At 40.0% G+C, this 144,179-nt stretch overlaps 2 protein-coding genes across 8 annotated transcripts; one reads left to right on the forward strand and one right to left on the reverse strand.

The window, feature by feature from the left end:
• Window positions 1-37,640: 37,640 nt before the first annotated feature.
• CEP44 (centrosomal protein 44) lies at window positions 37,641-80,135 on the reverse strand. Of its 6 annotated transcripts, XM_067551713.1 has the most exons (12): window positions 78,212-78,276; window positions 77,295-77,348; window positions 70,480-70,627; window positions 58,060-58,210; window positions 53,987-54,133; window positions 52,650-52,757; window positions 47,670-47,804; window positions 46,777-46,986; window positions 41,223-41,298; window positions 39,023-39,150; window positions 38,715-38,821; window positions 37,641-37,838 (listed from the first exon to the last, which is right to left on the reverse strand). In XM_067551713.1, the coding sequence occupies exons 3-12, from the start codon at window positions 70,566-70,568 to the stop codon at window positions 37,790-37,792; spliced, it is 1,200 nt and encodes a 399-aa protein (XP_067407814.1). In that variant the 5' UTR covers window positions 70,569-70,627; window positions 77,295-77,348; window positions 78,212-78,276; the 3' UTR covers window positions 37,641-37,789. The 6 variants fall into 6 exon arrangements, with proteins under 6 accessions (XP_067407814.1, XP_067407819.1, XP_067407816.1 ...); XM_067551718.1 differs by lacking the exons at window positions 77,295-77,348; window positions 78,212-78,276 and adding an exon at window positions 80,004-80,135 and having other exon boundaries at window positions 38,715-38,752; window positions 58,060-58,207; XM_067551715.1 differs by lacking the exons at window positions 77,295-77,348; window positions 78,212-78,276 and adding an exon at window positions 80,004-80,135 and having other exon boundaries at window positions 58,060-58,207.
• Window positions 80,136-80,319: 184 nt separating this feature from the next.
• FBXO8 (F-box protein 8) lies at window positions 80,320-113,843 on the forward strand. 2 transcript variants are annotated; one of them, XM_067551719.1, is made up of 7 exons: window positions 80,320-80,499; window positions 85,255-85,292; window positions 91,194-91,530; window positions 96,894-97,020; window positions 107,228-107,346; window positions 108,506-108,702; window positions 112,791-113,843. In XM_067551719.1, exons 3-7 carry the CDS (start codon window positions 91,202-91,204, stop codon window positions 112,976-112,978), a joined length of 960 nt encoding a protein of 319 aa, XP_067407820.1. In that variant the 5' UTR covers window positions 80,320-80,499; window positions 85,255-85,292; window positions 91,194-91,201; the 3' UTR covers window positions 112,979-113,843. The 2 variants fall into 2 exon arrangements, with proteins under 2 accessions (XP_067407820.1, XP_067407821.1); XM_067551720.1 differs by lacking the exon at window positions 85,255-85,292.
• The last annotated feature ends 30,336 nt before the right edge of the window (window positions 113,844-144,179 follow it).

The following is a 144,179-nucleotide window of genomic DNA, read 5'->3' on the forward strand; positions in this document are numbered from 1 at the left end:
TTGAAAATTCTAAGTTTTCACAACAATGTAGGCAGCTGTTAACTGTGCTGACCAAACTCAGGAGAGTCAAGGCTTCAATTATTGTTATAGCCTCCGTCTCAGTCTAAAACAAGAAAAACTTGGGTTCTAATCATGCTAGGCTTGGTGGAAACCTGTCCTATCAAACTGAAAATCTCTTATTATCAGCACATAGAGAAACCGGTATCTGTCCAATTTGGGATTTCTTTCTATTAGCACAGAAACTAAGATGTTTTGTGTCCCCAAAGAGGGGACACCACCTAGTTCCTCAGGAGTCTAACCAGCAGAGCATGCCAATTAGAGTGGAAAAGATTTGCAGTCTAATGCGAGAAAGCTAAAATAGACAATTTTACTTGTTCCCCACTACTTTTTCTATCAGACAGTGGACTTCATTGTGTGTGATGCATCTCCTATAAGAGTACATTTGCCTGATATTTCAGTATCTCAAGAATAAATTCTCTGTGCAACACTGTATTGCACCTGGACCATTCCTTGCTTTTTCATGTTTGGGGGTTGTTGGTTTGTTTTTTCTAAAATTTCTTTTGCTTTAAATTTTTTATTGTAAGTTTGTCTCATTTCTCTTCCTCTTCCACATTCTCTCCTCCTCTCTCTCACTTTCTGTCCTCCTTTCTCTCTGTGCATACTGGGCCTTCAGCTTTCTCTCTAGGCCTGGAGGAGCACAAAGGGGGAGGAGAAGGAGCAACCCGCAGAAGACCAGAAGAACCTCCATGCAGTACAGAAATTGGGTGTTATCCCTTGTCCAGAGGAGCATGGTGCATTCTGGGGGATATGCTGCACTGGTTGCAAATCCCTGAAGTAAGAACAGATTATGTATTTCAGAATTTGGCCCCTTAACTTTTGCATATCTTGATTTCTTTAGCTCTGGAATCATAAGAATACATTGGCAGATTTTTGATAAATATTTACAAAATGAGAACATATAACTTACCCCTACAGTTTCCCCTTAAACCTCAGGCCTCATGTGTTCAGACAGTCTTTAAAAAAAAAATAAAATGTTAGGCCTTTAAACCATTTTAAACAAAAAAGGAAATAAAATAAACTAAAGATTTTAAACTCCATTAGCCATGGAGGTTGACCCTACAACTCCTACTTTAAAGTCTCATGATATTGGTGAGTTTCTTAAAGTCCCAACTCCTGGAGTCATGTTATGTAAAGGCACATCTACACTGCACATTCTTTCGGCAATATGTACAGTACATACATTACACGTCCCCCTAGCACACATATAAATAGTAGATGGTGAGCCATTGCTTAGGTGAGTAAAGACATGGCTGTAGCCTGTGGGTATGTACCCTGCATGGCTCTCTACACACCCAAGTAGTTCCTCCTCCCATCTAAACTGCTACCTTTAGTAGTGTGGAGTGTCTCATTGCCTCCCGGTCTGCCTCTTTCCCTGCCATGGGGAAAGATTCCAACAGCAGGTCAAGGCGCTATAGCAGGGGGGAGGCAGTGAGGAAAGGCTCCAGCAGCTCCCTACTGTCTCCCCCCGCCAAAGCCTTTCACTGACACATGTAGCTACACAGTGCGGCACAGATGCAGACGGGCTTTTCACTGTGGCATTTAGCTGTGCATCCCCTTCTTTTGTTGATCTTACACTTCTGGCCAGCTCTTGCTGTGGATTCAACTACCAGCCCAACTGTCAAGGCAAGAGCTAGTACTCAAGCAATAGGTTGCATGAGGGAATAGAAATGAATTAACCTTCAACAGAAGGGTTAAATATTTATACAAGTTATATGTAATTCTTCATAGTCACTGCAACAAATCTTCAATTGGTGTTATAGTTTGGGAGTTGTACGGCTATGAAAAAAGGTGATTTAGAATGGAAAACACACACTTGTCTGGATTGTGACCAAATGAAATATTTCAACAGTTTTTGAATCTATGCCCTGAAAAAAAAAAATCCACAGATTTTTTTAAACATATCAGCACCTGAAATATCACACCTTATGAAAAATATAAAAAAGTTTTCCAGTGACAAAATAAATCTTAAACTAGTACTAATTCTTTAAGCTGGAAACAAAGTTGATGTTGTGCTGGCTGTAGAAGACAAGTTATTCTTAGCACAGTCAAACCAGACTTGAATCGGAGAGAGGAATGTATAAATTAATCATGGGGATTTTCAGGCATAGGAAAAAAAACACAGCCTAGTTAGAGACAGACTTGCCCTCAATCTTTGTCTGTTCCCGCAATAAGAACTTCAAGGAGGGAAATATTTCTAGGGTTTGTGCCATAAAATGGCTGGGGAAGTGAGCAGGAACAAACTTTTTGTAAAAATTTTCTCAGCATGGAACAATGGCCATAACATTTGTCACTTTTCATTTAATTTTGCAGCTTTTTTCTGGTCATTTTGCATAAAAAGTTATTTTTCCCCCCAAGCAAGTAAAACCTGGCTTTCACTGAAAGTATGGCTAGAACTTGTGAAAGTGGATTTTTGTCACTCTTTTCTGAAAATAATAGAATTGATCACTTTATATGCAAACATTTCAAACAGCTGTAGAAATACTAGAAAAACTTATTACTTTCAAGTTACTGTATATATTTTAAACAAACAATTTTTGTTCTTTTTTTATATATAGAAAATTGTTTGGATAGAAAAGATTCTTCCAAAGCACATTTATTTCTCACTCAGGAAGTGAATCATCTTTCTTAGCCAGAATATCTAAATATGTTAGCGGACACCTCTAAATGGTTGCCGTTTTGATTAAATCTTCAGTGTCCTGCTGCTTAGGAAGAACAGCATTATATTCTTAACAGATGTACTGCTGGAATGATTTTGTACTCTTTTTTTGAGAAATGACAGTATGATTTATGACCCTAACACAAGTGTAACTATACTAGATGGAATGCTGTCAGTAGTGAATGACAATTGTGACTGATTGGAATTTGCTGGGAAAAAAAACCCAAAAACCACAAATTGGTATCATTATAATGTCGAAAAGCTCCAATATACTTGACTGAGGTCAATTTGCCATGTTTTTCATACACAGTGGCCATCTTCAATCTAGTCAAACTAATGGAATCCCGTTATGGTTTGTTGGGTCTTTAAACTTTGAGACATTCTTTGAAATGCTCATGTTTTGAAATGCTTTTCAACACAGCTAAGGTCCAAGTCTGCAAAGGCTTAAGCACATGCATAACTTTATGGAGAAATCCCAATGACTATGACTACTCGAGTAGAGTTACACACATGCTTAAGTTGCTGCAGAACCAAGGGCTAAATTTGCAACATGTTGGCTTGACTCTACTTCTGTTGCAGTCAATGGCAAATCTCCTATTAAACTCTAATGTGAACAGGATGAGGCTCCTAACAATGGACTTTTGTCCACTCACAATTAAGTATATATTTTGAAAGGATTTAGAATGTAAAGTCCGTACATTATTTCAGTGTTAAGACAAAATAAAGTATCTTAATTAAATTAATGTAAAGTATCAAAAAATGCCTTTACATTTCCAATTTTTTTTAAACAAAAACACTCCTATTTTCTTCTCCTCTTTTTTATATTTTGACATAATATTAAGCTTTTTTGAAGTTTTAGTCAGCAATGCATTAACTGTTACACTAACAAGTGTTAATGTAGTTCCTGCCTTTTCTCTAAAGAGCTATAAAACCACAGTACTTTCAGGATTTAAGCATGGATATAAATCTTGGATCCAGGTGTTTCTAAATCACTTTCCATAATCTGAAATTATTCTAATCTTGCCCAACTATGGCTAAATTTCTTGAGTGTAGTACATGTTTGTATTAAGTTACTCATTCTTAAGATAGTTTATGTAAAATAAAACAAAACTCACTGACATATTTACTTTTGGGAAAGCATATCAAATGAACCTTAAAATCAGATTTCAAAGTCCAGCTGTGAAAAGGTATGCGAGAGTGATAAATGAGAGCTGAACACCATCCAGATCACAAACCGAGCTGGATGAAATACAGTAGGTGAGTCAAAATTCCGCTTAATTTAGAATCTGCGATTAGTCTTCCAATGTATGTCAATATTGAGGCTGTGGTTCGTTATATAACAAAAATTACATACCTTTTAGCAAAGGCAAGCCACCTTTAGTATAACTAACAAACAGTGAAGCTTTCAAGCACTGCTCCTGAAAGCAGAGTAGAAAACTTGTAAGCTGCCAAACCCAACACAAATTCCCTCAAACCTATGCCCACTAATCATGTTTCCATTTTCAATTATGTCCAAGCCTGCCTCCCTTGGATTAGAAATCTCTCTCTCATTAGCTTGACTGATTGCTTCAATTAGCAAATGAGTTAATCACTAGCCCCACATTCTAGGCATCACTCGCACAAAGGTAAGAGGTTCAATGACATGCTTTGGGTCCATCTAATTAGGAAGAAAAATTAATATTAATGGCCTAGAAACACACTGCTGAACCAAACTGTATGTGCTTGACTGAATAATCCCCATATACTGTCTGTCTAGCACAAGTCTTTCAGTGATTACAGTTTTGTTTACTTTGTATATTTACCCCAGAACAATAAATTATTATAATTAAGAGAGCTTTCTATTGGGAATGCTGGGAACATAAAATGTGTAGCTGACAAAATATTCACAGTGGATTAAGAAGTTGTAAAATTAATAACTCTACAATTAACTACTTTACTTATGGATATTTTCTGGGAATTGTGGTGTACGTGTGATACTTAAAAAAATAGTTGAATTTCGATGGTAAAATACTATGTTGCCCCACATTGAGTTGTCAGAACTCTGAAACTAAGGAACAATTTAGACCAGATTCTTTCTTGTTAAATTGTCAAAATATCTGATTCATATTTTGTTTGGTTTGTGTTATTTCCATTTGCTCATCTCCTTTTGATTCCAGCCTATACCTCTTACCATCATATTGCACGCTCTGTGTTGAAATTCATCTAACAACAGATTTTCTAACTGCATTCTCATTTTTTGGGTTTTTTTTTTTTTTTGTTAGTTTAGGTTGTCTAGGTCTTACACTGACTGGATTACTACATAGATAAGCCCAGCTATGTTATATATATAATTTACTAAACAATGTTTTTTTCAATTCTGTGAAAAGTACTTAGACATGTTTGGGGGCCTGTTGTAAATCTGGCACTGTCATCCATCTGATTCAGTTCTAGTCAAGCAGAATAACAATGCTAACCACATATGTGAGTGATAATAATGACTTTCCCATCTGTCGTAAATATACTGTAAAGTTTATTCACTGAGGAGATAAGAAAGAACACTGCTAAACATGGAGACAGTACAGGCTTGACTCATACTGTGCATCAGCAATTTGACTGGTTGCTGACTGCTTTTTTGTGATGAGAAAATGGGGGAATCCAAAAATGAATAGGGAGGGAAGCTTATGAAAAACAAAACAGATGTTTTTCTAGTTTTAAAAAAATTTCTTAAAGTCAATTTTGAACATTAGAACTGATGCCAAACATTTTATTTGAATTGATCATAGATAATTATTGATCTAGATCAAAAACTATCAATAATTAACCTCATATCTCTGAGTGTTAAATATAGATTTATCACAATATATATTTTACACACACACACACACACACACACACACACACACACCCCTCTCCTGAGTAGATACTGGAAACATTCCACTTTCCACTCACCCTTCCACCAAAAAAAAAAAAGCTGTGATAGCTGTTATCAAAAGTCATTCCATTGTTGTCATCTCAAACCACCGCTAATGTGTTTGGGTTTTTTTTTTTTTTTTTTTTTTTTGGGGGGGGGAGCTAATTTTTACTGCATTTTAATCAATAGAATTTCATACTGTTAATGTAGATTATCAGCAAAGATAGAATTGTACCACCTACACATGTTGTCATTCAAAAATACAAGATTTGCTAGACACTTTATAGGAACCAATTATTTCCTATATGGAGTGTAAGAAAAATCTGTGGTATCTGTTGCTGCATGGTAAAAATTTGCAAATGCTTACATTTTTAATAGCAATGACTAAATCTAGGAGAGGGTCATAACCACTTAACTAAAATGAAGGGTTATGACAGTGAAGTGTTTCTGCTATTTTTTATGTATATATTTGACTGAAGAATGTTGCAAGATATGCTAGATAGCTAATATTTTTCTTTTTTTAAAATGACAACTGTCAAACACACAGGAAAATAGTTACAATTATTGCAAATAACAGGGTTACTTACCAGTAACTGTTGTTCTTCGAGATGTGTTGCTCATATCCATTCCAATTAGGTGTGTGCGCGCCCCGTGCACAGATTCCCGGAACCTTTTTCCTTAGCACACCCGCAGGGCCGGGTACGGCGCCCCCTGGAGTGCCGCGCTCATGTCGCGGTATATAGGGCACCGCCGGCCCCGCGGGTCCCCAGTCCCTTCTTTCTGCCAACTCCGACAGTGGGGACGGGGGGTGGGTTTGGAATGGATATGAGCAACACATCTCGAAGAACAACAGTTACTGGTAAGTAACCCTGTTTTCTCTCTTCGAGTGATTGCTCATATGCATTCCAATTAGGTGACTAATTTAGCAATACTGTAGGCGGCGGGTAGGAGTCACTGGCGAGCAGCTCTATTCAGCACAGCCCTGCCCACTGCTGCATCATCCCTCGCCTGTTCGACAATGGCATAATGTGTCGTAAAGGTATGTACCGACGACCAGGTCGCCGCTCTGCATATATCTTGCAGAGGTACACTCTCTAGAAAGGCCGCGGAGGATGCTTGAGCTCTGGTCGAATGTGCCATCACCGGGCCGGGGAGGGGCATCCCTGCCCTGTCGTAGCAAGTCTTAATACAGGCTACAATCCATGAAGAAATTCTTTGGGTGGATACGGGAGAGCCTTTCATACGGTCTGCTACCGCTACAAATAGTTGTGTAGATTTTCGGAAGGGCCTGGTTCTCTCTAAGTAGTGTGCTAGGGCCCGTCTGACATCTAGGGAATGCCACCTGCGCTCATTAGCCGACCCATGGGGCTTCGGGAAGAACACAGGGAGGAAGATTTCCTGATTACAATGGAATTGTGATACCACCTTGGGCAGGAAAGCTGGGTGAGGTCGTAATCTGACCTTGTCTTTAAAGAAGACCGTGTAAGGGGGCTCCGATGTCAATGCCCTCAATTCAGAAAACCTCCTGGCTGAAGTAATGGCCACCAGGAAGGATACCTTCCAGGAAAGGACCAATAGAGAGCATGTAGCCATAGGCTCAAAGGGGGGACCTGTTAGCATGGAGAGTACTAGGTTTAAATCCCAAGGAGGAGTAGGATCTCTCACTTGTGGGAATACTCTTTCGATACCCTTAAGGAATCTGACTGACATGGGGTGGGAAAAAAGAGAGCGCCCCTCCCATGGCTGATGGAAAGCCGAGATGGCTGCCAGATGTACCTTGAGGGAGGCCAGGGCTAGGCCCTGGGTTTTAAGGTGTAAAAGGTACTCTAAGATCATCTGTATGGGCGAACTACCTGGGAAGAATCCTTTGTCTCTCGCCCAACCAGTAAATCGCCTCCACTTAGCCTTGTATGTAATTTGCGTGGAGGGTTTTCTACTACCTAGTAAAATGTGCTGAACCTGTAGGGAGCATGCTCTCTCTCCCTCTGTCAGCCAGAGAGCCTCCAGGCTGTCAGGTGGAGGGGGTCCAGGTCCGGGTGCTACAAGCGCCCTTGGTCCTGGGAGAGCAGGTCGCACCTCTTGGGAAGTGGGATCGGAGGAGCAATAGAGAGGTCGATCAGAGTACTGTACCAGTACTGCCTTGGCCACGCTGGGGCAATGAGAATGACGTTCGCTTTGTCCCTCTTGATTTTGAGCAGGACTTGAGGGAGAAGCGGAATGGGGGGAAATGCATACATCAGACCCCCTACCCATTGAATCAGAAAGGCGTCTGATAAGGAACCCTGCTCTCGCCCCCGGAGAGAGCAGAACCTCGGGCATTTCCTGTTCGCGGATGAAGCGAACAGGTCCAGTTGGGGAGTACCCCACTGCTGGAAGATTGAAGTCACTACGTCTTGATGCAGTGACCATTCGTGTCGGGGTAAGAACGATCTGCTGAGGCGATCCGCCTCGTCGTTCCTGCTCCCCGGGAGGTGAGAGGCGACTAGATGAAAGTCGTGCCTCACTGCAAAGTCCCATAGGCGTACAGCCTCTTGGCATAAGGTCAAGGAACGTGCCCCTCCCTGCCTGTTCATGTAGAACATGGCTGTGGTGTTGTCTGTGAGGACTTGCACTACTTTGCCCTTGAGGAACTGGAGGAAGGTCCTGCAAGCCAGCCGGACCGCTCTTAGCTCTCGGACATTGATATGTAGAGCTCTCTCCGCTGGAGACCACAATCCCTGGGTACCTAGGTCTTTGCTGATGTGGGCTCCCCATCCCAAATCCGAAGCGTCCATGATAAGGACCACTGACGGGGTCAGGTCTGTGAACGGGACTCCCTTGAGCACCTCCCTCGGAGACCTCCACCACTCCAGGGAGGACAGCACCTGTGGGGGAACCGTGACCACCTTGGTCAGTACATGCCTGGAAGGAGTATAGACTGAAGCCAGCCAAGCTTGCATGGGTCTTAGTTTAAGACGAGCTAGCTTAACCACATAAGTGGAAGCTGCCATATGGCCCAACAGCTGGAGGCAATGTCTGGCCGTTGTCGTGGGAGACCTATAGAGGTCTGCAATGATGGAACCCATAGCTTGGAAACGGGGCTGTGGGAGGAAGGCTCTTGCACATCGAGCGTCTAAGGTGGCTCCAATAAATTCTATGCGCTGCACCGGGGTGAGAGTGGACTTCTGCTCATTAATGAGCAATCCAAGTCTGGTGCACGTGGCGCAAGTTAGTTCAAGGCTGTTCTGGACGTGTGTCCTGGACCTGCCCTTGATGAGCCAGTCGTCCAGGTAGGGAAAAATTTGTACCCCTTTACGACGGAGGTGTGCAGCCACCGCCGCCATGCATTTGGTAAAGACCCTGGGAGCCGAGGATAGGCCGAATGGGAGAGCCGTAAATTGATAATGATCTCCCTTAATACAAAACCTTAGGAATTTCCTATGACCTGAGAAGATAGATATATGAAAGTATGCATCCTTTAGATCTAGGGCTGCATACCAGTCCCCGGGATCTAAGGCGGGAATTATGGACGCCAGTGAGAGCGTACGGAATTTAATTAGCCTTATAAACTTATTCAGGCGACGGAGGTCCAGTATAGGTCTCAGCCCACCCTTGGCCTTTGGAATTAAGAAATATCTGGAGTAAAAACCTTTTCCTTTTTCACCCGGGGGCACAACCTCTACCGCGCCTAAGCGCAATAGGGAGTGAGCCTCCTGCACTAGCCGCTCCTCATGACCCGGAACCCCTATGGGGGACAGGGCCGGAGGAGTGTTAGGGGGAAAGGCCGTGAGCTGGAGAGCATAGCCATTAAGAATCACTCCTAGGACCCATCGGTCAGTCGTGATTGCTTCCCAGGCCGGATAATATGGTCGAAGCCGATTGTCAAAGGGCCGGTCCCCCTCCCCGATAGAAGGAAGAGTGCCAGCCTCAAAATCGCTGTCAAAAGCGTTTATTACCGTTTCCAGATCCGGTTTTTCCACCCTGCTGCGCCCGCACCGAAGAGCCCCGCCGGTCCCGGCGATTGGGGCCTCTGAAACGCTCCCGGCCCCTCCTTGGCTGGGAAGGCCTGGGCGGTGGTCTGGGTGGGGGGTGGGCAACGTTGCGGTTGGCCCCGAAACTGCCTGCCCGTTGACTGGGGGGTATAAAGCCCCAGCAATCTAAGGGTTGCCCTGGAATCCTTTAGGGCATGTAATTTATCGTCAGTCCTCTCCGAAAAGAGGCCTGATCCTTCAAAAGGCAGGTCCTGTATAGTTTGCTGGACCTCATTAGAGAGACCCGAAGCCTGCAACCAGGAGCAGCGGCGCATAACTACTGCCGAAGCCATAGCTCTGCCCGCAGTGTCTGCGGCATCACTGGCCGACTGTAAGGCCGCTCTGGCCACAACCTCTCCCTCCTGAGCCACCGTGGCAAGGTCTGTAGCCTGGTCTGGGGGAAGCGCCGCTACTAAGCGGTGCAGGGAGGCCCACAAATTCTGGTTATACTTTCCCAGAAGCGCCTGGTGGTTAGCCACCCTTAGCTGTAAAGCAGCGGTGGAGTAAACCCTACGTCCAAAGAGGTCTAATTTCTTCCCTTCTTTGTCCTTGGGAGTACTTCCCTGCCCCCCTGCCGGTCCCTTTGGTTGGCCGCATCGACCACAAGAGTACCTGGAGCAGGGTGGGTATAAAGGAACTCAAAATGTTTCTTGGGGACGTAATATTTTCTCTCCGTACCCTTGGATGTAGGGGGAGCGGAGGAAGGCATCTGCCAGACAGATCTCACTATTTTCATGAGACTCTCATGAATTGGCAGTGCCATTCTAGAAGGACCCGATGACCCTGAAGGCCCAAAGAGGGGGTCATCCTCCTCTGACATCTCCTTAAGGGCTAGGCCTAGATTATTGGCCACTCTCTTAAGGAGGTCTTGATGCGCCCTAAAATCAAAAAGGGGTGCTTTGTGATCCCTTGAGGTCCCTTCATCTGGGGACGAAGAAGAGGACAAGGGGGTAGGCCCTGTAGATGGGCCCTCCTCGGGGTCAGACTCCGCTTCTGAAGGGACATGCGGAGCTGGTTGAGACGGAGGTGGCTGAACCGCCCCAGAGTGTAGCGATTCTCCCCCGTGAACAGGGCGGGGGCCCCATGGACCCCAATATGGCCCTTGCCAAGGTCCTTGGGCCCAGCCTGGCATGGGATACTGCAGGGCCTCCCCTTGCATGTCCCTGTGGCCTGAGCCCGCTGAATGCCTCTTACGGGCCTTAGGCGGGGAACGGCTTTGAGAGGAAGACGAGGTGGAAATATGTCTACGCCTATGACGGCGTCTAGAGGAGGACCAGCTAGAAGAGCTGGATCTCCTACGTCTATGAGATGACCTCTTGTAGTGCCGCTTGCCACCTCTGGAGCGGGAGCGACGATGCCTGCGGCCAGACACCCGGGAAGGTGATCGGGAGCGCGGCTTTCCCGTCAACGCTGCACCGGCAGGTACCGTGCCCGGAGCTAACGTGTGGAAGGCGGGAATCATCGGCGCCGAGGGACACGATGTCGGTATCAGCGGTGCCGAGGGTAGCGGTGCCGGTATCTGCAGTACCGAAGGAAGCGGTGCCGGCATCGGCGGTGCCGCAGGGAGCGGTGCCTGCATCAGTGGCGCCGAAGGAAGCGGTGCCGGTATCGGCGGTGCCGAGGGGAGCGGTGCCGGTATCGGCGGTGCCGAGGGAAGCGGTGCCGGTATCGGCGGTGCCGAGGGGAGCGGTGCCGGAATGGTCTGCGCTGCGGAAAGCGGTGCCGGCATCATCTGCTCTGCTAGGGTCGGTGCCGGTGCCATCAGCGGCACCGCTGCCTCAGGTGCCGCTGCCCCCGATGTCGGCATGGCCTTCGGTGCCTGACGAGCGGCGTTACCCGCCTGAGAGTCAGCACGGTGCCGGGGTACCTCCCGCACCAGGGTGCCCGAGCCCGAGCTGTGGTCGGTGCCGGAACCGGCGCTAGAGCTGCTGCGTCGGTTCTTGGGGCCTCTTGACCGCCCACGGTGCCGCGGTGCCGAGGCGCTCGACGACCGAGAGTCGGAGCTCGGAGGGGGAGCGACTCTCCACCCTCTTTGACCGTCTGGGTGAGGATCGGGAGCGGTGTTTCCTCCACCCACCGGGGCCACCCAGCGCGGGTTTGCCCCGAGACGCAAGTCCCTGGTCCCTCGGCCGAGGGGGGGACGGAGGCGTAGGCAAGGCCATGAGGGCCCTTGCCGCATCAAACGCCTCCGGCGTCGACGGCCCTTGTAGGGGCGCACCCCCACTCATCCGAGTCGGGGGAGGCTCCCTACGAGGAGACACCGGTGCCGGAGGAGCCTCCACGGCACGTGGCTGGGGTGTCTCCTTAGGAGGAGGCAGGGAGGAGTCCGTCAACGGGATCTCTGGCCGCTTTGACTTCTTTTTAGCCGGCACCGAGATCTTCAGCGGTGCCGGTGGTGCGCTCTGCACCGAAGAGACGCTCGGTGCGGGGGACCGCGATGGCTCGGAGGCCGGGCGCAGAGCGGACTCCATCAGTAGAGCCTTCAGCCTCGCGTCCCGTTCTTTCTGGGTGTGAGGTTTGAACGATTTACAGATTCTGCACTTATCTTTCCGGTGCTGCTCCCCGAGGCAACGGAGGCAGCGGTCGTGAGGGTCGCTCACGGGAAACTGCTTAGAGCACAGAGTGCAGCTTTTGAAACCTGTGGAGCCAGGCATGACCCCACAGGGGCCCTGAAAGGGCAGATGACTACTATAGATGTTTCTTTTTGAATAACAAAAAGTACTAATTCGACTAGATTGGTAGGTAAGCTAAGGACTGCGACTTGCACTAGCAAGGGGCAGAAGTTCCAGCAACCGTCAGAGGCGGAAAGAAGGAACTGGGGACCCGTGGGGCCGGCGGTGCCCTATATACCGCGACATGAGCGCGGCACTCCAGGGGGCGCCTTACCCGGCCCTGCGGGTGTGCTAAGGAAAAAGGTTCCGGGAATCTGTGCACGGGGCGCGCACACACCTAATTGGAATGCATATGAGCAATCACTCGAAGAGAGAATCCAAGGTTTGGATGACAGCCACACAAGTTTTGCATTCATAGATATTGAAATCTCAAATGTGCTGCGTACTGTAATTCATGGGTGTTGACTAAGGTTACATTCATACACACAAAGAAAGGGGGCAGGTGAACAGAAGGGTAACTGTGAACATAAGGCTATATCATACCTAATATGCTGGCTAAAGAGACAGAAGGCTGAGGGTTGGATGGGAGCCCTTAAAATCAGCTGCTTCCCTGAGGCCATTTCTCCATCCTGGCTCCAGCATCTAGAACAGGGATGTCAAACATATACAGCCCACAGGGTTAATTTTTGTGGCCAGTGCACTCTAAGTGCCCCCCGCCCCTGGAGCGCGCTGGCCTGCCCCACCCCTGGAGCGCACCAGCCCAAGCGCTCCCAGCCCCCGGAATGCTGCCAGCCCACGCAGCACCCTAGCACTGAGCGCCTATCCGCCCCTCCCAGGCTGGCCGGTCTGCCCCAGCTCCCAGAGCGCCACCAGCCTGAGCACTTCCAGCCCCTGGAGCGCTGCCAGCCTGCGTGGTGTCCCAGCACTGATCTGCCCCAGGCTAGCCAGTCCGCCCCAGTTCCCAGAATGATGCTGGCCAGAGCACTCCATTTCCAGCCCCCGGAGCGCTGCCGGCCCACCCCAGCACCAGAGAAGAAGTGTTAGGTTTCCGGGCAGAAGTCATAAAAGGTCAATTTAATTTGCATTTTCACCCAGTATAACTTAATTTTGGTTGAAATGTGGTAATGCATTATGTACTCTGCAATCTTTTTATAGTAGATATTCCAATTGAAAGTAAAATACTTAATTTTTTTCATTTTATTATCAATAATAAAATACAGTATTAAGCGGGTATGGAAAGTGAGTAAGTGAAAGCTGCGCCATTGCGCTGCCCCTTTAATATTATATTAAATTAATATTATATATTGTGGTCAAATAACTTGTGGTCAGATAACTTTGACCTAGAGTCTCTGGCTCTGCTTTAGCACTCACAATACTGAGTGCAGGAGCACCGAGAGGGCTTATGCTAAAATCTCTCTCCAGCAGGAGCGAGACATGCTGGACTGGATTTAGGAGCTATGTATAAGATGAAACCCTGGGCATGGACAGGATTTAGTAAGCATTATAAAAGGAGTTCCAGAAATTGTTTTTCATCTACCAATGACCTTTTATTTTCTTGGGCATAGTAGGAGCTTTGTATAGAGATCCTGGTTTTGATTAGGATTTGTAGTTATACTAAGGAGCAATTCAGGAGTCTGATTATGGTTACTCAATGTGCTGGAGAGAGCTTTATTTTACTGGGAAAGAGCCATTGCAGATGGTTAATATGCTCTGCCCTTGATGTTCCTTACTTGGACATTTACTGTGCTTTGCCAGTTGCAGCATTTCAACAGCCACTAGAAAGTGGATGAGAGAATAGAGCTATGCAGACATATAGATATCCCAGGTATGTTCTTAGGTATCATCTGTTGTGATGGATATTTGGGATTTTAAAGAAAGGCCAGGTGAGGCCTCTGTTACCAGTCTCACTAGTCTTGTTTCAGGCCTCATCTAAAAAAGCATTAGATGACAGGAACCCTACAGAAAGGTCTGAGGCCTTGTGTGACCCATCCGTGCCTAGAGTAGCCACCTGAAAATGCCAAGGTCAGGGCAGGCTGTAAAAGGAGACCAGATTCTCCCAGCGCTGGTGGGTGACACTAAAGTCAGACTTCCCAACCAGCCACAAACAGTGCTTCTGATTCCTCACATTGGTCATCAAGAAGCCAAAATAAAAATATACACAGCCCCCTTTACTGCATTTCAATCTCCGGCTCCCAATCAGCCACTAGGTCCAGTAAAGAGACCACTAATTTAAAACTCTATGCTCTTTACCAAAAAGGTTTCTCCTGACCCCAAAGGGTCAGCCACAGTACCAGATCAATAGAAGTTTAGATCTTACCCAAAATACCACACTGCCAGCCAATCCTTTAGTAAATAAAACTAAAGGTTTATAAGAGAAATGTTAAAGGATTAAAGCAATCAGATACATACAAATAATTTAAAAGCTCATAGATATATCAGGTTTCTAGTAGAGTTATGGAGTTTTCAGGCTTGCATAATCCCTCTGGTGTACATCCAGTACCTGGATGGGTCTCAGTCCTTTGTCTCACAGTTTCAGTTCAGTTGTAGATGAGTTGATCCAGAGGTAGGGAAGACTGAAGACAAAGACAGACTAAAGATAAAATGGATCTCGGGCAGCTGCCTTTTATGTCCTTTGGTCTTTGCCATGCTGCTTGCGGAATTTTACAGGAACAAGATGGAGTCCAGAGTTACATGAGGAAGTCCTGGTGACTCATTAGGTATATCCCTGACTTCTCCCCCTGAGCCCATTGTACCTGTGAATTTCCTTAATGGGCCATTAAGCAGGCTAGTGCTGCAGCCATCCTGTCTGGAGTGTCGCCCAGACACAGCACAATTTGAAATACAGATATATCAACCATACCCATATCTTCTACACACACAACACATGAACATTAACATTATTATCTTACTTAGTATATTATAGCCTTTCTAACAGTATCTGACACGGCATATCTCATATAAATTATTATGATTTTGACATACTGATGTTAAATAATATAATAAATCCACCCCCTCACACACACACACAATCTAGCCAACGTGACACCTCTAACACGAGATTGGTGTAGAAGGGAGTAATCAGAGCTCCTGAATACACCTCTAGGGCCCCCACTAATCCAGCCAGGATGACACCTTGTTCTTTGGCTAAGCAGCAGCAGCCATATTGGGAGAGCCAACAGCCATAAGCTAAGAAGCAGGTGGTCACATCTTCACATCCCCATCTAAATTACATCAATGTAACATTGGGCTGTTAAGAAGTCGCTACTGTCCTAATAGTACATACCACCATCAGGTAAAGAAACAGATTTCAAGATATTTAAAGAAATCTTTGTTTGATAGCATTCTGTCTGGCAAGGAATCACTTAACAGTTGTGGTTGTAAAATCAACTCTTCTGTATTGTTTGTCTTATGGTACCCACTTCTCTATTGTTTATCTGAATGATTTCTGTCTGGTTCTTTGATTGTTTCTGTCTGTTGCATAATTAATTGCACAATATTTAAATTAATTAAGGTGGTGGGGTATGATTGGTTAAAGAACTGTTTTGTAATGGGCTAGGATTGGTGTTTTGTAGCACTTGAGTTTAAAATAATTAGTTAAGATATAGATAAGCAGGACCCAAGTTTTAACTATATAAACTGAAGTCCAAAAGGAAGTTTTTTGGAATCTAACTCCAGGACACAGCCCAAGATCAGAAGTGCCAGACATCAACACCCTGCCAACCATATGTGTAGAAGCTGGAGTCCCCAGATGATCTAATCCTGATTGGCCACCAGGGAGAAGTTTGTTTGCCTTATTGGGAGTGGTGAGCATTGTATTTTCTTTTGGTAATTGTTAATAAATAGAGAAGAAGGATATTACTGTGGAAGGCTCCTTCACTGGTAAAAGTCCCCACAAGCCTGCAGATGATTATGCCCGGAGCCCTATGAATTGGAAAAGGGTAGGGATGCCTTAACTGGGTTATGCCTTGAGATATATGGATTGAGGTAAAGGCGAGGTACCCTAGTGTGTGTGGGTAACAGATTGGTGGAGAATGTAGGCAACCTAAAGTCATTTGGACTGAACAGATGGAGTCTAAAAGTAAATAATAGCAAAATACCTGTGCCTTCTGTCAGAAAGGATTGCTACCTATCTAGCAGAAATACCACCATGGGATAACAAGAGAGAAAGGGAACAAAGAAAAGGGACCAGGCGAGGTGGGGACTAGTTGAGGAGCCCACCCTCCTTGCCAAATGGGTAGTGGAACAAGGCCTGTGTCCATGGGAACAAACATTTCTGCAAGGAAAGTAGTAGGATCAGGCCCAGACAAGCAGTAAGAATGTAATAAATAGATTGAGAAAACATGCTGGGCACCCAAAGGGGCATTGTGGCAGGCGTAAGGGTAAACAAAGGCATGGGGAATGGCATGGAATGGTGAAATCTGGGCTGATGCAGGTGATGTTTGGGGAGATAAGCAAGTGATTTAAAGAAAGAGTGAGAAGTTAACACTACAGAGGTTGGAAGGAATTAAACAGTTGAAAGTTATGTAGAGTGTTATAGGAAGAGAATTCTTGGTTTCTTTGCAGCCATTCTGAAGGAAAAATGGGCCCTTTTCCCAAAGGAATGGTCTGTAAATAATCAATTTAAATAACTGCTGCAGGCAAAGAAACAATCTGATTTAAATCATTCAAATATGGACAATTTAGTCAAACTCACTAAAAAACATAAGCCGTTTCCATTGGAACTTAACTGCCTCCAAATGTATAAAAAGAAATGTAATTTGTGTACAGCTGTGTAAAAATAATTAAAGCAGGGTGAGGTATGTTAAAGAGAATTTGTGTATGTGTGTGTGAATATATTGTATAAATATGTAAGGTTTTAAGCACTTAAACCATCACTTCTGGTTTGTAAAATGCTGTTTTGTAGGTTTAAGATAAATTGGATTTTTTTTTGTTTTGTTTTTTTAAAATAATGCCACTAAAAATCCATTTGAATCTTTCATTCAGAGTTGCAAAAGTGACAAACACTTTTTGCCAGACAGAGGTAAATGAGTCTTGTTTGGCTTTGTTATTGAACATTTAACGCTTGAGGTAATTTGATGCTTTATACGTTTAATGTCTTTTTAAACAAGGACCAGAGGATGTGACCCTCGCAGTGGAAGGGGCAGACAGAACAAGAAGATGAAAAAAGATTCTGGATCCTTTTTTTTTTTTTTTTTGGGGGGGGGGGGGCCGGCAAGGGTAAAAAAATAGTAGATCAGAGTTGTAGTAAAAGAATAAGAAATTAAAAATTAAAAAGATCCTCCCTTGTCCCCTTGGAGCAACAGCAGGGCAAGGTGCACAGAAAAGCAATGTTAAAAACACTGAGCCTTAAAGTGGCTTTGAGTAATCAGACTGTCACTTTGATAAAGGCGCATGAAAACTCTAAGCACAAAATAAATAGTTACACCTTAGTTAAAATTGATATGATTAATATATTATAAAAGTTAAACTATAAAATAAATGTGCATTTTCCCATGACATATGCAGTGTATATTATAGAAGGGGTAAAAGAAATGTAAACCAAACTTTCTACTTAATTAAAATCCTGCAAGAGCTCCAAAAAGAAGCCAGGATAAGTTTTCTTTTTTCAGATCACTGTATGCTTTAACAAAAAAACAAAACAGACAAAGAGAAAACAAGGTAAAAACTGTACATTAATTTTTTTAATGAGCCCAATGAATATTGTGGGAAAAGGTCAGTCCAACAGCACACCAGATAACAATTTTGTCAAAGAAACAAAACAAGCTATGGATAATATGGCTCCATTCCTCACGATTGAAAGCATGGAAGGGGGCTAGAAATTTGTTTATTTTTCAAAAATCTCAAAGGAAAAACTAACAACCAGTGGTATCTGTTGTTGTAAATTACATAGCTGACAGGGAAAGAAGAGAATGGCCCACAGATGGTAACACAAAGGGGCTGCAGTTAATGGACACAAAAGGGAAATGTAAAACAAGTCAGTCCTGATACTTAGGGACAGGTTAACCCTTAGAAGGCAAGAGTCCCTTACAAACTTAGTCCCTTTCATTAGAACCCCAAGAATGTAATTAAATTAAAGCCTATGCAAAGATTTCAAAAGGATATTGAACACTCTGACCATAAGACAAATTGTCTAAATAAAAGGCATGGTATAACAAAATACTTATAAATGTCCACCTGTAATAGATTTGATGCTAATGTTATTGTTAATATTAAACCTTGAAATAAATCTAATGTTAATGAGTAACCCTGTAAAAATGTGTAATGTGTATAATTTTGGGGGAAAAACCTGTAAAAGCATGCTAAAAATGGTAATTGGAAACATGCCTCATGTTAAAAAGCCTTATGGTAATGATGCTTCTCAGCTATAACCTGTGAGTAAACTTAAAACTTGGCACAGCAGAGAAAACATTACAGACCTGGTCTGCTGTATAAAAAGGGAAACTGAGGTATATCACCTCATGAATTTCATGAATGAACAGTGGGATAATTCACCCTAAACCCTCAAAAGGTAGAACATGGCCTGCCTATAGAACAAAAACCCAGGAAAGTATGGGGGTAATTCCTCTGTTTTGCCTGTAATCAACAAGATTTATAAAAGGAAAGGGTATTTTAAGCAATAACCTGCCACCCCCAAAAGGGATAGAATAATGTTCTTTTTATCTTTCAGAACTTTAGGAAAAGCTGGTACCAGCTGATGAGCAAGCCCAAATACCATGGATCTACTATCGCGACAAAGATTGTGTTTTGTGTTGTGTGTCTTGCTGCTAGCATTGTTGTGTATTGTATTAAAAAAGGGAATACTGCATTAGGCAGAAATGAATTAATGAGCATTTTAACTATATTTACAGAAATAAATGTTGCAGAAGGCCAGAGATCAAGAAACACCAGTTGTTAACAGAAAAACATCTAGAGGTGGTAAAGGCACGTTTAAAGGAAAAATATGCATGGGAAACAAGGTTTATCTGTTGTTGGAAATGAAAAAATAAACAACCACCTCTAGCATGTAAGCCCAGCTGAATACACCTGGGTGTTGCATAAAACTGAATGTAAGAAAAGGAAGGTCATTACAATACCTTCCCTAATTACTATAAAAGGTAGTTCAGTAAAGGTCCAGTGAAGGTATAACCCTAACACTATCTCAGTGTAAAATACTGAAGATTATTGGATTTGCTTGACAGCCAGGACAGATGGATAGCCTAAAGAAAAAGGCTCCCAAGGAGTGTACCCAAAAACTGCTTTGGGTGGAACTAAATTAAAAGTTGGAATACTGGATACTACTAACATAGAGTATTGGTAAACAAACTAAGTAATGCTACAGATGACCTACAAAAATTGGGAAAGCCCATCTGTGCATCCTTGTCAAAATTAGGAATGGGGCAACAATTATTTTCTAAAATATTGACACTATGGCAACAGCAAGGGGAAAAGGATGTTTCTTTTAGCAGGGACCATGGATATAAAACAAAACAAAAACATATCCTTAGTATTAGCCTGTATATAGGCCCAGGAAATAAGTCAGCAATTGGTCATTCAAATCATCTGGGAAGACATGCAAGGACATTTGCCTTTGGAAATAAAAAGTTATTGTGGGAAAATGGGGAAAAACAATTAATGGTATGGTGGAAATTGGTAAACTTTACACTGAATAAAGACCAAATGGTTCTACGAGCATATGTAGTAACTGTACACACCAGTCTTATATTTGATATAGATCTGGTGGTATCTGTGCAAAATCAACCTAACAAAAATGTGATTATGTGTGTAAAAATTAAAATTTAAAAATAAAAGATAAATGTTTTTATGTTAAAATCAAAGGGACCCAAAGATGTATGTTTAATTATATGCAGGAAGGGAATATGTTTGTGTTAGGAGTTATCATCTATGGTAGCAGTAGACAATAATAAATTGTATTTTGTGACTTATTTAGTTAATAGAGGATTTTGCAATATTAAAAGGATTAAGAATTGTGATTTTGAAGACTATTTACTTGAACTGTAAACAACTTGAAGTTTAAACCACAGTTGTATCACCAGTGTAATGCCTGTAACCTTAGGCATGAATATGAGCATGATAAGAAAGTTGTTGGTCCATCCCATGTTACAATATATTGCACTGACAGGAGAACAAATACCTATTGAAGTACAACATAACACAGAAATCACTCAAGTTCTGAAAACTATTGCAGGTGCAGAACAGTTTTGGTGGAAAACACTATTAGGTTGGTCACCTTCTGCAACTAGTACGCTAAACGTAATGGTTCACTCCATTGTGGTGATCACTGGAATCCAATTGGCTTTATTAGAAAGCATAATAGCATTGGCTTGCTAGATTAAAACAAAAACAAAAACAAAATTGTTCAGAGAATACAAGAAGCTGAACATACAAAATCAAATAAGGCCCTTGTTAATTATACCTGGGAGGCAAGTCTAAGCTCAGCAGGTCTGAGTATTGGACTCCAATAATAGTAATGACAGCTTTGGTAAACGCCTCATTAAGGAGACTGAAAGGTCTGAGGCCTTGTTCTTTGGCTAAGCGGCCATATTCGGAGAGCCAGTAGCCATAAGCTAAGAAGCAGGTGGTCACATCTTCACATCCCTATCTAAATTACATCAATGTAATTACAATGTAATCAGGCTATTAAGTAGTTGCTACTGTCCTAATAGTACATACCACCACCAGATAAAGAAACAGATCTCAAGATGTATAAAGAAAACTTTGTTTGATAGCATTTTGTCTGGCAAGGAATCACTTATCAACAGTTGTGGTTCTAAAATCTACTCTCCTGTATTGTTTCGTCTTATGGTACTGTGACCCATCCCATGCCTAGGGTAGCCACCTGCAAATACCAAGGTCAGGGCAGGCTGTAAAAGGAGACCAGATTCTCCCAGCACTGGTGGGTGACACTAAAGTCAGACTTCCCAACTAGCCAAAAACAGTGCTTCTGGTTCCCCACACTGGTTATCAAGAAGCCAGAATAAAAATATACACAGCCCCCTTTCCTGCATTTCAGTCTCTGGCTCCCAATCAGCCACTAGGTCCAGTAAAGAGACTAGTTATTTAAAACTCTCTGCTCTTTACCAAAAAGGTTTCTCCTGACCCCAAAGGGTCAGTCACGGTACCAGATCAATATAAGTTTGGATCTTACCCAAAATACCATGCTGCTAGCCAATCCTTTAGTAAATAAAACTAAAGGTTTCTTATAAAAAGAAAGAAACAAACTATAAGAGAAGTGTTAAAGGATTAAAGCAATCAGACACATACAATTGATTTGAAAGTCCATATATATATCAGGTTTCTAATAGAATTGTGGAGTTTGCAGGCTTGTATAGTCCCTCTGGTATACATCCAGTACCTGGATGGGTCTCAGTCCTTTGTCTCACAGTTTCAGTTCAGTTGTAGATGAGTTGATCCAGAGGTAAGCTGAAGACTGAAGACAAAATGGATGTCGTGCAGCTGCCTTTTATGTCCTTTGGCCTTTGCCATGCTGCTTGTGGAAATTTACAGGAACAAGATGGAGTCCAGGGTCACATGACTAAGTCCTGGTGACTCATCAGGTATATCCCTGGCTTCTCCCCTTGGGCCCATTGTACCTGTGAATTTCCTTAATGGGCCATTAAGCAGGCTAGTGCTGCAGCCATCCTGTCTGGGGTGTCGACCAAAAACACAATATGAAATACAGATAAAAACATATCCATAACTTCCATTACACACAACACATGAATATAAACATTATCATCTTACTTAGCACATTATAGCCTTTTTAACAGTATCTGACATGGCATATCTCATATGAATTACTATGATTCTGATGTATTGATGTTAAAAAATATAATAAATGCCCCACCCCCAATCCAGCCAGTGTCACGGGTATCCACGTCTGTATTGTTTATCTGAATGATTTCTGTCTGGTTCTTTGATTGTTTCTCTCTTTTGCATAATTAATTGTGCAATATTTAAATTAATTAAAGTGGTGGGGTACAATTGGTTAAAGAACTGTTTCATAATGGGCTAGGATCGGTGTTTTATAGTACTTTAGTTTAAAATAATTGGTGAAGTTATAGATAAGCAGGACCCAAGTTTTAACTTGAGGTCCAAAAGGAAGTTCTTTGGTACCCAATGTCCCCAGATGATCTAATCCTGATTGGCCATCAGGAGATGTTTGTTTGCCTTATTGGGAGTGGTGAGTTGAATGCTTAGCATATGTATTCTGCTTTGGTAATTATTAATAAGGATATTACTGTGTAAGGCTCCTTCACTGGTAAATGAAGCCCTACCCGCAGGCCCATAGAAGATTATACCCAGAGCCCTAGGAATTGGGAAAGGGTGGGGTTCCTTAACCGAGTTATGCCTTGAGCCCTTCAGATTGGGGTATAGGCAGGGTGCCCTAGTGTGTGTGGGTAACACTACTTTTGGCTGTTCTCTGGTTGAAACTCAGTCAGTTTTGTTCAGTGTCATGTTAGATGTTCTAAAAAACTTTAAGCTGACATCTGCAAGTTAAATCCCAACCCCTCATTGTTAGTCAGAGCAAGCAAGCAAGGCAGTAATGGGTTCATGTTGATGAAATTCTTTGTGCTTTCCTAAAGGATCAAAGGGTCACATCTTCATTCAAACAATAGTAGTTAAACCCTTGCTGAAGAAATATCATCATTATATTGATGACCTTACTACCTACCATCCTGTCAGTAACACACTTTTGAGGCGTGGGGGTTGGGGGGGAGGGGTGTACAAGACAACTGAAATTGTGACGCAAAGACAGCACTAGCATCCTCTGAAATCCTTGGATTTCCTTGATCCTCAACATTTAGATTGCCATAGTTTGGAAAAGCTGCCGGGAGCAATTCAAAGGCTGAAAAGAAGGAAGACATACAGGAAATAGTCCAGCACTTTGGTGAAGAGGTTGGAACAGCACCCTACAAAATATAAACTTTATTTAAAGTAAAGCAGAGGAAGCACACATAGGAAGTTTGCTGGGTGAAAAGAGCAAGACTTTCTATTCAAAACAGAGAATTTTATATTGACCAGTTGAAGGAGACAAATCTAAAGAAGGTCTGAATCCTCCAGATTACTTTGAAAGTTAGAAAATAAATACTTGGAGTAATTGCTTTAGAAAAGTGACTGGAAGCAAGGAATGGGATGTGAGCAACACACATTTTTTATCTGTTTGTAAGTAAGCTGCTTTCTTCTCAGAATTTGAGGTAAGACTACATTATTATGTAAGGAAAAGACATCAAATGAATTCTGTGGAATACACTGAGCTAACTATTTCCATAGAGATTTTTTTGTCATTGATGTAACCAGCCTATGCATTGAGGAAGTGCTGAAGCCTAGTGCAAATGAAGCTTGAAGCAGCTGCCTTTCATTATGGGTTCCTGGTTAAGTTGAGGATTAGGCACTCTGGTATCTGCTGACAATGTTTGAATAATATTTTATTTGGTTAGTTCTATAAGAAAGGGCTCAAATAATTGCCTCTGCTGACTGAATCTTTAATAACTCAGATTTGCAATGGTACCTTTTCTCCTAGACCTCCTGAGGCAAAGTTAACTACAGAAGTTGGTGGAATCCTTAATGATCTCATCAAAGGGATTGCTGAACAGAAACTTGCCTCACTTAGAACACTGAGGCTGAGATGTCATCCACTGTCATAAACTGAGCCGGATGCTCAATCTAACTATTGTGGAACAAATCACCGAATAAGAAATATGTAGCAGCTTATGCAACATCAAAAGTAAGAGAATTGGAGCTTTTTGATTTGTGTGTGTTTTTGTTTCAACATGTTTGATTTCAGATTAAGATGTGTGTAAGCAAGAAAGGTGCTTAACACAAGTTAAAGATACTTTAAAGTAGCAATACATTATCCAAGTCTGTAAGGCTATCACAGAGACTAAAGGAGTTACTATTTTCCTAAGAAACTGGAGTAATCATTTGAGAGAATGCAAAAAAAATGAATACTATCTGTGTCCTTCAGTACTGTTTGTGATACCATGGCTGATTGAGAAGAAAAAACACTCAGTCCATCACATCCTCAAGTGACTCAGGAAAGGAAAAATAAAAGTTCTCATTTTAAGGGGATCTTTAGGTGATCTAAGCAATTTCTATTTAATCTCCATATTCTTAATTATATTTGCCATTAACTGATGAAGTTTGTCTAGAACTAACATGCCAAAAATCCAACTCTGACCCAGGAAAGGAAAAGGAAAATTGGGAAGTGATGTCAAGACAATTAATTTACATGGAGAAGGCTCTGCTTTTCATCATAGCCTTCTTAGAAAAATTCCTGGGAATTTTTGTTTTACCCTACTACTTAGAATTTTTAGGAAGTGACATAAGCACCTAAGAGTGCTCATAGTCTTAGTTTCTCTTATGTTTTAATTAGGAAAAGAATCCAGCTAGCCCATGTAACATAGATTCTTCCATCATTAGGAATCGTGGTATTCAAGACAGATAGGACATGGCCCAATAAGAGTAGGGAAAACATCAGGCCAATGATGAAAAAAATGAGTTTCTTGGGAAATGGAAGTCTGGAGAGCCCTGCATCTATTTCCTGAATGTTACCAGTACAAGGAGACACCTCTTGAGAGGAAATAGTATAATCCATGAAGGAAAGAGATCAGCCTGCCATATGTGAAGCAAGCGCTTTGAGGATGGATGGACCAAAGGTGGGTGGTCTCTGAATAAAGCATAATGGAAAACAATGAGTAAGGAGCACATTCTTCTCAAAAGAGGCAGTTTCTTAAATGTGATGAAATTGTGACATTTTCTACCTTTAGGGTTTTCTTCTTCTGCCACAGTACCAGAAACAGATGGAAGCCCCTTTAGTCACAACAAAACAAAATGACAGAATGTCCATCACTTTCCAACAATTTGGGTTCTAGCAAGCATAGATAGAAAAGTTAGTAGGAAGAAATAAAAAGTGTTCCAGATGTAACAAGATAGATTGAAATAAGGTTAGAGACAAAAAGGTGCGGTCAACTTTGTCGTATAGCAGCAGTTGACATGACCCCTGTGCTGTGCTACCTTTCTTATTACGATGTTCTGGCACCAAACTTGACCAAGCAGCCTTCATGGTGCTGAGAGGGCAGATCAAGGCTGATCTCACCTGCAGACTTGTAGATACAGTGCAAAGGAGAATTTCACTTTTCCAAATAGAGGAGCATCAACAGCAGCAACAGTCAATGACAAAAAAAAAAAAATCTAATTAAAAGATTTCCTGTACTTATAATATACAGTTAATATAAGTAAGCATATCAACTAATATAAATAAGCATATCAACTGTTGACATATCAACCTCCTTTAGGATGGGATTTTCAAAAGCATTCAGCACTGACCTAAACTCTGCTCCCATTGATTTCAATGGGAGCAAAGTTAGGGCAATGAGGGAGAAGTGCTTCTGTAAACCCCACTCTTAGGCTTCAACTGCTGCTAGGTAGAATTGTGACACTTAATGAAACTAAGAGGTTACACTAGCATACTTGTACAAGGACACCACTTAAACAAATCTGGTATTTTTGTTGAATGTGATCATGATCTCATTAACCCCAAGAGCGCTGGCAAGGACACCGTTTTTCCCCTTCTGCCCTGCAACATCTCATAGACCAAAAAGAGCTGTGGGGACAATACCCATCAGCAGGAGTAGCTATGGCAGTAAAAGAAACAATACCAGTGACAGTTGAAACTCCTAATCCCCAAATATATATTCCAGACACAGAATCCAAAGGAGTAGATTTTGGAAAAGAAATACACAGCTGCCATTGTTAAAAGGAGGGAAATATTAGGAAGAAAAGATGTATACTGTATGGGTGGTCTCTGACATCCTGTGGTAAAAACTCGAAGCTATTTGGCACAGAAATAGTCTTCAATGTATTAGCTACTTTGAGGTTCCTGCTAAATAAGAGCAGTGGAAGGCCTACGAAAAATGATGACCCATCCAGTGCATCAAATGCAATAATGTTCAGTGTCACCAAGATCCCTTTACTAATGTGGGGACAAGAAGTTTTAGACAAGAAATTACAACAGGTATTAATTTGGCATTGGGTGTTGTAAAGAAATGTGTAAAGACAGGTGTGCTAATACTCTATGGTGGTTGTCCCACTGAGAGGATATAGGCCTTATTATCACTGACAACTAAGTATTAAAATTAAAGGTCATAGCTCTATCCACACTGACAATCATGACTATTGAATACATGTGGAGGAATACTATGTGTGGCACCTAATGCCAGCTTAACAAACATCTGACATGATCTATATGGTCCATTAGTGACACTGGGTCAAAATAAATGAAAAGGAGTTGTAACTGGCTAAAGCACCCTGGCTAATGTTGAAGAGATGGCTAAGTAGATATTTAACACACACACTTTCCATGCTAAAAAATAAGATAATCATTCAGGAAGCCTTGCTATCCTGGTATATAACATAACATGTTGATATGTAAGGTATTAGTGTTTGTGCAACTGCTTATCTTATCAGCATACATACAGAACTAATACAGACCAGAACCTGTGATAACAGTATACTGTAAATACACCACCACCAAAAAAATAAAACTTAAAAAAAAAAAAAAAAAATCAGGTCTTTCTTAGCTCTTTTTCCTCCTAAGCGATTCCTGGTAATGTAACCAAAATAAAATCCATCTTATTATACACAGACCACTAATAATTTTTGTTAATCAAAAAGACTGCTTGCTCCCTCCACTAACCAAAGACTAATTTGTCAGGCCTAAAGTTATATTTAACCTAATCTCACCTGAAACACTTATAATGCTATTTAATTTTTCTGGAGTTCTCAAACAATTCTGCTATCTATCATAAATCATTTGTGGAATAATTTCAATTGAATCATTTCAGTTGAAAACTTAATTTTTCCCAATCACAGCAGCTTGATTAGGACATCTATATCTATATCTCACAAGAATGAATAACTTTGCTGAAACTCAATGCCAAAAATGTTCAAAAAACTGATTACAAATATGGAATATTCCATGGGTTAAAAAGAGTTTTGTTTAATTTGCACTTCATTTTAAGTGTTTATCAGCAGTTTTCTTTTCTAAAGGCTATACTGTGATTTTCCTGGACACAAGAACTAGTTTGGTCAGACTGCTGAGAAGGTCTGTGTTTAGAAAAAGATTAAAAACTAAAATGACTGATAGAACTGCAGCCAATCTTCTCCCTGATAAGAATGTTCTCTGGAAAAAGCAGCAAACGTCAATCTTGTATGAAAAAAATTTAACTTACAGACTAAACTATTTACATTAGGGTAGACACTTCTCAGGTAGCCAATAAACTATACTAAAATAGGAAACTTGAATCATAATTTATATGCTTCATTTGATGAACGACCTACACTTCCAGAGCTTTACTTGTGGTAAGAGTCAACCTTATTTATTTTGTATAATGACTTTATTACTGGGGCAATAACTATTAGTATATAGAATATAGATATTCAGGCCTGCCTGTAAAGGCCCATATTTTGTAAGTATATCCTTATCATTTAGCTGGTTATAGGGGGTATAAAACAAAGAATCAAAACCACAGGCCTTCTCTCACTGTGACATTCTGAGGCCTTGTGCTTTGGCTCAGATGCAGGAGTGGCAGCCATAAGCTCGGAAGCGTGTAATCACATACGCACATTCCAACATAACATCTAATACCAGGCTGTTAAGATGTGATCCAGTCCAACACCTCCAGATAAAGAAAAGATCCTAGAATGTTTAAAGGAAACTTGGTTTGATAGCATTCTGTCTGGAAAAAGAATTACTTATCAATAGCTGTGGTTGTAAAATCTACACTCCTTATTGTTTTGTCTTTATGGTACCCAATTCTCTGTTATCTATCTGAATGATTTCTGTCTGGTTCTTTGATTGTTTCTCTCTGTTGCATAACTAAATGTGATCAGTTAATGTGGTGGGATACGATTGGTTAACGAATTATGTTACAATATGTTAGGATTAGTTAAAGAATCATCTTGTAATATTATTAAAGAAATGATTGGTTAAGATACATTATAAAAAATGAGGTAAACAGGAAGTAGGGGGAAGATTTATTAGTGTAAAGGACTGTGGGGTCCTAATGGATGCTTGCTTGAAAAGATCCCAATAAACCTGTAGTATTGCCTGCTGCTGGACTCTAGACTTCTGCTTCTGTCAGCGAACTAAGAACTGAAAGGATTGGGGGGGGTCCTAACAATAACAAAGAATGATCTTTGTAAATTCTGTGACTTGAAAAGTTCAGGTTCAAACATTATTTCTGAACAAGTAACAGGTTTAGTTTACATGGTACAGGATGTTATTTTTAATTCATTCCAAGCACAACTTCAGAATTTTCACAGGGCAGATCTGTATCTATTTTTAATGAGAGTCTCTTGAGTGAGGAAGATGATGACCTGAAGGTTAACATAAATTCATTAGGTTTGTTGTTTTTTAAATTTTTACACACACACACACACACACACACACACACACACACACACACACACACACACACACACACACACACACACACACACACACACACACACACACACACACACACACACACAGAGAGAGAGAGAGAGAGAGAAGGAATTTCCCCAACTTAATCTTATCTGTTCAGCTAAACTCCAACACTGAACTAAATTACCTTTTGATAGTTTCTTTCTTTCGTTTCCTAAAGGGGGTGTAGAGGGGAAGATACACAAATACATATTGTCAAGAACCAAAAAGGAATAAAATCTCTCGTTTCTGAGGTAAAACTACTATATTGTTGGAATACATAAATCCTCTCAGTAAAGATTTCATTTAGATGTTCCTAAACAAACCAACCAACCTTACTCTTTCACTATGCTAAATCCCTAGTATTGAACGCTTATTTGTGAGGAGAGTTTGCTCTCCAGGTGCCTGGTGTGGGGCTTCATTAGCCAGGGGAGCAAGGTGGTCTGGTACCAAGAATACATAAATCAAAAGGGAAACTTCTCAACGGTGCTGCAGGCCCTTGTGGCTCAGAGAGGACGCTTCACCAACATCAATGTGGGGTGGTCTGGAAAGGTGCATGACGTGTGCATCTTTAGGAACTCAGGTCTGTTAAAAAAGATGCAGGCAGGAACTTTCTTTCTTGACCAAAAAATAAATATTAGTGATGTTGAAATGCCAATAGTGATCCTGGGGGATCCTGCCTATCCTTTGCTCCTCCGGCTAATAAAGCCATACACCGGGCACCTAGAGAGCAAAGAGGAGTGTTTCAATAATGGGCTCAGCAAGTGCAGAATGGTGGTGGAATGTGCATTTGGACATTTAAAGGCACACTGGTGCAGTTTGCTCACTAAGTTAGACCTCAGTGAAAGAAACATCACAATAGTTATCTCTGCCTGCTGTGTGCTCCATAATGTATGTGAGACAAAGTGGGAAAAGTTTCCATCGGGTTGGGCTGTGGAGGCAGATAGGCTGGCTGCGAATTTTGAGCAGCCAGATGCCACTGCAATGCTGAAAGCCAATCACGGAACACTGTGCCTCAGGGAAGCATTGAAAAACCGCTTTTGCAACGAGACATAACAGTAATGTGCATTGTTTACCTGTGCTATGCTTTCACTTCGCATCCCTTACCCATCCTCCACTGATAGTTTCCCCTCCGCCCCCTCCCTTTATTCCCTTCTTACCAATAAACAAACAGTAATGAATCGTAAAGCAGTACTATTTTATTGGTGATCCTTCAGAGGGGGGAAAAAGGCAGATAATGTAACCTACTACATGCATTGTCTGGGTGCTGAGAGGGGATACAGAGCCCAGTTTGGCTGTGCACACAGGAAAGAATCACATATTCCCACTCTTCAAGGGGCCGTCGTCTCTTTCTGCTCCCCTCAACCGGCGACAAGTGGAGCATGTACTGCACCCTGCTCAGCCTCTTCCTAAACCGCTTGAGGGTGGGGGCTAGGAAAGAGTGCGTTAGCTCAGAGTTTTGCAGTGGCTGCAGAGGGAGTCCCTCCTGCCACTGAGCTTCCTGAAACTCAACCAGATGCCTCAAAATGTCTGACTGATCACACATTATACGCAGCATCGTATCTTGTGTTGAACGCTCATACTCCTGTGCTGCCTTCCTGTTGTCCATATCCAAGTTCAGTTTGTCTGATAATGAAATCCTTCATGCTCTTAGCTCTGTGTCAGCATTATCTCACTGAACATGTCATCCAGAGTTGTTTTTTTCCACCTTATCTGCGACAGGTGCTCTGCAGGAGTATGAGACGGTGTGTTGAAGGCCACATTGTCCACTATCAGAGAAGCAAAGCATAAGGTACCTGTTAGCTTGTCCCATGATCGAAAAGCAATACTACAATGTACAAATAACAACCCTGAACATTCCCAAGGGAAGGCTAGAACTGCATACCAATCTCTAACTATTGCAAGGGTTGGAGTGCCGGTCCAGCCACAGTAAGTAAGGGGCTAGTGAATCTATTTTAGGGAAATCCCCGGTGCCCATGATGCACAAATCCATGCTTCCCAGAGCTGCATGGATTTTGGGCTCCCATTGTCCTCGATAAATGAGACTTTTAAGAGGTGGAAAGAGTGTGGAGTGGGTAGGAGTTAACCGTCTCTGGAGAAAAAAAATTGGCACCTGTTTGTGGATTCCTAAGGCCCATAGCAACAACGTCCTGCTTAGTGATTTGTGGCGTGCTGAACCAAGAAACCATCCCCAGCATAATACACAGTAAAAAAACAAACACAAAAACCTGTCTTGGATGTGTAAAATAAACGTGCATCATCTTCCCTAGGTAACCATGAGTGATATCAGTCTGCTGAGGGTCACAGGCAGAAAGGGAGGATTTGCTGTAAGCATCTGGCTACAGGCCTGGCCCTTATGCTGCTATGCTGTGTTCCGTGATGATGCCTGCATAATTAACAACAGAATAATGGGGGAAAGTGTCCTATCGCGGTGGAAGAAATAAGGCTGCCCTCCCAAGAAACCTTATGCAAAGGATTGCAGAGTACCTACATGAAAGCTTCCTGGAGATATCCATGGAGGATTCTCGGAGCATCCCTGTGCACATAAATAATCTTTTCCGGGGTGAAACTAATGCTTATGCACACCAACTACAAAGGAAGCACAGCCCCACCACCACATACACCACTTTTTTCTGCTGGTATAAGATTCTGGACTGGGGATGTAACCAAAGAAATGCAATTTGCAGTGCATACTCACCATATGTGCCTTCCCTGGCATCCTGGTTAGTCACCATTTCCTGCGTCCGGCTGGGCTGCTCCTGGGTAGCGAACAGCTCCTGGCTTTCAGGGAGAAAGGATACCACACTCTCCTGCACCTTGTTCTCCTCCTCATCGTCCACAGACTCATCCTGGCCTTGGATTCCCCCGAGGTATCTACGCTACGTGGTGGCATAGTGGTTGGGTCTCTGCCAAGAATCGCATGCAGCTCCTCGTAAGAGCAGCACATTTCAGGTGACAAACCAGAATGACAGTTAGCTTCCCTAGTTTTCTGATACACCTGCCTCAGCTCTTTAATCTTAATGTGGCACTGCTGAGAGTCCCTGTTGTGCCCTTCTCCAACATGCCACGAGACATCTTCTTGTAGATACTCAATTTTCTTTTGCGACCATTCGCCCCACAGACCGATGAGATCCAAGACCTTAGGTCGGCTCCAGGCTGCAGCACATTTGGGGCATGCAGTCACCTTGATCAGTTGTGCTGGCAAGCTCTTTCCACACTGACCTAATAGGAAATGGGAGTTCAAAATTTCCCAGGACTTGAGGGGAGCTGTTTCCTGTTTAAATGAACACAGTGCAGCAGCGTGCAAATGTCCAGAGTGGTCAAAACAGAGCATTATGGGATACCTCCCAGAGGCCAATGACATCTATTTATGTTGCACTCTGGCTACACTGATGCTCATTCAACCCATACAACTCAACTTCAGTGCTACGCCACTTGCGAAGGCGGTTTTATTAAGTCAAATTTTACCACGGTTTAGGTCAGCAGAACTGACGTGCCAGTTGAGATGCATAGTTTATGCGGTCGATGGAAGACACATTCCGTCGACCTACATTGTCAGTGTAGACCAGGCCCCAGAGAAGTCCTGTGGCTACTTTAAGGTATTGCAGCAGACCAGCAGCACACTGAGGATTGATCTGTTGGTTTCTGAGAACCATTTTCAAATGGTTGACATCAGCCAAGCTGGCACTTCAAGCACTTTCAAAACCTGATTTAAGGAGAGCAATGTTTGTACTGTGCTGTGAAATGGTATTTGAACACAAATGCTCTCTTCTATTGTAGACTGTGCCTTAGAGGAGTTGTTGAAATTTCTTAAAAGAAGTTATTCTCCATCTCTTGAGTTCCACTCATCTACTAGGGAAATTTTTTTTAAATGGATGCAGGGGTGGGGTGGGGGGGTGTTTGTCAGATTCTGTGGCCTCTTCCACACAGGCATTAGAAAAGGAACAGAAACTAGTCACAGCTCGGCACCACAAAGCTAGCATAGCTAGTTCCTAACACACCACAACCATGAAGCCTCAAAGAAAGGGATAGCATGGTGTGGTGGAAGGTTGTAGCTGCAGTATGCCGCACAATCGTTATCTCCAGTTGGCAGACTGCCTGCCACTCTGCCATAGACTGGATAACGTTGGGCAAGTCACACTTTCTCACTTCACCCTCTATAAAATGGGGATAATTCTCTCTCTAATCCTTTGCCTTGTTTATTTAGAGTGTAAGCTCTTTTGTGCAATCTTACTACAGGTATATACCATGCCTAGCACACTGGGGACTCCAGGCATGACTAAACCAAAAACCAAATAGCAATATTTACTTCTACTGTACTAATTTACTAAGTGCAATCAGTATTCTTGGCCTAATACAGTCCTGCCTTAAACAGCTTACATCTTAAATGAGACTGACAATATAGTAGACACATACTAATTGGCTGAATGAAGACCCAAATAACGTGGATTGTGTGTGTAGTTGGTTTGTTTAAGATTAAGTGGGACTTATTGTTGAGGATTTGTTTCTATGGTGGATCATCACTGAAAGGCCACTTTTCAAGGTTCTGAGAACCACAATCCCATAGACATTTATCAAGAGCTGCAATGCTAAGTGCATTGGAAAAGCAAGTCATATCTATTAGATTTCAACTACTTCATGTCTTGAGGAAGGTTATTATTGTCACATTAGGAAACATCCACTACAAGTCTATTGGTTCTCATTAGCTGGGGCAACCAGAAAAATATGAGAGTTGCTGTCCTACTGCCAATTGAATCTGTTTCACATTTGAACAAGGTACTTTGCACAGTGGTATTACCTTGGACTTCCATTAAAGGGTTCATAAAGTACAACAAGCCTTCAAAGGATTTAGAGTTTAAGCAACAGGGGCAAGAAACCTGTAAGAGCCTTCAAGACTTGCATCAATGACAACCTCAATTATGTTGCAATAAGACTAAGGCAAAATGCAACTACAGTGAAAGAAAAGTGTGCATGTGCTGGAAATTGACAAGGGACAGTTTTCCAGTAAAACTAATGGGGGAACCTAGAGAGAACCTTGTAATGGTTACAGTGCAATAAAAGTGTTAGAATAATTCATTCAGTGCGCTATTCATTATTTCAGTTGATAGCTTTTACTAAACAAAGATGTTTGGATTTGCTTGATGACTGTATTTACTGTCATAATTTCCTACTATGGAACTGTGGTTCTGTAAATTTTGATAGGGCTGAATTTTGGGAATTTATGAAAATGGTTGGTGTTAAAGAAGAGATTTTGTTTTAAAAAAACCAAACACTTAGGTCTATCTATACTAAGGGAGCAAAAGTCAGACTGGACGTGAACATGCCATCCTTGTTGGCCAGTTATATATGAAGAACATTGCTTTACTAGAGAATAATGCATGTGTGGATATTTAATAGTGGAGACAATTACTGATCAGTGGATCAAAGCAGTATTATAACAGTAATATTAAAAGTTGAAATCACTTTAAGAAAACATTTGATGTTTAACCACAAAAGGTATTTGAGCAATAATAAACTGACTGCTAGAACATCTTCATGAAAAAAGCAACACAAAAATTAGCTAGGACAGATCAGAAAAAGTATGAACTGGCTGTTACTTATGACCAATAAATAATATACAAACATTGTACATTTTAACATTTTTTTTAAAAGTATCTTCTGATTTGTATACATTTGTAAAATTCTGTACTGGGGGTAAAAGCCGCTCTTGTTTGAAGATTTTCTACCTTGTTAGAAAAGAAAAACCTGTTCAAGACATCTTGGCATTGAGATACACAGTCCACTTAGCATAATTCTGGCTGCTGAGCATGATTTTTTCCAGGAACTTTGCCAGATGGAGCTATGGAATAGTAAAGAAGAATATATTGCTAGAAATAGGATGCATGGCAGAAAATCACAATTCTTGACATCAACAGGCTAGTCACTTTGAACTATATGGCATAAAGTGGACACAGAAATGCAGGATTTAACAGTAGCATATGAGACAAAAAGAGGCAACAAAACTTAAGTCAGAAGGTCTCGGTGTCACTATAACACTGGATGAATATTAGTTTGATGAAGAAGTTCAAGACAAGAGGCCCATCCAGCATCAGCTTCCATATTTTGTTATAGTACTGACACCACTTAGAAGTGCTTTGCCTGATGTTATCAAGTCTGTACTCAAGAGAGAAAGATTCCAAAAGGTTAAACATTTAAGACTAGAATAAGCTGGAGCCTAAATAAGTAAACAAGGAAAGGAACTGACAGGCTTCAACTAAAGAATTCTGAAAATTAGACCTACAATGTTAGAGAAATTATTAGTCCTCAACATTTTCAAAGACCAAGGTAAACAATTGATCAGAGCTCACAATGCTCCTATGAGGCAAACAGGCAGGCATCATTCTCTTCATTTTACACAGTGAAAACTGAGGTACAGACGTTACTGTAGATTAATTGTCCTTGGTCATATAGCTGAAAACTGTCATTCTGGAATACATTGGAATACATCTGTTAAGAATATACTTTCAGAGACTTATTGCAAGTCAAGGACTAAACACAATGTTAAGACTTATATAAATCATTACAAAAACAATACAGCCAGAGTTGTCTCTCTAATGGCCCAAGGGTATGTCACCAAAAGACATTCTTTCACTGCATTTGAGACTGCCCAATTACCATCAATTTTTGGTCCTAATTTCAAGTATTCCCTCAAGATCACAGGCAAAAACAGATGCATTGCACCAGGATTTTTAGCTTTGTTAGTGATATCACTTTAGTTATGGGAAAAACTCTAGTAGTTTCAAAAGTGCCTTTTTTCTCAGACTGAAAATGATAAATTAAAAAGTGCAATTCCAATGTATCAAATACACATTGCCAGGGACACAAACTTAAGATGTGCTTAAGAGGCAGAGAACATTTGTATATTAGAGTGTTTTCTGAAAGCTGCTCCAAAAAATACCTCATGTTAATAAGTTAAAAGAGCAGCATACTAGTACCCATTTCTTAGAACTTACAGGATGAACTCTACACATCATCTATGGAGTAGTACAGAAACAAACATTCCCAAATATTACACCATGGGGAAATCAAACACGAGCAGATAAAGCACATAAAAAGGCTCTCAACTCTCCACACTGCCCCTCTTAGGTCGGTGGAAGTACTCCTGGTGAGGACACGCACCACCAACCCAAGGAGGGTAGCGTGGACATCAGCCACCGCAGTAATTAATGCGGTGTCTGTAAGTCCACCTAAAATAGGTCGACTTATCTTTGTAGTGTAGTCAGACACAAAAAGTTCCTTTTTATACTAATATTAAGCTGCAGCAAGTGTGCAATGTATTCAGTGATAGGCCAATGTAACAACTGTTTGTTTGAGGGGGTTTTGTTTGTTGTTTTTTGCATCAACTTCCTAGTTTTTCATCCAGAACACAAATGTCATTTCACTCATCTTTAACATTGTTCTACCTCTTTTTCCAGACTACAGCACAAAACATTAGGGGCTTTTTTTGTACTGAACTATGAAAACCACACACAAGACACCTTGTTTGCAGTAATTTCCACCCTAAATTACCAACTAGAAACCTGTTTCAATAAAATATAGTAAACAATGAGAAGTCAATACTCAAAACTTTGTCATTACTGTTTTAAAGCAACAGTGATTTTGTGTACTCTATCAAAACAATTTTATTCTAAATTGCAAAAATATTTCATATAAATATGCACCACAAGGTGGTGCTATAATTCCGATTTAATGTACACAATACACACCATCTCAGATTAGTAGGAAATTTTTCTTTTCCCTAGAAGAAACACTTTAAACAATTATTCTTTAGGATAGCAGAGGAGTGAGTTTTGAACAAGGGGTATTTTCAAGTTAATTGTAAAGTAAGTTGCCATCACCAGTGTAAACCTTGTTTTCTAGGGAATCTGAAACTTAAGTATATTGTAAAAAAATTGGAGTTTATTACAAGTATGTTTATGTCCCTAAACTTTTCGCTGAGTTTATGTAGCAATAACAGATCGTTGTGTGTTACTCAGTTCGGATATGTGAAATGAAGCCAATCACATATTTATGGAGGAACAAATTCATAATTATTATTAAATCAAATAGATCACTTTTACAAAGGGCAAACAGCTGCTCCATCTAAAAATTATATCATTAAAATCCTTTGACATCTTCTGCTGTTGCAATGTCATTTTTGTATCTTTTTATGTTAATCAAAGGAATGTGGATAGCTACAGGATGGTGTAAAAAGGTTCCTCACATAACACTTAAATACCTAGCAATTTACAAAAGGAAAAAATCTCATCTCACTACCCTGCCCACACTCACATCTTTGATTTGATTATATCATGTTTATGGAAGTCTTACATCTACTTATGTCTCAAAAGAGAAATTTTATATAGTTTCAAATCATAAAAATGTTGTGTGTCTTTGTACACTGGATGGTCTCCATCTGTGCTGCTGGTCTTAAAATGTGTTGGGTAATAGAGCACTAAAACACTCAACACATCTTTCATAGTTAAAGTCTGTGGACTTACTTACACATTTTAGTGTTTAGGATCCAAATGACCTTCACTTTGTCAGTGTTAATGGAAGCCATAATGTGTTGGGGTGCTTTCCAACTAAGCATGAAAATTTATAATTAAAAAAACAAAACAAACAAGGTGCACATTTACAATATGTGCATTTAAGTTTTCATTAAGTCTTATTCAAAAGTACAGATGGCAAGATGGTATGTATGAAAGTCTCTTGGGTGCAATATGCAAGTCCCTGCTGCAGTGTTTCCAACAGGATGTAAAGCATGGTCCTCAAACCTGCACTTTAAAAAAACACATTACTTAGCACACTGCCAACAAACGTCAACACAAAAATACACTGCTATAATGACTTCAACTCCACAAAAAATGCAATTTGAAGACAATTTTCTATAGCAAGAGGTTAAATCAATGTAAACATGACACAAAGGTATTAGAAAACATTTATTCTTCAAGTAAAAATGAAAACAATTTTAAAACAATTATAATCCTTAAAAGTGATAATCTATTCAAAATAACTTGAAAATTGTACAAATTTACATAATATTTTTGAGATCCCGAAGTCTAGACAGAAAATTGTCTAAGATGTGTTACTTGAATTTTTCAATAATTCTGAAGTTTCTTCAATCCTAAAAATATTTTAAAAATTGGTTAAAACAGACTAAAACAGACATTTATTATTCATTAATGAAGCTAAAGTAACAAAGCAGCATTTCTCACTTTTTTGGTTTGTTTTTAAAATTGGTCAGTACAGTCTATTGGATTCACTGTTATTGAGAGACATTTAAAAAATACACAAAGAAGGAACAAAACTCACAAAAATAAAGTTAATGGAGAAGATAATTGACACTTTGTATATCACAAATTAGCCTTAAAAAGGCTGTCACCATCAGAGAGCTTAGATTTTTGCAAAGTGGCAGACAAGATGAATGACTTCAGCTTCCTGAAGTTACTCATTTGTATGATACAGAAATCTTGTTCAATAAAAATTACTGTGCATTTTATTTTACTTCAGCAAGTGTGATGAAAGTTATTTCTAACTGTAAATTTTCATTACAAATCTCAGGACCAGCAGTAGATACCGCTTATTATTCTGGGGTAACTTTATGTGATGCCTGTCCTGAAATTGGTTTAGCTCTTTTCATTCAATATTTCACCTAAAAGTTCAGAAGAAATTTGATCACAAGTTTTATGTAGTTCCAATAAACTCTTATCAGAAGACAGATAATACTCCTATTAGATGTCAACCAAATTCTAAACACTCTAATACCTAGTTAATACCATTAATAATGCATTACATTGCTTGTTACAAATCTAAACAGTGATTCATCCCACAAACACAGAACTGTAAGTGGATTTATTATCCAGTGGAGACATAAGGAAATGCCACACCTGATGTAGAGACCTTTGAGGTTTGGAACACATATGCACATTCTATATATGCATTAGTCCAGTATAATTCCCTCCTGGGAAATGAATTCCTGCTGCCCTTTTCTATTACTTACATTTTACTTATCCTTTCCATTCTTTGTCTTGTTGTCTCCTGCAATTTAAAAGCAACATATTTAGGCAATTCTTCAAAGCCAACATTCTTCAGAGATGGACTTTTAACCTGGAGAATTCATGGCAAAAAAAAAAAAAAAATACTTTAAGCACTGTTTACATATCAAAAGGATTTTTATGAGACAGACCTAGATGAAGTTTTGCATAGTTTTGCTGTTTTTTCCAGTAGTATATACAACTAAAACTAATGCTTACTTGTTCTCTTGACCTTAGAAAGGAAATCAACTAAGGATTTGCCAGTTTTACTTACCTTTGAAATCTCTGTCAAACCATGATAATTAATGATTGCGGCTTTGGGAGATGGGTCTGTGGATAATAGTGAACTGTATCCAGACGACTGATGAAGACACTCTGGCATCTCCTCTTTCCTCTCAATATCTATGGAGAAATATTCATTTTAGGTCACCTTTGCCTTTTTGCTCTCTTGCAGCAGGGTCAGCTATCAAACAGTTTGATTTACAGTATGTAATAACAGAAGAGAATGCATTGTTTAGAAAGAAAAAGGCAACTGGTAAAGGTCCAAGATGGGTTTCTCATATTCTTTTAAAACAACATGAACAGATTATGCTCAGTATGATGCAGACAAAAAAAGAAATTCCAACAAAGATTATCCAGGAATGTTGCATATGTCATGATTACAGTCAATTCAAACACTCAGGCAAGTACAATTACTTGGCAAAACATTTAATAATAATTTCAGACAGCTCATATTTGTTTTCTTACTATAAACCACGTGTCTCATAAGCTGTAGGATCTTTTAAACGTAAAAAAAGTTTAAGCAATACAGTAATTATTGTCGTAAACATATTTCAATATAATATGAAAAGCTTTTCCAAACATGATTTTCATTCTTCTGTTCAGTAAGTGATTTACCATATAAACAGCTAAAATACAAACAAAAATGTAGTCCATTTCCAATAACCTAGTGCTACCATTCATTCAGCAGAACCAGGTTTTAAACATTTGTATAGCATTAAGCACAAGTTTCAATGGAAGAGCTAGGCCAACATATTAAACATGTTAGAAAATCCCTACCATTTGTATCAGGAAAAGCTTGATGCTATCCTAGCATTTAAAAAAATATATAACTATTTTAAAAATCTGTGTGTGCGGGGAGAGCAAAAATTCCCATTTAAAAAAAAAAAAGGTGGCTTTTTTTGTTTGTTTGTTTTTAACTAAAGCTACACTCTGTGGATCCAGGTTACAAGTCCTGGATCTTGCACTCAGAAAATAACACTGTAAACTGCATTCTGTAGTAGTGGATCTCAAAAGCTGCAGGTGGCAGCTGATCAATATCATGTGATGAGGTAAATCAAATTTATATAGCCCACTAACACAAATTTATGTCTTTTGATAAAACAATTGTGGGTCAGAGCAAGCTTGATATGTAGGGCAATCTAAAAAATTATTAACGCTAAATGGTGTATAGAATTTGTTACTTCACTTACCAGTCATCACATTCAGAGAGAGAATCTTATGAATTTTTACTTATCTGTTATCAAATTTTACTCTGCTGCCTAAAAAAATCACGTTAATTCATTAAGTCTGACTCAGTAAGATTTTGATATGGGAAAGTTTTTTTTAGCTACAGACAGTACCATAAACATGCTAGGTAATATATATTCCTGCACAGAACACTTAAGGGGAAGTTAAGATTGCAGGCACATCTCAGTGTTTTAAAAGTGTACATTACCAGAGAAGAGCAAGTTGAATAATTAGGAAACTAAAGATGGATCTGACTTGAGGGAGTGGGAAGGCAAGCCACAGTTTAGGGAAGAAGGGAGAGGCAATATGGAGGAAGTCAAAAGAAGAGAGTGAGTGAAAAAGTTGATTCAATCTTCCATGTCTGTACCATTACTTCCCTGGCCTCAGTGATAGGACTGTCCTGAGAGGGGTATTTACCGGAAAAGATGTTTAGTGTTATTCTCCCCTGGGTCCCTTCGCGCTTAGAAAACAGTTAACTTTAAAAACTTATTGTACACCATCAGAAATTTACTTGGCTATTACCCACTATTCTTACTAACATTTTACAGTTTGTTAAAAGGAAAAAAGGATAAACCTTTAATTTATGCTTAGTGTCTTTTAATATCAACTAAAAATCACATTTGTGTCTGGGCCTTCTCTGAACTTACAACAAACAAAAATAAAGAAAATCTATTTTTCTCTAGTAATAAGTTATCTTTGTGAGGATATACACGGCAACACAGGAGAGGGAAAAAAATAACACATTTTATCCAATAGGAAATGTAAATAAAATCCCAAAATCTAACAGGGTGATTTCAGGAGCTGGTCTAGTAAATGAAACAGCTGAATTAATTTTTTTATTTTTATTTTTTAAATTAACTAGATTTCAAGTTTACAGTGTCCACTTAAACCACTTCAAATCCTACCTAGAACACAATTTTATGCAAGGTTAGCAAAAGCTGCTTTTATTAAAGAAAAACACTCACCAGGAGAAACTGGAGTCATATTCCTACTACAGGTATGTTCATCACTCATATTGTTAAACTCTGTTGATAAGTCACTCTGAAATAATAATGGGTTTTTGCCATTTACAAAAAAAATTCTATAACTTAGCCACAAGTCTTATTTAAATGCCATCCGAGTACTAAGAATTATAATCAAATAGTAAATATATGCATATTTATGTACAGTACTGACCAAATTTTGCTAGCATTATGGAAGTAGTTTTATGTGATTATCCGTATGAGTAAACCTTGCAAAATTTGACCCTTTATATACACCCATTTGTATCATAAGAAAAATGGTCTATTTCATTAAAGCATTTTGTCTTTTGAAATACCAACTTTGCTGTAAAAATTCAGACCAAAAGTTTCGTAGCTGAATGCCTAACAATCCAAGTGTGATTGTTTGATCAGGCTGAGTGGTCTTTATTAAAACACATTGTGCACCCATAGCTCCCACTGACTGACTACTGGGAGTTGGCAAGTGCTCAGCTCCTCTGAGTATCAGGCCACTGATTTGGGGTCTGTTGCTGGATTTGGTGTCTAATTTAAGACAACCAAGTTTGAAAATGTAGGCTAAAATACCCACTTGGCTCATGATAAAAATGGCAAGAAAAACACTTTTATACATTTTCAATACTGATGCTGTATCTGCTTTCACTGTTATAATATGACCAATTTTCTTCTCCTGGATTAATTTTCTAAGAAAAAAAGTTAGTTCAAGTGCTTTACCTTGACCATCAAAAGTAAGCTATTATTATTTTTCCTTTCAGAAATATCAACTTATGTTTGTCTACTTTAGGCCAAGATCCTGCAAACTAATTCATGCAGATGGACTCCTTCATTCTTGTGAAATCCCTCTGAAGAAAGGATCTGCCTGTGTGAATTGCAGACCATCTGGAACTAGAATTGTTTTCATTTCAGTAACACAACATACGAATTTATGGTGTAGGGTGTGTGCGCATGTAAAATGTAGAGTCTCACATATTCTAATATAAAAACTTGCATTAAACAACATTATTTTGGTTTCAAGTCAAGAATTCAAAAGTTAGGAAATGCCAGATTTACTGCTGCTAGTGCAACCTTAATTCTGCTTGCTAGCATCCATCTTGTACAATGAATGATGTAGGGTCCTGTGAAAAAATAGCATGTGATAATGTAATTAAAATCTGTATCATAATACGAACATACAATGGGCAGAATTAAGGTTGCAGTGCCAACTTTTAACAGATTTTTGTATGTAATTTCTTAGTTTGATTTAAAGGAAAAATGTAAAACACAAAAAACAAAAACCCACACGTGTACTAACAACCCTCCACCACTGTGAGTGATTGATAGGATTTGAACCGTGAACATTCAGCACTATGGCACCAACAGCTACCACTTGAGCTCTTGGATTAACTACATTAACTAGTAGCAGAAGGCTATTACACTGAAAGGTGAAGTGGGAAAAGTAGTGGCCCCAAGCGCTGGGTGGGCATATCGCAACAGCTGTCTTTCTTCCCTTCCCCAAATTTTGGGAGTTGGGGGGGGAGTTGGAGAACCAATTACTGGCCTTAGAATTGATAGAAGTTTGGATTGGTTCCTCTCCCCAACCCCTTCTACTACAGCTGCCCTGGGAGCTTCCAGGTATTTTCAGTGCAGTGTGTGTTTAGTAGTGGTGTGGGCCTGTTCTTAGAATGTTCATATTATTTTGAGGTGTCCGTGCTTCTTAAAAGAAGGTTGCAAGAACTAGCTCCTTCTATACTGAAAAATAAGCAACCATGGTGCACACGCAAACTAAATCAAACTTGTTTGTAAACTCCTGCTCTTACAATAATTATTTAAGATAAAAAGCAGTACAATCAGGCTCAATATTTTAAAAAACGATACTACTGTTAAAATATTTAAGTGGCAAATAAATATCAGACTATTCTAAAACACAGTACAGTGCAAAACAGTGAATATTTATAATTGCTTTTAATCGGGTTTAATGATGTTGAAAGGTTCCAGAGTAAAAGACATTTATCAAGCCACAGAAGAGGTACAATCTTTGGCCTCTTGAGAGCACTTGTAAGCAGGACTGGCCCTAGACCAAATGGCACCCCAGGCAAGAAGCATCTTCGACACCCCCACCCCATTTGTTAAACTTTTGAATACCTTATTTTTTATTGCATTTGTAGCCCATTTCGGGACTTTGATGCACAATTTGCATACATGATTTACCCCTGTTGTATAAGATGATAAATTTGCATGCTAGGATCTGTAAATCCATATTTATTCATGCCAAATATAAGCAAATACAAAAAAATTATTTCCTCTACGCTCATAGAAACTTTTTACTTTTAAGAATAACTGAAATGTATTACATCAAGAAATTGAACTATGCACCAACACTGGGTGGACCAGTATTAAATAATGTTTCAGTAGATGACTGCCTTACAATGTTAATCCTATCCTTCAGTTCCTTATATTCTCACGAGGGCATGGCTGACAACATTCTAGGTAGCTCTCAGAAAGTCTGAAAGACTCGAGATTCTACAAAGGTCCAGAATATTCTAGGTGGTTAGTGAAAAATGAATCCATATACGGAATACCTGAAACATTTTCCTTCAAACATTCTATTTTCCCTTTTGTCGCTAAAAACAAAAAACAGCCCCTCAGCCTGGTTACCCGCAAGCCTGGCATCCAGCTGGTCGCCTGCTCCTAAATCCGACCCTGCTAGTAATGGTAACAAACTGTAACAATGGTTGTGCGATTTGGACATGCACTGAGAAATAATTCACAATGACCAATTAATAGACATCAGATGGTATCACTTTTCAGTTACTACTGACGTGAGACAAATTCAAACATGATCTAGAATTGAAAAGCTCCATATTCCATATTTATTCTTTGAGCCACTAAGTTTTCTTTTAAATTTTATTAAATGAGCATCTTGAAACAGCATGAAGAGATGGTAGCTTTCCTCGTTTATCCCTCCGAAAACCTCTTTTGGATAAACAATACACTTTCAGTAAATGTAGACAGAAAACATATATGTTTATAACACCAAGGACATCTGCAACTGAATCAAACAAAATGATGTGACCTACTACTTACGACGGACTCAACATTCTAACGCTTTTGCAAAGTTTATCAACTTTTGGACAGCTTTTGACAGTAACTGAAATATTCTGCAGATTGCAATTTACAATATTACAGCAAGACCCTGAACATCTACTCACAAACATACCATGCAGTGAATGAGATGTATATACAATTTTTTCAATATGTTTATTTACACACACACACACACACACACACCCCTTCTCAACAGCTTTTAAAACAAAATAAAAAAACACTGCCTTGAAGAAAAAAGCTAATTTGCTGTGGAATGTTAAGCACACGCAGTGTAGTGATGTCACTAAATCTTACTGGCAAAGATTACCTAACATCATCAACAAGGAGTGAAAGAACTGGAGAAATGCCAACCACTAAATCAGAATTCAGTAAGATGATGATGAATGAGAAACTGGACCAAAGAATGAAGCAAGTTTCCCACAGTACTAAGCAAACCATCTGCTGAATTTTCATTCTTAATTTTGCATAAAGTTTCTATACGGTGTGCCTGAAGATATGAAATGGTGCACTTTACTATAATCAGAAATGAAGATGTATAGTGTGAAATCCAGATAATGCTAGACAGAATGAAGGCCTAACCTTTTCAACAAGTTCTTGTAAAAAGATTCTCTATTCTCAAAATATGATATACTTTGTCTTGGGAAATTAAATAATATTCAGCTTCATCAGTGGCTCTCTCATATAAATTATTACAGTTACAAGAGAAAAACCATCAGGGTAGAAGAGATAGTCCGAGTAAGAGAAAAACCACATGCCACTAAGCAGGCTGAATTTTTCCATAACACAATAGTAACTACTCAAACAGTAATTACATTCCTTCAGTAAATGTATTAGTACCACATAAGCACACAGTAGCTATCAGTGATAAACTGCAGAGCTACTTCTGTAGTTCCCTCAAAGTCTGCGGGCTCCTTCTGAGAAACTCCATTACAATGCACAATGCTGCTCCATAGGTCCTGAAGCAATAGCTGTGTTCTTTTCAGTAATAAACCACTAACTTTTTTTTGGAGAAGAGTGCACAATTGGGAGAGAGGAGGAGAAACAGTCTCATGAGGAAATTGAGGTTCTGCCTTGTTCAAACTTTTGTCACGTAATCATGGCCACACTTCACCTTACAAATAGTAGGTATTCTCATAGCTAAATATTAGTACAGATCAGGGTGGATAAAAATCACTTTTTTTTTTAAAATAAAAAATAATTTTTAAAATTTAAATTAAATACATTTTTCTTTTTAAAAATAAACCTATTTACAAATAAATTCAAAATTATGAAAACTGACAATGCTTAATCTTACTAAAATCTGTTACCTTTTTATTTAATTTAAATTTAATATTCAAGCAACATGTTTATTGCTGAAGTTTTAAAGAAAATCAAGCCACTGAAGTGATGGAAGTCACTGGCTAAACACCTGGAAACATCTAATTTGTTGAAATGCTAACCTAGCTTTTGGCAGTAGTAACCTCTTCAGTAAGTACAGAAAGAATGCTTTTTCCATTTCAGTTTATTCAACTATTTCAGTTTAATCACTAGTTCATTAGAAGTTGAAGAGGAGTAAACCCATGTTTTTCCTCTTCCAATCTCTGAATAAAAATCACGTGTGATGAGATCTACTAGTTCTAAATCTTGAACAACCTGGTTGACCAGAATGTACGGATATGTCTACACAGCAATTCAACACGCACTGCTAGGACAGGTCAGCTGACTCAAGTTCATGGGGCTCAGGCTACAGAGCTGTAAAACTGCTGCATAGACATTTGGGCTCAGACTGAAGGCCAAGTGGTAGGACCCAGAGCCCAGCCTCCAGCCCAAGCCCAAATATCTATGCAACAATTGTACAGCCACACAATCCAGTGTAGAGAAATCCTATAAATCTATGAAACTAGTTCAATTCACTAACCACAGATAATACTTCCTTTGTTTCACAATTCAGTTTTAAACGCAAAAGATGTTTTGATAAACTTACTCTTTTTCATGTCCAACATATTTTGAATGTTCTTTTGTGCATTTTGAATTGCATTCCAATTTTCATCTAAATATATCTTGATACAAACTAAAGGTAAAAAAGTTAATCTAGTAGAAAAGAAATGCCTCATTCACCAATTTTTTTTAGCATAAAGAAGTAAAAATTAAGAATTTGAATAAATGTATGTTAAGCTTCATAATTGCTTAAATGTGCATAGATACAGTATAACCCCATTTAGCAAAAGTAGCCTTTACCCAAAATCTAGTACTGTATTTAGTTGCAAAGCAACATATTATGATGGCCATACCAGCCAATGAGAATCATCTTTTCTTTAAGCAAATAACTAAAGCGTACAAATGCTAAATAAGATTAAAATAAAATTTTGATTTAAATAGGGAATCCACTTGCTACAGATTTCTCCCTCCGCAATAAAATAGAAGTAAATATGTTAAAATAAAATATGGTAAAATATACCTTTTTTGATTGCAATAACAGCTCTGTTTCAAGAAGCAAGACCCGGCTCAGGAGATTATTCCAGTCCTTCTCATCTATAATTATCTTCCCTTTCAGTCTCTCTTCTAAAACATGTAGCTTATCTTCCATCCAATTTAGCTTATGAAGTTTTTCTTGGCAATCAGCAAGCTGGCTCTTTAACAGCTCGATTTGACTAGTATCTTCCATGACCTGGAAATAAGGACAATAGATATTACTTGCTCTAATTTTAGGCATAAATACAATTATACAGACATGATAAACTCCACTACAGAAGTATAAACATTTTTTCTTCTCTACTGGGTCATTTCAACCATTGTGAGAAGTCACATTTACGATACTTTTTCCTTCAGAAATTGCTGTGAATTGCTTTACGCAAAAAGTTTGCACATTCGAGAAATACTTGCCAGAAACCAGCCAGCTGACTGTGAAGTTGTGGGGCAACTAAGGATGCTTTATATTGATGTAATAATCAAGAGAAGGCCAACCACCACATAACTATTTCCACAGGTTTATTGTGCCTCTTTTCCCATTATCCTCTTTTTTGACTATCTGGTACGGTCTTTTAAGAGAGGAAAATCATAACTCCATGAGGTAGGGACTCTTTCTTTTTTTTTTTTGCTTGCTTGTACAGGACATTGCACATTGGGGACACTACTGAAAATAAATAAAACGCAGTAAGTCTCACTTGCTACTCATGTTCAAATCTTTTTTCTTAACGAATAGTACAGTTGGACTACCAATCTTAATTTATACATTTACTAGATACCTACAGATTAAGTGTTTAATTTTGAAAAAAAATTTGATTGGAAGCCACTTAGGCTAACCCCCTCTGTATCATAGCAAACTATACATTTTAAAATTCAAATTCTTACTTGTTCGCATGCAATTTCTAAAACATCATCAGCTACACAGGACTCTTCTTCGTTATTTCCATCTACTGGAATGGCTGAATCATGAAGGATGTGCACATTAACTTCGTTATCTGGGTGACGTTCCACTTGAGGTTTCTTTGTATGTAAAAACAATAATCTACATATATGATTTATTACAACAAAAATAGAACCTTGCCAACTAAATGTATAATGTACTGCATTATTTAGCATTTAATTATTTTGCTTTTATCTATACACCCAAGCAATTTGATCTTACCCAGTTGCAAGACCAATCAAGCAAGTTTTAAACTGTGAAAACAAAGACATAAAAAAAGGTATCCTTGATAATCTTTTCAGAGTCATATGGCTCATCACCACTATTGCCTCCCACATACTTAAAGTCAGAAACATCTCTCCTTTTCCTCTGCAGCCTATCAGAAAAACAGCTTGATTAGGGTGGTTGTTTATTTAATTTTTCTATGTAGACTTACTGAGAGAAAGCCAAGTAAAAAAGATGAGTTTTACATTTCTTCCTGAGCACAGCAAGATCTCTTACCTCTTGCAAGAATTCCATAGTGTAAGTCCCATGCCTCCGAATGTTCGGTTTCCACAGGCTCACAAGACTCTCTCTACTGCTTAACAATTGTATTATTCCAAATAGAATTTAGAAGTCATGGGAGGTCACAGTTGTGGCTGGAAGGGCACCCTCACTGGTAGCTAGGTCTAGGCCCATGAAGGGGGGACAGATCTTGAACTATATTCAATGGGGAGCCAGTGGAAAAAGCAGAACCCCAAAATGACGTGCTCATGGTGCACTGCTAAGCAGATGGACTTTTGCATTTTGTATCTGCTGAACTTTTTCAGGCTGTGGGGCTTCATAACAAGGTACAAGTTATAATAATCAAGTATGGAAGAGACATGAATATGAATCACTGTTGCCAGGTTCAAGTCCAGTAGAATTCCTGACCAGTCACAGATAGTGACCACCATAGCTACTTAGAAGACCAAAAGGACCTCAAGACTGGAGATCAACTTAATGTGAATGTAGATGCCTTTTGTAGTAGTGGATGTCCTAAAGAAGGCAAGCTCTTCAAAGTGTTCCCCTCTTCCTACCAATACCACTTCAGCCTAGCCTAAATTGAATTTCAGAAAGCTGCTCCTACCCAGTCTTTTCTGAGGCCTCATGAGTGCCAAGCAGAGCAGAATAATCACCTCCCATGCCTTACATAGGATACTATTGTTAATATATTCCAAAATGATAAGTCTTTTTCACCACATCATTTCTTTCATCACATCATTGACGCATATTTAAATTTATTATCCTCCATTACCCCCAGATCCTTTTCAGCAGTACTACCACCTAGCCAGTTATTCCTCATTTTGTAGATATACATTTGATTTTTCCTTCTGAAGTGAAGTACTTTGCACTTGTCTTTACTGAATTTCTTCTTGTTGATTTCAGACCAAGTCTCCAATTTGTCAAGGTTACTTTGAATTCTAATCCTGCCCTCCAAAGTGCTTGCAACCCTGCCCAGCCTGGTGTCATCTGCAAACTGTATAAGCATACTCTCCACTCTGTTATCCAAATTGTAATGAAAATATTGAATAATGCTTGGACCCAGGACTGACTCCACTAGATACACCCTCCCAGTTGGACAGCCAACCACTGATAACTACTGAGTAAGGTGCATAACTGGTTGAAAAACCTATCTGATAATAAGTTCATTTAGACCATATTTCCCTAGTTTGTTTATAAGACTATCATTGGGAACTTTGTCAAAAGCCTTACTAAAATCAAGACAGATCATGTCTATTCCTTTCACCCATCCACTAAGCCAGTAACCCTGCTAAAAAAGGAAATTAGGTTGCTTTGCCATGATTTGTTCTTGACAAATCCATGCTGGCTATTTCTTATAATCCTATTATCCTCTACGTGCTTAAAAATTGATTGTTTAATAATTTGTTCCAGTAACTTTCCAGGTATCGAAGTCAGCCTGACAAATTTATAATTTCAGAGTCCTCTCTGCTCCCTGTTTAAATAGAGGGGCTGTGTTTGCCTTTCTCTGGGACCCACCTATCCTTCATGAGTTCTCAAAATTGCTATTGGTGCAGAGATTGCATCATTTTAGTACTTTAAGATTAATTTCTTCAGGCCCTGCTGACCTGAATACATTATGTAAATATTCTATAACTTGTTCTTTCCCTGTTTTGGCTTCCCCCTTGTTAGTATTAATTGTGTTAAGTATCTCGTCACCATTAACTTTAGTGAGGACTGAAGCAAAATAGGTATTAAACACTTCAGTTTTCTCAATGTTGTTCATATTAGTTCTCCTTCGCCATTAAGTAGAGGACCTACTCCTTCCTTTGTCTTTCTCTTGTTCCAATGTATTTATAGAATCTCTTATTGCCTTGTGTGTCCTTTGCCTAGGTCTAACTCATTTTGTGCCTTGGCCTTTCTGATTGTCCCTATATGCTTGTGCTATACTTTTGTACTCCTCCTTAGCCAATCAATCATGTTTCCTCTTTTTGTAGGACTCCTTTATGATTTTCAGGTTATTGAAGAGCTACTGAAATATTGGCCTTTTACTATTCTGCCTATCTTTCCTTTGCATCGGAATAGTTTGCTGATGTGCCTTTAATATTATCTCCTTGAGAAACTGCTAGCTCTCCTGAACCTTTATCCCTTAGATTTTTCCCCCCATGGCATCTTACCCACCAGCTTTCTGAGTTTGTTAAAGTCTGCTTTTTTGAAGTCCACTATACTGAAATCTACAGCTCTCACTCCTTCCTTTCCTTAGAATTATAATGCTTACCATTTCATGATTGCTTTCACCCAAATTGCCTTCCACCTTCAGATTCACAACCAATTCTTCCCTATTGGTCAGAACAAAATCTAAAAAATGGCTGCCCCCACTTACTTCCTCCACTTGCTGAAACAAAAAGTTGTCCCTAATACATTCCAGTTGTCCTGAATTGTATTCCAAGAATATACTGGAAATTTTGGGTTTTGCTTTTCCACAGATGTCTGGGTAATTAAAGTTCCCCATTACTATCACGTCTTGTATTTTGGATATTTCTATTATTTGTGCTAGAAATGCCTCATCCACCTCTCTTCCTGATTTGGCGGTCTATACCATGAGATCACCCCTATTTTCCCCCCCATTTATCTTTACCCAGATATTTTGAACTAGGTTCAAATAGACTTTGGATCAAAACTATGAGGAAGCAAGAGACAATGTCATTTATATTTAGCAGAAAGGAGATAGAAAGGTAGGCATCATTCACGCACTATTGCACTTCAGCCTGATTTAAGAACGCTCTCAGGGTATGTCTACAATGCAATTAAAAACACATAGCTGGCCCGTACCAGCTGACTCAGGTTGCTGGGGCTTGAGCTAAGGGGCTGTTTAATTGTGGTATAAATGCCCGAGCTCAGGCTGGAGCCCGGGCTCTTCGACCCTGCAAGATGGGAGGGTCCCAGAGCTCAGGCTGCAGCCCCAGCCCAAACATCTACACCGCAATTAAACAGCCAATTGGCTCAAGCCCCACAAACCCGAGTCAGCTGGTACAGGCCAGCTGTGGATTCGAACTGCAGGGTAGACATACCTTCAATGGCTTCCAGTTGGTGACAGAATAAAGGGAAGAATCATGTGCATTGTGGGATTCCAAGGGTGATGGCTTTGGAAGTGGAAAAACATCTGTCCATGACCTCCTTCTGATTTCAGCATAAGGATCTGAGTCATTCAGAGTACTTCCATTTTCCCCTGAATTTTCTTGGAGACTGGATAGAAGTACTGGATGATCAACAGTATATCAAGTGTCACAAGAGGTTTAATAAAATGAATATGATCTATTTCTCTTGTTTATGATGGAAAACCTCCTCCTGTCCAGAGCAATAAGTTCTTTTCCTGTATCATTCACTGGCCAAAGGCCAGAATGAGAAGGAGCCAGAACATTGGCAGCTGAAAGGTAGAATTGGAGACTTCTCTGCTTGCTTCTCAATTAGCATGCTTTAAAAAGGGAGGTAACCAATAGTCTGCAGAGTTGCAAATATCAAACAATGGTTTCTTCAATACTGGCTGTTTATTGCATATTTTAGTGTGACTGATAGATTCGTCTCTTTGAAGGAGATGTGGATAATCTGTCCATAGGAGTCCTGCATATTCCCCTTTCTACTTTATCATCCAGAAAGGGTAGGGTCAAGCAGTAAATCACTCCAAATGCAGGTAACTGTCTTTGTTATGAGGACAGATTTTTAGAGCTAGTGGTGCTGTGTTCTGGCATTCAGTAGAGACTGTCTGGATTTACTAAACTATTGCAGTTTGGAAAAGTTCTGCAGGTTGTAACTTTGCTGCCTCTATGGCAAAGAATAAGAGTAAAACCTTTCAGCCTCCCTCACAGAACAGTAGCAGCACAGGTTACTACATCAAGTATACTAAACTTAGAAAACAGAAATGTGTTATGATGAGACATTTTACAGATTTTGGTAGACTATCAAAAAGCATTTCTGATGACAGATCATTGTAGAATTAACTAGGGTCAGATTTGAAAGAGTTCAAACTCCATTCACAACCCAAGTTCTACCCAAACATACCACTACCAAAAGATTATGCACATCTTCATATTATGTTTGTCCCTCTCCTTTCTTGCACGATTTGATCACCAATGAAATAGTTAAGTATAATGATACTTTAAATGACATCATTAGCCTTCAGAGTCAACTGCCAACTGAATCAGAGCACATTTCTCAGAGCTACACTTTTACTGCATCCATTTTCACCTGGCTCTTGTTTTTATACTTATCTTCACAACTAAAGATTTTTGTTTGTTTATTTTAAGTGAAAGCTTACATTTTAGGAATGTATTGGATTGCTGAACAACCGCAGATCACCCTACTCTGATTTGTGAATACCACCAGTGTTAAAGAACTTTGAACTGTATACATTAAAAAAGCAAACAATTTCCCTTCTATTTTCATACCTGCTGAGAAATCACAGTTCTGCAAACAGGATCAGCAAGAAAATTCTCACAATTTGCCTGTGATTCAGATTTAACAGACCTGGGTTTTTTTCTTGTTTGAGATTTAGCCTTCAAAATAAATTAAAAAAAACACATTAGGAATGTCATTTTCCCCCCACTGAAATAAACTGTTTAAAGCTATCACTACTGAATCAGACTATACACCATACATATGAAACACATTTGGATTTTTTTATTATAAAACATTGACCAAAAAAAAAAAAAAAATTAAGAATGTCCCGAACTATGCTAATAGTTGATAAAACAAACACTTGAAAGTGAATCTAGTGTACATATATTCACAAATCACATTTTACACAAATGAGGCTGGGTCTCGCCAGTCATGGACATAATATAAAAAATATTTGTAAGGTATTTACACTGATTTTTTAAAAAATTATTGGACAATATATCCTTATAACAACAGTCAAGACACAAATGCATAGGACAGAACTGCTTAACTCTAGTGTTACATGCAATGGTTAATTATCTATATCCCACAAGTTTCCTATGAGATAGGAACAAGTTTCAGATTTCTTTTATGGAAGGAACTTGTCTATACACACAATATCAGTTGATATATGAGATTCCTTATCAGCCCTAATACTAAATAGATAATATATATTAAGATCTATATAGAATGAGATCCAAAATGTGTATTTTGAAATCCAACCCAAACTCAAATACAAGTAGTAAGAACTTATATAGCCACATAACTTATTAAAGATACTTGGACTTAAAAGTTGGGTTTTTTTAAACAATATATTGTTAGTGTCACACTTTTCAGAAAATAAAATAAAACATAACGAAAAGTAGATGTTCAATTTTTGTTCCTACTAAATCTGTTCAGGATTTAAAAATTCATTAGTTTACATTTTCTTTTAAATCTACTTTAACCATTGTCTGAGAAATCCAGTGAACTATTGTGCACAATTGCTACATCCAAAAGTGTAAAAGAATACATACAACTTACTATTAATAGGCGTGAATTTGCTTATCTTTGCTCTAATACCTTGAAATTTTGTCTGTTCACTACAACAACATGTTAATATGTCTAGGTTCCTTGGTTATCAGCAAGTGCACAATCAGTTAAATATCTGATACACCCTATATATTGGGAAAGTACATACCGAATTTGTAAAGGGATGGACTCTGATTTAGGTTCCCTCCCCCATTCTAACTTCAGTGATCTTTAACATAGTTAGAGCAACATTTGAACTGAAATATTTGTTTCAAAATATAGGTAATCTTTCTTTCAACTACTTAAAGTCATATCTGAAGTATCACCTGCTCAGTACCTTATTCATATTACTTAATTCCTTATGCTTTTTCATCACAGAGCTGATAATGTCACAAACAATCTGTATTTTCCTTTCTGCAAAGCCACACTGCAGAAACTGCTGTTTTGTTAAAATTGGTTTGTATTGAAACTGATCTCGAAGTAGCTGCAAGAGAGTAAAACTTTAATTAGTTTCTATATATTCCTTTATATAGTCTCTGTTCTGAAGAAACTATATTTTTGTTCTTATTTTTGCACAACTGCTCTTTTTACTCCCTTAGCTTTGTCAGCAAATTTTTTCATCTGTTCGTCTTCGTAAATTCTAAGCTGTCCCCATAACTGGAACTCCCATCTTCTGCCAATCTACCAAGCACACCTAATTCAAATTCTTAATTCAAATGTTAATTCAAATAACTACTTTAAAATAACAAAAAAACAAAATACAAATACCAATCTTAATACATGTCTAAATAATTAAGCTAGTTTGGAAAAAGTTTTGGAGAGTTCCAGAAATATGAATGCACAGTAAAAACAGTTATTTGTTTCAACTTTATAGAGAATCAGAAAATCATAAAAATGAAGGTCTGGAAGGGACCACAAGAGGCATCAAATCCAGCCCCCTGTGCTAAGGTAGGATCAAATAAGTCTAGAGTCTAGACCATCCCAAAGAGATGTTTGTCCAACCTGTTCTTAAAAACCTCTAGTGACGAGGATTCTACAACCTCCCTTAGAAACCTATTACAGCGCTTAAATGCCCTTATAGTTAGAAAATTTACAGAATGATAGAAATGAAGTATAGTGTCATGCAGTGAAGTGAGTTGCTATATAATAATAAGCAGAATTTCACATTACACCTAAAAAATTCTGCCAAAAGGTGAATTTATGCAAACTCCTTTGGATTAAATATAATGCTCTGCAAAAGTCAAACATTTTTATTCTTAATCTATTGATATCAGTATGGTATTTATTTCAACAACAACAGGATCATCCAGGAATATGAGTATTGAAGCAGTATTTTTACTTAATGTTTAAATGGGCAGTATCTCTCTGTACCCAGGTAAAAACCTACATTTGAGCATTTACCAACACCACCACAAAAACAAAACAAACAAACAAAAAAACCCTACCAAACACTTCATCTAGTGTCTTAACTAAGATGGCACACATATCTACTTTTAATCCAGCTTTAAGACATATTTACAAAGTAATTTACGGGATAATTACATACTCTGTACCAGTAATAAACCCGTAACTTTGATCAGTATAGATGAATGTCTGGAATGGAACAGGACTTTAAATATAACAAGCAGAAATCCTGGTAAGCTTTCATAATTATGTTTAAAACATGATGACTTAAAATGTGGATGGCTGAAAACTGCATAACTATCCATAAAGACGCTTGCAAAGAAATAACTTGACAAATTAAGTCTATTCAATTCCATGGGGGGAAAAAAAAAATTCCTTGTAAAAACAGCTGATAACTGAATTCAGTTTGACTCAAGATCTAAAGGTTAGAAATCTTGGACATTCATTAAAGCGAAATATTATGAACACAAACTTGATGGAAAGATTTTTTGTGTACAAGCTTTACTTTAAATTAAAATACACATTACCAGCCAACTAGCAACAAATTACTTTAAAGTATTTATTAATCTAACCATATAAGACAATGTTAAAAAAAACAAATTACTGTTGTTCAGATCTTATTTCAATTTAAAAAAAGAGTAAAAATATATAAAAAAGACATGCATTCACAAGCTTAACACCCTAGTTCTCAGATATATCTACACTGCAGTTGGAAGCATGTCTCCAGCACAGATAAACAGACATGTGCTACCTGTGCTGAAGCTAGCATCCCAAAAATAGTTGTGTGGCTGCAGCAATGACATGGGCAGCAGTTTTGGCTAGCCACCCGAGTACGTGCCCAGGGGGGCAGGTGGGTTTGTACTCAGGCAGCTAGCCTGAGCTGCTGCCTGTGCCACCATGGCCACACTGCTACTTGTAGTGTACTAGCTCAAGCAGATTTAGCACATTAGTCTAGCTGCATGAGGAAACATGGTCCCAGCTGCAGTGTAGACATGCCCTCAGTTAATAACATCAGAAGCATTAAGCAGTCAATCAGAAAGGAACTTAGCCACAGGAATATACCCTCAACACACTCCAAAAACCAGAAGAAAAAGAAATAGCAGAATGCCCAAATGGTTACCCAACATCAAGCTATTTTGGACCAAGATGAGGGAGCAAGTTCCAGAGCCCTGAAGCCCACACAGTATATCCACCCACAAACCCTTCTCTTTTTATAAATGGAATCCCTTCTGTGCACCACAGCTGACTATATTGGGAAAGAAAGGATCCCAGAGATAAATAGACTGAGATCTGCCTAGGAATTGAGGTCATAGCCAACACCTTAAACTAAACAGGAGACCAGACAGACAGCACAGGTCTCAATGAACCGGTGTCACATGCTCCTATTAAGAAGTCCTGCTCAATACATGAGCAACCATTGCGTTCTGCACCAGCTTTTAAGGTGTAGCACCAAATAGAGTGTATTGCAATAGTCTTATAGTAACAAAGACATGGCTAACAGTGGCAAGGTCTGCATTCAGAATGAAAGGTGACCTCTTAGTCAGAACCAGACTGTAAAAAGTTTACTGGGTTAGAACTGTAGAAACATCTGACTGCAGCTACGGGGAGGGTAGGTGTCCAAAATCACTCTTATGTTGTAAACCTTGGTAACTCATGGCAGACACTCTTTCAATCAAGAAAACTGTACTATATCCGCCCTCTCCTCCAACTGCTTCCTGCAGCCCACCATCATCTTCTCAGTCTTGTCTGTGCTGAGCTTTCACCAGCTCACTTTCATTTAAATAGCATGTAAAAGTGAAATGTGTTTTTATATATAAAACAAATCTGAAATATTCCTTACATTACTGTAACCTTTGTGCACAGTTTTTACTAATGTCTACGTAAACTAATCTAATAATGTTTTCTCTAAGCCATACTTCCATCTGGTCACAGAGTTTGGCATTATTCCCTTTATTCAATACTCACCATGAGGATTGAGATAAAACAACTTTAAGTAGCAAATTGTAATTTCTCCAGTTATAATAAACTAGATCAATAGTAAAAGAATTAGGAAATGATGCAAGTAATCCTTGTTAGATTTTTTTAGTCTAATGTTGTATCTTTAATATTAGGATTGTATAGAATTTCTAACAGTTTGGATAAGATTACTGTGAGAGTACCAAAAAGATAAAATTTGTATATACCTTAGTTATAGACACTAGGGTAAAAGGCACATCATAAAAATAACTCAAGAACAGTTGTTTGCAAAATGAATACTTCGATTTGGTTTTAATTTCTTCAGTGGCAATAAAGCACACTCAGTCGACTCTAGGCTGCATAATACATTGTACAATGAATGCTTCAGGTACGCTTACATATCTTAAACCAGTAAACTGTAGATGTCATTTAACAGAAGAGATATTTGACCATATTTGCTAATAACTTGACAGTGGCTAGGCTTCTGGTGTGTTGAGGCCACAGCTTCTCATTCTGACCAATATAGTTTTATTGTTTCCTTGTATTCCATCAATCTGTCTGTACCTATTTGTTGTCTCTTGTCTTATACTTTGGTTGTAAGCTCTTTGGTCAGAGACTGTCTTTTTGTTCTCTGTCTAGAGAGAGCATCTAGAACAATGAGGTCCTAGTCCATCACTGGTGCTCTTAGCCCCTACAATAATACAAACAATAATAGTATCAGCCAAAGATTAAACTTGGGCTAATATCAACCTTTACTTTTTTCATAAAGCTGTAAATCAAAATTTGGACCTGCCACATAGCCGTCATGGCTCCTCTGAAATATTGACTCTACACATCAAGCAAAAGACACTTGGAATATGCTTTACAAATCAAGACAGCTTAGTTTAGACAAACCTCTTGCGCAGGAGTTACCAAATGATTGTCATCGATATTTTCTTTTAAAAAATTATTCTACTAGTCAGCGTATACTCATACTAAATGTTTTGCAATGTAATTATCAGGCCATACTTAAAATTGCTTTTCTTGTTCAAGAAACATAAAGTTAGATACCTTATAGATAGCTTCAATAAAACGCAAATCACTTTTTGCTGTGAGCTCTACATCAGATTCCACCAACAGTTCTGCTACGTAAGTTGAGAAGGATGTGAAGGAATAACCGATGATGGGTAAAAATGCAGCTGGATCACCCTTTACCAAACTGCTGGGGAAAAAAGGAGACGTATTTTGCACAGTAAACGGAAGTAGACAATCAACAGTTAGTATAAACCAGTGGTGTCAAATATGCAGCCTTCAAAGTATATCTGTGTGGCCTGCAAGACATCTAAATTGTTCAGAAGCTCAGCTTTTTTTTGCTTTTCTTTTTAAAGTAAGTTTCTAGCCCTCTTGGCTTCAGAGATAAAAGCTTGGTTCAGTTTAGAAGGTCACCTGATTCAGCAAAGTTTGCCTGAGTCTGAAGACTGCCTGAAATTGACTCAAACTCCTATCTCCCTCTGAATCACCCTGGAATTTCAACTCTATAGCCTAATGACACTTCAATAAAATATTTTAAGGTTAAGTGTTGATCATTTTAGCAGATGAAATGCAGAAGTAGGTGGGAGTGACGCACACTGGGTCTGAAACTGGAAGTTGCTGAATGGAAAAAAATGTAGAGACAACAAAGGGCTCACAAAGACAGAGAAGAAGGAAGGGGGGAAGGAAAAGAAACAAAGGGCAGAAATAACAGTGTTCCAAAGGGCAGCAGATCTTGTTACTGAACAGTGAATGTGATAATAATGAACTGAACAAATAGCCAAATGTTTATTTATAACGGAATGGCCATATCATCCGATTGATCTCTTTACAAACTTCATAGTGACATCAGCAGGTATTCTACTATGCTCTGTGGGGAGTATATAATCCTGAATTTATAGGCCAGCCCATGAGTAACTGAATATGGAGTTGAATGCACTCCTCTGTGTGAGATATCCCCTGGTATAAACAAAACTTTAAACAGAGGGTGAGAGTTTACCCACTCTGGAAAAGACAATTCCTGAAAAGAATAGAGTTATAAAGTTAGAGTTCAAAGTTATAAAATGGAAATTCAAGGCACATACTATGCAATTTATTTCATAAGCCATATTAATTCCCCCATAGAAAAAGACACTCATATATGATGGAGTTCTAAGCCCAATGTATAAGATAGTGTAAATAACCACATTTACCTGACCTTGAACTGACACTTTTACCCAATTTATTTGCTTTTTCAGCACCTATTCCAATTTTCCACCAAACCAATCCAAATATGCAACACATACACACACACACACACAAAGAATTGGTGTTGAGCTTGCTGGATAGGAGTGCAGATTGTAAATTGACAAAATTCTGAACTACATTCCATGGTTTTGCTGCCGCACTTTATACAACTGATACATGAACAGTGAAAACCTCCTGTGCAAACAGATTTTGAGTAGAAATCTAGACCTACCATTTAAACACTGGAAAAGAAAGAAGGTGCTCTACGACTGAAATATAGCCCTTTGCCATTATGTTAGCTCAGCCTTTGTATCTGGGATTTGTATTGTAATAAGTGTTTTATAGCTTTTCTGAATTATTTTTTATTTTTATTTTTGTATTTTGTCCTTGTGTCATTCCAGTTCTTTATTGCTAACCCAATGAAGACAGATTTCCACCCAGACTGTGAAAACATTTAATCCTGATTCTCACTGATGCACATCCTTTGCTATTACCCCCTAGTAGGATTACATTTCTGACAAGAGGAGTCTGGTAAATTTTTCAAGCTCTGCTTAACACTCATATTTAGAATTGCATAGTTAAAACATTCCAGAGGAGTAGCCATATTAGTCTGTATACAGCAAAAAAAAAAAAAAAACCACGAGTCCTGTAACACCTTAAAGACTAACAAATTTCAAATTCGTTAGTCTATAAGGTGCTACAGGACTCTCATTGTTTTTGATAGTTAAACATTTCATTATTCAGTTCTTATATTTTTTTTGCAGCTTCAGTAGACCACAAAGACTACAAGCAGATGCACAGACATCTTATAGTCTCTCTTTCTCTTCCATTTGATCCTTTTTATGAATGAGCAGAATGCCAAAGGGAATGAATTAATGAAGCAGTATTATCAGCACTGTGTAACCGGAATACCTTCGTACCTGAAATTAAAGAAAGTTACTATTGAACTGACAAAGACATAAGCAGAATGCAATAACTGAGTATCATACTGAAACTAATACAAATTGCCTTCAGTTTCATTAAAGAAATACTTTAATCAGGAATTCTACGACTTGCAATACCCAAAATGCTGTTATGTGGGTAACAAAGTTTGTCTCAAAAAGCACTATTCCTTTATCAATACATCAAATACCAGTCTTATTGAAATCATATGCACTCAGACTGAATACTGATGTAATCTAAGACTTTTTAGAAGGGATTATGGCCACAAAGAGGCATAAATGCTTGCAAATGCTGACCTATTTATTAAAACAAGCCTAAATTCTCCTTTACTTTCCATTTTGTTATTTAGTCCATGCACCAGTCTTGAGGTCAAATCATCATTCAAAGAACCTATCTAGCTACAATAACTGTGTTACAGTTTCCAGGCTTTTATTAAAAAATGGTTATTTACCTTACAGAAACTGTGCCTTTTGAAGATTTGTTGCCCATACGACTTTACTCTTGATGTGCATGCACACCATACACAAGAGATTAGATTCTTCTGGTTAGCATCAACTGAGGCCACACCTATGGAAGTCATCATGTGCTCCTCCCCCATTCAACGGCATAAAAGGCAGTTAGCTCAATCATCCCTCATATTCCTTCATTAATATAGAAACCTGGAGGAGTAGGGATTTTGTAACAGCCAGAAAGAAATCCACACAGACAACGTATCTCAAAGAACCGTATCTTGAAAGTACAATAGGGTTATAGGAGCAACCAGAGGGAAATCTGCTCAACATCTTAGATGCAAATGCAATGTGTATGTGGAATAAACAGGGTGAACTGGAAGTATTAGTCCATATGCTAAATTATGATTTAATTGGAATCAGAGACTTGGTGGGATAATTCTCATGATTGGAATATTGCTATAGATGGGTATAGCTTGTTCAGGAAGGACAGGAAAGAAAAAAAGGGAGGAGGTGTTGTATTATACATTGTGAGAGTGCTAGTTGTAGCACCCTAGTCATTGAGGTTGCTGTAGCACAGAGAAGGCTGCAGATTTAATTGGACTCAATCTGTTATTGCTGGGGATTACTAACTCTTGGTGGCAACTGTTGGGCAATTGAGGTAATTGGGGAGGAATATAATTGGGAGGAACAGAAGGTACAGGGGGAGTTCAGGGGGGGGGGGGGTCAGTGAAGGAAAGAAAAGAGTGTGAAAGGCTCCTCCTGCTGTATACCTGTGCTACTTTCTACCATGGTTGAAAACAGAGGATTAGAAGGTAAACATGGTAAAAAAGGAAGTGTGTGTGCTTGTGACTTGGAGACCATGAAAACAGACTAAGCAAAACTACTCACAGGGTGGCTTGAGAAGAATCCTGTGGCATACAATCAACACACACACACACACACACACACACACACACACACACACACACACACACACACACACACACGTTCTGAAGTCCAGAACAAGGTGAGAGGCAAACTAGTTGAAATCTCTGGGTAAAGATAAAAGGAGGTGATATCTGGTAGTGGTCTATTATAGACCACCAAACCAGAAAGAGGAGGTGGATGAGATATTTCTAGAACAAACGAATATCCAAAACACAAGACCTGATAAATAATGGAAGATTAGAACTACACAGACATCTGTTGGAAAAAAATAATATGGCAAAACTCAAAATTTTGAATAAGTTCTTGGAATGTATTGAGGACAAATTTTGTTTCAGAAAATAGTAGAAGTAATCAGAGGGGCAGCCATTTTACACTTTATTCTGACCAACAGGGAGGAATTGGTTGTGTATCTGAAAGTGGAAGGCAACTGGGTGAAAGAAATCATGAAATGGTAAACTTTACAATTCTAAAGAAAGGAAGGAGTGAGAGCTGCAGAATAAGCGTAAGTTGAAAAAAAAACATATTTTAACAATCTCAGAACTGGTATGGAAGATAAGATCCCAAAGGAAAACAAAATCTAAGGGATAAAGGAATTCAGGAGAACTGGCAGTTTCTCAAATTGACAACTTTAAAGTCATGACAGTTTCCAGTACAAACAAAAGATAGGAAGAACAGTAAGGGCCAACATGGCTTCTTCAGGAGCTCTTTAAATGACCAGAAAAATCAAAAAGGCATCCTACAAAAAGCAGAAAATATGGACAAATTGCTAAGGAAGAATACAAACAAATAGCACAAGCATATAAGGACAAAATCAGAAAGGCTAAGGCACAAAATGAGTTACACCTAACAAGAGACAGAAAAGGCAATAAGAGGTAGTTCTATAAATACATTACAATAAAGACATTATAATAAAGTACATACAATAAAGTTAACACCTGGAAACATACTGGAACAAATTATTCCAGTAAGCACCTGGAGGAAAACAGAAATAGCCAGAATGGATTTGTTAAATACAAATCATGCCATGTCAACCTAATTTCCTCCTTCGAGAGGATTACAGGTCTAGTGGATGAGGGAGAAACAGTAGACTTGATATATCTTGATTTAAGTAAGGCTTTTGACACAGACACAAATGACAGTCTTATAAGAAAACTAGAAAAAATGCAATCTAGATGAAATTACTACAAAGGGCAGAGCACAAAAGTTTGAAAAACCTGTTCCAAGGAGTAGCTATCAATGGCTCGTGTCAAACTGGGATGGCATACCTAGTGGAGTCCCCAGGGGTCAGTCTTGGTCTGATACTATTCAATATTTTCATCACGGCTTGGATAACGGACTGGAGAACATGCTTATACAATTTGCAGATGACACCAGCCTGGGAGGAGTTGCATGCACTTTGGAGGACAGGATTAGAATTCAAAATGACTGTTGCAAATTAGTCCAAAAATCAACTAGATGAAATTCAATAAGCAAGCAAAAAGTACTTCACTTAGGGAGGGGGAGAGGGGAAATCAAATGCACAGTTACAAAATGCGAAATAACTGACTAGACGGTAGTACTGGTGAAAAGGATCTGGGGGTATTGGTGGATCATAAATTGAATGTGTCAACATGATGCAGTTGTGAAAATATTCTTGGGTATATTAACAGAAGTGTCACATGTAAGGCATGGGAGCTTAGCACTCATGTTCTGTTCTGCTTAGCACTCAGGAGGCCTTAACTGGAGTACTGTGTACAAAACTGGATTCCAGACTTTAGGAAACATGTGGACAAACTGAGCAAAGGAAAGCAACAAAAAGGCTAAAAGGGTTTAGATAAATCAGTTAAAAAAACTGGGCACGTTTAGTCTTGAGAAAAGAAGACTAAGGAAGGACCTGAAAACACTCTTCAAACATGTTAAGGGCTGTTATAAAGATGATTGATCAATTATTCTCTGTGTCCACTGAAGGTAGGACAAGAAGCAATGGGCTTAATCTGAAGCAAGTGAGATTTAAATTAAATAGCAGGAAAAAATTTCTAACTATAAGAGTACTATAAGCACTGGAATAGGCTTTCAAGCGAGGTTGTGGAATCCCTATTATTGAAAGTTTTAGAATCAGGTTGGACAAATACCTGTCAAAGATGATCTAGGTTTACTTGGTCCTGCCTCAGTGCAGGGCTCTGGACCCTTCCAGCCCTACCTTTCTCTGGTTCTATGTCCATGCAGAGCCTGCTGGGTAGATACCCTGATTTTAATCACCATTATATGAAGCATATGTACAGTCCTGCAAACTGTGTCACATAGGTGCATGAAGCTATTTGTCTCAGAAGTTTGAGGAATGCTCATACTGCTCTTTGTGCGAGCTTTGGATATTTGAAGTTCCTTAGAATTTAGAACCTTTCTTGTGAAATATAGATTCCAGGTACTGAGCGCTTAACACAGCTCTTATGAACTATTTTGAGTCGAAATAAGTGTAAATTTCTCTCTGCTGACTTTGAGACCAGTGAGACAAAGAGTTTTAGGGTCACTTGAATCAACCTGTTGAAATGATCTTCCTTGGACCAGATACTTGTTGAGTTCTGGAAAGACCTGAATGCCATCTCTTTACATGAGCTGCCATGACTGCCAAGTACTTAGTGGTGAACACTTTCAATGCTGTGAAAACACCAGAAGTAGTGAGGTGCTCCCATCAGGAATCTGAGGTAATTCCTGTGGACTGGATGAATGGATATGTGAAAATAAGCATCTTGAAGGTCAGCAGCTGCAAACCAGTCACAAGGATTTAATGAGGGAATTATGGAGGCCAGAATCACCATATTAAACTTTAAACAATGGATGAATTTGTTGAGATATCAGAAATCCAGAATAGGACATGAACCTTCTTTTACATGAGAAATAATGTGTACAAAACCCCCTACACCTCAACACTACACATACCTCCTTCACAACTGCAAGATGTAAAAAGGAGTCCACTTCATTTCAACTGTATCTCATGAAAAAGATCCCTGAAAAAGTGATGGAGAGGAGGGATAGGAAGGGATGGGGACTGGAGAGAATACGCCTTTACTGATTATTTCCAGAACCGACTGTTTCAGATGATACAAGTCCAGGTTTCCCAAAATAAAAAGGTAGTTGCCAAAGGGTGAGAGGAAGAGAAGTGATCCTTGAGAGATTCCTGTCAAGCTCTCAACACTGGTGTCAAACCTGCTGGTTGGTGGAAGATGCAGATTGCACAGCAGTAGATTAAGAATCAGGGTAGTTGTCAGTGGAGCCTCCGAAGTGTTCTGAGGCTGGTAATAGTAATGGATGAGGGACACTGCCTAAAGGAAGACTGTGGTCTTATTTGCTTTCTTCTTGGGGCAGGAATGGACAGTCCCAAAGACGACAGTCACCATGGAATCCTTTAGCGAATGGAGGGTCTCATCTGTTTTAAAAAGCTCATCACTGTCAAAGGGCAGGTCCTGAATTGTGATATGGATGTCCATGGAGGATCCCTGAAGATCTTATCAACACGGATGTGACCATACTCCATGCTGTTATGTTGGACACATCCAGCACAGCCTGAAGGGAATGGCAGGCTATCAGATGTCCCTTAATCATTGTAGCTTTAAATTCCTCTTGATATTCTTTTGGTAACTTGTCCACAAGCTGGACAAGTTTGTCCCAATTCAGAAAGTTATGTTCATCTGGAGGCTGACAGATAAGTAGACTTTGCATTCCAAGAGATCCACCTTTTTACGGGGTTTCTGTAGGTGTTGCTTTGGACTCCTCCTAGATGGCTGCTACAACCAGATCCCAGTAGTGGTGACAATAAGAGTAATCAAACCTCTTGGAAGTGACTTTGTACCTTCTGTCTGCATGCTTAGGTGTGACTGGAGTCAGCCAGAGGTCTTTTGCAGGCTCATTTTGTCAACATTGTTATTCTGCCAGCTATGGAAGAGTGCAAGATCTCCAGAGGCTTATCATATTTCTCCTGTACCACTTCCAGAAATATCTTCAGAGTCTCTGTCATGTGCTTGATGAGATCCTGGAACACCTTAAAGTCATTCACTGAGGAGGGATGACAAGACTGAAGCAGGGACAAGTTGTTCCTTTTCTTGTAAATGTTGTTCTTAATCATTGTCCTTCTCCTGTCTCTGTAGCTGACGCTGCACTAGCTGGCCCATCTGGGTTGGTCTAAACTACCTCTCTGGGAAGGGTAATCTAACTTTAGAAAAGGTAGAAATTGCAGGCTTATGAGAACATGGCTGCGCACACACACCCAGGCATCCAGTAGAGCCAAGGCTGATAAAAGGTCCAGGCACTGGGCTGTAGATACCAAGACAGAGATCCCCTGGGAGTCCCCAGTTGTTTCCTGCTGAGATTGTGGTACCCAAGTGGGAAAGGGTGGCTATGTAGGAGATGACTCCCTACTAAGTCTCAAAGAGAATGAAGAAAAGGAGTACTCAAATGGGGGAGGGCATCATTTCAGAAGTGCCCTGGCTCTTCTGTATTTTCCCTAATTTGGTAGGGGATGATGTTGGTACTGGAGATACCTCCATCTGCTGCACTGACAACTCATTAACAGGTGACTTCACTATCAGCATCCTCACTGACACTGTTACTAATCCTACAGTTATATCACTCTATATCACATATGCTGTAGGTGCCAGTACAGATGATACCAACACACTAGGTATCAAGCGGCCAATGATAGAAAAAGGCAGTCCACGGGTTTCGTCAGTACCAGACACATGTTTAACGTGCCAAGGTGCCAGATGGACTTATGTCAGGCCATTAACTACCCTTTAACTGTTGAGCCCAAAACAAGTGAGATACCAGCAAGTTCTTGTGTCCTGATTTGGTAAGCACTGGAAAGGATAACCTTTGCCTCAGCTTGTATCTGATGCCAGAATTGAGGGAAGACGACTGAGTCTTGGTTGACAGAGCGCAGAAGTTCAGGGTGAAATCTCTGCCCACTGTGGTGCTCATGGAAAGAGACTGATTGGAGAACTGAGATCTCACTACTTCTTTCTGGCATCCATGGAAGCTGGCATTCCATGAGAAATAATTTTGAGAAGGCCTCTCTAGTTTTCTGAATCCATTTAAAGAAGTGATACAGGTGGGTGAGGTAATATCTTGTACTGAACCAATTTCTCAGGAATATGTATGGAACGTATTCCTCACCTAGACAATCAAAGGTACCTCGAGTACCTGTTAAATGGTGTTGAAATTTCTCTTGAGAAAGTCAAATTTTAAACTCCAGGGATTTCACTTCTGCCATATTGCTAGAGCCCCTGGTATTTTGGGGGGCAGTGGGAGAGGCAGGTCCTAAAACCTAAATATTTGACTAAACAAATTTATTTTTTGCCAACAGGAAAAAGACTAACACTAACTAGTTAATGCTACTGCTAACATTAACACTGAATATTGAGAAGTAACTGGACACTGCAGGGTTTCTGTCTTGCTGTCCTGAACGATAAGAAGGAACCAAGGGATGGCTGGGCTTACTCTGCCCTTTATACACTTACCGGCGGGGGGGTTGGAGGTGAAGCAAGGGCCAAGGACATCTAGAACACAAGTGCAGACCCAACCACACACTGCAGGCCATAAGAATCCGATCTCATGGGCATATGCACACCAAGAGTGGAATCCATGTGTACAATAACTCTAAGAAGAACATTGACATATAATCATCTATATATATATATCTACCATCATATAACATTTTTTTCAATCTTTCTGCAAAAGTTAGTCATTTAAATCCTTTTATTACCCCTTTACGTTTAGCTATATTAATATACATAAAACCTATTGATATTAGTAGATATACATTTTAACTGACATTTACTATCAATTTGTAAAGAACTAAAACTTCAAGGGGATTTAAACAACATTTTTGGTTTATTCAGCCACTTAAGTTTATGGAACTGGTTAATGTACTAAGATTATTTATAAAGACAGTCCTCTGTTTCCAAAAAAATGTACTTTGTACAAAATTCATAAACACGGTTATAAATGAAAAAATTGCATTAGCGTAAAGATCAGTTTAGATGAAAAACTCCAGCTGAACTTTAAGCCAAATGTGAAGTATTCACTATAAACAACTTCAGTGACATGCTATTGCTTCCACAGCACAGTGGAAAAAGTGTGTTTTTTGCAACGGCCCAACTTTAATCAAGGCACAACAGGAAAAACTAGTCAGAGAGTCGAATTATATCACCAGTTATGCTAAAACCTCTCTCCTTCTTGTATTTCTGCATGCACCATTGAGGATTTCTGCATAATTGCCATCTACACGCAGCAAATACTAATTGTGCTGCCATTAATTTTTGTGTCATAAAAAAAATTCAAACAGGAAAACTGGAAGGTTGGTATATCATAAAATCTCAAAGTAACTTTATATATGCACATTAGATTCATTAGACAGTATTTCAGATTTGCAAGTTACAGTTTCTATAATAGCCCAAGTTATCCTGGACCTCAAGAATTCTGTTGCACTTGAGTGCCTAGTTCTGCAGCAAACATAAGGAAACTATGGATTATTTTTATAGCTTTTACAAGTGTTGTTGCACTTAATTCAACCAAGTATTTAGGACATCTGTAGTCCAGTAACTTAGAATCCACCTTCCCTCATAACAAGGTATAGGTTTTTTTCCATTTACTGATTCCTGTGGAGATACTATGCACAGAATTGCACAGACACTAACACTATATTCTTAAGCACAAGTATTTTCCCAACTGAAACTGAAAAGGAACATACATGAAACATATGTTTGTTCAGTTTCACACTGCAGGAGGTATTGCTTGGAAAATGCTTGTGTATAGAAGCTCTGAGCTAATCAAATGCCTGTACTGATGCTGGCAAGAGAGAGAAAGAGAGCCTTGGAAGGTGGGAAAGAGAATAAAAATCAGGCACCAAGAACTTTTTTCCTAGCTTTCTTACCCCCATACAATTCAATTTACTAAACATCTCAGAAAACCATCATAAAAGTTAGTTAAAATACTGCTCCTCCTTGTTCCACTAATTTCAGAATACCAAAAAGGGGATTGTCAGAGTCAAATGATATTACAATAGTGAAGTAACTTAAAATCCATATTTGATTCTGGATTTGGAGAGCTTATATTATAGAATTCTTACTCTCCACTGTGAAACAGGTATTTAACAGTTATAAAATTCTAGTGTTTATGGCCTGCTGTTTACTTTGTTAAGTGGACCTTGTCATCAGTCATAAACTGTATATACATCCCATTTCCAAGTCACCTGTGTTGTTAAAGCATTGCTAAAGAGAGAAAAGGACAAATACACTTCACTCAATTTATTACTGAGAAAGTCATCTCGATTTGCAATTGCTTACACAAATGACTCATGATATCAAAGAAAACTGAACATGCAATAATTATTGTACTGAATACTGAATATTTTCATTGACATTGTATATTCAACAGATTATTAAAATAGCAAATACTTTCACTAGGGAGAAGGGTAACTCGTGTGTAAATGAGGCAAATCATCTCAGGCTGTACCTGTACTAACTTTTTGTGTGAAATCTCTCAACAGTTTAGCTACCCTTGGGATAGTGTTACAGTAGAAAATGCACAAGTGTTCTTTTTACCACTTTGTCATCTAACCCTGCTTAAAGCACATCTAGATGATGATGTGGGAAGAACAGTAGTGCTTTCTCTCAGCACTGAACTACTACTAGTGTGTGCGCTAGTATAGAGAGAGCAGTGCCACTTTAAATTACTACTTCTCTAGACCTGCTCTGAGCAGGGTTAGAAGACAGTGATAAAAACACCAGTGTCTTTTCTACCTTAGTGCTCCACTGTTTCCAACACTGGAGAAGCTGTACTATCGATTGATTTCCCATAAGAGAAAAGTATCCTAAATCATCCTACCTCCAATTTAGGACACTACCCTAATGCTTCAGAGGACAGTGAAACCCACAAAAGTGTCCCAAGTCAATTGTGTAATGCCTTACAGCTGCAAAGGGTGGTAATAGTATCTATAGGTATGTCCACACTGCAATAAAGCACCTGCAACTGGCTCAGGTCATAGACTTTAAGGCCAGAAGGGACTGTCATGATCATCCAGTCTGACCTCCTACACATTGTAGGCCACAGCACCTCACACACCTTCTCCTGAGTTACTGACGTTCTCAAATCTTCATTTAAAGATTTCAAGTTACAGAGAATCCACCACATTCACTGGTTGGCCACCCCTGAACTAGAGTGAGACAAAGAGCCCCAGTTACCTTGCCCTCAGGCAGTGCGTCAATTTCACTCCCCCTCATCCCTCTACCCCAGCTCCTCAATTTCAGCAGCTCGTCAATTTCACTCCCCCTCTTCTCCAGAGCAGGGCATTTGTCTGAGTAAAGAGCCCCATGCAGCTCGCGAGCCACGGGTTGGCCACCCCTGCTCTAGTTCAAACCAGCAAGTGACCTGTGCTCCATGCTGCAGAAGGCAGAAAAAAACCAGTGTGTCTGCCAATCTGACGTGGGGGGAAATTCCTTCTCAAACCCAAATATGGAGACCAGTTATATCCTTGGCATATAGGCAAGACCACAAGCCAGACACCTGCAAAAGAATTCTTTGTAGTAACTCGGAGCCCTGCGCCTCTAATGTCCCATTTCTGGCCATTGGAGATATTTGCTAATAGCACTCATGACTGGGCTATATGCCACTGTAGAAAATCCCAACCCAGAAGCATCAGTACTCTATCATCTTTGTCAACAGAAATAACCTATTTCTTAGTGCACACACTCAAAACATAACTATATTATTATATGTTTTGGAATGTGTATTCAATCCTGCCATGATACACATGCAAAGGTCATAATTTCCATATTAACTCTGTGGTGGGATTTGTATTAACAATTACCAGAACTGTTTACATTCTTGTGGTCATCATGATGTATAAGCACAAATTCATTCAAAATATCTCATTGCCTCTTACCCTGTGTAATCCACATCTCTAGGATAGTTTAACAAGCGAAGTCCTTGTTCTAGCTTGCGTAAACTTCCTTTTAAGTCTCCTGTTGCCATTATTTCACGCTATTCTTCTTTTAGATTATGGGACAAGTTTAATACAGGATATTCTATTCCTTAAAAAGAAAAAATATGACAATTATAAACTTCAATAGGATTACCACTGAAGTCCATGTTTTTTCCCCTAGATTCTGTCCTCTCTCTAGAACATTCTATAACATTTCCCAATATGTTATTGAGCCGAAGTACTGCATAAATTAATGTCTGTGTACTTCCTCATTCAAATTAAAGCATGCAATAGATAGGGCAGCCAGTAAATTAGAATTACAACTGCTTGAAAGGGTAGATCAGCATTTGAATTTCATAGTTGGGTTACTGCTTCCTAAATAGCTTGCTCAGGTGGAACAAAGAACTGTGTTTTACTCACTCACTGTCAGGTAGTTGTACCATTGGGGACAGCTCTATACAACCAGCTTATGGGATATGGATGAATCATTATTTCAAAGAAACAAAGGCTTTTTAGCAAAGAGGAGAGTATTCCAAGAGGAAATGTGTAGAGCAAAAAAGCTTTATATAAAGGCTTATATAAATGCTACATGAGCCCTGAAAAAGCATACTTAACTGGAATAAAAATACAAAAAGGGGATAGAGCTTAAAATCAGTTTGGGGAAGGATGTGGAGAGGCAGAGAAAGAAATCAGCTGAACAAAAGACCTTTTGCATGAAATGTCTCAAGTTTTATTTTAACTTACTTTTTTTCCTTGAAGGCTTAAAGAAAATCTAACCATTTAAGTTCTCAAAGCGTCTAAAAATATACTAGCATATGCTCTGTGAAGACTAATCTGATGCCTTTTCACAATCTGATAAATTCAGAACAATTTGGACTGAAATAAAGAATGAAGAGACAGAAGTTCCTATGGCAAGATTTAGGTTTGTTCTCTGGCCACATGAGCCTTGGCCAGTTTCTCATTCCATCTGACTCGAATACAGAAATTTGGAACACCAGGATAGGTATGTCAGTGTCTTCCTGATTTTGAATGGAAAGTAGGGAACCTCCCTCCTTTCTGAGGGGCTCCCTTTTCTTTTTTCCTTCCAGCTTTAGGGGTTTCACAAAGGGGAAGAAAAACCAGTGGGTGTCATCTGAAGAGCTACCTGAAAATGATGGACACGCCTCTCCTTTTCAATTTGGCCTGTATGCCCCCAAAAGGATCACTCCACATCACCATGGAGGGGTTCAGAATAGGTATTTTTCACTGGTTGTGTTGGGGAAACAGGACTGAACTGGACCCTGAAAGTACATCTGATAGACTGGTAACTTCCAACCCAGGAGGACCTTGAAAAATTCAGAGAAGGAGGGCCTTCTTAGAAATTAGGGCTGGACAAATCACTGGAGAAGAGGAAGCAGGAATGGACTAAAGAAGAGGACGGGATTCATCTAATGAAGACAGGGAAGAGTATCTTCACAGACAGGCTGGCTAACCTAGTGAGGTGGGCTTTAAACTAGGTTCGACGGGGGACGGAGACCTAAGCCCGAAGGTAAGTGGGGAAGAGGGACACCACAAGGAAGCAGAAGGAGGAGGGTGCAGCAGGGGAGGCCTCCCGATTCATACTGTGAAAGTAGACCAATCGGCTACTTATCTCAAGTGCCTGTACACAAATGCAAGAAGCCTGGGAAACAAGCAGGAGGAACTGGAAGTCCTGGCACAGTCAAGAAATTACGACATGATTGGAATAACTGAGACTTGGTGGAGTAACTCGCACGACTGGAGCGCTGTCATGGATGGGTATAAACTGTTTAAGAAGGACAGGCAGGGGCGAAGGGGTGGAGGAGTTGCACTGTATGTAAGAGAGCACTATGATTGCTCTGAGCTCCAGTATGAAACTGGAGATAAGTCAGTTGAGTGTCTCTGGGTTAAGCTTAGAAGCAAGAACAATAAGGGTGATGTCATGGTGGATGTCTGTTATAGACCACCAGACCAGGAGGATGAGGTAGATGAGGCTCTCTTTACTCAACTAGGAAAAGTTTCCATTTCACAGGACCTGATTCTCATGGGGGACTTCAATCACCCTGACATCTGCTGGAAGAGCAATACAGCAGAGCACAAACAATCCAGGAAATTTTTGGAGAGTGTCGCAGACAATTTCCTGGTGCAAGTGCTGGAGCAACCAACTAGGGGCCGTGCTTCTCTTGACCTGCTGCTCACAAACAGGGAAGATTTGGTGGGGGGAAGTAGAAGTGGGTGGCAACCTAGGCAGCAGTGACCATGAGATGGTCGAGTTCAGGATCCTGACAAAAGGAAGAAAGGAGAACAGCAGGATACAGACCATGGACTTCAGAAAAGCGGACTTTGACTCCCTTAGGGAACTGATAGGCAGGATTCCCTGGGAGGCTAATATGAGGGGGAAAGGAATCCAAGAGAGCTGGCTGTATTTTAAAGAGACCTTATTGAGGGCACAGGAGCAAACCATCCCGATGTGCAGAAAGAATAGCAAATATGGTACGCGTCCAGCTTGGCTTAACAAAGAAGTCTTTGGCGAACTTAAATGCAAAAAAGAAGCTTACAAGAAGTGGAAGCTTAGTCAGATGACTAGGGAGGATTATAAAAACACTGCTCGAACATGCAGGAATGAAATCAGGAAGGCCAAAGCACAACTGGAGTTGCAGCTAGCAAGGGACGTGAAGGGGAACAAGAAGGGTCTACAGGTATGTTGCCAACAAGAGGAAGATTAGGGAAAGTGTGGGCCCCTTTGAGAATGAGGGAGGCAACCTAGTGACGGAGGATGTGGAGAAAGCTGAGGTACTCAATGCCTTTTTTGCCTCTGTCTTCACAGACAAGATCAGCTCCCAGACTACTGTACTGGGTGGCACAGAATGGGAAGGAGGCGAACATCCCGCAGTGCTGAAGGAACAGGTCCAAGACTATTCAGAAGGATTGGACATACACAAGTCCATGGGACTGGATGCAATGCACCCGAGGGTGCTGAGGGAATTGGCTGAGGTGATTTCAGAGCCATTGGCTATTATCTTTGAAAGCTTGTGGCAACAGGGGGAGGTCCCATAAGGACTGGAAAAAAGCAAATATAGTGCCCATCTTCAAAAAAGGGAGGAAAGAGGATCCAGGGAACTACAGATCGGTCAGCTTCACTTCAATCCCTGGAAAAATCATGGAGCAGGTCCTTAAGAAATCCATTTTAAGGCACTTGGAAGAGAGGAAGGTGATCAGGAACAGTCAACACGGATTCACCAAGGGAAAGTCATGCCTGACCAACCTGATTGCTTTCTATGATGAGGTGACTGGCTCTGTGGATGTAGGGAAGGCAGTGGATGTGATATACCTTGACTTTAGCAAAGCTTTTGATACGGTCTCTCACAGTATTCTTATCAGCAAGTTAAAGAAATATGGGTTGGATGAATGGACTATAAAATGGATAGAGAACTGGCTAGAGCATAGGGCTCAACGAGTAGTGATCATTGGCTCCATGTCTAGCTGGCAGCCGGTCACAAGCGAAGTGCCCGAGGGGACGGTGCTGGGGCCAGTTTTGTTCAACAACTTCATTAATGATCTGGACGATGGGGTAGATTGCACCCTCAGCAAGTTTGCGGATGACACTAAGATGGGGGGAGTGGTAGATACCCTGGAAGGTAGGGATAGGATACAGAAGGACCTAAACAAACTGGAGGATTGGGCCAAAAGAAATCTCCTGAGGTTCAACAAAGAAAAGTGCAGAGTCCTCCACTTAGGAAGGAAGAATCCCATGCACAGCTATAGACTGGGGACCGACGAGCTAGGCAGCAGTTCTGCAGAAAAGGACCTGGGGGTAACAGTGGATAAAAAGCTGGATATGAGTCAGCAGTGTGCCCTGGTTGTCAAGAAGGCTAATAGCATATTGGGCTGCATTAAGAGGGGCATTGCCAGCAGGTCGTGGGAAGTGATTATTCCCCTCTATTCGGCATTGGTGAGGCCGCATTTAGAATATTGTGTCCAGTTTTGGGCCCCCCACTACAAAAAGGATGTGGACAAGTTGGAGAGAGTGCAGCGGAGGGCAACCAAAATGATTAGGGGGCTGGAGCACAGGACTTATGAGGAGAGGCTAAGGGAACTGGGCTTGTTTAGTCTGCAAAAGAGAAGAATGAGGCGGGATTTGATAGCGGCCTTTAACTACCTGAAAGGGAGTTCCAGGGAGGATGGGGCTAGGCTGTTCTCGGTGGTGGCAGATGACAGAACAAGGAGCAACGGTCTCAAGTTACAGGGGGGGAGGTCTAGGTTGGACATTAGGAAAAAGTTTTTCACTAGGAGGGTGGTGAAGCACTGGAATGGGTTACCTAGGGAGGTGGTGGAATCTCCATCCTTAGAGGTTTTAAGCTGAGGCTTGACAAAGCCCTGGCTGGGATGATATAGCTGAGGTTAGTCCTGCTTTGAGCAGGGGGTTGGACTAGATGACCTCCTGAGGTCCCTTCCAACTCTAATATTCTATGATTCTAAATGAATAAAGAGATGGGTCCATAGCTCCACTTATTGCGACCCTTTTGCTTTGCTGAGTCCAAGCTGTTTCTAAGTCCATCTCTTCACAGCTTGGATTTGGAAGGCAGGTGAAAAAAAGCACAAGGAATCATAGTCAGCAGCAGCAACTTTTTGATTTGACCATGGATGGCTCCAACCTGGTACAACTGTTTTGTGCACTTCTCAGCAATTTTCTATATTAGAAGACTGCTCTGACCGCACTTGGCTCCATCCCAGCCTGATCAAAAGTGGACTTGGGCAATATCTGGATAGTTGGGTCTCAGAAGATAGGCCTCCCTACTCACCAAAGAAAGCAGAGATCTCTACCTACACATTCCATAAAGGAAGAATGGGCGATAAAGATCTTTCCTTTTTGCTTGTCCACCACATTTGCACTATCAGAAGTGCTGCAGCGACACTAGCTGCTGCAAAGCCTCAATAACAGAAAGAGTAGGAGCAAAAAAAAGCTCTCTTACAAACCTGGAACCAGAACAGGCAGCTCCAAAAGGATCAAATTTATTGAATTAAATATTTTTCTTGATTTCAGTTCTTCAACAACTAAAAAAGCCTGTCTACACCTGAGAAGGCATTTAACGGTCACTCACATCCTGCACGTGACAGGTTCTGACACCTAAGCTGTAAGCAAACTGACAACTTATTAAGATCCGTGAACCTTCTTTCTCAGAACTGAGGCTTGCATGAGTTTCACCCAGTCTGGACAGTAACAGAGGTTTCTACAAGGGAAGAGGCCTATCTTGCAGGAAAGTTTCAAAAGTGTGCACAAGAAAAGGAAGACGACCATCAAGACAAGATTCCTGCATTCCCCCAATTTAACTATAAAAGTAAAACGCGTGGAGGTTGGGAAGGGTTTTGTTGTGTATTTTCTTCTGAACAGAACATTAAGGAAATTCTTACATAGAGAGGGAAGGAGGATTAGCTGCCAAAAGAGATCTGAGGCTGTTAGCAGCTATGCTGTTGGACAAGTCTTGAAAAGAAATTCATCTTGAATGGTGGCTTTGGATCACAGAATCTGAATTACCACATACTAATCTCCTTTTTTATAAAAGAAATCCATTTTGTTTCATATTTTTTAAATTTTAGGTTTTAATTTAAAAAGGCTTTGTGAAGAGTATTTGCAGCACTCTACAAGCATGTATCTGAAAGTTACAGACAACCAAAGTTGGTGGTTCTCCAGAATGGTTAGACTTTGAAAGCACAGACTGGCTGACAACCCAACTTTTACAAGTCCCAACTGAAAACAAATGGTCTCTGTTTCAAGACTCTGGATAAACTATTTGAACACAAGAACATCCATTAGCAAACTGCCAACCTTCCTCTATCAGTGGTCTGTGAAAACGTTTAATTAGAGAAAGAGCGAGACAGGTTTCCAACTGATAATTAGTTCAAAGAAAAATTCTGAATATATGTAGCATCGTATTATAAAAGATGGCATTTCCCCCAGTACACTTGTTTACTATAGGTTTCAATCAATGTAACAAGCTCTATACAAGACTGTATGCAATCTCCCCAGGAACTATAAAAACAACAAAATCTCACTAATTCATAGAATGAGAGGGAAAGTATTTGCAACTTAGAAAGTAAGCAAATCAATTAAAGGGCTTTTTGGAGGGGGGATTCATTTAAAGAGTAATTTTACAATAATAAATATTCTGCAGTACATTTGCTAAAGCAGGATTTGAAAAATCCACTAGTTGAGACCTCAGTGAACGAAGTGATCAATACTATAAATTTCTGCAGAATCTAAGCTTTCATTAGAAGGATATGTTTCTAGCCTTTTTAGAAGATTTTCACCATAATAAACATGGACTCATGCAGACTGATATAATGCTGTAGTCCTAAATCTGGAAACAGGCAGTCTCAGTGCCTCTTCATGTTCTTATAGCTTTGCCAAGCAGGGGCACAGCAAATTTACTAAGACTCTGATCAGTTTCACAGCTATTCAGAACCTCCTGCACAATAGTGAAGCTTTCAAGAATCCTATGCAACTTGGGAAAACTATAGATAGAACTAGAGTAATGACCCTCTCTTTCTTCCCAAGAAGAGGTTGGGAGTTGGGGACAGCAGTCCTCTTTCCCTCTTTGCACTAGCCAGAAAATTCTGGGAAAGGGTAAAAGTAACAAGGACCTCTGTCCCACCACAATGGCCAGGAAGGTGAGTTAGGGTAAAGTAGATAAAATCTTCCCCTCATGTTCCCCCTTGTAGTTATTTGAAACTGCTGGAGAGAATGGAAAAGGAGATACAGATTCAAGTTTCAGACCTACCAGTAACCAGAGACTGATAAGACAGATGGAGAGGATTGGAGGTCTCAGGTCCCCCTAAGTAAGGTTTAGAGGCAGCACATTAACAAAAATTCCAGGAGCTGGTGAGGCAGAATAACATAGATTCCTAGAAAAGGTGGTGCTGTTTCAAAACATTCTTCTCTTTTTTTATCTACCTCTGGCTAGTATGTTTACTGTGGTCATTTTTTTCAAAACCTGGGTAAAAGTAGTGAAATTTCTGCAATAAGACTGACACTACAGCAATCTATTAAATTTTTGCTAAAAACTGGGGAGGAAGACTGCCTGTTACAGCCCTGGCTGACTTTCCCCTTGTGGTCGGACACCAGACTGCAGTACTGGACCCAATCTTTGGATATGGCCTGCTCCCAAGCCTACTGGTCTGAGCAACATCCATGCAGTCTCTAATCCAGCCTCTCTGGCACACTCCTGGGGTATATACCCTTTCTAGTGCTCCTCCTAGGGATGTGGGACCCCCACAGTCCAGCTGCCCTAGGCCCAAAGACCAGTGTTGACCCTCAAGTCTCCCCAATATCTTAAGTATACCCTCCCCAGAGCTCCACCCTTATGGGTACTGGTTTACAATTTAACTTCTCAGAGATGACAAGACAAGTTAAAGTAAATAACAGACTTTTCATAGGAATTTAAGTACACAGTTTTAAGTTTTAGATCTAAGCAAAAATAACAAACATCTGTACTCATGACCCTCCCTCAAATTCTTCATATCTCCTATGAGAGTCTTTGGGTCTTGGTCAATGTCCTTCAGAGAGTTCAGTATCCTCCTGCTCAATCTTCTATTCCTAGCAATTTGGTCTCCCTTTTTAACACAAGCTCTCATGCACAGTTTTGATCATGAGTCCCACTGAGGCCCCAATGCTCCAGTCAATCCATGCTGAACTCACATGAACAATCCCCTTTCTTTCAGAGGAGGGGTGGAGCCAGTTGAGTCAGTAGCAAAATCCAGTAGGAATTTGGATCATGTTTTATCTAGCCTTAGCTCTCCCCAAGATGAAAATCAACTCCTCCTTCTCTTGTTATACATTGCAACCAGGATATATGTACACCAGTTTAAACTGGCTCTTACATGGCACAAAGTAGAGTCATATACAAAATGGAGGTTCCAATACACAATGCAAGGTACAATTATAAATGATACTCTCAAAATAAAATTAAATTAATGAGATGGCAGTTGTGACATTTTGGGGAAATTGTGTCATTTCCATGTTGAAACTATGGGATGTGAAAAAAGTGTTGAAAATAAGTTACACTAACAAAGTTTAGACATTTTGGGGCAGCTGAAGAGCCTATTAAAATAATGGAATAAGTAGTCAAAAGATCCTTTAAACACATGATATCCCTTCATTTTGATAGAAATGCCTCATATTTATATAGGGACCCTGGGTCCATTTTACATGGAATACCAACACTGCTTCCTTTGTACAGAAGACAGCTCTTAAGATCAAAAGACAGACAAACAGGAAAGTCCTATTCAATAGGACTATCAGAGTTCCCATTGAAGAATTACACTTCCAACAGAGGAGGAAGCCAACTGTTGTTTTCACGCTTAGGCAATATCTTAACTGCAAAAAAGGCAGTGTTTTTACAGTAAAATAACTAATGCACATTAGCTATCCCACTGTAAAATCCTACTGGAAAAAAGGCACCTGTCCTCTTTACCACAAGATAGTTAGGTGAAGTCAATACAATACCCTCACCAATGGAAGAAATATGTACACTTCCTTCCAATGCCTATAACAGAAAAATACTAGTGGCATTCAGTTAGTGTGGCTGTTTCTTAAAAAAACTACAATTAGCCCTTCCATTTTTCTCACTCTAATTCCTATTTTTTTGCACCATTTAAGTACTGAGGGCATTAGCCTTCAATAAAACATTCCCTTTTGCAAAACTGGAAAGAAGTTAAAAGGATCATACTCTGCCACAGACCTGATATACAGCATAGGTCCATAAAACTTTTGGAATTGAAAGCAACACAAAAATGTGCATTATACAGTGGTTTCCTGTTGTTATTGTAATATTGAATAAACGATCATAAGCTGCTAATTAACTATTAACAGTAAAACTACCAATGATTGTCTCAAATGTCAAAAGTGGATTCCTCATCCCTCCCCGCCCCCTGCAGCTTGAAACAGTCACACAAGAGATGCAGCAGTAGCAGCATTAAATTACTATCCTTAGCGTCTGTGCAGAGAAGGGACCAATAACACTTTCCTATTTCACTGTCTGGGAAAAGCATGGAGGCAGTTGTGACCAGGGACCTCCCAATACGGTCAGCAGCCCAGGAATCGGTGTTTGCGCGGCAGGGCCCAGGCTAGTACTTTGCAGCTACAGAGAAAAAGTAGGAAAGTGCTCAGCCCCTCTCCCACCCCGACCCCGGGCCACTTTACACAACCGCGGGGCAAAGAGACTCGGCGCCCCCCGCAGCACAGAGCCGAGGGACGCAGGGGCCCCGGCCCTCCCCCAGGGAGGAGGCATAGAAAACTTCAGCCCCCGGCGTGGACGAGCCTCAGCACCCCCGGCACGGGGGCTGGGGTCAGAGACTAAAAGAGACGCGGCCCGCCGGAGGGGCGGGAGGGTCGCACGCACAAAACCCGCCCCCCTCCCCGCGCACCCTCTTTTTCCTGGGGCTCCCCCACAGCGACTCTCCCCTCCCCTGTGCTCAGTGCCCGCACTCACCTGCGCCAAGCCTCCCGGCGGCGGTTTGTATTTTACCGGCAATTGGAGCCCAGTCGCGGGAACCGCCCCCCACCGCGTCTCCCGATTCGCATTGACAGATTCATCGCTCGCTCTGCGCCGCCTAGGGGCCAGAGAGCTCCCCGGATTAGCCCCACAGCGAGGCTCTGTTGCCCCGGCGGCTCTGACGGGCGGGACAGGGAAGATTACCTAGCTCTGAGCGCTGGCCAGGTTCGCTAGTGTAGAATCTGCTGACAGAAATCTGACAATTTCCGCTTCCGGGAAGTCTCGCGGTGCTGACGTCACTTCCAGCAACAACAGCAAACGTCAAAACTCAAGAGCGAGAGGGGGCGGCGGCAGCAGCGACGGCGACGCACGGGGATCTCCTCTCCTCCCCCCCGAGCTCGGGGCTGCCTGAGCTTGTTCCCAGCCGGCGAGGCTCACGCACCGACTCGGACTCGGCTCGTCGCGGCGGCGGTTGGGATCGGAGCTCGGAGAGGTACGAGAGACCCTCGAGCTTGGTCCGTGGGGTCGGAGTGGAGTGATGGGCGCAGCGGCCAATCACAGCGAGGCGCTAGCGTGGGGCTGTCTGAAAGGGCCAATCCGGCGCAGGGGCGGGACTCTCTCACTGCCTTGTTGGGTCTGTGTGTGAGGAGCGGGTCGGCAGGCTGAGCCTGGCGCGCTGGAGGAGGCGATGCTCCTAAAGCTGCGCTGAGCCTCTGCCAGGCCGCCTCCTGCTCTGCGCCACGCATTCAGGACCCGCGTCTGCCGGCTCCGCTCAGCACAACCCAACACAGACCCCCAGCCCCGCACACACATGCCCCTTTTCACTGGCTGTGAGCGAGGACCCCTCCCCCGCCACCGCTTTTCTTCCTTAGGGCGCTGCGCGGGGTGATAGTTTTCTTCCTTCGTTGGCCATGGGCGGGAGATTTGGTGGTTTAAGGGGGGACGAGATAGGTGACAATCATGATTCCGCCTTACTCGGGGCACCGACGCCGGCTGTGTGTGTGAGTGACATGTAAACTGAAAGAGGGCTGCCGGGCGCTCCTGGGAGAGAAAAGGACGGCTGGTGGCGCTTTGGATTTCCCAAGAAGATAGTGACAGCACGGACCATCGTGGACATGAGGAAACAGAATCATCTTTGAAGTAACTAAAATAGTCAATAGAAATAAACTTTGAAGAACTTTTGAAATGCACTTCAGGCTTCCAAACAGCCACCTGCACTAGTAATGTTAAGAACGCTTCATGTCCTGCGTATGTCTGACTGGACGGGAAGGTGCACAATGCACCAGCACTGGGGGCTTTGGCTCACCAAATTTGCCCTAAGGAACTGGGATTTTCTTGAACCAAAGCAATCAGTGATGCTCGCACAGGCCAGTAACAGAGAAGGATACATCACTGCAATTTCACACAGTTCTGACAACATGCTATTGATATCAGTGAGACCATGATTTATTAGGAAAACCTTTTTCACTGGTAAGGTGGTGAAGCACTGGAATGGGTTACCTAGGGAGGAGGTGTAATGTCCATCCTTAGAGGTTTTTAAGGTGTGACTTGACAAATCCCTGGCTGGGATGGTTTAGTTGGGGTTGGTTCTGCTTCGAGCAGGGAGTTGGACTAGATGACCTCCTGAGGTCCCTTCCATCCCTAATCTTCCATGATTTGGTTTTAGTATTCTGCCTAATAACAACCTTATTGGGTCAGAACCAGTGCCAGGTTCTTCAGAGGTAATGACCATAACAGGTAATGATCAAGTGATCCATCACTAGTTGCTCATTCCCAGCTTATGGCAAAGAGGGTAGGGCCACTTCAGAGCATGGTTTTGCATCCCTCACAGTTGTGGCTAATAGCCATTGATAGACCTATCCTCCATGAATTTATCTAGTTCTTTTTTGAACCCTTTTATAGTCTTGGCCTTCACAACATCCTCTGTCAAAGAGTTCCACAGGTTGACTGTGTGTTGTATGAAAAAATACTTCCTTGTGTTTGCTGTAAACCTGCTGCCTATATCATTTGATAACCCCTACTTCTTGTGTTATGAGAAGGAATAAATACTTCCTTATTCACTCTCTCCACACCAGTCATGATTTTATAGACTTCTATCATATCATCCTTAGTCATCTCTTATCCAAGATGAAAAGTCCCAGTCTTTTAATCTCTCCTCATAGGGAAGCTTTTCCATATCCTTAAACATTTTTGTTGCCCTTTTCTGTACCTTTTCCAATTCCACTATAACTTTTGGAGATGTGGCAACTAGATTTGCACACAATATTCAAGATGTGGGCATAACATGGCTTTATATAGAGACAATTTGATATTTTCCAATATAATCAACAACATACACCAGCACTATAATACATACACTAATACTTAGCATAAGGTAGCAGGAGGTAGACAGGATAGGGAATGTACATTTTAGTGATTTTTCCCTACTCACAAGGCTAAGCCAATCCATCAAGGAGTCTCAATAAGTAGGGTGGTGTAAACATTGAAGATAGAGATTTTCAGGTAGAAAATTAAACTGGCTACTATATTTTAAAAATACAATTAAATTTTTTCTTCTTAGTCACTCCTTTCCTCAGATGTTTTTATGCCTGGAAATGAGTTTATTCATCATGTTGTAAAAGTGAGTTTCTAAAGTGCTCATCTTGATTACTGCAAAACTGAAAATAATTGCTTGATGGGGAAAAATAAGACACTAGATCTTACAAATAACAGATAAGCTGTTAGATGGTATTAAATCGTATGGCTTTATGAAGATCAGTGCTCAGCTAGGTAAAATTATGTGTCTCAAGATGTTGCGTCTGTGAAATCTACTAATTTGGTATTTAATGTAGAAAACCTATTGTCCTTTGTTTTATCATTCCTATAATGAGTAAGATTTTAATGAAGGATTTCAGTTTGTAAACAGATTACTGCTTTTGATATCTTTCCATAAAAGTATGAGAGTATTTGACAAAGAACCTGCTTTTTTAAATATTCTGTCATTCTACTTGCATTTGCATCCCTGGATATCAGTCACACTTACTTGAATGTGAAATTGATTAGAAGTGATGGTGGTCTGACTTCTGAGGTGAAAAGATGATCAGGAGTACTAAGAAAATGTTTATTTTCTTCCATTATAAATCAACGTTGAGCATAAGATTGGCTTTTTTGTATAAAAATCCTGTGTAGCTGCTAGTTCAGTGTTTTACTAACAGCTAAGGGGAAGGCTTCAATCACCTGCAACTGTTAGGAACACAAGTACTACCTATAGACAGATAATGTGTTTTGCAGAGGTTCAGAAGCTAGTATAAAACAAATTCTAGTGTTTGCCAGATGGTGTAAAGTCCAATTGATAATTCAGCAGACATGATCATTCCATGACCTATGTCCAATAATGCTGCTGTTCTTTATATCTCACTTGTATACCTCTCTGGTATAGTTATACTCTGACTTGGAAAAAAAATGTCTTTCAAAGTCTTGTAATATTGAAAAAAGTGACAGCTTAAGTTAGCAATCTTCATTTTTGAGATTCTCACACCTTGAGGATTCTTCTCCCACACTCTATTTTCTCCTTTTTCACACCTCAGTATTGTTGTTGATCTCATTCTAATTATTATTTTATCATTTGTTTAGTTCCAACAATACCATGAGAATTGTATAATGTGCAAAAATAAAGATTGTTCCTGTTTCAAAGGACTACAGTTCAGAAGATATATAAAGAAGGACAGGGCCCACTGGATGGGTATATATACACACACTTGTGGGGATATATTAGACTCCAATAGCCTCTTGTAGAGTTCAACGGGCTTAAAATTTAGTAAGTTTAACATTACTGTTTATCTGTTAGTGTAATAATCTGTTCACTCACAAAGACATCAGAAGTTCTGAACATATAAAGAGCCTCTAACATTTGCATCTACAGTTTTTGCAAGTTTAATTACTTGCTGCCAGTGCTCAAATTACACACAGGGCTGGGAATGGCTGAAGCCTTTCAGAGGTTCAGAAACACACCAGTTTTCTAAGACCTCAGAATTAACGGGTACATATATAGTGCCTAGCACAATGGACCTCTGATCTCAGCTGGAGTCTCTAGGCACTATTGTAATATAAAGAGCAGCAACAATGCCAGATAGAGATTCATGGAAACAGTTAATATCTCTTACGGTCAATCCTTCCTTCTCCTTTGTGGCCACAAATCAAATGGAGTTCTAGTAGACTTGTGTGGCAGCAGGAGATAGGGCAGGGTTCTGATAGCCTACAAGGCATCACAGTACTCAGCTCCAGAACTCTGTGAATTAAATACTAATTAAAATCACAGGACAGGAAGGAGCAAAGTTGGTGAATCTGCTGCTATACAGAACCGCTGGTCATTCTTCACCATGTGGAAGAAATAAGTAGCCGCTAAGCAACTCCATCCCACAGGATGGCCTCAGTCCCAAAAGCGCTTCATAACACAACCTAGGCATTTGTGTTACTGAGACCAGGATTTAGGCCTTAAGTAGTTATGTCTTGTTTCAAGCTACCTGCAGAGTGAGGAAGATACATTTACATTAGTTTTAATCTCTCCACATTTAGAAGGTTCTCATTACAAGGTTAAGGGCTAGAAACTTGCTTTTTCTAAGTGATATTTAAATTCTCCAGAAACTCCTGGATAAGCCCCATTTCCACTGAGCCACTTATATTCTGGTCACTTTAAAATATTGACAAAAAGTTGGGCCCTTTTTTTTCATGATTGCAATAATATTTGTGTACACACAAATACATTTTTAAAAAGGAAAAACTCAAAGGTATATCTTCCTAATGTGACCACTACTTGCTATTGAATTAGGTTGAAGTTGCTGACAGTTTTGAGGGATTTTATTGTGTGGGGGTTTGTTTTATTTAAAAAAAAAAAAAAACTTCCTCTCAAGGAAGACATAAATTGTTTTCTCTTATGCATATATACATGTAGTTGATTCTGTTTCTTATCACTTTATACAGTCCGTGATTAAACAGTTTTAAAATAGGTACCTAATATTTTACAATAGGATTAATTGACCATGTGCTTGTTTAATCTGTTGTCCAGTCTAGTAAAACTCAGTAAATAGATAGCCATGCTGTAGATTTGAAAGCGTAGTAGTAGATCAAGATAGGGATCTATTATCATATTATTGAATTGAGAAATATATCACTTGCTGTATATTTTACTTCTGGAATTAATTTTATTACAAATCTTCACTTTCTAACTTGCAAGCAGCAATTACCTATGACCCTGTCTTTTATCATTAAGGTTTTTAAGAAGAAGAAAACTGGTGGAGGGATGAGAAGGCAAGTATTTAATACATCTGAAAAAATAATCTCATTCAGTTTTTAGTTACGTTTAAAATCTATTCTGTCTAGGAAAAAGAGAAGCGGTGTCTTCAAATCCAGGAGATTTCTCTCTCTAGCTGCTATTTGTGCTATGAATCCATAATGTGACCCAAAACCTGGTAGAGCCCCTCCTGTAAATTTTGATGACCCTGTCACTTTTAGAAGAATAAATCTATGCTGAATGTTCAGATCATCAACATCAGGTCTTTCTTAGATTGGTCTTTTTTGCTACAAGACTTTTAAAAAAATTGGATATAGTGATATTTATAGTTCAGAGAAACAACTTGTTAAAATAGTGGAGAGAAAAATTGGATTAATTAATGGAAGTAGCTGTATATGGTTTATGCTTCAGCTTAAATGTACATTTGAAAACATTACTATTACACTTGATTTTCATGTTCAGTGGTGGAGATGGTACTCCACTAACAAGCAACTGTTCAACATTTTTTATCTTCATTTCTCAGTGAGAGACTCCATGCCTTATTGAATTCAAAACCTGCTCTGAAGACAGAATTATTCATTTCTTCATGGGCTTTTCTATGGTGCTAACCACTATAGCATATAAGTGCTTCACACACAATTTATATTCTCAACACCCCATAATGTCAGGGGATGATATTATTCTCATTTTACAAATGGGGAACTGAGGCACAAAGAGATTATCATTAAAGTCAAAAATAGCCATTTATTTTGAGTGCTCAATTTGAGACAGATAGGACTTGAGTTTTCAGTGTCCTTATAGCATTATATAGTACTTTATACATTCATCCACAGTTTCCAGTGACTGAATTAAAGGGAACAAATTATGGTGGCCCAGGCACTTCCTAATATTTGAGTGTTTGACTGTGCAACCTGAATAATGTTCTTTAATGTAGGGGATTTTTTGTGTAATTTCTTAGGTTTTTAAAAAAGCAAATTGAAGATACAGAAATTTCATTGTGTGGTGTCATATTGATATCCACATGGGTTATTAGCATGGTTAGAACCTTTAGACCCATCGCACTGATCTCAGCCACTTTACTATTGCTATGAGTTACTCCATTAGTTAATTGTGATCCCCTGAATGGACCAGTACTAGAGTGGGATGGAAGAGACACTATCTAGGAAACCCACTGGCAAATTTACTGACAGGAGTAAAATGTGAACTTAGGAATCTTGCGTTCCATTCCATGTTCTAGAAGGTAGTATGCTCTAGTGGGCCTGTTTCCCCCGAAGCTTGATCCATTCTGCCCCTCTCCAACCTGCCCCCATCCTGTCTCTTAATCGCTCTTGGCTCCTTGTCCCAGTCTAGTCTCCTTGGCCAGTCAGTTCTAGTCCCCTATCATCCGAGCTTGCTCTCCAAGTCCTAATCTCCATGCCTGCCTTTACTCCCAGTCTGTTCCACTCGCCATACCCATTCCACTTGCCCAGCCAGTCCAATTTAAAGTTCCCTCCTCATCTGATTTATCTTTTTTCCTTTATCTTCTTTCAGCTTTTCATAACTAGGTTGAAAGGCCAGTTATCTACAGCCTCATATTATTAAGTTTAAGAAGGGTTTACTGTATTTTTTTAAAAAGCAGCCACCTGAGGGATATTAACATGGTCTTCACAAAACAAAGAAGCCTCTTTTGAGCCCCTCATTAAGTATGAGCTTAGGCTTTTTTTATTATATGGAAGATTGTTCTCAGTGCCTTCAGCTTGCAGACTGAGTGAGCTGCTGGCCTCAATGACCGAACCATCTCATAGTCATCATATATCTGTCCTTTATATGGGCCCCAAATTTCAGTGCCTTCAGCTTGTAGACTGAATGATCTTTATGCCTCAGTGGCCAAACCATCTCATAGTCAGTTTCTTTGTGCTTATCATCAAATATCTATCCTTCATATAGGCTGCAAATTTCTGAAGGCTGAACATTATTCACAACTCCAATTGATGTCAATGGGAGCAACTCTTGAAAAATCAGGCTTATGTTGTACTGGGCCTATCATTTGATAACAAAAGTTTGAAGCAAGCATTAAAGTTTCATCTGTTTTCTGTTAAAATCCAGTCCATTATTTCATTTTTCCCCCGCAGGCATCCTTCTTATGAGTCTGCAAGCTAAGGCCCAATCATGCTTACATAGAATCCCATTGTTTTCAGTAGGTCTCTATACAGGTGCCTGGGTCCATCCATGTGAATCCTGTTGCAAGATCAGGATCTAAATAGTATTCACTCTTCGAAATACAAGAACCATTAAACTCATTTCCTTTCCTTTAGATGCCACCCACATTTTTAAAAATACAGTAAACCCCCATTTATCTGAGCCTCCATTATCTGGCTCTCCGTAACCGAACCACCAGTGCACACACACAAATATGGGAAATTGAAACTTCAGCCCCGTGCCCCATTGTCCAGGGCTGAAGCATGTAACTTAGCTTCGCAGGGCACACTGTGGTGTGAGGCCCTGGGCAATTGCAACAGAAAGCTGAGAAACGCTGTTGTAGACAGTCCCTATAATGTTCAGGTTTATAGAGTAAAAAGTAAAAATGATCAATACCTGTACAACTTGTTTAAAAAGTCAGTTTTCTTGTTCATAAATGAACAAAACATTGTTTGCAAGAACTAGAGGTTTGTACAGTCTGTTAAGTAGATAAGAAGTGGGGTATGTTTTAGAGGTTTTCTGAGAGGGGTCAGCTAATTTAAAAAGCAACTCTGCATCTTAAAATAAAGGCTAGAAAGCTCTTGGCCCATTCTCCTGATTATCTGAATTTTTGATTATCCAATATGGCCCCAGTCCCAATTAGATCAAATAAAAAGGGTTCCACTGTACTTGAAGATTTAAAGGATTATTTCATTTTTTTTAAATGTCAGTTTTCTGATAGAGCACCTAGTAGTTTGCCCTGATTTATTTTAATTCCTTTTTTAAAAAATTGGAAAAGCTTTTGTTGTGCTCAGCTCCCAATATTTAGAGGATTGCAGGCCCAAGAGCAACATCAAACATGCTTAGCACACACATCCTTATCCCCAGATCCTCTAAGCACATGTCTGCCAGCTGCTGCCAGTTCAGTTTCATTTTAAGCTTTGCTGCTACTTATAAATGCCTTCTCACAGAGCCTGCAGAAGAGATGTGATGTTTGCATTGTGACAGCTCTTGTGTTGTCATGACAGGTCACCAAATTCTGATGCAGTGGCTTGAAGTTATGACAGGATCCTCCTACCAAAATATAATTTTGGAATTGTTCTGTCTGCCAGCTAATCTTGCAGGCTCTTGACAGACCTGAGGCAATTTGGTCTGTCCTTCAAAATTCAGTCTAGATGATGGCACAAGGTACTAGATCCTGGCAAGTGTCTTCCACCATACAGCCCACACCTACTCCCCATAAACACTCAGCTGTAAAGCTCACATTTCCTCACAACCGCAGCCTCAGCAAGAGCAAGACCCAGGAAGGAAGGCACCATCATCCACACCTCACATAGAAACTAGACTATGTTCTTGAATACGTTACTTTGACCTTAGATTGCTTCAGCTGCTGTTAATAGACTATTTAGTGGATGTTTAATGGTAGTGACTTCATCTGCCTCACCAGAACTCGTGCCCTCTTCTGCCCCTGCTCCCTCTTCTCCATGCCCATTCTCTTTCTTCCCATCCATTCCTCTTTCCTCATCTTTCCCTCCCACCCTCAGTGTTTTTTAACCTTCTAAAAGCATCTTTCCCCACAAAGATTTGCATACGTAAGCGAGCGGTGTTTATGTAAAAATAAGAGAGGTTTAAACAGAAAAAGAAACCAAGCAGATGTTCAAATAGAAATAGAAACCATTCAAGAATTAAAAAGTAGAAACAGGCAGAAATAGTAGAAACACAAAATAGTTTGAATAGCCCACTTTTGCAAACTTCTAAAACAATGTTTTAGTTTCATGACCATTAACCTTGTTCTCCATCCCCCTTCTCTTATTGTTAGTTTCCTACTGTTATGTTTTTAAGCTCTTGTGCAGCCATTTGATCATTAATGATCTAGAGGATGGGGTAGATTGCACCCTCAGCAAGTTTGCAGATGACACTAAGCTAGGGGGAGTGGTAGATACCCTGGAAGGTAGGGATAGGATACAGAAGGACCTAAACAAACTGGAGGATTGGGCCAAAAGAAATCTGATGAGGTTCAACAAGGACAAGTGCAGAGTCCTGCACTTTGGATGGAAGAATCCCATACACAACTACAGACTGGGGACCGATGAGCTAGGCAGCAGTTCTGCAGAAAAGGACCTGGGGGTTATAGTGGATAAGAAGCAGTGGATGAGTCAGCAGTGTGCCTTGGTTGCCAAGAAGGCTAATAGCATATTTGGCTGCATTAGTAGGAGCATTGCCAGCAGGTCGCGGGAAGTGATTATTCCCCTCTATTAGGCATTGGTGAGGCCGCATTTAGAATATTGTGCCCAGTTTTGGGCCTCGCACTACAAAAAGGATGTAGACAAGTTGGAGAGAGTCCAGCGGAGGGCAACAAAAATGATTAGGGGGCTGGAGCACAAGACTTATGAGGAGAGACTGAGGGAACTAGGCTTGTTTAGTCTGCAGAAGAGAAGAATGAGGGGAGATTTGATAGCAGCCTTTAACAACCTGAAAGGGGGTTCCAGTGAGGATTGAGCTAGGCTGTTCTCAGTGGTGGCAGATGACAGAACAAGGAGCAACGGTCTCAAGTTGCAGTTGGTTTTTTTCACATTGCTTAGCTCTTCCAAGTTTTTTTCAGACTCTCTAGCCTAACCATCTGATAACTTTTAGTTTTTCTTCTTTGAACTCACTTCCAGTCAATATATTTTAAGTAGAATGTCCAGAATTAAACACACTAATCCAGGTGCAGTCACACCTGAGCTACGCTGCGAAGAACTATTATCTCCCTAGTTTGTGTTGAGATGATTCTTTAAATGCAGCTCAAGATTAGTCTTTTTGCAGCCATATCATATTACAAATGTACGTTATAGCATTTTCAACACTTGATTTTATCACAAGTCTGACAGTATTTGGTGTTTCTGTAAAAAGAATCCAGTTATTAAACTTAATTGAGTACATAGGTGTCTTATTTTATATACAACATATACACAAAATTAAGTTTTTTTTGTCTCTCTAACCATGAGAGCTAAAGATGAATCCAGAATGCTCCAAAAAAGAAGGCACAGACAAAAACACAATGCAGTGTTTGTGGCTAGGTAAATTAATAATAGTAGTAGATCTTAATATTATTTCTTTCACCAATAATTTCACCAATAATTGCAACTTTTCCTAAGTTAGAATCAATTCCAAAGTTGTTAGGTTTTAGCTTAACACCAATCCCTGCTTTTACTACACACTACCCACATGTCAGTACACTGCCATTTATCATTACCTCTTGTTTATAGTTTCAGTCTACATTACATTGTTTCTAGACAGACCATTTGAGTGATTTGAAAAATTTATTCTGAAAATACTAATTCAAAACATTGTGCTCCCTGTTGTAAGTCCCATTGACTTGAATGGAGTGACTTCCATTAGTAGACATTATGCTCAGTAGTATTTGCAGAAATTAGGCCTTGAATATTGTAATTCTGTCTAGAGCAGCAATAATGTTTGGCAAATTTTATTTTCTAAGTTTTCATTGGCTTTTTTTGTTCTCTGTAGCCGTTTGTTTCAGTGGGAACAGAGGATAAACTTATGGCATACTAATTTTCAAGATTACTCTTCTCTTCCTATTTGAAAGTCAGTTCTACGTTTGTTTTTATTCAGCTTTTCAGTACCTACCAGATATTTTCCAAGACTTTTTATAAATTGCCAATGCAACTGTAAATTTATACGCTAATTACCTTAACAGCAATAAAAATGCCCACTGAAGTTTTTTTCTAAATAACCTTTCATTTGGATTTTATGACCTACAGGCTCGCAGATGGGTCAGGGGCTGTGGAGAGTGGCTAGGAACCAGCAGCTGCAACACCAAGGCTACAGTGGGCAAGGTTATCTCACCAGAGAGCATGGTAGAAGATTAGCAGCTAATAGCATTTCAAACACAAGCCATCGTAAACAAGCCCAAGGAGGTATTGACATCTACCATTTGCTGAAAACAAGAAAATCCAAAGAACAAGAAGGATTCATTAACCTGGAAATGCTGCCCCCAGAGCTTAGTTTTACCATTTTGTCGTACCTGAATGCAACTGACCTCTGCCTGGCTTCATGTGTCTGGCAGGATCTTGCTAATGATGAGCTTCTCTGGCAAGGGTAAGTTAATGTGAGGTCACCTGCATGGGATAAGGAGGATTACTAGATTGATTGTTGGTTGTCACACTGTTTACCCTTTTAAACAATGTTTCAGATGTGAAAAGTTACTGTTTAACTCATGCTAATGAACTATTTTCTGCCCGTTAAGGATTTCCTATTTGTCTTTTTGCAAACAAATGTTACCCAAGTCAATTCAGACTTGACATGGGGGGGAAATCTGAGCCCAGTGCAAATCCAGAATAACACTTTTCTAAGTACAATCAAGTGTTAGAAGAGATAACTACATATACAAGGGAAAGAGCATACTTAGTACAAACCTGTGTGCATATTTTTATACATTCTGTTGTTTGTCATATCATTACTAGAAAGAAGATTTAAGGGCTTGTCTTCGCTGCAATGTATTTCAAGGGTTGCCCCGACCCAACGCCCAAGCACACACCCAAATCTGTAGCTCAACATCAGTGGTCTTTTAAATTGGAGCTAGATGGCCCATTAACAGATGTGGGTTGAAGTTTAAATGATGCTGATGCTGGAGTTAGTAATATAGAGATAAGTCAGCTAGTCTGTGCTTGCTCAAGTGTTGTTTGCAGTGTTTTCTTTTTCACTCAAGCTGGAAAGGTGTTAGCTTGAGTTATCTACACTCACATTAGTACTGCAGTGAAGACAAGCCCTCTAGCACACTGATGTCTGCACAGGTGCTTTTCATTGCCCTCTCTCCTGACAACAGAAATATTAATCTTTGTTATGCACAATGTTACAATGGGTCTAAGTCCAGCATATAGAATCTAAATGGAAAAGCATCAGCAAGGAGAAAGGATTAATTCAGTGAAGCAGAAGTGTCATACTGCAATGGTAGTAAAGGTGATGTGGATTGTAAACTTGTAGTCAGTAAGGCAAGGAAGAGAAGAAAGAAGTCAGCAATCCATTGTCTCTATCAAAAAAATTTAGAGCTTAAATTTAATGCTCTATAAAAATTGACTTACAAAGTTCAGATAAGAATCATCCTTTTATAAGACCTAGTTTCAAATTAAATGAACATCTAGTTGAAACTTGAACCTAGCCCTGGCCAGCACTGAGTCCTGTCCTAGACTGAGCTTCTAGAGCAGGAGTGGCCAAACTTACTGAACCTCGGAGCCGCATGTAACAATCTTCAGAAGTTCGAGAGCCAAGGCGCTCCTGCCAGGCCTCCCGGCTTCAGCACTGCAGGGTGGTGATGGGGCTTAGGGCATGGCAGGCATGCCCCATCGGGCAGAAGCCTGAAGCCCCACCACCACTCTGCCACAGGGCGGAAGCCTGGAGGCCCAGCAGGTGCCTCCCATTGGTCAGAAGCCTCCAGCCCCATCACCTCACCATGGGGCTGAAGCCCTAAGACTCCCCCCTACCTGCTGGACAGAAACCTCTAGCCCCACTACCCCACTGCATGGCAGAAGCCCTGAATTCCCCTTCCCAGTCTGGTAGGTAGTGAATGGGGGGGACGGGATGCGTTGGGGGCTCTGTGAGCCACACTTTAACTGTAAAAGAGCCACATGCTATCCCTGAGCTGCAGTTTGGCCACCCCTGTTCTAGAGGCTGGGAATCAGGTTTGTAGTGCCAAGGTCCACTTCTACTTTGCTCCTTCTACCTTTCCTTTTCATTCTGGGTTTTTGTTTGGTTTGGTTTTGTATTGAGTTTGCGCAGGTTTTTTTGTTTTTAAAACTTACTAACTGTTAAAAACAGTTTGCCATCTTAGCTTCCTCTAGCCAAGAAAAAGAAAGGGACCAAGAACAGCCACCAATCCTGGACACAAAAATTAAACATCTGGCAATTTCACACTTTACAGGGAAAAGGGGCAGTGATGCATTCTTAGCACCAAAGATGCTGTGTAAATGTATAAATACCAAAACTTGCAATCCCCTCACATTACCTAAAATGAAGCCCATTAGTGATTAGGTATTACTGTTGGCTTGTCCTGGTTCCATAGAAATCTTAGACTAGGCACAGATATTCCCTTAAAATAAAAGTAAAATTGTATACATTTTATAGCATAAAGACTAAGGGAAGGAGAAGAGAAACCAGCTCTGCAGTGTATGCTATATAGTTGAATCCTCTTCTGTTTTCCCCTTTGAGTTATAATACAGTTGCATGCAAAAAATTATTAAAAATGTTATTTAGGTTACAAAGTCAAGCACCCAAAAGTTAGGAAATGCCACTTTTACATTAGCCCATGCAACCTTAATTCTGTCCCTTATGAGTCCATTCTGTGCACTGAACGAGGCAGCGGTCCAATGGACAAAATAGTATGTGACCATGTAATTAAATACTATGTAATAATGCAATTTCCTAAGAAGCTTTTAAAAAAAATAACTTTAACATTTAAAAGACAAAAATTTTATCATGTAGAACTATATTGATCCTTCACATAGGTGAACAGCAGAGCTGGGATCTTTAGGTTCAAAGCACAGTTCTCTAGCCCTTTTACTGTAACATAATATCCTCTAGCAGTTGTTCCTTTCTATGTGCATTTGCCACTAGAAAGTGATGGAGATGCACACTTGCCCAGTGGGTTTAACAGCTATTTTCTTGTCAGCAAAGGAATGTAAGAACTCAGAATAATGGGTTAGATTCCAGGTTCCGTAGCGAAGTGTGATCCGGTTGTTAAAGACCCTATGGCCCATATATCTATCTCCCAGCCTATCTCTGTCCTCTTCTACTCCTATCTCTCCTTCACCAGCTCCTGTTCCATCCTCTCCCTTGCAAACCCACACTCCCAGCTACTATCTGTTTCTAGTCCCTCACCCAACTCCTATTCCTTGTTTGCCCCACTCCCTCTGCTCCTGCCCCAGGTTCCTTCCTCACTTTGCTTGTATCATCCTTCCTTCCATGGCTCCTACCCATTCACCAATACTCCCTCTGCTCCTGCCCTTCCTCTCTCCGCTCTCAGCTACTGTCCCTCTCATCCTCCCTACATCTCTTCTCCCACCCACTGTTCTTTACTCCACTATATTAGAATCAGGCAGCTTTCATTCTCTTTCCTGCTTCCTTCATGGCAGTAGGGGAGACACTGAGAATATGACTGTTTTCCTGCTCTCAGATGCTCTGCTCAGCACCACAGTAGATCCCAGCAGTAAGGAGTATTAATTGCAGGGAAAATTCTTATCGGCTTTTGCCATTCTAGGATGGAGCATGCGCAGTTGCACTGAGGAGATGGCATGGGTGCAGTCTGGTTAGCATGTACAAAGTATGTGAGGATCATGCAGTCGGAATCTTAAGAGAATTTAGCTGCTGAACTTTAACAAGTCTCTGCTGAGCATTTGTGAACAGAGTTTTGCAAAAGCTTATAGTTTGGCCAAATTTAGGTGAATTTTCACAAGGTGAGCAAAAGTCATATCCCTGACAGCAGGGTGATCTCCCTTCCAAATTCAAGTCCCTTAGCCAAGGCATGGAGGTGATAGAACTTCTCAATTAAACAGTTATAAGATTTTTTTTTTTTTTTAACATGAGTGAAGCAACACATTTTCCCCTAATCTTGTTCTAAGAAAGAGCTGAACCATTTTAGCTTAAGCTTTCAAGAAAAAAGTCAGCCTGAAAAATTTCAACCCAAACAGTTCGTTTGGCAAAGTTATACGCTACTGAAAACAGGGTGTTTATAATGGAAAATGTTGGGCAACCTTAGTTGTAGGTGGTGTTGCTTGTCACCTATAATAATAACACATAAGAAATCTCCTGTATAGCAATTATTCAGTGTTTAAATTAAAGTGCACTAGAAACTAAAACTGACAACCTTCCCAATCTCCATTTCCAATATTTTCCTATCAAAGATAAAAGATTTAAGTGTTGTTATAAGTCGGGGCATTAAAACCTATAGATTTACTTGAGCTTAGTTTTTAATACTTTCACCATAGCTATATTTATTATCTTACAGTGAAAGCAGAAAAGCTTTTATTGCAGAATTATCTATACCAGGGTATCACTTAGCAGAAAGTGTAAGATCTGATAATACATCATTGAAAAGATCTATGTTATTGCTAAATATTCACTTTACTGACTTAAGTAGCCTCATTAACATTAATGGGGCTACTCACATGAGAGTGCTGGATTGAACTGTTATATCCAATCATGCAAAGATTCATGCACATCCTTAACTTTATGACCACCATTCACAGTGTGTAAAGTAAGGCACATGTGTATGTGTTTACAGAATTGGGGCTTTGCTTGACAACTGGGTATAAATTTAAGTGAGGTGCAAGATTAACAGTTAACAAAAAACCTTTTTTGTAAAGTATGAAAATACCATTAAAATATTTATAAAATAAATTTAAGATTATTAAATGTACTATAACTTGTAGGAAGAGCTGGTAACACTACCTGTTACAATAGGAAGTGGCAGGCAACCTTCATAAGAGTCTGTTTTCATTTGCTTATAACTTTGCCAAACTTTAAATATTTGGGCTGAAATTTTCCATGTTGGGCATCTGCCTCACACTGTATTTCCCTGGAAACTTTCAGCGGAAGCATTTCAACCATTTCTGTGAAGGAGGCTAGTGAAAAATATATTGTTTTGCCTACGTTAAAACATTCTAGTTACCTTTTCTTTGAAAAACTCTTGCATTACTGTGCTTCAGATTTGAAATTTGGCAGGCCTTTGTGCCAGCATTGTGTGTTACTGTCCCCATTAAAATCTAAACACATTTTCTAAGCTATAAGCCAGGGTTGAGGAATAGACAGGACTGGGACATGGAGAAGTTAGAGGGGATGAAGTAGAAGAGGTCATACTTGCGTGGGGAAATGGGCAGAAGAGTCAGCTTCCCACTAGAATACATTCTCTTCCAGACCCTAAAATGGAATTAAAAATTCCTGAATCTCAGTATTGCTCTGATGTCCGCAAATATCTGTGAAACATACTGGCAAAGTGTCCCACTCCCATGCAGTGCTGAACACATAGTGGATAATTACCTACTACTACTATTGGGTACTGTCTTAGCTTAAATAGCACAGGACTGTGTGGTGGACCTTCCATCCCTGCTGAAGACCAATGGGGATATAAATATTGTAGCCCATGATGGAATTTCAGTTTGGTGTTTAAAAAAAACACTAGAAACATCTATGTTAAAAGTAGATTATTAAGGTTGCAAAGTCAAGCATGCAAAAGTTAGGAAATGTCAGAATTAATGTTATCTGCGCAGTCTTCATTCAGCTTCCTTATGCATATGGGTTATGATACTGTCATTAATTACATGATCACATGTAACTTTTCACAGGATCTTGCCTCATTTAGTGCACAGGATGGCTGGTTGTCAATTAGTGAGCAGCTATCCAGTATTTTTTCTCCCGATTGTTCAATATGCCAAGTATTTTCATACTGGATTTATTCTCCTTTTTGGTAGGTTGTGCAAATCCACTTGGGGCCACTGTTCTATATACAATAAGAATCCACCTCTAGGATTTTCTTTTAGAAGATTGTATATGCAACTGGATGAGGGCAGTCTCACATTTAATGCCAACCCTGAAGAGGTAAGTGGTGTGTTGCTAACATTAGTAACAGTTGCAGTAATTTTAATATGGTTACAAAAAACTGTACATGAGAACATTGAACCTGTAGCAGCATTAGAAGTTGATTATTAATAGATACTTTGTTGTACTATATGAATCCTGAATACTAAGTTATGGCCCTATAATAGTCTCTTATGCTTATAGTACCCAGGCATATTATTTACTTGCTTGACTCACAAGTACACTGCACAGCAGTCTGAAGATGTCAGAAATTCATAATCATATATTGACATGGGGGTTTGCTCCTGGTTGATAAAACAATGGGCAGTTTAAAAAATGGTTGTGATATAGCTTCATAAATAAATATTAAAAATCTTACTATGCAATATGGCCTTGATCCTGCTTTCATTGAAATAAACACCAAAACTCCCATTAACTTCATAGGGGCAGGTTCCAAGCCCTAAATGCAGATGTAACCTACCATAAAGTGGATCACCAATTGAGTCTAGGAGGGTGGGGGACACTGTTCCTAAGAAGTCTTCAAAGACAATACACAGACCTCCAATTTCAAGGTGCAAAAAGTTGAAGTGTCTGTTAACTTTCGCTACCTATAACATATACTATAAAATTACACTAATGGAACAAAACTGTTAAAGACTGAACTTTTGTAAATAGCAGTGATTTTGATTTTTCTGAATGTGTCCTTTTTAATAAACATAACTGATTCTGTAGCATTAAATATGTACATTTATTTTAAATAAAAAGATCTGTCTCAGAACTAAAAATATCATTGCCTATTAATTCATGTGACTAATTGAAGCCAAGGTAACTTCTGCTTTCTCCCAGCCTAGCCACATCTCTGCTTCTGTGAGGAGAAATTTGAGAGTTGTACCAGGTTTAATGTAGGATATGTGTGGTTAAAACCCCACCAGCATTTTGAAAATATTTCCTGTGTATAAAATTAGACTCCTCATGCATCGCATTTCCTGTGAAAAGATGGTAAATCACACTAAATAAAATTGAGTCTTCACTTCCCAAGTATATTTATATAATAAAAACATAGAAGTAGTAATTGGATAAATCCAGAGTAGTAAAAATGTAAAGATGTTATTTTCAATTTTTTTCCAATTTTATGTTTAGGAACAAATGATTCACTATGCCAGTATGATACAGAAAATAAGTATTAACAATTGCTGGACAAAACAATAAAGTGGTCATATAAGCCAGTACAACAAAGTGATTTAGTTTACATTCTTTGAATCTCAGTTGCCCTGGTGCATAATTTTTTTTGACTGCTGAAAACCATGCTCTTTTTATAGATTACAAAATATAATACTCAGTTCTTTTGAGGGCAGAATACTCTGGACTTCCATTGAAGTTATTGGTAACTTGCAGCTCAGGATAAGAATTATTCATTTTATTTCCAGAATAATCTTAGTGGAGGTACTACTGGAGATGTAGCTTTATAAATGAGACTTTACATGGAGATATTTAAAATTTGTTTCCAAGAATACAAGTGCTAACTCTAGTGTCCAGGCCAAGTCCTAAATTTGGTAACAGCTCTGCCTACGTACAGTTCCCTCTGCAGTTTCAATTGGATATGATATTATTCTTCACTTCCTGTCCTATGTGAAGTTACTCTCCTATTTAGTGGTAAAGTAATTTTTGTATAGTGTAAAGCACTTTGGGATCCTGGAGGATAAAAGGTACTATATATATATATGTTGTTTTTATAGTAAATGAAAATTAACAATTTGTAACTATTCTGTGAAATAGGCTAATTTATATATTACATTTATTATAATACATTTGCTACTTCAGGATTCATGATGGTCCATTTGTCAATTGAAATAAGAACTGTCATCTTCAGACCCCTTGAGAGCTTGGAATTTCATAGTATGTCCTAGGGACTTCTGTTCTTCTCTCTGTGGAGCACCAGGGCCTGGCAGGAAGTATTCCAGGCCTGAGAGTTCCAAGAACATTCACTTATTTGTTTTCTTTACAACTGTGACATTGGCAGAATTATTACTATAAGGACACTGTGACTGGAATATGATATGAAATGACATTCCATTATCCTATGTCTACAAAACTTCCTGCCCAACTCTGCTTTACATTTGGTAACAGACCTGATTAAAATATTATAAAAATAAGAATACTTACGGCCACAGGAGCAAGATTCTCCAAAGGACACCATCCATATCATGAAAATGGGTAACCAGGCTCCACAGCAACAGCTCCAGAGCTAGCGGTGGCTCACGGGGTGGGGGAGAGAGCATCTGCACACTTTGTGGTAGGATTATCTGGTTCGCCATTGTTGTGTGCATGGCGTTGTGAAATCTGCTGTATATACTGTATTGGCCGTGTGCATGAGCTTGCATAATTCATGGAAGGTGACCACATTCTGTTGAAGGATGTGCCTAACCACATGTTTAAACATAACCAGAAAACCTCCTTATGCATGTGCAAGACTTGTTTGTTTTTCATTTTTATTCCATTGGCAGCACCCTCCTAGCTGATCTATTTTGTTTTTTACTACTAAATGTATCAAGAATTTTAAGAGTATGAGAATTATTTCTTTATAATCAGCCAACTTAATTTCTGCCATATATTATTCTAATTAAAGTACAGGGTATGTGAAATTTTTCTGACAATAATCATTCCATATCATGCAGATTTATTACTCAAATTTTGGAGGTGATCATGGGTAGATTTCATTGTTTCTCTATAAAATATAGAGTCACAATCATAAAGTAAGCTTCCAAGATTATGAGGCTCAGTTATGCACTTAAACTAGAAGTAGAGGTGGGAGAGAGAACACTTGGCATCAGAAAAGATGCCTAATTTCTATTTTATTCCTAATGTTAATAGTTTTAACTGAAATTCCTGTTTTTATTAATGTTTTCCTTCATGGATAAAGGTGAAATTTTGGCTTCTCTGAAGTCAATGGTAAAACTGTCATTTACTTCAGTGAGCTCAGAATTTCACCCGTACAATATAATAACATTCTAAATTGTAGTGAGTATAGTGTATCTCTAATTAAGTTTGACATTCTTTCTCATCCTTGCCTCTTTTTTTCAATGGATCCAAATTTTTTCAGACTAATTCATGACTTGGTTGGTGAGGGGGATTTTTTATGCTTTCCAGTGTAGACATGATTTTTTCAGACGTTTTGAGCAAAACAGATTTGTCTGTTTTGCTATGGTTTTTGTTTGTTTTTTAATTAAACTTATGGCAGAAAATACCCACTTTTCCATATATTTCTGTCCAAAATCTTGTGCAAGGTTAATTCAACAGCTCATGGCAGAAACATCAAAGATGGCTTGTTTTGTACATCTCTAAGGAATAAACTAAGTTAGATGGAAATGTTTAGCTGTTTTAAATTTATGAGAATTGGAAGTGGAATATCATAATGCATAGTTTGTTTGTTTGTTTAATATACCTAAATATCACAGTTCAGGGCAACTGCACCTGTATTACCCCTGTATGGTCCAGCAAGGGCACCCACTCTAGACTCCAGGTTCCTCAGCCATCACCTGTCTTGGGTGGAGACATTAATCTCTGTCTCTCCTGACTGAGGTATTGCCAGGCTGCACAGTCCCCTGACTACACTGTGATATACCCAGCAAAAGACTTCATAAGCACTTCTCTAATCAGAGACAGAGCACCGTATTAAGTTACCACACAGTTCTTTCTAAGCAAGCACATTTATTCTTAAGGTAAAAGCATTACAGAAAAAACATAGTAAAAACAATAAAAAAAAAAATTCTGCCTGCATGCTAATAAACTGACCAGAGATCAGTCCTAACTCCAACAAAAGCTTTGGATGGTAATTAGTTCTTCAAACCTCACAAAGAGATTTTTTCCTGTGGTCATAAATTCATCACAGTTTCAGCTCAGAACAAGCATCCATGTCTCCCCAAGCATCCATGGGGTCTTAGTGGGCCAAAGATCTTCCAAACCTTCACTAAGGATTAGGGGCTGCTCTTGGACCAAGATCCGTTTTTTTGTCTGTTGGTGCCTGGAGAATTCAGTTTGAACCAGTATGTGTGAGTGTCTCTCCTCCTCCAGGAGGTGGAGTTCTTTGGAGGTGTTCAACCTGAGTGAATTTGCCTAACTACCCTCACTGTTAGTTCCTGGAGGGATGTGATCCCCTTCCCCTATGGATTTACATAGAATCCCTCAATAATATATAAACATTTGCATTTTGAATAGAATGAACTCCTAAAATATTTAAGCTTAATTCAATAAGGTTTGTGTAGGATATTGTCATATCTGTCTCACTGAAAAGCAGAGTGGTCTAGAGTGCTGAACCACATTAGAAAGTTACATTCAGGAGATCTAAAGTCAAAAAGCACTGAATCTAGGAAATTACAAGTTCTGGAAACTGTGAAACTTTGAATTTTTTAGGCGAAAAATATCCATAACAAATATGTAGCACTTTTAGTCCATAGATTTTAAAGCATTTTATAAAGTAGGTCAATATTATTCCCATTTTACATATAGGGAAACTGAGTCACAAAGAGGGGATGTGATTTGCCCAAGGTCACTCAGCAAGCCAGTGCTGGGAATAGAACAGAGGTCTTCTGAGTCCTAGGTTATTACCCTCCCCTTCTGCATCCCATGTTAAAAAAACCCATGTTTTAAAGGCATGTGCATAAGGAGCAGAGTTCACATTGAATGTTCAACATTATCTCTGCATTTCTTGACACTTGAATGATTGGTTTCTCAGCCTTAATAGGACCATATAAATAATATATATTGACATGGACACATTATGTCTTTTATATGTTTTATGGGATATTTAAAACATAAAGAGTAATGTATTAAGTTTAACGTTTAACCAGAAGAAGAGAATAGAAAATACTGAGTTTGTGTAATTATTAATAAATAGCTGTATTATGATAGTGCCTAAAAACTCCAGTCAGGGAGTGACACCACTGTGCTAGGCACTGTATCCAGGGCCTCAAAAAGCTTATACTCTCAGAAGCAATTAAACTTGCATTACTGTTGACGCTTTAACCTCTCCATTTCCTAAGTTTTAAAATTTTTTTTAACTGTTCACCTTAATGTTTTAAGATGGCATTGCATTTGAAATCTTTTGCTTTAAAAAAAAAAAAAAGAAAGAAAAAGAATAAAGTGAAAAAAGGAAAATACCTATACTTACTATTTGCATGTTCCCAGTTAGGTTTTTAAATTTACAGCATACTGAGGTGAATTGTGGCATGAGTGCTCCCCCTTGACCACAGTGGAGTTGAGGATGCTCAGCACTGTGAAGGAGCTGGGCTGAAGATAGGTTTTTGCAAGAAGGGGTTAACAGAGCAGTCACACAGCAACTGTTTATTTTATACTGACTGTATCTTTGCTGTAGGGCAGTAGAATACTACTTTATATAGTATTTTTTTTCCAGCCATAGATCCCCAAATGCTTTACAAAGGCAGATAAAACGCATTGGCAGATGAAGCTCAAAGATAGGAGGAGATTTTCCTAGCTTCCCATAGTGAGCCAGTGGCAGAGCTGGGACTAATACCCAGCTATGCTGAGTCCTAGTCTGATATTCTATGTAATCTTTGTAAAACAAAAGATTACACTCTACAGAATAAAACTTTTGGCGAGAACAAACTGCTTAGTTTTTGCTATGTGTTTCAATGATATATTTACAATCTATGCCATACCAAGAGTGCTAGAAGCCAACTGAGAACAGCAGCTCCTGCTCCTATGTGAACTCTCTAATGAGTTCCAGCAGAGAGAATGTCCAGCGCTGTCACATACGGGAGTAGTTAATAAAAATGTGCTAAAAATCTTAGCTCACTTAACCCGCTCAGTAGTGATTCTTTATTTCTATCATCTTTTTATATTTTAAAAGTATTTATGCCAACTAAGCAAATACACAAGACTCAGAACTATGTATGCCAAATTGTAAACTTCAGCCAATTTTTGCATTAACCCTGATCAGAAAAAGTATAGTTAGTTTTGTTTTGGGGGTTTTTTTGGGGGGGAAGGGAGTTGTTACAGCCATTGGCAAAACTATCTTTCACTGTCCCATAACTAAGAACTGACCATTAATTTTGTTAAAACTTTTTTAAAAAAAAATCATCTTCAAGCATAAGTATAGAAAATTTCAGTACAAATGATGAATAATTGCAGAAAGTTATGGGCATATGAAAACAGAGCTGTTCTAATGTAAACCACTTGCAACCTTAATTATCTACCAGATACCTACCATAATATATCTGAAAGAAAGTACTGAGCTGTAAACAAATGATAAAAATAAAAGCTGTCTGACACTGGCCCCTTTTCAGGAATCAAACTTTCTCCAACTCTAGTAAATCCTTCTGGTCTGACCTTCCCTTTCTCAAGACACATCCCTGGCAATCCAGTCCAAGAATCACCCAGATATGCTTCAAAGAGCCCCAAAGCCCCCTCACAGATGTAAATTGTTCACTCTCCTGCTGTGTATCTATTACTTTTAATCCATTTCTATGTGCTACAAGAAACACTATGCCAATGAAATCTTGAGAAATCTAGCTTTGGTACGTTGGGTACATCTGAAACTGAATTTGAGAAAAGGCAGTGTTCATGAAAGGTTAATCAGAATGGAATTTGCATCTTTGAACATGTGTGATGGAAGATGGACCCCTAAGGCAGAATTTGAAAAGTAGCTTAAAAGGTTTAACATGCATATTGGAAATATCATGGGTAACAAAGAAAACAGCTGCAGGAGTACTGCCGTAATGTGGAGTGAAATGAATGCTGATATAGAAAAATTAAATAAATATTACACAGTTTCAGACATCGATCCAGGAAAGATGAAGACACTCTAAAGAAAAAGGGGAGAGATAAGAGGGAAGGGCAGTGAGAACTGGTGTATTGGATTGGTAAAACAAGAAAGGGCTGATATGAACAACTAGTGACCATAAACTAGAACCTGTTATGATAGTTACTTGCTTCCCTAGTCAAGCATGGCCCACGATGACCGTTAGTTGCATGTACTTTAAATAACCCTTTTCAAACTTAGGACTGTACCCTGGGCCTTGCTGAGCTCATAAACAGCACAATGGGAAAGGAAGGCAAGGGTAGTTCTAAATCACCTTTTCTAATCCCCCAATCCTGAGGACAGCCAAAGAACAAGATGGCCCCGACACAATTTAAATCGTGTAAATCATGGCTGCTGAAAGGTCTTCCTTCTAAAGACCATTTTGTTGGACCAGAATTGCCAGAATATATTTTATCCTTCCCCCTATACCCCCCGCCGCCCTCCCCATCTGTCCCCACCAGCCTTAAACCACTCCTACCCAATAAATGATGGGAAATAAGTGACATGAAACTCACTAGACTGCCTTTACTCCAACCAAGGATTCCCCTATGCTGAGGGAATCCTCAGATGCCTGCTTAAAATGGATCAGTGCAATGGGAATTTATGTCTGATAATCTGACTTTTAGTTTTGGCTTCCTTGTAGAATTATGTTCTTCAAATAGTATATATTCATAGCTGAACAAGCTTATCTAACAAAGGTGATTTATTCTGGGGGGAATGTGAGGGGAATGCCATAAAACATACAACAGTATACACATTTAGAGAGCAGATTGACTAGTGTCCTTACAAATAATCTTCGCTCAGTGTGAGCAAACAAAAAATGGGGAAAATCTTTAAAGAGAAACAATTTTAGTTTGTTTCAAAGTACTTGTTATTTGGGGAGAAAAAAACAGTAACTCAAAAGTGACTGTTATTGTGTGGAATGAATGTACAATCACACCTTGTGTGTGTGAAAAAGAGAAGGAAATGGGCAAGGAGATGGCATTGACAGAAGATGCAATAAAAGAAGGAAACAGAGCTAAGGTGGGTTGAGGTTGTCAAATTAGGAGCTGGTAGCTTGTATGATGAATACCTACTGACAACATGCTGTATGTAGGTCATAAAGAGCCTTAGACAGCAGAGAAATGGGAGAACAAGTCCAGGTTGTCTCTATAGAGAAGGTGACTTTTTTTATTGTGAAGTTAAATGGTAAATCCATTTCTGTTCAAATTGGGGTAGGATGTGGAGAATTCCACTCTCTTTCTTTTAGTAACACTGTGTAGTAAGAGTGGTAAGTGCTGTGAGGACACAGATTGTTTAAGAATAGGATACTATTGGATCCCCCTGTTCACCTGAGCACTTGAAGCATCTCCTTATAATTAAGCATGAGTTTTGCTGAATCGGGATGCAAGGTTAAAGAGGCAGAGTTAAACAGAAGATGTAATGAGATAGTGTTGTGTTGCTGTTTTGATTTTTGTCATATTTGACTATTTGAATCTGCAATTGTCAAAATATTTGAAGAATCAGTGAGCAGTTCTTCAATCTTTTTGATAATCTGTTTTAGTTTCCCATTTAAGCCTTGTTTCAGAAAAGCACTTAACCATGTGTTTTAAGCTGTTCCTATTCAGGACAGCACTTAAGTCCCAGTTAGGTGAATGGGTAGTAAGCACATACTTACGTCCATGCTTTAATTAAACACAGGCTTAAGTGTTGCCCTGAATAGGGACGCTTACCTAAAGCAGGCCCTAAAGATGCCTAGGTTCCTTGTTCCTAATAGAAAATTGTTTGTATATGTTAATTTTTTTCATATATTTAAAACGTTTTGAACCAAAGAACTTACGTTATTTGAGGTAACATTTTCTGCAAATATAAAACCAAGAATTATGAACCAGTAAAAAAATAGCTAGGTAGCATATTGTGTGCTGTGTATGTGTGTGTTATTCTTTCACCTGTGTTTTGGATCTATTAAGTGAACTCCCTGGTCATCATCTCAAGGTGTATTTTCTAGTTTCCTGTTTGCTTGACATGGTTCAGCTTTTCTCTTACTTAACTGTCTCGCTTTTTATAAAATAACTTTCCAGGTTAAAAGCTCAGTCCTGAACTCTTTATTTATGCAGAACTCCGATTGACATCATTGGGAAGGTTGCTTATGTACAAAGTGCTAAGTTGCCCCCTCACCCCTACACCTCCATGTCTTTATAGATATAACTTAAATCAAAAGGGGAAATTTGCAAAATATTGTAAATTGCCTAACATCAGAAGATGTATAATGAAAAAATAATTGTAAGGATTATCTAACTTTATTGATTTAGTGAGCTGCACTGATACATTTTTGTCTAAAGAAAATTAAGAAAATGCATTAGATTGCACATGTATGCATATTTCTGCATGATAGTATTATTGTAGTGATGCCATATTTACTGCTGAAGAGGCAATTTGAGCCTAAGCCCATTCCCAAAAAAATTACGCTCTGAATTTAAATTTTTCACAATTGTTCTTCTTTTATTCCACCTCCACTTTGTCCCCCCAAAAATTGGTGAAAATCCATTAAGCTGCTTTTGAGTTATAAGACTATGACAAGAGTAGTTTTCATGCTTTGAGATGTTTGAATGCAAAAAAAAAGCATCCAAAAAGTTCTGCAACATTTTATTTACATTTTCAAATTTGGCATGTACATGCTCCGTAGTGAGAAATGTGTGCTTGGCAAAGTGTGAAAAAATGGCTGTAATATAGAAGTAATAAATAAGTGAATAAATAGCATATGGTATATGTTCATTCTGTCACTTTCTAAACTAGTTTTTTTTTAATTAGGCACAGGCAGAATGCTGTTGGGTTTTTTCTATACATATATAATATATATATATATGTGTGTGTGTGTGTGTATCTGGATCTGCACTTTGAAATAAACATGTTTACATTTATTTGTGTTATTATACATTTAATTAAATGTATATAGTGCATATATTTGAATGTGATCCCATACACATGGGAGAACATTGAAATCAATGTTTTAAATAAAAAGAAATTAAAGGCAAAAAGCACATTATGGCCAAAATATTTACATGAACCATAGTTAGGAAATTATAAATTGTGGTTGATACAGCAAACATAAATTAATCACCATGTATATACATATGAAAACAAAAAATAGTGTGTACAGTAAGAGAAAATACAACTTGCTGCGGGATCCATAATTTTGAATTTCCTACTGTTAGTACATGTAAAATCTAAACCATAATCTTGCATTAATTTTATTTGCATTTGATTTATATTAATTTTAGAATGTATGGTGCATGTTGAAATGCAATTTAGAGGATGAAGGAGGTATTAAGGTAAAACATTAGCAGGCTTATGTGCCAGTATTACTCATTACAACATTTGCTCATAAAAGAAGTGTTAAGACCAATCTTATTTATGTCCTTTTTGTCTCAGGGAGTTAACTACTTTATGTCCAAGGGCATACTGGATGATTCACCAAAGGAAATAGCCAAGTTTATCTTCTGTACAAGAACACTAAACTGGAAGAAATTGAGACTCTATCTTGATGAAAGGTAATTTGAATCTGTAATGAGGAAAAAGTGTTGTATTCATTTTCAGTCTGTAGTACCTTTGTGTAATCAGTCTTCATACATGTACTAATCTAATGAAAAATAATCTTAATTAAAAAAAATTGTAGTAAAGAGCATACACAGGGATTCAGCTAAAATATATTATTCTTAAAGCAGAAAATTTACTCTGTTCTAGCATGTGTGTGTGTACACACCACTATATATAAGCATACCTGGCATAGTGTATTTAGCTCGTAAGGGTCACATAGTGTATTTATTTCCACATTTTCAGTTCCAATCTTAAATTATATTTATAGCTGGGGATGTCACCTTATATATGAGATCTTTGTGCTGCCCAGCATTGGAATGTTGTTCTAAATATTTTGCTATGTATATTTTTTCCAGTTTCCTAAGCATGAGATTCACCTTTCCTCCCCAAAGAATGAGTAACCAGGCTCTTAGGCAAGATACTATGGGTGTGGAAATCTTAGCTGAGCGAAAGAGTAGGCTGTAGGCTGAAATTCTGGATGCTGATGCTCCACAATTCCTACTTAGGTTGTTTCAGCCACTGGATCAGTACATTTGTGGATCTCTTGCCTCTCCCCTGGCTTGCTTCCAAATTTCCCTTTCATACCAAATCCTTTTGATGTTCAGGGGATATATGGAGCATGCATTCCCACGGGAGCTGAGTGTTGCGGATGGCCTTTGTGCTGGCCATATCTACCATGAGTGAATATCACCTGAGTTGAGCCTGATTTTAACAGGAGGCTGCCTTTACTGCTTGTTCATGTACGTAGGCCCTGAAAGACATATTGAATATTTATGCCTTTGACTGTGGTTTCCTTAGGTTTGTCAGGTATTGTTGCAGCCTCAATTTCCTTCAATGTACTTTGCGTGTGTGCAAATTTAGAATATTGCTTTATTATCATTTATCTAAAGTAGTAGGCTGAATTGTATGCTGCTGTGGTAGCAGTCTGAGGAATGTGTGTTTCCTGTTCTTGTTTGTCACATTGTTGGATTTTTTTCTTCATTTTCGCATGACAGAAAACATCTATAATTCAGACTCTTTAAGAAGTCTTCATTTCAGTTTCTGAAACCTTTTTTCATGCTTAAACAGTTGAAAGGCAATTTCTCTAAATATATGTTGTTTTTTTTCAACCAGGAGAGATGTTTTGGATGACCTTGTGACACTGCACAACTTCAGAAATCAGTTCTTGCCAAATGCACTGAGAGAGTTTTTCAGACACATTCATGCCCCCGAGGAGCGTGGGGAGTATCTTGAGACTCTTATAACAAAGTTCTCACACAGATTCTGTGTTTGTAACCCTGATTTGATGAGAGAGCTTGGCCTGAGCCCTGGTAAGAAGAGAGGACTTCTATGCAGTGAATCAGTCTATATTTATATACATATACTTTAAAAATGTTACTTTTCATAGTGGGTTTAAATGAGGGTCTAATTAAATTTTTCTAAAAGTAAAACAATTAGTCTTGGTGGGGGTCAGGTCTGAGCATATTGTAAACATTCAGCATATAAACATCTCCCTATCAGGAACTACAGTAATACAGACAAATAATAATAATTTTTTAAAAAACTTTTGACTTACTGATTTTCCTCTTATACATACATATCTGGCAGGCAAACAACTTCCATGCACAAAAGTTATTTTAAAATTTTTTTGTGTTGCATCTTTTCCCTTCACCCAAGTCTGTCCTTTATCTCTGTGGTCTCTGTAGGTTCTGATCCTGCAAAGACTTAGGCCTTGTCTACACTAGAGAGTGTTGTTGATGCAAGTTACAGCCATGATCAAAAAGTGCTATAATTACAACACTTGTGCCTATTCACACAGCACTCACTGTGTTGCCGAAGCACATCCACAGTTGGTGCTCTAGCATCAACAGTGAGAGCAGTGCACCCCACTATGCCACTCACCACCCTGTGCACTGGGAGTTGTGGGAAGGCAAAGAAGATCACAGTGCATCATGGGTGTAGGCTCTACATTCCATGATGCAGTGACTTCTGTCCTGTCATTCCATGGGTTTCCAACTACGTTTTGTGGCATTTTTCAATGGCCCCAGTTTCCTTAGCGCCTGCCATTTCTGCCTAAAAGGATGGACCCAGCACTGCTCTTATTGTTGTTGTCGGTGTTCTGAATACATCGTGGCTGCTTATGCAGTATATCATGAGCTCCCAACTGGAACAGGAATCCGAAGCACCTGACCTGCTGTGTGCCATGCAAACAAACAATGCTGGATCACTCTTTGCATTCACGGAGCATCTGCACACAGTGCACCACTGCTTTTGGGCACGTGAAACAAGCATCGAGTTGCATCATTATGTAGGTCTGGGATAATGAGCAGTGGCTGCAGAACTTTTAAATGCACAAAACCACCTTCATGGATCTCTGTGAGGAGCTCGCCCCTGCCCTGCAGCACAAGGACACCAGAATGAGAGCTGCCCTCTCAGTGGAGAAGTGCATGGTGATCGCCAGGCAGAAGCTAACAACTCCAGACAGCTACTGGTCGGTCACTAATTAGTTTGGAGTCAGAAAGTTCATCACTGGCGCTATGTTATCGCAAGTGTACAGGGCCATTAATCATATTCTGCTACGAAGGACTGTGAGTCTTGGAAATGTGTGTGAAATAGTGGATGGCTTCGCCGCAATGGGATTCCCTAACTGTGGTGGGGTGATAGATGACAAGCATATCCCAAGTTTGGCCTTGGACCATCTTGCAACAGAGTACATCAATAGAAAGGGGTACTTTTCTATGGTACTGCAGGTGCTTGTGGATCACCGTGGGTGTTTCACTGACATCACCGTGGGTTGGTCAGGGAAGGTGTGTGATGCACACATCTTCAGAAACACTAGCCTGTACAGAAGCTGCAAGCAGAGACTTACTTTCCAGACCAAAAGATCCCAATGGGGGACGTTGAAATGCCCATAGTGATCCTGGGAGACCCAGCCTACCCCTGACTACCGTGGCTCATGAAGCCTTATACAGGCAATCTGGATAGCAGCAAGGAGCCATAACAGGTTGAGCAGGTGCCAAATGATTGTTGAATGTGTATTTAGCAGATTAAAAGCTCGCTGGCGATGCCTTTATGGCAGGTTAGATTTAAATGAGGAAAATATTCCCAAGGTTAAAACAACAAGAGTCCTGTAGCACTTTAAAGACTAACAAATTTAATTTCTGCAGGCATAAGCTTTCGTGGCTGGTTATCGCTGTCTGATGTGTGCTCTATAATATTTGTGAAGCTAAGGGTGAAAAGTTTCACCCTGGGTGGAGTGCAGAGGCAGATTGCCTTGCAACTATGAACAACCAGCTGTCAGAGCTATTAGAGGGGCACAACGGGGGCCATTAGATCAGGGAGGCCTTGAGGAACCATTTTGACAATGAGCACCAATAAGGTGTCTTTTAAACATCACTATGCTATGCTAGGACTGCTAGCTAACTGTGTATCAGTGTAAGCTTCAGCCACCGTGTGTAAGAGACCAATAAAGATTGCTTATCCTTCACAGAGTATGTCTTATTAAATAACAATTATTTACAACACCCACAAAAAGCTGGGCTGGAAGGGAGAAAATAGTGAGGAGCTGTATGAGCTATGTCAGCTGGCTGTAAGTCCAGCTATCATTGTGGCAGCTATCTGAAGGGATGGAGTGAACAGGGTACCAAGACGGGCCGGGAGTTTGATAATAATGTGTGGATGGAGTTTGGGGAGAGGGCATGGAAAGCAGTTCTATATCGGCTGAAAGGGGGGGTGAGCACTCGTGAATTCAGTCTGCGACATTACGAGTGACTTTAGCTGCCCTTCAGGGACAAGTACCTTCAGGAAAGTTTCCTAGAGATCTCTCTGGAAGATTCCCATGAAATCTCAGTATACACTAACACACTTTTCCGCCGCACTGCGTAGCTGAACTGGAGTAGGAAACTCATGCGAACACAGCTACTCTTATGCATTTCTATCCCTTCAACCAGCTGTATAATGCAATAAAGCAAAGGACAGCTGTACCTCATGTAACCAAGCAACATCAGCTCAAAAAAAAATCACTTACCAGAGCTCCCCTCTCCTGCATCCTGCACACCAGAGCTGGAGAGCTGGGACTGGTTCAAACCCTCCGGGATCGAGAAGAGATCCTGATTCCCCATGTCACCAAATGGCTCAGTCCCCTGCTCTCCATTGTTCTCCAACTTGATTTCTTTATCCACAACTACTTCATCAGAGTTGAGTCCGTCTGCTGTCTCTGGGGCCGCAGAGATATCCATTGGTCTCTTGGCGGTGGAGCTGGGGTCCCCGCCATGGATGGCTTCCAGCTCCTTATAGAAGTGGCAGGTCTTCGGCTCTGCACCAGAGCAACGGTTTGACTCCCTAGCCTTTTGGTAGCCTTGTCACAGCTCCTTGATTTTTGCACGGCACTGCAGCGTGTCCCGTTCATAGCCCTTTTCCTCCATACTGTGAGAAATCTGACCATAGGTATTGAAGTTCCTTCGACTGGAGCAGATCTGGGACTGCATGGCCTTCTCTCCCCAAATGCTGGTCAGATTCAGAAGCTCCAGTGTGCTCTAAGCGGGAGAGAGTCTGGTGTGTGGAGTTGCCATGGTCAGCTGGGAAGATGTGATGTGAGCTCTCCACACCAACCAAGCAGGAAGTGGAATTTCAGAAATTCCCAGGACTTTAAAGGGGAGGGGCAGATGGCTACAGGGCAATGGAGTTCAAACTCATCGCCAGAACAGTCAGGATGGACATTGTGGGATACTTCCTGGAGGCCATTTACTGCAACATAACCAAATGCGATGTCTACACTGACGCTTTATCACTAAAAGTTTGATGCAAAAAGCTCTACGGATCTTGTCGAGATGGTTTTATTTTATCGCAAAATCAAGGGAGTTCAGGGGGCGGGGGAGCATTATGTGTACACCACTTCTGTTTTGGCACAAAAAACTGACTTTGGTCGACAAAAGCCTGTAGTGTACACATATGCTTAACTTTACACTCTGTGAATAATCCCATGGAAGTAAATGAGGTGAATTACTGGCCTCATTGAAGTCAATGGGTGTTATGTCATTGACTTCAGTGGGGCCAGGTTAGTATTAAGAATGTACATATGCATTTTCAGGATCAGGTCTTTAAAATGCAAACTCTTCCGGGCAGGGATCTGTCTACCTTCATGTCTGTAAAGCACTTTGCACAGTTTGGATACTGTAGAAATATTCATAAATTCATTAGTTTTGTTTAACACATCACTATCAATATTTTTTAATAATAATTAATTGTTTTCAATAGGCTAATCATGTGAGTAAAGTTACTCATGTGCATATTTATTCAAGCAGGCCTTTAACATTGTAAGATCCTTGAGCCAGGGACCAGTCATTTTAGTTGACTGTAAAGTGCCATCCATACTTATGGTTCTATAAACAATAATTTCATAATGTTCTCTTTTCTTTAGATGCAGTTTATGTACTATGCTACTCTTTGATCCTGCTTTCCATTGATCTTACCAGCCCTCATGTGAAGAACAAAATGTCAAAGAGAGAATTCATCCGAAATACACGACGTGCTGCTCAGAACATTAGTGAAGACTTTGTAGGGCACCTTTATGACAACATTTACCTTATTGGCCACGTGGCTGCCTAAAAGCACAATTTGCTAGGACTTAGAATTTGTAGTTTACAAAACGAAAGCTACCCAAGGAGTTAATTATTTTATAGATATGGGGGTTATATTAGTGCTGGTCATTCTAACCTCTGTATACAATCACAATGTGTGTTGTACTACCTTTTTTAGCAATTTACCATGGGAACCGAAGGATTTTGCAGAATTTGTTCTTAATTTTGTTTATGTTTTGCACAAAGCAGTGCCATTAGTCTGACACAGCCATATATGAATGTTAAACTGACATTACAATCTAAAGCTGACAAGGTGGCAGATTTGTGCATTAGATTTGCTTGAAAACTTTAACCAGTTCCATTCTTTTTTAAAATACCATATAATGTGTACATATTTAACTAAAGAGATTTATAATCATAATTATTTTATTGTAAAATATTTTAACTAAAGTTTTTCCTTTTTCTCTCTTAAAAAATAGTCTCACATTTCTTCCTTTTACATTTCAAATTTGTACATTTGAGGAGTGTCTAAACTAGCATTTACTATTGCATTAGCTAACTTGAATTAATTGGCAGTCAGTTCTTAAATTAAAATGGGATCACAAACTCTAGTTAGACGAATCTTGAGGGCCTGTCTACATGAGGAATAGACTAGAATAATGGTGCTTTTTAAATTCAAGTTAGCTAACATGGTTTGAGAACCCTTAACACATAGTATAGATGCAGTTACAATTGTGTTAGCTTATTGTGTGATAATGTAGGGCATGTCAAGACTAGCAAATGATGCAGGTTAATTAATGTGTTGTTGCTAACCTTAACTTTATCTCAACCAGTTTCCCAATCTAGATATTCCATGATGGAGAACATGGGATGAATACAATCATTTAACACAATTTTGAAGTTGTTAAACTGTGCCTACATGAGATGATAAGAGGTGATATGTTAGCTAACTCAGTTTTTAAAAGTACCTTTTTCCTGGTCTAGTGTTCATGTAGGCAGATTCTAAATGGTTTTGGATTCAGGAACATATTTGCAAGATAATTTAAACTATGTATTGCCCTACAATTTAAAAGATGTGAACTTTTAGATTTGCAGCTTCTGTTACAATGAATGGGAAACTGTATGGCTGTTAGCTAAGTAACTCTCAATACTGCATTTCTCTTTATTGTGCATGAGGTTTATTTGAAAATAGGACCTTAATTTTCTTTCCTGTTGATATGTATTTAGATACATATACAGCCACATTACTGCAGTATATATCTGTGTCACAGTCATTTAATGACTATATCCATGGGTCCCATGTGAGATTGGGAAGTATTTTTATTTCCATTTTATAGATGGGGAGATGAGTTCACACAGGAAGCCTATGCTAGAGCCAGGAATTGAAGCCACATCTCCTGAGGCCTAGTCAACTGCCTTAACCATCAACAGTGCCACTTTCTTTATGTGCTGTCAATCTACAGAAGGGCTACTTAAACTAAAGTAAAGATAGTGCTGCCATTGGTGAATGCTGTGTTTAGTACCTATAATGCTTCTAATATATCTCTCATCCACCTACAAAAATGCACCCAGATGTTGCTGGTGTGGTTCAAATACACTGTCTCTAAACAAGTCTTCACTCCCTCGGTACTTGTGCAGCCTACACCAAAGAGGACAAGAACTCCAGACATTGGAGATGGTCCTCTCACCTGAGTTCTACAGTATTGCTCCATTCTACAACAACTACTTTTCTCTGTAGGTCAGCTCCATTGGCACATCCTCTTTCAGAAGACCTAAGAGCAGATGCAAGGATATCTTAATCTCAACTCTAGTAAGGAATCTCACAAACCAGCAGTGAGTGCATGCTTAAATTGAATTAAAGATTTGATTTGATTTTGTTTTAAGGAATAAGAGCTTTTACAGTTACAATTTTTATAACTAAAAAGTAACGTTGAACACAGCTCTAGCTACTGGTCTTGTGCTCCTGTAAGAAACTAAAACAATTTAGAAAACATTAACACCCTAACCTTTAAAAACCTGCAGGGAGTATAAACACACACATACTCCTTAAACTGGCCTTCAGTTAGAGAAGCAGACAGGAGGTTTCTGGGCAATATTTCCCAAGTGCTAGTCACATGAAAGAGAAAATAAGAGGGATAGCAGTGAATTTTGAAATTACAGATAACCTCATCAGGCAAAGCTTTCTTCCCACACCCACAAATAAATTGTAGAGCCTGATTCTCTCACTGGTAGTTCTTTTGCTGTCAAGGGAATTGCTCCTGACTCACACTAGTCTAGAAGAGAATCCGTCTCTAAGAGTATGTTTACACTAGAAACATAAGTCAACCTATATTAGGTCAACTTACAATCACTTATATTAGGTCAACTTACAGCACTTTCACCGACCTAAGAGGAACTGAGCTGAGAGCCTGGGGAGCTGAGAGCCTGGTCTGGCAGCTCCACTGGCAGCTCCCTGCTGAGAGCCTGGCTGATCCACAGCCTCCCAGCGGGCGGTCCCCAATCTCCACTCCCTGTTTCCCACCAGGAGCAAGGAAAGCCACTGGCACTTCTCCCCTCCCCATTCCACGCTGGTAGCTGGGAGAAGCTGCTTGGGGCTTCTTGCCCTCGGAGAGGGGGTTCAGCTGCCCTGGCTTCTCACCAAGCTGCAAAATTGACAAGACTGCCCCGCTTCTCGCCCTGGCTCCCAGCCCAAACCAGGGTCTGAAGCCACCCAGCTCTTCAGGAGAATGGGGGGCAGCTGGGCTCTAGCTGCCCCTCTTTCTTGTCACTTTCATGGTTCCTGCATGAAATTGACCAGAAAGGAACACTAATGTAAGGAATGCAGTGCTTACAGAGACACTGCCTTGCTCTAACAACGACGGTGACATAAGCCTTATGCCTCTGGTGGAGATGGAGTTAGGGCTGGTCTACACTACAGCATTTTGTCAACAAAAGTCAGCTTTTGTCAACAAAACAGTGGAGGTGCACACATTCAAATGCTCCTACCACCAATGTAACTTCCTAGATATGCTGACATAACAAAACCACCTCAACAAGAGGTGTAGGGCTTATGTCGGCATAGATAGGGCAATGCAGTGTGCCTTTACATTGGTAGTTATGGGTCATTCTTGTCAATTTCAGGGTTTAATTGACAAGAAAACCATCTGGGAGTGAGGCAAAAAGCCCATGGCAGCTGGACCCCGGCTCCCAGATGAAAGAAGCTTCTGGCGCTGGACCTGGTTCCTGGAGGGAAGGGGAGAACACCTGGCAGCCTTGTCAATTTCATGGCTGAGCCATGAAATTGACAAGGCTACTTGTGGGGAAGGAAGAGGAAGAAGCCCAGGCAACTGGACCCCACACCTCAGGGGTGAGAAGCCCAGTGCTGCTTTCCCCTGGGAACGGGGAGGAGGGAAACCTCTGGCAGCTTTCCCCAGCTCCCAACGGAACGAGGAGGGTAGAAGCCCAGAGCTGGCTCCCATGGGGAATGGAAGGGAGGGGCAACCCGCTGGGAGCACGGGAGCCTGTGGGGCTCCTACAGGGAACTGAGAGCCCGGTCTCTCAGCTCCCTGCACTGCCCATCTTAGATCAGTGGAAGTGCTCCTCGTGAGGATGCGCACCATCCACCCAAGGAGGGTAGTCTGGATGTCAGCCACTGCAGTAATTACTGTGCAGGCTGTAAGGTGACCTATGTTAGGTTGACTTATTTTCTAAGTGTGAACAAGGCCTTAGTATGTCGGTGTAATAGGGCACATAATGTTGGCAGGAAGAAGACTGTAGTGTAGACACTGTCATAATTAGATTGACATAAGTTGCCTTATATCAACCTAACTATATAATATAGACCAGCCCTAAATCTCTGATTTACACTTCTCTTACATTCCAGCTCCCACGCCCCTGCAATACTGCTATGTCAGGTATTATTGGGAGTAACAGGCTGGGAAGAAGAGAGCTCTTTCTGGATTCTCCTGGCCCTTGAAAAGCCCTGGAGTACTTCACCCAAATGTGGCAATGCTTGCGAAAGTAATCCTGAGGACTACAGCTGAGTGGGGCAAACGGTCAAGATTACTGTCCTGTTTTCTCTTGTCATCATACCTTTTTCCCCCTGAAGCTGTGTGAGGACATAGTCCCTCTTAATGCAGGGCTCCATAAGCAGGACAGAACTAACTATCCCTTTTTTTCGCCCACTCCCAGTGCACTCCTAACTGCCTCTCTTTGCCCTCTCTCCCCAATTCTCAGAGGATGTTTCACTGCTCCATGCCATTAACTTTCCTACATACTTAATGTAACATTTGATGAGTGAATGAATGAATGATGAAATTCCATGTGTGGATTACTGGGAGTTAGTGCACAGGTATAACATAAAGACTCATGTATCCAATCAGACTGTGGCTATGGATAATCAAACTACCATCATTGAAAATGGCCACTGTTCTTGGGTGTCTCAGCTTCTTGATACCTGACCTGCAATAGGTTGGGCCTGATTTTCAAAAGACCTGGACATCCACAGCTCCCATTGACTTTGGCTGGAATTTTGGATTCTCACTGCCTCTGAAAATCAAGCCCTCCAATGTTGAGTACCCAAAAACTGAGACACTGAGCATTAGAGTATGTCTTTGGTGCAGACTAGCCTGAGTGATCAGCACCTGGGTTAGCATAGGCTGGATGTAAGCAGCCACATTGCAAAGATCGACTTAAGCTACGGTGGCCTGGATTCAAAAAGGAAATTAGGCACCTAGCAAATCACAGGAACAACACTGCAATCCACACAACCAGCACATAAGGCATAGTGCCACCTAAGCTAGCCCTTGGGAGATGCTGGTGAGAGGGGAGTGTCCTAAGCCCTTTCTCTCTCTGGGATATAGGTGCCTAAGGCTGGACTGCAGGGAGGTGCCTATTGCTGCTAGCAAGCCATGAACTGGGGAAAGACAGGTGTTCCTTTGCCTAAGGCTATGTCTACACTACAGAGCTTGCAGGAACACAGCTGTACCAATGCAGCTGCACCACTGTAAGAACTAGTGTAGCCGCTCTAAACCGACAGGAGAGAGCTCTCCCGTTGACATCATCCACCCCAACAAGCGGCAGTAGCTATGTCACCCGCCGACATAGTGCTGTCCACACCGGTTTATGGGGTTTAAATTTATGGGGTTTATTCGCACCCCTGAGCGACATAAGTTATACTGACATAAGTGGTGATGTAGACATAGACCTAAGTCATGTGAGTCTGATCTGGTAGGTGTGCTCAGAGGCTGCCTAATGCCATAAAACAGGGGAAGAGGACGTCCCTCACAACTTTTGTGAGAACTCCCTGGATCAACTCCTCCTTCTACCTAATGAGGCAAAGGGCTTTGAACAGGGATCTGCCACCTCTCAGATGTGTTTCCCAACCACTGTGCTATAGAGTTAGTTTAACTTTCTCTGGTCTATCAATAGTCACTCAATTATTTAATTAAAGTAGAACAAGAGAGTCTGAGGCAACCCAACGTCAGCATATCCCATTGCCCAGGGGTTAGCGCACTCATCTAAGAGGTGGCAGGCCTAAGCCCAGATGCCTAGAGGTAGGAACATAGGCACTTAGGGAACTTTTAGTGCAAAAACTTAAGCACTGAGTGAGTTTTGGCACCGACAGTTAGGTAGCAGCTGAAGAGGAGTTTTGTGGACCGCGCCCTGTGTCCTCATTGGTGCTGTGACTCCTCCATGAGTGACACTAGGATTTCTGGGGACATATCCAATGGTTTTTTGTGCTGCAGTAAGCCACTCTATGGTTTTTTTCCCCATGAACTGTAGGAGAACGTGTTTACCTTTCTGGGTATACAGAAGGAATTGTAGGAGGGACTGGAGGATGGGCGGTGGGTGAAACTTCCCCTTGGTGAGGCTAGCTTCCTGTCCCGCCTCTTCCGCTCATAGCTCCACTCCCACTCCGCGTCAGGCCTCCCCTCCCCGCTGGGCCGCCCCCTCTCCTTCACACACTCCTTCCCCCAAGGCCTCCCACTGCTCACACTCTCTGCCCCTTATTCAAGCCAAGCTTATTTATTATGCACCATGCAGGTTCCTGGGTGGCTGAAGAGACAGTATCTGCTACTCAACTTCCTGGGTTCATCAGTAATCTCCCTGGGTAATCCAAGGGACCTGGGAAGACAAAAGTAGCAGATACCGCCTCCTCAGCCACCCGGGAGCCTGCATGGCGCATAATAAATAATCAAAAACTTCCAGCGGAAGCCCACTCCCAGCAGGGAGCAGGCAAGGCCACCATGGCCCACGCATCCAGTGGCGGGTCGGTGGTGGCTGTGCAATAAGCCTTTCCTGACCTATTATACCCGCTGCCCATAGATTCGAGGACTAGGAGCACTAGATTTAAACTTCAGCTTCACTGCAAATAACCCAGGCTTTAATCCATGTGCCCAGCTGTGCCAGCTAGACCTGGTTGAAAGCACTAAATCTGGGTGAAAGTTCTGGTTAATGGACAGGAGGGGGGTTCAGAACAACCCCAGTTTCAGAGCCACACACACAAAAAAGCATTCTCATAGAGACCACTTTTGAAATCTTTCACCCTGGTGCCTTCAGCCATACTCGAATGTGACACAAGCACAACTGTTCTGCATACATCTAGATGAAACTAGTGTGTGTGTCAGTGTGGAATGTCAAGTGTACTTATTTCATTAAAGAATATGATGTACTGCACATGCTCAATATGTCATCTTCAATCTCTTCTAATGTCTTAATTTCTTTTTTTTCAAAACCACTTGTTACTAACTGGCAGAGCTACTATCCATCTTTGAAGATCACAGTAGATTTATGCCAAATTTGACATTCCAAAATAAAATGAAGCTGTCTGAGTTATAATGATGCAAAAAACATTAACATGTTTTAAGTATAAAATAGGTCTGTTTATTTTGCAGTGAGGGGAATAGAAGTTGCCACTCAAAACCAGTTCAACTTTCTTGAAACTTTAAAATAAAAATCACCATTCAGATGAGACCAACTATAAAACAATATCTGCCCACGCTGAAAATCATTGAGAAAATTATAAACATTTGAGAATATGTGTGTAGAAGAATGAAATGCCCAATTTAACAAATAATCTTCATTAGCGCCTCCCTGTAATATATGCACAATACATTTACATACACTCTTTAATTTGTCAGCAAAAATTGCTCCTTTTATAATGGTTGGGGTTTCTTTCTTTTCTATCTAAGCTTATCATTTTGGAATCGACTACTTTTTATAAAGAAAGCTATGTTACAGGAAGCAAATCTGAAACCATTTTCAATCCTTGATCAGTATTGATGCAGTATTTTATCATTTAGAAAAGGCACACAATTACACAGCTGTAAGTATTTTAAAAGTCAGATTTACTTGCCTTCTATGGAATTACAGTTGAAAATCAAAGTAAAGTTTTTAAATTTTTTTTCTTTTAACATATTTCAAATAAGTATCAAAACTAATAAGCATTACAGTTGATGACTAGCTTTCGGCCATTGTAAAATCTTTCACTCTAGTAATCTCAAAAGCACTATTAAATGGACAAAGGACAGACTTGAAGGATTTCCTGCATCTCCTTTAGGCATGCTATAATTTCATTTTGGTTTAAAGAGCTATAATATACAAAATTACGCGATCGACCTACAATCCTACAATCATGATTTTAGTAACTACAATAAAAACCATGCAAAATCTTTTGATATTATTAATCAGCTGCAAATTTAAGATGTATCTTATTAGTATAGAATACGCTTGAGGTAAAAACGTAATATATTTCAACTAATATTAGTTGTAGAAAAAATGTCTTTACTGTATTTTAAATGTACACATTTTTGTTACTACTTCATCATTTAGCAGTACTAGCCAACACTGTTAATTGGTTTGTACTTTTCCTTTTTTACTCCTTCAAACTGAAAAAGATAGATGGGAAATAAAACTGTTACAAAGAAAATTTTTAACCCTCATGTGGAAGCTTTTACATTAAAAAAAAAAAAGTAAGTTTCCATATTTGCCTAACCAGTTTTTCAAAATTTTTATTACTGTGAGTGTGTGGAAATATAAATTAAATAAATAGGATCTGCTTTTCAAATGGGATGCTGGGCACCCATAGCTTCCATTAAAATCAGCAGGAGCTGAAGGAGTTCAGCATGTCTGACAACCAGCCCCACAGTTGTTTTTTTAAGGTTAGAAATAATATTATTTCCTCTGTGTGTGTGTATGTGTGTGTGTCAAATATATTTATTTAGAGAGCAACAAGAACAGGATATCGAATCTTTTCAGAGGGAATTTTCATTTGTAAAAGTTTAGCTTTCTTCTTGGCAGTGTTGGAGAGGAATGTTGGATTTAATTTAAAATGATTAATGAGATTTTGTCAGACTCCCTGCCTTTACCACCACTGCAGTTTGTCAGCACAACAACCTGGGAAACCCGGACGCCACTCTGTCGCCCAAAACAGCTTTCCAGGAAAAAATAAACCTGAATAACTAGTGCCAGGTACATGTCAATGGTATTGTCTTTCAGCTGTTGACAGTTTAACTTTAAGTTAGGACATTTACACATTCTGAGGAAGTGAACATCATTCAGTCTGGTTTTGACAATGGATACAGCTATACTCTTTTTTTAAAATGTTTTCATAGCAGACATTTAACTTACTTTTAACTATATAAAAAATCATATCCCCCAAAATTAGATTTTAATTAAAAGGAAGGGCGAACAAACTAATGTGGTTCAAAAACTTGTTCAAATACTTTTTTTCTGAAGCAACCTGTTTCATTTCTGATTATAAATCTGAGTTTGATACTTGCAACCCCTAATTCATGTGAGTAGGTTATTGCAGCCAAAGGAACTACTGAAATAAGTCAAGTTTTGCCATAAAGCCCTAAATCAGACAAATCTATATATGCCCACACATTGTGGTAAGAGTCTATTTCATAGTGCTGCAAAGATAACATATGCAATAACCACAACATTAAAGAAAATGAGTCATTCAAGGAGGAGGTGCTATTTTGTTTGTTTGCTTATTTGTTTTTTGTTGTTTAAGAAAATTATTTTTTTCTCTATCTGTGGCTATTTTTTATTCTGTTCTGCAGAAATTTTCCTTTGCCCACACAAAGCCCTAGTGTTTCGACTCTTTGTGAGATGAGGGTAGGGGAGGCGAGGAAGGTGAAATGTATTCCACAGCCAGGGTTAGGGGCACCCACATTGCAGCCTCTCCTCACCAGTTGCATGGGGTACTGAAGCCATTAGATCTTTATGCATGTGCATAAACAATTCCCCTCCCCCAACCCAAAATTTGACCTTCCATTCTGACCCCGCAGAGGCCAGCCACTCAGCTGGCCAGTCTCCCCATGCAGCCCCAGAGGAGTCAAGTGCTGTGGAGGGCTGTGCAGACCTTCTGTACCATGGGTGAATCTGGCCCCTCTATAATTGGAGAGCATCCTAAACAAGCACAGTTATTGTAAAAACCACTTTTTTTTTCATTGCAAGACTTACATTTTCATTCTACAGCTTGGATCATCTGTGTGACAAAGCAAAAACAAAGAAACCATCAAACTGCAAACTTGTTTCTCCTTTCATATATTCCTTGATGATGACTAAGACTCTCCATATGTTAACATGAAATGTAAGCTCTTTTTGATGGACTCCACTTAATTAAGTGCATCTGTCAATAATCATACTTGTAACTGGCAGGTGTCTTCCACAAAGTAACTACCGTTTCTGATGTGATATGCCAATGAAAGATTCGTATATAGGAAAAGTACTCCACACTGGAACTATACAATAAAAGTTTTACTAGAAATATGATCAGAATTGACTAATTCACCTTTTCCTGTATATACTAATAAATAAAGATGATTAATAAAATAGAGAACATATAGTTTTAGTAACTGTTTTGGCAACTTCAGTTTCAACCATCCTTTTTATAAACCCATTAATACTATTTCTTTTCTTGGTATCTATTATTGTTATTATTTAAGTGTTAACAATGTATTCAGTGTTATATAAGCCACAGTGTGATATTCACAGTGTTTAAGACATAATTTGAGGATTTAAATACCACACCAGTCTTGTTCTGGCCCTCGAGACAGGAGTGAATTTCACCCAAAATAAGAACAGTCCTTGTCTTGAAATGCATAGAGTATACAGGCCTGATCCTCTTAGGTGAGTAATGTTTAATGCTACTGAGGAGAATGAATGTGGGTGGCACTGGATCCTAAGAGACAAAATGGAGAAGACTGGATACCCTGGAAAGCCTAGAGGAAGGATTAGTTTAAATTATAAGATTATGTTTTGCTTGCTCACTTTTTATGGGCATTATGAAAGTAGTGAGACACAAGGAGGAGCTTGAATGTGGAGAGGGTAATGGCTTAGAGTACATAATACATATATAACATCATATAACTTGCTCCTTTTAATACAAGCTGAATTCTATAGATTTTGTTGTTCATCCACCGAGTACAGCTCAATAAATCTCACAAGAAATTAGAAATGTAAAATTATTTTACAATGAGTATTGGTAAGTTAAATCACAGATATAAACGGTAGTTCTCCTCATCCATCATTCAAAATCATAAAAATAAATGTTGCAACCACTGCATCTTTCTGTCTAATAACTTTAAGAACCAGAAAATGCACATAATTGTTGTTTTGTACCAAGAATATCTAATGGAAACCCTCTGTGCAAGATTATTAATTTTTACCTATTTTAAAGGGTTGTCCATTACTTGTACAATATAGCAATACAGAAGCATCTCATGTAGAATTTGTGCTACTTCAGAGGATGAGCATGCTAACAGCAATGAGGAACTAAACTCAGCAAAACCATGTTGTTTTTATGCCACATAAAAAACATACTCAAGTGCAATCCTGGCCCCACTGAAGTCAATTGCAAAACTATCATTGTCTGTAATGAGCTAGGATTTCACACTTCGTGTTTGGAGTGAGTAAAAACCGATTAGCAACTTAAGAATTCTTCGCCCCAGCAGCATTCCTTTCGTTGTTTAAAGATTGTTTCTCTTTTGCATACTGTGTAAGTAGATGAACATTGCCATATTCCCAGTAACTATAGAACAAGACTTCTTGTACTCTCTGAAATAACCTGCTCTGGATAAATAAGTGAAACAAAGATAACAAGATGAAGAGTTCCGATCGGAGACCTATTCCAGAAAGATGAAAATAATATTGCTCTGATCATGGAAAACCCCAAAGGAGGCCTGGAAGCAAGAGCCAGACAAATTCAAATTAGATGCAAATTTTTAAGAATATGAGGGTGATTAACAGTGAGGGAAGCAGTGGATTCTCCATCTCTTGATGTCTTCAGATCAATATTAGATTCTTTTCTGGAAGATATACTAAACCCAAATTACGCTTAAGTCAAACATACAAGTTATTGGGCTCAATACAAGGGTTACTGGGTGAAATTTTTAATGGCCTATGATATGCAGGAGGTCAAATTAGACCTAATGGGCCCTTCTGACCTTAAACTCTGTGAACCTATAGAGACACAGCAGCGTATTGGCCCACGTGAAAGAAAAAGTGAGTGATGTCACACTCAATGGCAGCATCCAGCTTTGATTGGTGTGCCCAGCTGATACCCCATATCAAAAACAAAAAGAGTCCATGTTACACACACACACGCACACGACCTCTCTCTCGCTTTGGAGCTGCAAGCTATGAGACTGACCAACCCTTCTTCTGATCAAAAGAAAGCTCACCCACATGCCTATAGGCAAACACAGTGGTGCTGCTCTACATAAATTACCAGGGATGCCGAAGGCTTCCATATTGTACTCAGTAACAATTCACCTGTGGGAACAGAGTACTCCAATCAGCAGTTTATCTGACCAGAATGAAGCACACACTGGCTGACAATCTGAGTAACAGATGGTCTCAGTGAATCTTTACCAAACAGAATCTTCAGGAGAGATATTTGCCACAAGCCACATCACCAAGTATTAGAGGTTCTGCTCAAGAGCTTAAAAAATCAGGTTAAAAAAGTTATTTGTTTCCCCTTACACTGTGGGATATGTCTAATACATACTGTTCATCCATTTTTTTTACATTTAAAAGTCCTACAGAAAATTTGACAGGACAAGACATAAATAATTATATATTCAAGTTTGGGCTTGAACAGTTTGTTTTCAAATCTAGCCTTTCTGAAAGAGCCTCTGTTCTTGTTTCTAAAGAAAAGTCAGATCCTGCATCTGGATCTTAAATCTCTTCAGAGCAGGTTAGGCGTAGGTGTGTTAGCAGTCAAACTGTTCACATTAATAACGGATAATAAAATAAATGTTAATAACATTTTGGAATCATGAAATCCATTCACCAGATGTGTTTCCATGGTGGCAGATAGAAGCATTTTAAAGTTTGGGGAAATACCAGGGGAAATAACTTCAAGATCTTACCCATTTTTATCATTCTTGTCTTTTATCTTTAGTGAAACAAGATCACTCTCTCTACAATGGTGAAAGATACATGGCCTGCTACTATTTTCTGACAATATATTAAAATTCCATTCCTGTGAATTGTTACAAAGATACTTGTGGATAAGGACTATGTACTTAATTTTAGACACAAATTTATCTCCATTCTATCCACATGCAGACTTCGCCTTTTTATTTCAGCCCCTGACATTTAGAATGCTGAATAGTGAAAATGTGCTCAGAGAAAGTATCCCTTACTTCAAAGCTATTAATTATTTCAAGAGCCTTCATCTACTATTTTAATTGCATCCTTCAATTTGAGTTTTCATCCCACATAATGTCCCACAGCTCGGCCTCAGCAGAGTGAGACAAAGGATTTATTTTGATAGATGAAGATGCCATATAATCCATCACTATGATAAATATTATCGCAATCAGCAACCAAGTTTACAGCAATCAGGATTGGTAAATAATACATTGAACTCTGTCACACTACTTGTGTGATGGTGAGTGGTAAGAAGAGTCTGACATATAGATTATGTGAGCAACACAAAATGCTCATATCCCCAAAATGCTCAGCAAATTATATTCACATAAAAATATGCTTAACTTCCAGCATGTGAGTAATCCTATTTTATTCAGGAAAGTCCTTATTACGTGTTTAGGTTTAAGTATGTGAATAATCCCATCCCTATGCAGGAAAGCACATACTTAACTTTAAGCATGTGGTAAAGGCCCATTAAAGCCAATAAGACTCAAGTGTATGCTTAAGTGCTGTGCTATATCCTGGGTCTACAGTGTTTATATAGATCCCACTGAAGTCAATAGGAGCTGAATCAGGCCCTCTCTGATTTGTATTACAAAAAAGGGGCCCTCTCTGATTTGTATTACAAAAAATGAGAATGATATAACATTGATATATGTGATGGAAATACTCGTAATTAAATGAATAAAAATAAAATGAGAACGAATGGGACAAAGCCTATAAACAAGGAAGATGATCACAAAGAAAAAGGGTTTGGACCAGTCTATGGGAAGTTGCCTGAGGCCTTCTGGAGCCAGACCAAACTAACTGCTCTTAGAACCGCAGTTGTAGATGTAGGTCATGATCCTGTAAGTTGTTCCATTTGGGCAGGTTCCCTACACCCTTGAGAGTTCCACAAAACTCAATGGGGTGCTGCCTGCCTGTGTGCAGGGGTTATCCTCCAACGAGGAATGGCTAGCTGGATGGGACCATACATCTCTTTGCACTTTCCTCAAAGCTGTTTTACATAAGGAGAAGCTGAGGCATAGAGAAGTGATTGCATGAATTAAATTACAATTAAAACCTTCTAATTAATTCATTAGTCAAATATATGTGACTAATTTGTTTTGTAAGGTGTGCTGTTAGTTTCTTTTGGTTGGTATTTTGGTTTTGTTGTTTTATTCTAGAGAATGATGGCAAAGAGTTTACTGGGAGTATTTGATACTACATGGGCCTAGCTTCTGGGTACAGTCAAAATACATACAGTAAAAGATGGGAGATGTGCAAAAATAGCTTAAATTTCTCCTTTGCACTGCCTTACTACTGGTGCTGCTCTGTGCATGCCATTCTTCCTGGGCTGGATTAGCGCAGCTCAAATGCTCCTCTAATTTATTCCAGTCTCTATTGGCTATGGAATGTTAAAACACTTTGGTGGGCCTATCCTTCATCTCTGTGGCAACATCCCCTTCCCCCGGCTATTCTGGGAATGGGGAGAATGTGTGGCTTACCAGCTCCTTGGCTAGCTTTACGCAACCACAGGATCTTCCTTGCACTGGATGATCCTCCCTGGGGACAGTGAACTAGGTGTATGGGTAAATGACACTGGCAGCATGGCACAAAAGTAGCCGTGCTGCACTGCAGGTAAGGCCTTTTGGTTTTTATTTGTTTAACATTTCCTGGGAATTTCTAAATATATATATAATGGATGAAAATCAGCAAAAACTGTGAATGAGCTGGGCAGGGGGCTGAATAATGATTGTCCCCAACTGCTGTCCTGCTAGACAGATCCCAGCTCACTGCCTAGCTTGCTCCCCCTCTGCATAGCAGCCAACACCAACTGGCAGTTATTTTGCACTGTGCCATCTGTCCTCCACTCCCTGTGGGCCTGTGGCTTCAATGGTCAGGTGGTTTTGGCTATTGAGACCTATCATGTTCCTCCACTGCACAAGGGAAATAGAGGGGGTAGGCCGAAGAGCTGGTGTCAGCAGGGGATCTGTCTAGCAGGACAGCAGGTGGGGACAATCATTATCCAGCCCCCTGCCCAGCTCATTCACCTGCTGTGAGACAGGCAGCGAGCCCCTTTTAGCTGCCAGCACCCAGCTCACTGCCTAGCTTGCTCCCCCTCTGCATAGCAACTGGCAGTTGGACCAACACCAACTGGCAGTTATTTTGCACTGTGCCATCTGGTGAGGAGCTTGCAAGGGACACTCCAGGTCCAGGGAGTTCCAGAGCTTGCAAAATTTGGGTTAAAATTGATAAAACCCAAATACGGACTTGCTTTTTCCAAACTGGGGAATTTTTCAGAGAAATGTGGTAAAACTGAAAAGGAAGGGCCTAAGGCCATGCCCAATATTTTAAATTCAGTCTGTATTGTTAGTCATTATTGGTCACAGAAGTCACATGGTATTGGTTTTGTTCCCCAATTAGATAATCAGGAGAAGCCAAGGGGATTTGAAGAAGCCAGTGTGAATTTGAGTTAGTGAAGAAACAAATAGGAGAGACATTGTTAAACCTTTTCCTTTCTGAACCTCGCAGGTCTTCTCAAAGGCATCATTCCTATAAACATGAAACCGTTGTAAGAGCAATTATCTGGAGGCAGAATTTAACTTTCTGTCATCACAGTCGCAAAAGTAATTGTGTGAGGGTGTGTTCACCAGAACAAGTACGAATGTGAGTTTAAAATCTCCTATCCCAAAGAGCTCAGGCATACGTGAATAAAATTTGCTCTCTACAAGCATTCATGCAAGTAAAATTCAGTTACTCAAATGTTGCAAAAATGAACACAAAAAGGATGAACAAGCCAAAACAAATGTATTTTTACATTTGAACACACTGTTTCAATTGTTGTTGTTGATCACTCAATTTATTCCTTGTCCTATGTATGCCTCAGTGCTCAGAAATTACAATGATGAATCTTATATATCCCCTTAAATACCTAAATATAGAGATTCCTCAGCTCTTATTTCTTCTGCCTCCCCACTCAAAGTTGTGTACCTTTTTAAGTGCTATGCCTTGCTCCTGAAACAGCACCCTGCTTTCATGAATGCTAAGTAGCTTTCTGTCCTTCAAGTCCCTGCTAATCTGATACTAATCTTTCCAGTGGCCCTATCCACTCCTTCTGTGGCACCTGATATGCAACAAAACATAACCAAAAAAAAAAAATGCTACCACAAGCAAGAAATCTGCAAAGATGAACAGCTTAGGTGAACTGCTTTCCTTGTAAGATAATGCTTTCCCAAAAGCTGTATTCCCTTTGCTGTGTTCTCTATTCTCTCTTCCGATCCACCGTACTTTGCCCTGCACCGTACTCTGTATCACACTTTGTTGTGATATCTGTCTAAATTATGCAGTAAGCATCTAGGGGAATGGAACTGGTGAACTTCTGGGCTTGTAATTGCAAGATCTTATTTAAAGGCTTTGGAAGCAGAAAATGGGATGCCTGTGATTTTAAAACTGGCATATTTAACATGTGTGTGTAAAACATATATGACCATGATCACACAGTAACAGGAGCTAACATTCAGGTTATAAAAGAAAGAACTATTATTGGACATTCTCTCTTTAAATCATTCTGTAATATATCAAGGGGATAACCATTTAGGACTCAGATCTTCAAAGGTAGAAAGAGACTGAGGAAACTGTTCGACTTAATGCAGATGAGATTAAAAAAATCCAAATAGATGTTGGCATTGTTTTGGGGATAGGCTGTACTTTCAATAATGGGAATTAAGCAATTATTTTTTCAAGGAGTGTGTGTGTGACTTTTATGCAGTTCACAAAAGCAGAACTCAGCACTCTGACAATGTATAGGATTAGTGATTATTATTTGTGAATTATATCTGTAGAGTCAAGGGGACAGGTTCAGAGAAGGTAGAACAGTGTGTAGTTTCACTAGCTTTAACGGAGTGGCAGACATTTACACCAGATCTGAATTTAGCCAAAGAACCCATTTTTCTTAACTTTATCATTTTTGTGTGATAGCAATACCAGTGTATAGAATGCAATTTTATTAGCTGAGAAGCTGGATTTTATGATGCTGACATCACAGCCAATAAACATTACCTGCTGGTGATGTCACAATCTGCCATGAAATCTGCCGCTATTCCTGCTAACTCACACTGGGTGTGCCACTTGCTCTCTCTCTTTCTCATACTGCAGCACAATTATTGAGGATCTTCAGAGTATATACAACTGGGAAACCAAGTAAAGAAAGGTTTGGTTACTTCAGATAAGAGGAAATCAACTTGTGAATGGCACCACCTCATGTATTTCTATTATTTAGCTCATACAGTAATATTCATACAGGCCAGAAATTCAGATAGTTTAAACTAACAGGTCTGTTGACATCAGTGGAACTATGCTGATTTACACTAGCTGAAATCTGGCCCACTGTTCTATCTGCTATCCCCAAATCAAAGTCCATTATTTTCATATTTTGCAGGGCAAAATATTAATCCAATGCTCTTGTGATGTCACAAACCTGTTACATTTTTTTATGGTGTGAATTCTGTTTGGTAAACCAAGTCCTGATTCTGAAGTCCTTCCACAGGCCAAAACTCTCATTGACTCCAAGAAGAGCACAAGTTATCTCTAAGGAACATACATTTCTTTGCCACTGATTCTTCTCAACATAAAAATAAAGCATTACGTTTTGCAAAAACTGCATCCTTAAATTACAAATACGTTTTAAATTAAAGTAAAACTTACAGATGACTGAAATGCAAAGACTCCTTTTCTGACTGGAATCTCCAGGAAACTTTGATCAGCTGTAGCCATATTAGAAAGCATTTTACAATTGCCAGATTTAATGTCTTCTCCAATACAACTATCACTGAGAATTAAAAGCCATAACCTGCTCAAACATGTGTGTTTGTGTGTGTATATCCCTTAGCAGAAGGAACATAGTTAAGGAAGACTGACTTCATAATAAAGGATTGTTATTTATTTATTTAGTAGTTAATTTTTCTGGTCCCTGGATCTTTCTATGTAATGTTTCCTCTAGGAAGGTGTAGAATTCTAGAGGGGAAAAATGCTAAAATTGCTAGAACTTTTAAATGGGTGAGCAGAATAATGCTTATACCCCAACTATATTTTAGGCTCCCGGGAAAGGATATCTTAGGATTTTTTCTAATGTAATGGGTTTTGTACTAATGTATCATTTAAATTACCCATAGGTATCTGAATTCCCAAAGAGAATCAAAAGAAGAGTTATATTATTACAGACTGTATTCCTCTGTCTTGGATGATTCAGACACAACTCCTGCGTCTTGGCGGGGAATAGACGATATGACCCCTGCCGTTCCTTCTAACCCTGTGATTCCATGAAAGCACACACAATATTGCTGAAATAGTGTGAACTTTGCCTCCCTTGCCACAGTACTATACCTTTAAGAGGAGAGGGTCTGTGCCAGTTATCTGCTGTAGCATCAGAGACATGAGCAGTTGCCATAAAGCAGAGTTAAGCAAAGCAACCTTTGGGGATTTAAAGGGTGACCCAGGATAAATTAATCATCCTGTCCTTGCTCAAACTCTAAATTTGGTAAGGGCATTTCCCAGAGAATAAAGAAGGGGGAGCCCCTAATTGAAGGGGGGTGAGAAGCAGGACTTCTCGCTTTATATTTCACTCTTTTAGAGAGTCTTGTGATCTTCCTAGGTGGTAAGAACTGGGGCACTTTTTAAGCCTGTAAACTGGAATAAATCCATTAAAAATGAATGATTTCCAAAAGGCTTCTCATAGGCAGCGCATCCATTTAGTTACACATGCACGACTGTCTTCCTGATTCCCAGTTCAGTTGAGATCACACTTTCCGTCCCTCCCCAGGGCTGCCTCCATTGTGCTCAGCGAAATAAGGTCCATCGCCCCCTCCCCTCCGATTCCTCCTGTACACTCCTTATTTCTGCAAAATCCACCATTCCCCCTCCCCGCAAATCAACGGGATCTGTATACTTTTCTCCCCACGCAGCCAGGGCATGGAATTCCTTTCCTGTCGAGGGCAAGTGCAGCAGTCTGGGCAGATCTTCAACTGATTTAAGGCGTCTATCGACTCCAAAGGTGCCATGGCAGTTTACACCAGCTGAGGATCTGCTCCCAGAATAACTGAAGGCAATCTAGCTCCCCCAAACCACCTGAGAACCGGATCGGTTGGATTATTCGGTTGCTCAAGCAATGCAGGATCTCACCGTTCATAGAAAGAGAACACACTCTTTCTATGGAAGACACCAGATGAGAAAATAGAGACGTTTCTTCATCTGCAAGGCAATAATGTAGGAAGCGCAGGTATCTTGTCACCCTTTTGGCACAGAATGTTTGGACTGAAACTGTGCAGTCCGATTAGGAGAACCGATCAAAGAAAGACATCAGACTTTTGATCGCTGCTAAAGATGGGGAAAGGGCAGCTGGAGAAGGCATTTCAATCACTGTGGAGAGGAAAACAAGCTAAATTAAGATTTAGGATCCCACTGAAGGCATCAGTCCAAATTGTTCGGAGATGCAAATCGGTTGGTTTCCTTCTCAGTGAAAGTGAAGTGAAATAACAATGAATTACTGGAACCATGTTCCTTTTGCAAGCAGACAGACCACATTTATCTTTTGACTGCGATTAGGGGAAAGCCCTGGGAGCTGCTGTTTGATCTCAGTGTAAGCCACAAAAGAATCCAAACAGCATAGTCGAGCAGTAAAAGATACGTTATCCCCGAGATTATTCAGTAAATAGTTTTCATATTTAAAGCCCATTTATTGTTTGTATATCAGAACAAATGTGAGGACTCAGCTAGTACCATGTAAGCGGCTGTAGGTCGGGTAAATTACATTGCAATTATTGTCCCTCTCAGGTGATATTGATGATAACTTTTGGAAAACGATCTCCCAAACTCCCAGTATTTTGCTCTGCAGATCGGTTTAAAAACAACCATATTTAAGACACGAAATAATCGGCACATCTCGAGAAAATAATTGACCCAGTAGGTATCGGTGATGTCGATTTCATATTGTTTGTTGGATTTGTGAAGGCACACGTTCAGATTGAATTAAAGACAACCCAGCGCCGCTCCCTGTGATCTAAGAGTCTGCTTAGATCCTTCGCAGGTCTAACCATTGTAAAACAACATCGGGTTTATGGTCATTTCGCCTGTGTCACCAGCACATAAATCACTGTCTGGGTTCCCGCCGCAGTGGGGAGAGACAGCAAAAGCAGGGCAAGCCACTTCGGCGCTGTGGGAGTTGACCGCACAGCCGTCCAGGGCTACTGGCACCCGATGATTATTTGCCACCCAGCACTGCCCCTTTGTGATCATGTTGTTTTACGGGACAACCAAAACGGGCACGTTTATCTCGTAAGTGAACAGGCACGAGCCGCTCAAGCACTCTAGACTAGAGTCACTTCTGGGGCTGTTATCAGAGGCAATTGTCTCCTTGTGGAAGTGATGGGGTGATCTGCCCAGGTCTCCGGTATTTAGCTGTGGATTTGCAATGGGAATATACAAAACAGATCTGCAGGGTTCTCCCATTCGAGGGGGGGGGGGTGTTGTTTGAAGTCTCCAGGTTAGGAATTTAGATGAGAGGAATCTGAGGCAAGTAGCCAGAGATAGCAGGGTGCCAGACAGCAGATAACATTCCAAGTGCCTCCGTCCCCGCCCCAGGGGCTGACTTCAGCGGCCAGGGGAGAAAAGGCTCTTCACCTTCGCAGAGCCGAGGGACAAGGTGGGGCCCCGAGTCAGGACAATTAGAAGTTAAACAAATCTCCACTGATCCCACGGAGGGAAAATCCCTGCGCCAACCAAAGAACCCCAAAGACGGAGGCATTCAAGAGCCAGTCTGGATTCTTGCAATTCCCCCCCAGTCACCTACACAAAGTTAGCCGGGCACATCTGGCCGGCGGTTCTGAAGAAGGAACACGCTGCATTGGGCTTTCCCCATACAGAGGACCAGAGCCTGTGACCTTTGCTAAAGCAGCAAAGCTTTCCCTGAGATCACCAGGGACTTGGCGGGAGTTAGGAGCAAGTACAGACCGCAGGGTTTCAGTCTTCGTTTGCCACAATGAGTCCCCAGAAAGTGAAACCTTGGCGCGCCCGAAAATAGCCTATTAGAAGTGCACGGCCCTGGCTCCTGCTCGGCGCTGAGCTCCTCGTTCCAGATGAAAGTGGAGAGTAATACGTTGGGTCCGGCTGCCTGCCAGTGCTCAATGCGCAGGAAATATAGGGTCGCTTAAGTATCTTTTCACGTGGATTTTGTTAAGATAATTTGTTCCCACTAGAAGGGGGATTTGGCGATCAGAGTGTAACTGGAAAGAGCAAATAACTATTTTAATGCTGGTTGCAAGAGGAAAACAGAACGGAATTTTAGTTTATGTTTTTAGGGGGGGGGGGGAACCTTAAGGTTTTTTTTAAGACCAACTGGACGGATGGGGGGAACAATTGTCAACCGTTTTCCCAACACCGGATTAATGCTGCCCAGAGCTTTGTCGTAATGTGGCTTTACTGTGTTCAAATGTGTTTTCCAACTTGTAACCGTTTGTTTATTATGTCTCAGCGTAGAACAATGAAGGCAAAACAGGGAGGGGGTGGACTGGGGATTGTTTTTTAAAAAATGCATTAATTTATTTAAAACACCTTTTTCATTTTGAGCACAGCAATAATCCCAAAGGGCAAAAGGGCCATTTAAAAGGAGCAGATAGTTTCCCCATCATTGGATTAAAAACCATTCCTCTAACACTTTTCCCGTCCCCTGTACTGCCAATAGAGGGTTCTAAATACGTGTAAAATCCACGGCCACATTTCAGTTGGAGATTCAAGAGCGTTTGCATCTGCATCTGCAATGCGGACCAACCACCGAGAAACGTTTACACTTCAAAAGTTTAACGTGTTTAACAAACACCCGCAGGAAACTTTTCACGTCATGACGATATTACTAGTTACCTTAACTACTCTCTTAGAATTCTATGTACACCATCAGAAAGGAAAATATTTGGCATATTTAGCATAGTTTTGATCAGAAGATCTGTGGTTTCTTCTTTATTGGTTCGAAAATACTGGAAGGTGTGTATATTTATTGTCCAAAATTATTTTCTAAACACAAGTCATCAAAACAATTAGAGCAATGAAAACAGGACGGGTTTATTATTACTATTATTATTAGTAGTAGTAGTATGTCTCCAGGAGCATTGCAAAATTGACTGTTCCGTCTCCGTTTATTTTACAGAATGAAACCGCCAGATTTAATTTTAACGGACAGAAATACGGACACAAGCTAAATTCTTTCAACGAGCCTGAATACAAAATATATGTAAAAATAATGTTGAAATTCTAAATGAGCGAATGTGTGTGTGCCGTGACCCCTGCGAAACCATAGATGACCCAAATGGTTATTCCTCTCATATTTAACGGCAAACATCAGTTGAGAATCAATCTTTAATCCGGGCTCACTTTATTTGACTGCGAACAAATAAAACACTCATTTTCTTGTACCAAAAGTTGCAGAATCAACTACTGCCGAGCAACATTTCTGTACTCTTTGCAGCTGAAAACGTAGCATTACAGCGGTTCTGCTTGAAATGTCTTCAAGTTGCTTAGAGTGTCTTGACAGTTTTTTAAAGGCGTTTTAAAATGGCCAAATTGATCCGAGTGCAATTATTATTTTTCAAACAGTAGATCTTTTAGGGTGAAACTCTATTTCCGAATTTAGATTCTACTTTGATTCAAAAAAGGGATGGGTGGGTGAGGAGAGTTATTTGGTCAGGAGTCATTTGTCAGCTATTAGAGTGGTGACTGACTTTAAATAGTGTCTTTCCTCAATAAAAATGACTAGACTAAAGATTTTACTCTACACACCGAAACCTACATCCCTGCCCTCCTTTACCAGCAACTCCTTTACTAAACAGTTTTTATTGCTGACCAGCAGATCTCATCCATAAATTAGCCAGTATACTTTCTACCTATTGAATGGCCCATTAATGTCAAATCTGTAGGTGTCCGTTGCTTCTGATTTACTAATAAAACGTTTACTACGGCTGGATTAAAAGTGTATTTTGAATACCCACTGTATCTGAACAGCACCTTAATATTGTTTTGCTAAGTGCCTCCATTCCGCATCCTGTTGCTCCTGTTTGAATGTTGCTCCTGTTTGAATGTTTCTTGATACTAAAGAACGAATTCCTTTCTTAGTAATGAATTGCTCAAACCACTGACATCGGGGTCCTTCAAAGCCAGGAGGATCCAGTGCCCCAAGTACACAGCTTCTGAGAACGAAGCTCCATGAAAATAAAGGAGAAAATAATGTGTATGAATTTCAAGCATTTTGCTTACTGAAGTCTAATTGTAGTGTGGCGAGTACAAAGAATAGGCTCTTGTTAGAAGGCTGCCAAAGGAGTGGTCAGGAAGGCAAATATTTAAACACAGAGAGTTGAAGGGGCAAGTGAATACTCTGCATTTGGACGGTGTTTGCAGCATTTCGGATTCTTGACGCCTCAGGTGTGCTGAATATAGGTTCTGTGCCCGATCCTACTCCTGCTAAAGTCAATGGCACAGTTTTAGTAGTGCAGGATCAAGCGCTCAGAAATCAGTGTCAGGACCGAGTATTCTTCTCGTCTGCCTGCCAACCCGGAGATCAAGAAAGCGAACGTGCGCAGAATATCATGGCCCAGGTTTTATTTTCTCCTCCCGAATCCTACATTAACTCCGGGGGGGGGAACCACAAAAAAACCCGAGTTTTCTGCTTTTAAGCAGAAAGATTGTGTTCTCTGATTCCACCAGTTTGATTTATTTGGTATGGTTTCGGGTAAAATATATATATATATATGGAAACCAAAGAAACCCCAAAGTCTGGCAATAATTCCTTCTTCAAAGGCTCAGCAAATATACATTCAGCAGCACTGAGGCACGCAGTACTGTCTGGTACAGACAAGTGACATCATGTCACAGCATTTGATACGGCTCCCCCATTATTCACTTAGAGCCGGTTTGAAGGGTATGTTCCAAATTGAAAGCGAAAGTTTGTCTTGTTGCTCCGTATTCTATTACCCTCCCGCAATGGATCATCACACTGAATGTCAGACAGCAGCAGAAGAAAATGGAAAACAAGCTCCAATGGAGAGTAGATAATATTTCCTGAAGGAACATTTCATTCTTTAACAAGCTCCCAGCACGCTACAATTATGCTATACACTTGTTTTCATTACGTCCCGGATTATAGACTGCAGACCAGACAGCTACTTTTTAAAACTATTTTTGGAGCAAACTTTTTTCCAGGCCAGTACATTAACTGAACGGGGAAGTCTCTGGCTTCTCCCTTCGCAGCGGGAATGAATGTCGTGCTTCAAGTTACCGGTGCCGGGTGCACACACCCAACCTGGGCTCTGGTTCTCAGGCACAAATGCAACATTTAGTAAGATTTTTTTCTTTAGTGCTTCTTTTGGATGGGGTGAAAGGAGGGAAGGACCACGGTTGTGTTTGAAATATGAAAGCTGTCTAGCATCAGCAATGGACGAGATCACCATGCGGTCTTTGCTGGCAAACTTCCTTTCGCGCTAGCTCTTTTACGCCGAAAAGTGTAAGTGAGAACATGGTCGAGATAAATCACTTTTACCTTTATTCTTTGGAACCACTGTCAATATTCTCCTCTGTTCCGAGACCGGCTGTCCTTGGAGATCTCCTCTGGCCTCTTGTAGTCACTCCCTCTGTCACCTAGAACGACACACAATTAAATTAAAGGTTTAACAACTCCCTCCCCCCCCCCCATACTTACATTTTTGTTCATTGCATTTTAACAATGAACAAAACGTCGCCCCCCACCCTTTTCTATATATGGCATTCGTGGAAAATAATCTGAACCTACCCTGGGAACCCATCACTTGTTTACACAACCAAGTCTATGCCAAACGCTGTCACCATGTTCCTTTATATTTAGGGCTTCTAAATACACGTAAATCCCAGTAATCCACTAACAATATTTTGTTATTAATTTTTTTTTTCCACTGGCTGATGCTGCCTCCTGTCAACTGTAGACCAGAAAAAAATCCTTCGTTTAAATCGACTCCAAAGCGCTGAGCAATAGCATTGCAAAACGGAGCCCATCCTATATTAATTAACATCTGAAAGGTTGCTAAAATGATTGTATAGACTAATACGTGCATTCAAGGAGTTTTCTGCTCCTTGATTATACCTCTCAGAATCTGCAGAAATCTGAAGACGCTTGACACAAGCAACTAACTCGGTGGCCGTGTCTTTGCCACTCCCGGAATTTTAACTCTGCTCTGGAGGGGTTTCTCTGTTTTAATTATAAAGGATTGTTACATTGGACCGAGGCTTTGGTTATTATGCAGTGGAATCCAACCGTTCACTATATTGATGACTATCACGATCCCCCTTTTTGTATAAGCATTTCTTTTTTGTTTGTTTAATGTTAATGTGACCTATCAAGATGAGCTTCAAACAATCCCCAGCACCCACATGTTACAAAGAGCAAATTAAATCAAATATTAAGAGGTCTGGTTATTTTATGACGCCAACTGGATAGCATACTCTCTGACACTGACATGTGATTTAAAGCTGCCTCATCAGAAATAAAAACAAATACTTTACAAAAACAAAACAACCCCCCCACCCAAAAAAACTGACAAGAGCTATAACTCTAAATACGTGTATGGATAATAGAACAGAAAAATAAATAAATCTTGGTTACCTAATTGAAAGGAAGAAGAAAGCCGTTTGTATAAATAGTGCTTCAGAAAGAGGAAAAACAGAACACAAATGACATGAGACAACTGGCAGTACATACGCATGTGTGTAGATACAGTATGTCTGTGTGCAGCTGGGGTGGAACCAGCTCTTTCAAAATAAATCCTCACTGTATTTGCCTATTTGCAGAACTAATGCAGTGAAGAGCTGTTTGGCAGAACACACCTTAGTAACTGCTGAAATCTGATTAATGCAATTACTGCAGCAGGTTTCGAATTTTGCCTTTTCATAGAGGAATTTGAGTTTAGTAGGAACTTTCCTTCCACCCTTTATTTCTACTCTATCCATCTCAAAAAAAGATACAGGAGAATTGAAGGGGTGGGGGAATTCAGTGACAAGCAAAAAAGAAATAGAAATAATGAAAAATTTACATACCAAGAGAGATTGGAAAGACTGATAGGACTGATTGCATTAGACGGGATAGGAATCAGAGGAGACAAGATAAAGGTATAGAGAAATTAGATTGGACACTTCTATTCACCCTGTTTCATAATACAACAAGGGAACATTTGGCAAAATTGAGGGGAAAAAAAGCCCAACTGCTAAAAGGAAATACTTCGTCACACAATCAGTCTGTGGTACTCCAAGATGCCAGTCAGCATAACAGCTTAGCGGGATTCAAGAAGGGACTAGATAGTTCTGTACATAAGGAAAAAACTCAGAGATGTTATACTATAACCCATGGTTCTCAACCCACGACCTGCGAGCCAGATGCAGCTCAATTAGCACACAGCTTTGGTCCAAGTGACATCCTCAGGGCCATACAGGTAGTATATATATTGTGTGGATGCGCCCACATAACACAGAGAGAGCTGCATATACAGCCTACTGTGGTAAATTAGGTTGAGAACCACTGTGTTATAGTAAGGTTACAAAAATAGAGAAGTGTTTTGGAAAGAATATACATTCTCATGCTCTAGGACATAAGACAAACTAACTATTGAATGTTAGGTGAAAATATCTCTGGGGACTGTTATTCCATAACTACTTCCTGCAGCTTCTTCCATCTTTCTATGGTGCATCTGGTACTGCATTGTCAGATACAGGACACTGGATTATATGGACCATTGGTTCTGCTCCAATATGGCAATTCTTTGTTTCCTATGAATCAGGACTACAGGATCTGGCTTGGAGAGGCAGATATGTAAACTTTCTTTCTCACCCCTCACCCTTTTTATCCCTATATAATTAAGAACATACGAATGGCCATACTGGATCAGACCAGCGGTCAATATGGCCCGGTAACCCATCTTCCAACAGTGGCCAACACCAGTTGCTCCAGAGGGAATGAACAGAAGAGATAATCACCAAGTGTTCCATCCCGTTGCCCATTCCCAGCTTCTCACAAACAGCAATCCCTGGCCATCTGGCTAATAGCCATTCATGGACTTATCCTCCATGAACTTATCTAGTTCTTTTATGAAACCCGTTATAGTCTTGGCCTTCACAACATCCTCTGGCAAGGAGTTCCACAGGTTGATTGTGCATTGTGTGAAGAAATACTTCCTTTTGTTCATTTAAAACCCGCTGCCTATTACTTTCATTTGCTGACTCCTAGTTCTTGTGTTATGAGAAGGAGTAAATAACACTTCCTTATTTACTTTCTCCACACCAGTCATGATTTTATAGACCTCTATCATATTCTCCCTTAGTTGTCTCTTTTCCAAAATGAAAAATCACAGTCTTATTAATCTCTCCTCATATGAAAGCTGTTCCATGCCCCTAATAATTTTTGTTGCCCTTTTCCAATTCCAACATATCTTTTTTGAGATGGGGCAACCAGATCTGCATGAAGTGTTCAAGATGTGAGCTTTATAAATGGATTTATAAAGTGGCAATATGATATTTTCTGTCTTATTATATATCCCTTTCCTAATATTCTGTTAGCTTTTTTGACTGCCACTGCACATTGAGTGGATGTTTTCAGAGAACTATCCACAATGACTCCAAGATCTCTGTCTTGAGTAGTAAGAACTAATTTAGACTGCATGTATAATTGGGATTATGTTTTCCAATGTGCATTACTTTGCATTTATCAACATTGAATTTCATCTGCCATTTTGTTGCTCAGTTTTATGAGATCCCTTCGTAATTCTTCACAGGGATGATTTAGTTGTGGTTGGTCCTGCTTTGAGCAGGGGGTTGGACTAGATGTCCTCCTGAGGTCCCTTCCAATCCTAATCTTCTATGACTCTATGACAGTCTGCTTTGGACTTAACTATATGAAGTAGTTTTTTATCATCTGCAAATTTGTCAACTCACTCTTTACCCCTTTTTCCAGATCATTTATGAATATGTTGAACAGTACTGGCCCCAGTACAGACCCCTGAGAGACACCACTATTTACATCTCTACATTCTGAAAACTAACCATTTATTCCTACCCTTTGATACCTATCTTTTAACCAATTATGACAATTCCACATGTACAGGGTCCAAACCTGAAAAAATATCTTCAACGACACAATTGGTCCCATTGGGTTTAATGGGACTATTCACATGCATAAAGTTACTCCAATGCACAAGTGTTTGCAGGATTTGGCTATACATTTCAACACTAAAATTCAGCTAATGCAGAAGAATGCTTCTTCACATGCCAACCAAAAATACAATTATATATCCATCTTCATCAAATTCCTTTTGTAGATATGTGATGTAATTACTATCAATCATTATAATTTAATAAATTATTACATGAAAACAATTTTCCCAATGTATGCTTCAATAATTACATAGAATTTAAGATACTATTCAGAGTACCTACAATTAGCATTAATGTTACTATTATGCACTGGCAAAGCAATTTTCAAATCTCTCTCTCTTTTCAGGTCCAATCCTGCAAGTCCCATATGTCCTGAACTTCCACTGGCACCAAAGGGAATTCTGTTCATAGAATCACACTCTCTGTGGGACAGTCCCACCTTGTACATCCATCTCAATCTTGGGTTCAGTTCTGCTCCCATTAAAGTCAATGGTAAAATTAACCAAAGGGAGCAAGATCAGGCCCCTACTCGTGTCAGTTTTAAAAAATAGAAACTAGTGTAACAGACCCACCCCAAACCTCTACATTTTAAATTGTAGGAAACTTTAAAATTAAGACATTTTCTGCATTACGACAAATAAGAGCTTCACTGAATCTGTCATGCACCATTTTGCTTTTGTTACGTATTGGGTTCTACCCTGCATTTGTTGTGTGCCACAACCTTCCTTTGAAAGGTAGATTGGGCCTTCTTTGGCATATATAGAGCCCATTGCCCTGGGTTAAGGTTACAGCTTAACATTATTTAACATATATTGAGGCCGGGATTTTCAAAGAAGGCAAAGGGAGTTAGGTGCTCAACTCCCATTTTAGCCTTACTGGTGTAACTTCTTTTCTGTATTCTTTTGTAGTCTGTATTAATTTGTAGTTACTAATAGTATACACATTCATAACCTTTTCTGAGTATAGTTTGTGTGCTATTCTTCACATACTTTCATAGCATCCTTCTATCCACTGTCATGTCTCTCTTCAGAATCATTATAGCCTATGATCTGAATGACCACACATAATGCTGTGTACATAGTATATGTGTATAATATGTATATACTGTAATATATAAAATGTAGTACTAATACTTAGCACTTGTATAGTGTCTTTTATCGAAGGAAGCAAAAGGGCTTTAAAATGTTAAGGAAATCAGCATGTGGTGAGAGGATTACATAGTATTATTATTTCCAATTTACAGATAGTAAATGGAGGCAAAGAAAGAATAAGTGACTTGCCAGAAGTCACACAGAAAATCTGTGGCAGAGAAGGTAAAAGAATGCAGATTTCCTGACTCCAAGGCTCAGGACCAATCTACATAGTAAAGGTTCAAATCAAACAAATAGTAGAGAGTCTTTTGAAAAGGAACTACAACCTGTATGCCCAGTAATTACATTATGTCTCAATTTTCCTGATCTTGAAAATATTTGTGTTTTTAAAATAATAAACCATAAAAAGTTGTAACAATTTAGCTTGAAACAAAACAACTTAAACAAGTTACAGCATAGAAAAACCATTAAACTTTAAAGTGAAGCAGATTGTTTAGAAAATTTAAAAAGAAATTGCTCCCAAAGCAAAGTTCTTGAATGCCAAGATTTAACCTGGATAAGAAATTTGTACAATTAACTTAAAAGCCTGTTAATGAAAGTTTAACTATGGAAATGCTATCAGCATCTTGATTTGCAGTGTTGCAATAGAGACATTGATAGTATAAATGGTAGCATTAGGAGAAGAAAAGTCTGTCTTGCTTTTAAGAGATTGTATCAGTGACCTCCAATCACCATAACTGATAATGCGGAATGTTATTTAATAAAGTGAGACCTATTAATCAGGAACTTACTACAAATTGTAGTGTAAGGCATGACATAATCAATCAAGAGGCAATTAATAAGGAGGTAGGATTGTTATCTGAGCATTCTTTCCTAAAGTCTTTGGGATAAATCCTGCCTTATGCTAGTTTGAAAGGGTAGAAAAAAAGGTGTAGAGAGCCTCTTCTTCATGTGCAAACAGCATAGGATCTCCACCCCATAACACTCAGAAAGATGTTGCTAATATATTGGCTGATGCACCTTATCTCCTCTGTGACCTCGAAAAAGTCACTTAGTCTCTTTGTGCCTAAGTTCCCAGTCTGTAAAATGTGGATAATACCCAGGTGTTGTTAAGTTAATTACATTTAAAAGACTGAGATGTTCAGATACTATGGTAATGGGGACCATGTAAGTGTCTAGATAGATAGAAGCTTAACTCAGGCCCCTGGGGAGTTGAGCAGTTTTGCCTTTCTGGTGTAATACTAGCCCATCAACAACCTCAATTAGGCTGATTATTCACCTGCCTTCCTCCTTCCAACAATTTGACCCATCCACTCAAGTAGTAGTCATGGAAGCACAAATGGCAAGTAGGGCCACCACCTTGTGACACTCAAGACTGAAGAAAAGCTTAATAGCATGACTTGACTGCAACTGATACAGTGATGTCATCAGAGTTTGCAGACCGTCTTAAACAGCAGGTGTGAGTGCTCCATTCATCTTAATATGGTGTTAACTCTGAAACTCACTGTGGTGGGCATGCCCTACTGACTCCACCTCAGGAGAGGACTCTCTCTATGTGGAAGAGGGCTCTCTTTGCTGCCACCCCAACCTGGCTCTGCTGGGTGGTGTTGGAGGGGGTCCCCATATACAGAGCCTTCTGCTTGAGTGGGTGGGGTTGAGTCAATCCTCTTCTGAAACAGGCTCCAGCTTGATGAGAGAGTGCAGTGGTCTGTGGAAAGGGACAGCCCCAACATGCCCAAAGACAAGTGATGCTGGGTCCCCCAGCAGATGGTTTCTGTTGCTTCCAACCCAAACAGTGGTGAGGTCACAGTGCAGGAGTGGGACTAAAATGCAGGGTCCTGGGGAACCCTGCATGGGATGTTCCTTTATCTGGCCTTGCTGAAACCATGTTAGTAGTCAACATCATGGTGCGTTATTTTCTCCAAAGGCTGGGAAGGAAGAAAGAGATTCTTATTTCTAATTTTTATTTTTAGGAGAATATAATATTTTGATCTGCTAACCCAGCTTAAAAGTCATGGAACTATTTATTTATGCAATATAAAATGGTTTAGAAGGAGTCAAATTTAGAGTTCTCATTCAATCTAAAATGAACTGGTTAGTCCTAATATGCAGTTACCACACCACATGTTTAAGTAGCTACTTGGTTTAGCAGTTTAAGTAGCTACTTGGTTTCATATTTGGATAAACCTCTCTGTAATCAGACTACTTCAATAGGTAGGAACCAAGCATACAAAACTAAAACCAGAATCCAAGATTGCAGTTGACACAGACTGTTCAGAGATCAGGAGCAGCCATCAAGTTTCT

The sequence above is a fragment of the Emydura macquarii genome, unplaced genomic scaffold (genome assembly GCF_026122565.2).
Source record: "Emydura macquarii macquarii isolate MOO-44397 ecotype Brisbane River unplaced genomic scaffold, CSIRO-AGI_Emac_v2 contig_1363, whole genome shotgun sequence".
In the NCBI taxonomy this organism is placed as follows: Eukaryota; Metazoa; Chordata; order Testudines; family Chelidae; genus Emydura; species Emydura macquarii.

Excerpts from the sequence above, each read along its gene's own strand:
- CEP44 (XM_067551712.1), bottom strand. The coding sequence starts at position 70,568 with ATGGCAACAGGAGACTTAAAAGGAAGTTTACGCAAGCTAGAACAAGGA. Across the intron at positions 52,758-53,986 it reads AATTAAGTAATATGAATAAG|GCTAAATCTCAAACAAGAAA; the intron begins GTACTGAGCAGG and ends TTTATTTTGAAG. Across the intron at positions 37,839-38,714 it reads ATGGAAAGGATAAGTAAAAT|GATTGAAGAAACTTCAGAAT; the intron begins GTAAGTAATAGA and ends AAATATTTTTAG.
- FBXO8 (XM_067551719.1), top strand. The coding sequence starts at position 91,202 with ATGGGTCAGGGGCTGTGGAGAGTGGCTAGGAACCAGCAGCTGCAACAC. Across the intron at positions 97,021-107,227 it reads TTAATGCCAACCCTGAAGAG|GGAGTTAACTACTTTATGTC; the intron begins GTAAGTGGTGTG and ends TTTTTGTCTCAG. Across the intron at positions 108,703-112,790 it reads AGAGCTTGGCCTGAGCCCTG|ATGCAGTTTATGTACTATGC; the intron begins GTAAGAAGAGAG and ends TCTTTTCTTTAG.